At 34.2% G+C, this 144179-nt stretch overlaps 1 protein-coding gene across 2 annotated transcripts; it reads right to left on the reverse strand.

The window, feature by feature from the left end:
• Positions 1–4883: 4883 nt before the first annotated feature.
• On the reverse strand, positions 4884–73236 carry EGLN1 (egl-9 family hypoxia inducible factor 1). 2 transcript variants are annotated; one of them, XM_074262392.1, is made up of 5 exons: positions 72041–73236; positions 17283–17402; positions 11527–11663; positions 8404–8471; positions 4884–7400 (listed from the first exon to the last, which is right to left on the reverse strand). In XM_074262392.1, exons 1-5 carry the CDS (start codon positions 72998–73000, stop codon positions 7336–7338), a joined length of 1350 nt encoding a protein of 449 aa, XP_074118493.1. In that variant the 5' UTR covers positions 73001–73236; the 3' UTR covers positions 4884–7335. The 2 variants fall into 2 exon arrangements, with proteins under 2 accessions (XP_074118493.1, XP_074118492.1); XM_074262391.1 differs by lacking the exon at positions 11527–11663 and having other exon boundaries at positions 7085–7400; positions 72041–73144.
• Positions 73237–144179: the final 70943 nt, after the last annotated feature.

Here is a 144179-nt window from a genome sequence, read left to right on the forward strand (position 1 = left end):
TGTCCAAGATTACAGTCTGAATCAGCAGGATATGAAACCAGGTCTCCCTAACTTTTAAGGTAAGCTGTCCCTTAACCCTGTTTGCCTCAGTTTCATCTGTCAAATGAGCTACAGAAGGAAATGAGGAAACAGTCTAGTAGTATCTTTGCCAAAAAAATCCTAAATGCTGTCACACATATGACTGAACTACAAAAAAACTTGGACATATCATTTAATCTTTAAGTGCTTCAGGCAACTCTTAAGTGTTCCATTCCAGAAGAGCAGCCCATTTTCATTAGTAGAGGGAGTTTTCCCTCCCTGGAGTTTAGATGAAACCAGGCACTTGTTATCCACTGAATGTATATACATACACACACACACCTGACCACAGAGACAGCTACTTGGGGCTGGGAAGGCTGGCTAGTTTTATGGTTTTTTTTTTTTTTTTTTTTTTAATTTCAGTTAATTTTTTGTACTTACATAGCTGATGTACAGTAAGAATTTGCATTTGAAAAGTTGCTTCCAAACAGTGACTCAATGGATCACATGAGCTTCACAACTATGATAAAATAAATCTCCCATTTTTCAAATATTAATGTATTTTACATTAATAGAGAAGATAAATGACCAGGTGATCACATGGAAATTCTATAATAAGGCCAGAAACTGTGAAAGTTTCTGTTCATGTCTTTATTAGACTTTTCGTTTAGACTCCAAAGTGTTAAAATGAATTTCAAAAGCACTGATCCAGGGGAAGTATTACTCAACAACCCTGTCATATTTATGAAGGTCTAAAAATCTCAAAAAAGGCTCAACTGCATAAAAAAATACACATATTATGAATCATCTAAGTGATTTCCCTTTAAATCATTTCCATGTAGTAAAAAACTGCCAACCTGACTCCACCTCTAGGTTTGCTATAATAAAAATCCTATTACTGATAAGAGCAGCAATAAACATCATGTTCCCATCTCTCTGCCTCTTCAGGAATACCAAATACAAAATTATCTGGGCCACAGCCATAAGGACTGTTTCTATTCTATCTTAACAAGTTAACAAACATTTATTAAATGCCTACTACATTAACACCTATGTATTAATTACTGGAGATATAAAGCCCAAAAAACAGTTCCTGATAAAGCAACATGCAGATAACTATGTACAGCAAGTTCTATGTAGGAAAAAAAAAATCAATGGTAATCTTAGTGCCATCACCAATAAAGGAAAGCAGGAAAGGCTTCTTGCAGATGATGATAATGTAGTTAAGGCTAACAGGAATATAGAAGGGAGAGACAAGGAGAAAGGGAATGCTAGGCAACGGTGTCAATGAAAAGTCAGAGTGACAAAATAAAATGTCTTATTTGAGGGGAGAAAAAGAGATCTTAAGTGAAGATGCATAATATGTAATAAGAATGGAGGTTGGAAGAGGACAGATAAAGGACTTTCAAAGCCAGAAGATTTTGCATTTGATCCTGTAGTAAATAAGAAGCCACTAGAATTTATGGAAGAGGGATGGTTAGACCTGCACTTTAGAAAGATCACTTTAATAGCTCAGTGGATAGCAGGTGAGGGGGTAGGGGAGTTGATCCGGATGAAGATAACAGGGTAGGAACAGTGTCAAAAGAAAGAAGGCATCTATCAAGCGGTATATTGATGGAATTTGGCAACAAATTGTAGTGGGGTAGCAAGTGTATAAGCCTCACTGCCTGGGGGAATGATGGTACCCTGTTTAGTAACAAGTTTGGAAGAGAAGATGGTTTGGGGAAAAAATAAAGTGACTTCAATATTGGACATGATTAGTTTAAGATGTCCATGAAGGTCCATTTTACAGTTGAGGAAACTAAAGATTATGTAATTTGATCAGGAATTCTTGAACATCTTTTTCAGTCTCCTGTTACAGCAGCAAAAGTTCCTGTGACAATGATTTTTTTAATGATTATATACCTAATATAATTTTAGTAACATACTATGTACAACTCTCCAAGGTGGGAAAACCTCTCAGTTCTGAGAGGTGTGAAAAAAAAAGATGCTTTTTATAATACTACAATTGAGAGATACAACTCAGAAAAACTGCCTTGATTTTTTTTTTTTTACATTTTTTTTTTGACAGTGATGTATAGTTTAGGGAAAATGAGGCTTTTTTGAAATTTAGTGCTTAAAGGGACCTCTAGTCCACAAAATTTATAGAACAGATAAATGAGGCCCCAAATGATATGGATATTTTGTAACAGAAGCCAGATATATGACTGGCCTTGCAACTTTTATCTTCAGAGTAAACTCAGGAATTTTTTTCTATGTCTTAATCTGTTGCTTATAAGAGACACTTATGGCTAAAAGGGAACCAGCCACCTTTGGGAAAAAGACTACTTAGTAAGGTTTCAAATGTCAATTAACAGTGCACATCAAGCTGCAAGGACTTCACATTTGTTTTCTTGTACACAGAAAACTATTATAAACTATAGCTACTTATACAAATTTCTTGAAGCTCTAGTTTTTAATATTTGTTTATATCATTGTGTGATGAGTAATGAAATGGAAAGTTGTTACATTTAAATTAACAGGATATAAAGCTCTTAACCACTTATGATCATTATTGGTTTCAATTTAGGTATAGGCTATCTAGGGACTCTATTGAAATACATACTAATATGTTCAGAAAACACATTGTAATGAAACAAATCTTCCAATTTAAGACTACCAGCAATGCTGTCCAAGAAATAGAAGAGTAGTCTGATAGTTTGTTTCCCCCCCTTTCCTTTATTCCTTATACTGCATGTTAAGTCTAGTAAGTTTCATTTTAATATACTGAAAAAATGTTATTGGCTATATATTTATTAGTAAGGAAATTAACTTTTTAAAAAGTCTTGCCCTTTTTAATGAAGAGCAATTAAAAGCCTCAAAAGTTACCAATTTTGGTTTGTTATTTTAAATAGGAAAAACTATAAAGGAGTGTTTTTAAAAATCAACTAAGAATGAGGACCATCCATGTAGCTTGGCACACCAAGTTTTTCTCTCTCCAATGCACACTGGTATTAGAGGAACAAGTGTGTCCCTTTTCCCCTCTAAATATTTGTGAAGCAGCTCTCCCCTTTTGATACAGGAGCCACCTGCCAGGGGCTACTGGAGGTCTAACTCAGACCTGTAGAATGTTCTCTTCATGTGAAAGGATGATGATGATGATGATACAAGGAGACTGAGAGGCAGTTGTTCTCTGATTTCTCTACTGAGAGGTCATTGTGTTCTCTGATCTCTCTCCTCTTCCCTCTGCCTCCAATTTATTTCATTCTCAATCCACAAGGAACCTCTGCAAAGGCTGCTTTGCAACTCCTTTAAGTGTTATAATTCACAGCTGTGGAGGCTCTGGGACAATTGACCTGCCCTTTCACTTAGGCATGGTCCTTAACAGCCCCCATTAATCTGAATAATCTAATTCAGCTGATCCCAGGGGTGGTCATGATGAGATTTAAGAGACAATTAAGAAACAGATTAGGATGTTCTTCCAAGCTTCTAGCCCCTTGGATAGGTGACTTGTGAAATAAGAATGCAGGAAAGTCAACACCAAGCAGTGTGACATGTCACTGTGAACCACCATAGAACTGGGAAGAGAGGTGCAAGGAAAACTTGGCTCCCCTGGACCATTGGAAGCTCTCTATTGGATAAAGTCAGGAGCAGAACCAATACAATAAAAGGCTTCAGAAATAAAGATGTGTGATTTTTGAGCTGTGACAGGCTGCCAGGAATTGTGGAAGATGTGCTCTTCTGCTGGGAAAGGGAACAGAAGCCACCTTCCAGGAGCAGAAAAACTACAAGCATTCTGGGCTGGTGGCTGAACAGTACAAGGTAGGACAAGGACCTACAATAGGTCAAGGACCTGTGACATTTGTTGCAAGGGAAGAAGAATTTCAGGAAGTATGGGCTATAGAAAAGAAACACTGCATATAATTTCAGAGAAAAGAAAGAAACCCAAGGAAGATTAACAACTGCCAGAAACCCCTCACTAGAATCTTATGAAGGGCGTAAGTACCTAAGTAAGTAGAAAGGTTGCTTAGGATTATATACATTTTCTAAGGTCTTTTGTGATGTGGACTCTATTTGTTTCCCTTAACTTATAAACTTGTTAATTTTTGGGGGCCTTGTCAATCTGTATTACTAAAGGAAACTGTGGGGTGGAGGATGTCCAATAATCAGTTTCCTGGATTAGTAATTATCTAATGAGAGCAATAAATGAGAAGTTTTTCAAAGTATACCCAAGGTCCTTTCTATCAGGAGGGAAGTTTCTTTATAAGGGTTTTATATAGTATTAAAATTTGTCAAGGACTCGTTAGTCCTTCAGAAGTCCACAATACAAATTCATACCACAAAATAAAAAAATTAAATAAAATTTGAAAATATGGCTTGTCCATGCAACCTAACTCTTACTTGGAAATAGGTACTCGAGTAAATCTGAAGTAGTTTTATTTTTTAAAGTGTACTATGGAGCACCAAGAAACAAATGTTTAAAAAAATATTATCTAGTAATTATAAAAATCTTGTGAAAAAGCCAAAGATAATTTTGCTTTCAAAGAAAAACAAACATTTTAGTATCCAAACACTGTGCCTGTAGACTCCCTTTCCTTAAAACATAAAGCTTTAGAAATATTACCCCATGGGGTGGGTTTCTACTAATATACTACTCTTTAAAGTATTTCCTGTTATCCAACCTTCAAAAATGAAAAACAAAACAAAAAACACTAGAGACTAATATTACAAATAATAATACAAGTAATTGGACTAAGTCCAAATAGGCAATACAGCAATATAAACACCTATAAACTACATCATGAAATAAGTGAACTGGCAAGAAAGTCATTAGGATGATACAGTCTTTTAAAAATAACAAGATGACTTTTGAAAATAAACCATAGTTTTCCAAGAACCTTTATATATCCATTTAATTAGATTAGCTTTACAAGCAATTTGAGAGCTCGTTCATAATGAAACACTGCTTTTCAAATTACATGACTCTATAGGCAATTGTAAATGAATCCTGAAATTTTTTGCCTATTATAAAGGTCTGTGTTTTACAGCTGGTTAATATCATGAATAAAAATAGTATTTGGGAGTTTTATCTTTAACCAGGATTAAACACAAACAGGTCATGAAAATATTTTTAAAAGTCCTACTTAGTGACAAGTTAACTGTCCCACTACCATGAAATTTTAAGAAGATAGTGAAAATATGGCTGCCCTGAATTGTTGATGTTTTCCTAATGATTTATAAAAATGATGGTGCATATTTTAAAAAAAATACACATCTATGTTATATCAATCTGGCAAGCACTACACAAGAGATCAGATTTTGGTACTTTGCATAACTGCATAAGTATACATTTGAATTACAAAGGGGCTCACAAATTAAAGGCCTTTTCTGTACACATATCTAAAAAATAAAATTCAAACATACCTCCCATCGATATAATATGACTTCTGAAAACCTAAAAAAAAAAGTAGTGCTTTGTAATTGTGGCCTAATGCAATGCACTGCACTGTACACCAGACCAGATGGCAAAAACAACTTGCATTCCTGGGTCAGGCTGGCAGAGGCACTTACAGAGGAGGTATAGGGTCAAATTTATGGAAAGGGAGGGAGAGAAGAGGACAAAATGGAATACATTTGGTAAAAACAATAATTCTGAGTACAAGCTAGAATTCTTTCTGCAGTTTCCCCCAAGTAAGATTACAATACTGAATGTTTACCATCACCCCAAATTCGCACTATCAGTTTCACTAAACAATTAATTTTTTTTCATGTTTTACATGAACAATAGCAATCTTTTAATAAAAATTACTGAGCTTTCCATAGAAAAGGTTTCTAATTGAATACAAACTATACAGATGCTAAAATTGTCATAAGTTGAAATATATACAGAAATATTTCTGTACACTCACATTGTTTTGGCAAAGGAAATCAAGGACAGAGATAGAAAACTTAAGTGGGCAAGTGTGTACCCATAATTTGAGAATGGATACGGCCCTGTGGATTTTGCTAATGAGCACAGGAAAACATTCAATTCCAAGACACCTATCCCAATTCATTCTTTAAATAATAGAAGTCTGGGGAGGTCTTGTGTGATTTAGTAACATTCCCTCGCTTTCTGAAAAATAAAAAAATTCCAAAACAAAAACCAAAGCATTTCAACTTTCTTACTAAATGTACATCTTTTTCGTTACTGATCAAAAGGCCATGTTCTATTTTAGGAATTCTTCAACAGAACAAGAATTTGAAAATTCATGCAACATTAAGTCTGTTATGATGCATTTCAATCTTACTGTCCACATCATTTGTTCTTGATACTATATAACAGAATCAAGGTGCTACTGATCTGCAGATCAGATGGGACACATTTAATAGGAAGAAAACATGGATATATCTAAAAGTTTTAGGAATGAAGACAGAGGAAATTTCAGGGTATATCTGAAAGTCTAAGAAAGCCCTTTTTTTAATCTTAGGAACTTGATGCTATATCCCCAAAGCCAAGGATAACCTGGATATAGCCTCAAGCTCAGTGCCAGTCATTTTATTATTATTGTTGTTGTTTTAAAATTTTAACTTAAAAAGATAAAGACCTTCCCACTCTGGATTTAACTTGTAAAAACATGAACTAAAATAAAATAACTGATAGTAGAAGAGTGATTTTTTTTCCTGTTAAATTTAATTAAGGACAAAGTAAAAAAATACAGTAGCAATCTTTTAAGAGTTCAAATTAGTTTAAGATATGACTACAAAAGAATCTGATTTTTAGCTGGTAATTAAAGTGCTCCTTTTCTGACTTTAAATGTAAAGTAAATTAAAGTGATCTTCAATTACTGGCAACTATCATTAAATTAGGTCTTTTAAGGGCAAAGGATAACAATATGAAGAGGTTTTACAAAAATAGATTGATGCTATTTTTGGAGAATAATACTGTAATTTGTACTCAATTCATTTTGATAAACTGTACCTGGTCATATAAAAATTACCCCAAATTCAAATTTGACTATATAAAAAAGAGAGAGATGAATTGGATTCAGCTGGATGACAGGTCTGGCAAAATATAATAATGAAAAAATTCTATGTAGGGCACTTATTTTATGTCCAGATGTATATGTCATTTTTAATTGCTTATATTCTTCAAAGAAGCAGTCACAGGTTTGGAGTCCAAGTCACACAGTACAATGCCACAGCAGTCAAAATCTTCTTTTGAATGCAACACAAAAATGTTGTTTTGGTTTCCATATTAAAATGCTGATTTGTTGTCTATTTTTCCTTTATCCCGTTTATTCAAGTTCACAAGTTAATAAACAGCATTGATGTAGGTGTGTTGCTGGATCAAAGACTCTATAAAACGTCTTTCCCAATTGAATCAGAAGGTTTATTAAGTTCAACCCTCACACCTTTTTCACCTGCAAAGGGAAAAAGAAAGCATCTCAGTTAAAAAAAAAAAAAAAAAAAAAAAAAGCAACTCTATTTTACACCTGGCTGGAGAGAGTTACTTCTCTACATTTTATTCCTCAATCACATGATGGCAAAATCCTAACTTTGCAATCATTAACTGAAAAACCATTATTTGTTCTTCAGAATATTACCTCCAGCACAAGCAAGTCTAGGGGCTTCTAGGCTTTATTAATTAATGAACCTTTAAGATAGCAGTAATATCAAAATATCAAAAGCCTGGATTTAGAATCAGGTGCCCTAGGTTCAAATCATGCTTTTGTAACCTACTCTCTAGACTCAGCTTCTTTATATAATGAGAGGAGATCGACTAAATTTATGTCCCTATTGCTCTATTTACTGGTTCTAAAGTCTACCTTTTTAGAATGAATGCATGGTAGCAAAAAGTCCTTCATCCTAATAAAATTAACTTCTGCAAATGACTTGAGTAAAACACAAAAAGGGAAGGAAGAGCAGAATTGCTAAATATTGATCAGTATGAAAATCATCATGACTTCATAATAGATGTAGTTTCTCATAACTAAAAGAGAACAGGCTTTTCTGAATATTCATTCTTTGAAATTAGAATGAAGTGATCCACTAAACATACAGAAAAAGGCAAAGAAGCCGTAGGTGTTATTACTACTGCTATAAAAGAAACAACCCAAAACTCTGAACTGAACCAAAAGAATATATCTTCATAACAAAAGAATAATTGCTTTCAGTCATAATTGATTTTATGTACATCTAATAAATACAAAATCTAACGGTTAAATTGAAATGCTGAAAGCAAGAACTGGACTGTTTTAATTAGCCAAAGACCTCTTTGCTACAGACATGAGAATTCGCCTTTTAAATAAGAGAATGTAAAATTTCAGGAAAATAAATAATATTTTTCTTTGGTATGGGTCTATTTTTGGAAATCACTAAGAAGAAAAGTTTTAGTTTTTAATACAAACCCAAAGTGATTATTACCTGTTAGATATTTTACTTTAGCTCGTGCCCTCTCATCTGCATCAAAATACCACACTGTAATTGCGTACCTAGAAGAAAATTGAAAACAAAGGAAAAAAATGAGATAATGGAGAATGAATGAAACTATGCAGTGATATACAAAATGTTAAGGCTGGGGACAGGCAGTGGAAATACACCTCTCTTCAGGGCAGCTAGGTGGCGCAGTGGATAGAGCACCAGCCTTAAATTCAGGAGTTCAAATCTGATCTCAGACACTTAGGCGTCCTAGCCATGTGACCCTGGGCAAGTCACTTAACCCCAGCCTCAGGGAAAAAAACAAACAAACAAAAAAACCTCAGCAATGTAACATTCTACTTTAACTATTGTAAATATTTCATCTAACTATATATATGAAACTATATTTTAGTATTTTATCTAAAAATAAGTTATTAGTACAATAAACACTCACTTGTACGGCAATTTGATTCATTCAAATACATAGGTGAGAACTACGCAAAAAAGCCCTCAGAACAGCAAACAAAAATGTCATTAAATCCATGTTATTAATGCTCACATCTTTACAGAAAACCCCTCAGGCCTCACATATTGGATGTATAATTTTAATAAACTTAGATTGTCTGGAAAATATTAATTGGTGAATTAATTGATCAATTGATTAAAAGCAAAAAATTATCAGAGTTAAGGGAGGTGGGGAAGGTTAGTGTTAAGAGAATTGACATTGATATAATTAAATGATCTCTGAGGAAGATGGCAGAAGTAGGAAAGCATGGGGTATATGAAAGAGACAAGCAATCTTGTCTTACAAGTGCAGAGTGAAGATTATGAAATAATACTTAAAAGGTAAATTGACTTTGTAGCCCTCCAACTTAGATCCAAGAGTCTAATCTGGGATACAATAACAATTACAAAGATGGAAGAGAATTAAGAATCATCTGATTTTATTTAATGAAGGCAGAATTCTGACAGGCTGGATTATTTGTCCAACAATGCAGTTAGCTAATAGCATGGCTTGGACCAGGACCTAGGATTCTGGATCCTTAAAAGTTGTGTCCTTCCTTCCACTGTAACACTGTGATTCCTAGTGCTGATTTTTCTCTTCTACAACTGACTCTGGTTTATATATGGAGAAGCAAACTACAAGCTACTATAAAGTAATTTTACAAGTTTTTGGCAAATGTCAGAAAAGGATTTTAAACCCAGGTCAAAAGAGCAGAGTCAGGGCTCTTTTCATCATACCATAGTCTACTCAAAACAATTAATCTCCTTTCGTTGCTCTATTTCCTTGTAAAATTCTTGTCTAGCCAAACATCAAAATGGTCTCCTAGCACAGTGGGGAGAGAACTTGTGTGCAAAGTGTGGCACTGCTACTTAATACCTGTATGATCTTGATACTTGTCTGATACTTAACCTCTCTAGCCCTCAATGACCTCCTCTGTGAAATATGGAGATTCAATTGCATAAACCAAGAAGGCCTCTTCCACCAAAGCCACTGATCCTCTTTTCTTTCCAAAGCTGCCAACTCAAATCCAATCTCTTTCATGGAAACTTTTCTGAGCAACCCAGCTGGAAGTGACATCTCTTAGGAGCGAGACTAGATGGCCTCTTTTAGCTCTTTATCCTTATGACTCATTTAATGATCATCTACTGCCTCATATTTTTAGTTTCCTTGTAAAGTGTGAATACATTATTTTTCCAGAGTCTGCAACAGACTGATATTTCTCAAAACCATAATGTTTTCCCAAGTCTTTCTCTGACCTCTTATGTCACAAGAGTTTAGCCCTCCGTTTGTTGCAAAGTTTAGTGTTAAAAAGATCAAGTATTTGGTACAGAACAAAGACTATACATATGGGTAGAAGAAAGGTCTCACTAAATCTCTTAAGAATTCACTCATTAGTGGCAAGTGCTAAGGCCTGAAGATGAAGCCTTGTGCTGTTCTTCTGTCACTGTTGTAAATTATCTCTACTGCAGCTAGTAACTTACTATGTTATTGTATCTTCTACGATGCATGAAGAAGCCAAGTCTGAAATATTAGAAGATTGATAACCTTCTAAGGCTACCTTTAATTCTAAGTTGGCTAAACCAGTATTTTCTTAGTATAATTATTCCTGTTGAAATAATTTTCCCATAATGATACCATTTGTTAACAAATTAATTCTCTTTGTAGGAGTTTAATGAAAGCTAGCTGACATAATTGTACACAGTCTACTCTCCAAGCTTGACATGCATGTGCTATTTAATACTACTTCCTACAGCAGCTCTTACTTATCCATCACCAGCTGCTCTCCTCCTAAAATTACATTTTCTACAAATATTGTATAGTTTCTGTATTTATTATATATCCTTAAATGTATACATGTTATCTAAGTGTCTTAAAGGTTGAGACTATTTAATTTTTGTATTTATATGGCTGGCATCTCGCATGGTCACAAAGCACACTGTACATAGGAGCTTAATAAATGTTGGCTATCATAGGAAAAGTAGAAGAAAAAAGTTTTCTGGAAAACAGAATGTAGCAGATACCCAGAACTTTGAATCTTATTTTAAAAATCGTTCCCACAATTTTTATGATCCCATCTTCGCTTATACCCATCATTACATCCCATCCTTATCTTTGCTTTTCTCTTTTATTTTAAGCCTCATCTTTACTTTCTATTTTCTACCATTCCTTCTTTATCTTCATCTTTTAACTCTGCTTCTTCTTCCTTATTCCACTCTTCTACCCAAGTGGAAAGGATCTACTAGCTGAAAAGTGAAATACAAGGAAACTTGGGAACCTGCCACAAACTCAAGGACAGAAAAGCCTGCACCCCCCATTTCTTCTTTATCTAATCATATGAACTAATGAGTAGATGTACAGAGACATATATGCAGCAAACAGGATTCTGAAGACAAATGCAACTGTAAAATTTGTGTGAAAGTAATAAAATGTACATAAAACTGATTACTTATGAAAGTCCACAACTACAAAGCATGCTAAGAAAAAATTATTTGAACAGTTTATAGGTGGCTTTTAACAGAACTTAAGGTCCTCAAAGTGCTCCTTTATTTTCCCTCAAAGGAAGCTTGTATTTCTTAAAAGAAATGTATTTCTTTATACCATGTATTTCTTAAAAGGAATACTACCTTGTAGCAAATGCTGGCTGCACTTCATGAGGGTTGCGTCGATCAGACCAGAAAAAGAGCAGTCTATCAAATTTAGGTTCAATGTCAGCAAACTGGGCTTTACCTTCTGGAAAAATTCGAAGAATACCTCCACTAACCTAGAAAAAAATTATTCAACATAATTAAAAAAGTACCATTAGTGAATGTTTAAAAAAAAAAAATCATACGGGTTGTATGTCCTCTACACAGCACAAAAATGGCCCAAGCTGATTACAAGACTGACTGATACTGATCCAAAGAAGCAGCAAGAAGACTTTTATTTTAATATGAGTCATTCAAGGATGTATTTTTTCCTAATGAGCTGTAGGTATCTTCTTCTGGAAAACTACTTTTATCTTTTATGCATTCCACTAAAACTTACTTTCAATTCAGTAAGCATTTGAGTCATTACTATTTGCAGATCACCTGTTTGTGTGCCACCTCCACGATGTTGAATTCTGAAATGTCTCAAATCATCACATCCTCTTCCATCTCCCTCTTGCTCACCCCACTTAAATCCTGCAATCCCTCCATTTTCTCCTACTCTCTATTACTTCCTGCTCTGTGCTCACTTTGCTACCATCATAATCTCTATCCTATAACAAATTAGTTCATTCATGCCATTCACTGAGTCCCTACTAAGTAGAAAAGACATGGCTGTGGAGTCAGTCAAATCAATAAGCATTTATTAAGCACTGACTCCAGCAGATACTATGCTAAGGAAGTACTGTCGTTACGAAAAAGAGCAAAAATAGTTCCTGCCCTCAAAGAGTTCACAGCCTACAGGACAAGAAAACATGCAAACAACAATGTACATACAAGATATATATAAGGTAAATCAAAGAACCAAGTGTGGAATCCCACTTCTGAAGCATATTAGTTGTGTGACAACAACTTTGGATCTCAGTTTCCTCAACTGTATAATTAGGCAAGACTGGATAGCCTCAGAGGTCTCCTCTAGTTTAAGATCCTCTTATTCTATTGTGTTGGCCATTAACCCAACTTCTCTTGCGTTTTTGAACCTTAGGTCACTCCCATTACCTGCCTTCTATAGTTTGCTCTCTTGCAGCCTAATACTAGTGGGGGAAAAAAAATCACACAAGCATGTCAACCAATTTTCTACCATGTGATCTCCATCTCCTTTAGTCTGAACTCTCAAAAAAGCTCTATATGTTCAATAGTCATCCTTGATGCAGTCTAAAGGAATGGCCTTTCTCCTCCTAGAAATCATTCTCTCCCATCCCCCACATGAGCTTGTCTGCTATGAGCATTTTCTTCTTCTCCATCCTTTTTAATCTTTTCTTATGTATAGGGTCCTTCTCCACTGTTACAAATGTACCCAGGTCTCTCAGCCTTAAAAACAGATAAAAACACTTACCTTTGCCACTTCTTCAAGCTATTATTTAATCTCCTTTCTCTTTCTCAAATCCTTAGTTGTTATACTAGTTCCATTGTTCTTACCACCTCCTCATTTTTTAATTCCTAGTAATAATCATTTTCAAATCCCCCATTTCTTAGAAACTATTCTCTCTACTCTGCTTGCCCCATTTGTGATTCTCTTAGCAAAAATACTGGAGTGGTTTACCATTCTCTTTTCCACCTTGTGTACAGATGAAGATCCAAGGTAAAAGGTTGAAAGTCACTTGCCCAGCAATCACATAGCTATTAAGTGTTTGAGGCCACTCCAAACCTGACAGTACATTTACCAATAATCTCTTTTAACTGTTAAAACCAATAACCTACACTCAGGTTTCATTCTCCTAGATCGCTTCATATTTGTCTAAAGCTGTTAATAGTTACTTCTTCCCCATTTATCCAGCTTTCTACTTCTTCCCTACTTCTCTCCTTCGGCTTGCCTAATATGGCAAACTCCTGATTCTCCTATTACTGCTTCTTCTCAGGCTCTTTTGATTGATCTTGATCAAGCATCTGTCCCTTACTATGAGTGTTCCTCAAGCTTCAGTCCTGGGTTTTCTTTTCCTTTCTCTACATTCTTTCCCATGATGACCACATCCATTTGCAAGGTCTTGAGTATCATCTCTAACTTTTTTTTATACATCAAACTGTAATTTCTCTCCCCTAAATTCCACTCTGACTGATCACATTTCTGACATATCTGAATGTCTCAATACTTCAACCTCAACAAAACTCAACTTCCTTCAGAATTTTATCCTTCTTCCAAACTTCCTGATTTTGATTAATGGAACCCAGGATATACTGCTAACATTTTCCCAGTCACCCAAGTTTATAATCTTAACATTTGCTCTTCTTCACTTCCCAGATGCCAAAGTGTAGTTTGTTTTTCAGCAAGATCTTTCTCACACATCCCCTCTTTCCACCATATGGCCACTACCCTAATGTAAGTCCTCATTATTTCTCAGCTAGATTATTTAAAATAGTCTCCTAATTGGTTTTTCCTTCCTCTGGAATATGGCAGGTTTATTGGGAGTACATTAGAGTGATAAATACTCCAATATCTCCCCTTCTCCATACAACACATCAGGTACACATCAGGCTATACTATCCCCATGCCCCAAAATATCCTCTTAATACTCATATAAGAACTGTCCTAAGTTCTCATCTATTAATTATGACATAATGCAATTTGATAACCTAGATCAAATCAAGCAAGCCAGTAAGTCAGAATCTCCATATTTTAGATAAATTCCTGGCAATTTTGTTTTATACTTTAGACTCAAGGGAATGAACTTATTTTCTAAGCCCAGAAAATCATTCTCAAAAATCATTATTAAAGGCATAATAAAAGGTGACACAAAACATCAAAATTCATTCAGCAATGAAATCACCTAATTTTTTTTTCTAACTATATATGGGCCAGCATTTAGAAAAAAAACTCCAACTATGTTTGTATACTAAGATTTCTACACTACTATTATTACATCACACCACAGATTTAAAATACTTTTAAGAATAGTATTTAATGCATATAAAAAAAAAAAAAAAAAAAAAAAAAGATGGTCTATACCAGGGGTTCTCAAAGTATAGCCTGCGGGCCACATGCGGCCTGCTGATGACGTTTATGCGACCCGCCAGGTTATGGCAAATGGGCTGAGGGGCAGAGACAGAGTTTCTGTTTTTACTATAGTCCAGCCTTCCCACAGTCTGAGGGACAGTGAACTGGCCCCCTATTCAAAAAGTTTGAGGATCACTGGTCTATACAGTATATCAAAAAAAAGAAAGAAATAGGCATATATATATATGTATGTATATGTATACACATACATATTTGGCACAGTATCCATGTAGATAAATTGCTGGGCCTAGAGTCAGGCAGATCTGAATTCAAATCCAACATCAGATACTAACTAGTTGTGTAATCCTGGACATGTCACTTAATCTGTGCCTTTCTCAGTTTCCTCAACTGTAAAATAAAGATAACACCACCTACCTAACAACTGTTGGAGAATACTTAACACTGTGCCTAGCATATAACAGATGCTTAATAAAAGATTGTTTCTGTTTTCTTAAAAAAAAAAAAAAAAAAAAGTTGACAAAAATTGCTTAGAAAACTGGAAAGCAGTTTGGCAGAAACAAGGCATAGACCAGCATCTCACATCATATACTAAATATGGTCAAAATGGGTAAATGATTTAGAAATAAAGGGGTAATGTCATAACTAGGGTATCATGGGAAAAATGTACTGCCAGATCTATGGATAAAAAAAGAGTTTACAATTAAACAAGAGATAAGAGGATTGCAGGAAGTAAAATAGATAATTTTGATTAAATGGCTTTAAAGAGCTTTTGTACAAACAAAACTAATCCAGTCAAAATAAGGAAAACAGGAAACTTGGGGAAAAAATATTTACAGCAAGTAAAGGTAAAAGTCTCATTTCTCAAATATCTAAGGGAAATGAGTTAAATTTATAAAAATGAGAGCCATCACTCAATTGATAGTCAAAGGATATGATCAGAAATTTGTCAGAAGAAGTAATCAAAGCTATCAATAGTCAACATGAGAAAATGCTAAATCACTGATTATAAAAATGCAAATTAAAACCACTGAGATATTATTTCAAATTTATTGTATTAACTAACATGACAGAAAAGGAAACTGTTACATGCTAAAAGAGATGTAAGAAAATTGAAATCCTGACACACTGTTGGTGAAATTATGAACTAATCAATCCAACTGTTCAGAAGAACAATTCTCAACTTTGTCCAAAGGATTATAAAACTGAACATACCCTTTGACAACTAGCAATACAGCTTATCCCAAAAAAAGATCAAAGAAAAAGGAAAAGGACATTTTTGTACAAAAATATTTTTGGCAGCTGTTTTATGGTGACAAAGAATTGGAAATTGAGAGACTATCAAGTGGAAAGAATTGAATAAGCTGTGTTATTTGATTGTGATGGAATATTACAACACTATAAGAAATGACAGCAATATGATTTCAAAAAAATCTGGGAAGTCTTATATGAACTCATTCAAATTTAAGTGAGTAGAATCAGAAGAATTTATACAGAGTAAGCAATACTATAAGGGATGATCAATCCTGAAAGATTTAACTATTCTAAATCAAGAAAAATGATCCAAGACATTTTTAAAGGACCCATGATGAAAAATGCTACATATTTTCAAAGAAGGAACAGATGAAATCTAAATGAAGACTAAGATATCCTTTAAAAAAAACAAACTAATTTTTATTGTTTTTTTTGGTTTGTTTTCTTTTGTAACATGGCTAATAGGAAAACATGTTTTGCCTGACTTCACATGTATAATCAATATCAAATTGCTTGCCTTCTTAAGGGAGGGGGAGAGGTGGGAAGAAAAAAAGAGAACCTGGAACTTAACTTTATAAAAAAAATTTTTAAAAAAAGGCTTTATATATGATTGGAAAATATTAAATAAAATTAAAATTAAAATAAGAAAATTTTAAAGTCAGCATACTAAATCTTATGGAATGGTGTTTTTGGGTTTTTTTTTTTTTATTTTTAAATCTAGTGAGCCATTTGCCTTCTTAGAAGTTCTCTGATTAAGAAAGAATCACTTCCTCTAACTTCTAGCAAAGTCACAAAAAGATTTGTTTAAACATCAATTAAATTTAAGTGAAAAACAAAATCAATATTTAAACAATAGGGTTTTTTAAATCATTATGAGATGGTAAATATACTGTTTTTATGAAATCTATTATACACTGTTAAATTATAAAACATGTTAAGTTATGAAAAGACACCTGTCTCCATTTCCTTCCAAAAAAGGTCTAGTCTGTGAAACAGGTAAATATGGCAAATAATTATTTAATAAACTCTTAAAAAACAAACAAAAAAAAGTGTCTATTTATATATACATTTTTTGAAAGCCTCTCAAGAGTTTGTAAAAATAGTTCTTATTTTTAGAAAAAAATTAAAGGAAGTTATAAACATAATAAAGGTAAATTTTGAGGAAAATTATTTAGTTTTGGATGAATGCTAGAAATAGAGTTTATTATCTCCTGATAATAAAGAAAGCCATTGTAGGGAATGTGTCAATTTCTAAGCTCAAAATAAGCTTTTTAAAGTTATATATGTTACACTTCTACACACACACACACACACACACACACACACACACACACTCTCTCTCTCTCTCTCTCTCTCTCTCTCTCTCTCTCTCTCTCTCTCTCTCTCTCTCTTTCTCTCTCTTTCTCTCTCTCTCTCTAAGAATTTTTATTAAGATCTAGACATTATCTATGGTTCTGAGAAAATGTATTTTACACAAAATCAGGTTGCATACCTTGGCATCCCAATCTTTATTAAGATAATATATACATGTGACACATCTTCCATCTCCATTTGGATTATCAACATGTCGCACATAACCTGTTCCATTGCCTGGATAACAAGCAACCATAGCCTGTGGGAAAAGAAAAAAAAAATATCATATGATTAAAAGGAGAGAGATCAATTAATCTTTAAAATGGAATTTCTCAAATGTGGCTGTTGTAAAACATTTCTAAATTTTTCTCTGTAATTACCAGCACATTTCAGAAATATACAAAACTCCTATAATTCAAAGTAATTTTACTCTAATATTTGGAAAAATACAAATGCCACAATAAATTAGAGCACTACTTCATTTAAATTCAGTATTCTACAACCAAAGTATAATTTGTAAGAGGACATAGTGTTTGACATTAGAAAATGCTGCTAACTCATTCAACTCAAATGATATTTGAAGAAGTCTCATTTGTATTTAAAAATCACAAAGAACAAAGTAATAAAATGGGAAATACAAATAAAAAATAATTTCACGGCATACCTATGCACTATTTGTGGCATGATAAATCTGTTCACTTTTTCTAGAGAACAATCTAGTGATATGTAATGAATTATAAAATCATTTCTATCCTCAAATCAGTAATTCCATTTAGAGGAGTCAAGGGGAAAAAAAGCAATTTGTAGAAAACATTCAGAGAGTGCTACTTATAACAGTAAAAAACTGGAAACAAGCTAATAAATGTCCCATAACAGAGGACTCCCAAATTCAGTAATTCCATTTGTGGGAGTCAAGGAAAAGAAAAGCAATTGATAGAAAACATAGAGTGCTACTTAAAACAGTAAAAAACTGGAAGAGCAAGCTAATAAATGCCCTCAAAATAGAAAACTAATTTGGCAATTGTAATAAGAGTAATATGATGAAATTTTACAAAAGCATTTTTTTGAAAACTAATTTATTCACAGAACATATTTCAAAATATGCTAATTTCTTGAAGAGGGAACAAGGGATTTTGTGGGGGGCAAAATAGAAGAAATTAAAGATATTTTCACACCCCAAATTGTCACTTGTAATGTATTTGGCATATACCATTTTATATTTAACACTACCATAATCAGCATTAATCAACATCATGCAAAACACAATTTAAGGATATGTCATTATGTAATTGGTTTTAATAGGGAACTATATATTATAAATTACATATGAAAATATGCACAAAATACATTAATTCATTCCAATTTATATTATTATATGGAAATGCTAAGGGGAATGTAAAACTGAATTAAGACATAATGCTTTAATGTTATATGTTTTTTTTTTTCCACCTGGTTTCATCTACTCTATCTCCCCTGATTCTATTAAACAGTCTGACAGATACCATAAGAATATTATAAGTAGCCTTGAGAACATCAGAGAAGAAAGGAGATTGCTTCCTTGCACCCTGAAAGAAGAATGAAATGAAAAGATTTCATGAAGTAGGGAGAGCAATTGGGAGGGGACAAAGAAAGAATAACATGACAAGGCACAAGTATATGGTATTTAAAGGAACAGTAAATAGTCTAGTTTAGCTACCACATAAGTTAAAGGGAAAAGTAGGAAATAAGAACTGTAAAGATACGTTAGATAAGAAAAGGCTTCAGATGTCAAGCTAAGGAGTCAAAACTTTAGGACTTCTGAAAAATGAAGGGCTGGTGAAGGCATGTTTGTTTTTTGGTTTGTTAAAACAAGGAGTGGAATGTAGTTAAGAACAATGTTTTGGTGAACTAAATCTGATAGCAGTTTACAGATAGGAAGTAGATGAGACTAAAAGCAGAAAGGGATGAAGGGCTGAACTAGAGTGGTGACTAAGTGAGAATAGAAAGGAAAAGACGTGAGAGATTCTGAAGGCAAGACTGATGGGGAATGCTGTTTCTTTTGAGATGTTGAGCTGAAGGGGCTAGTGAGCGAGTTAAAGATTAGACAGGGAATGGAACTATAATTTCATTGGTTTAGGCAGTCTTGGTGAGGAACTTCCTTAATGTAGCTCACTACTTTCTCAGCATAATTTTGGATTTTTTAGAGCATTAGGGATTAAATGACTTGCCTGAACTTACACTGCCAATATTAGATACAGAATCTAACATGCTTCAAACATGGTTATCCACTCACTACTACCCCCACATTATGTAGATCAAATCCATTAAAACAAATTGTAAATCTATTCCTAAGATATAAATCATTATTCTCTAAAAAAAAAAAAAAAAAGATGCCTGAAGTTACCTTCATCCTCCCTTTACCCCACATTTGGTCCTATCTTTTGACTTACTTCTCTCCCTAACTCCTTACATGCAATCAGTTGAGAGGCATTGCTGGCTCTCTTTGCAAAACTTCTTACATCCATACCCCTTCTTCCCACTAAAAGTACCACCACCCTCTCTCATCATTTTGTTGGACTTTTGCAATAGTTTTCTTGTGAGGGCAAAAGTTCCTAATCCCTTTTGTATCATGGATCCTTCTTCAGCAATCTAGTGAAACCTATGGACTCCTCAGGATAATGTTTTTAAATATACAAAATAAAAGACAAAGGATTACAAAGGAAATAAATCATATTGAAATAGAGTTAAAATATATATATTTTTAAATAAGTTCACAAACTTGTCATTTATAGACCCTCTACAATTGTTCTTTCATTGTGCTGCAAAGGTTATCTTCCCAAAGTACAAATCTGTGCATTATCAGTGTCTTACCCCAAATCTTCTGGTGGTTACCAATTCATTCTGGCATTTAAGTTACTGCATAATTCAGATTCAACTACGTTTCTAATAATTTCATATTAATCAATCAACAGACATTTATAAAGCATCTATCCTATGTCAGACTTTGAGCTAATGCAGTAGTAGTATAAAGAGAAACTTAAAGTGTTCCTCTTCTTAGGGAATCTTCATTTAATGCATAAACAAATACAGACATAAATACAAACTAAGTGCAAGATAATTTTGTGACAGGAAGGCAGCAGCTGAAGAAAAGAGGAAATCAGCAAAGGCCTCATGTGGACAGTGCCACATAAGCTGAACTTACTCCCCTTCATTAACAATAACAAAACCAACTCTGCAAAACCTAAATGTTATTCATGTTACCTAACCTAAAACTCAACATCATGCTCTGTGCATGCGTCAGGTTATTTATCACTTATGCTTTAAATGTTCTCCATGTCAAATTTTTACATTCAAGGATTAGCAGGGGTACCTTTTTATGTGTAGTTTTCTTTGACTTCCCAAGCTTAAAATCACTTTTTGGGCCCCCTCAAATACTCAAGTATTTTGAGCTTATCTGTCTCCCTTCAGTTTCTACCTAGCTTTATGTGTACCTGAGGACATATTGAATATGATTAAGAGAATATGAGTTCTGAGAACACAATCTGATTTATTTTATATCCATAATAACCAGTACACTGCAATTGCTTTATAAATATTTGTTGAATAGCAGGAATTCTGTTCATTATCATATTACTCTGAAAAGGGCCTCTAAAAAGGCAATCAAAATCATCCAAGAATAAGTCGTAAGAATATTTCTTAATGCAGAGTTCCACAAGCCTATTCACCAAAATTAAAATGTTTTTTGTAACTGATATTTTATGCTACTTTACAAGAAATACTCTTAGGAAATCTGCATTTATGATTAAGCAGTAAAGGCTTTCCAAGTGCACAATTAGCTAGAGTGTTGGTTTCATGTCATGAAAGAGCCAGCCAGATTCATAAGCAGCCTATAAAAGATTGCTCATAAATCACTGAAAGCCCCCAAGGTAAGTTATAGATAGCAAACGAGTCAATGTTGACAATAGCACTCTACTTGACAAATATATCTGCTGGGCCTGCTTTTATGCCTACTGGGCATAAAAATTAATACAATCATAAAATTAGCTCATATCTCTGTGGTCCTTTAAAGCTGACAAACACAACTCTGCTATCTAAAACAAAGAAACTGAGTAGTATCACTGCTCTTGGTCCGATATAGACCAAATTTCAAATGATAATTATAGAGAAGGCTAATCTGAAGCATGAAGAGTTTGGAAACCATATGAGGAATAGTAAAAAACAAAACAAAACAAAACAAAACAATATGTTTAGTTTGGAAGAGAGGAGAAGAAAAAATTACCAGTCTACTCAAATATGTAGAGGGGATAATCATGAAGAAGAATAGAACATTGCTCAGAAAATAGAACTATGATCAGTGGATGTAAATTAAAGGCAAAAAGATCTGGGAAGGACTGAACTTAGCAAAAATAATTTTCTAAAAATGAGTTTACAAAAAATTAAATAGAACATTTCATGAGACAGTGAAGATACAGGATTAGAGTCTTACAATTCATATGGATAAACTAAAGTATCTTGCCCAGGATGGGCAGTAAAGAACAGAATCGGGATTCAAAACCAGGTCATCACACTTCAAACCCAACGTATTTCCCATTGTGTCTCAATTGTATATAGATTATCAATGCTATTGGATATCAACCTTGCAGAGATACTATAGGGATGATTCCTGTACTGCATAAAGGCTGAACTTAGAAGCTTTCCAAATTCAATTAACAATAAGAGTCTATGAGTCGTAAAAATGGAATTAAATTCTATTCACTAAAAATGGGACTAAGAAATGAGCTTAACTTGCCATATGAAATTTAAGTCAGGCATAACATATAATTATATTTTTAAGAATGATTAAATACTAAGAAAGATTACAATAATGTCATCTCTGAAGATATTTAGGATCAAGGAAAGGGGTGATAGTAGACATTAAATTATGTCTTAGTTATCCTTCCTGGAGACTGGGAAAATGATCAGATAATCTTTATGGAAAGTGTTTATCTGTCTTAAAAGAGAATTACTTTTTAAAAAACATTTTAATTTTGGTGAATAGGCTTGTGAAATTCTGCATTAAGAAGTATTCTTAGAAGCAAGAAAGTGATCTTGGGCAATTTTGCCTACCACATTTATAAGATTCTTGAATATATTTTCACACTATAGATTAGTTATCTAATCTATAGTCATGTTACTTTGTTATATTATTAACATGAGAAGGACTATAATCTTAAATATTCAAATGGCTAAGAATATAAGTATTTTTATGTAAGAAAACAAATCAAATGCTAATTTCTTATCTTTTTGATATTAAAATATAGATAATTTAAAAGATTTTCTTAAATACAGAAAACAATTTTTAATTTATGTTTTACTATGAGAATTTATAGTATGAAGAGATTTCTGGCTTTGAAAAGCATTTGTTCAATAAGAAGTTAAACCAGGAAACATTCTCCTCTTCCCCCACCCTTATTTTTAAATACCAGATAGTCAAAAGTGAGGACAACTTTTTTTTTGTCAATACTTTATTACATTAGTATCTTAGTGTAGTGGACTTTCTTTATTATTATTTATTACTTTTTCTTCTTACCCTTGTAAGTATGAAAATGCTGCCTTTTTTGTATTTATATTTGGAGGTAGGATAGAGATTCTCCCACACCTACTAAATTACATGTACCCCAATATTTTAGAAGACTACTCCAAGGAACTCTTGCATAAACCCATTACCCAAATTCAAAAAATGCCATCTTACAGGCTATCAAAATAACATTCTATTTTAGAAACTACCTATTTTAATTATACTTCCCTTCATAATAAATTTGATTTTATGCAATTTAAATATTTAGAAAAATGTGTATTTATAGAAATGAAATGCCTCCCCCCCAAAAAAAATTATGCATGCCATATTTTTCACACAACTCCCTTTAAATTACTGCAACCTGAAATCTATATACAGAAGTAGTCACAATAAAAACCTAAAGCTACAAATTATTTTATCTTTGGGTAAAATCTTAAAAACAATGGGGGAGGAGTTGAACTTGGGCAATAACATGAATTCCTGTACCCTTTGCCCATAGAATAATCACTTGCCAAAAGCAAGTTCGTTATTTTTCATTTGAATTTACTGTATTATTCCATTATTTTTAAACTAGGCCAGGTGGTGGTCCCTCATTTGAATAAGAAGCAAATGGCATGATATCCTATCACTTCCATGAAAACAAAAAAGGTCCTTCGAGTGTACATTCCATATTAAGTGTGAAAATATTTATTCAATACAAGGTAGTTCAAAAATGTCCTTGTAAAATCTAAACATTTTAATTCAGTGCTATTCTAAGCAGTAGTGAACTCATTTATAGGTGCTTCAAAGTCTGCAAGCAACTAACATATATTTCATATAATCTTCAAAACAACCACTTGAGATATATATATATATATATACTATTTTAAATTATCTGCATTTTTTAGATGAGTAAAGTCAAACTGAGAGATGAAATTACCTGTATTGGGTCATATTATATCTGAGGTAGGATTTGAACTCAAATGTATCACATAAAAACCTACTATTTACTTCCAGGAGACCTCATCTGAAAATCTAACTATCAAATACACAAAAGAAATAATTAACAAACTGTAAGAAAATCTAAAAATGGAACTGATCTATAAGTTGACATTTATAGTTGAGATCAGAAGATCAAGATTCAAATTTCTGTACTAGGAAAACAGATAAAAGGAGCAGTTTTTCATGCATGTTTTAATTGGGTTAGAAACAGGTTTCCTTTGATAATAAGCTTTATATGAAATATAGCCCCAAGCAAGTTACTTTCCTTCACTCTGTATCTCAGTTTCCTTATCTGTTACATGAGCAGGCTGAACTAAATCCCTGTGGTCTCTTTTAGCTCTATATAGCCCTAGGAAACCTATAAAAACTGAGGAGAAAGTCAACAAATTAAACAATAAATGAAACAGGTTTTTAGTTTAAAAAAAAAGAAAAGAAAATGAAACAATCTCAATGACTCAGTAGACCAAAAAAGTTAAATGTCCACTGAAAAGTAGCTTCCAGAATTTATGAGATGATAATCCTTCTGCACACTAACTTGGCTGGAATACCATCTAGACCACTATGTTTTGTTCTTAACATTGTCTAAAAGTTCATCAATAATCTAGAAAAAGCCCATAGAAGAACATAGAATGATCTCAAGTATATGTCATAATTAGAATAAATGAAGGAATTAAGAGATGTTTGGATTAGAAAAGACTCAGGGGAATATGATAATTGTTTTAAATATCTGAAGAGCTACATGAGGATAAGAAATTGATTTTTTCTGTTGGGCCCCATAAGGCAGAAAAGTAGGAGCATCAAGTGAAAAGTTGCAAGGAGGAAAAATATGGTTTGATGTAAGAAAAATTTTCTAACAGTAATCCAAAAAGAAATGAGTTTTCTCAAGAAGTAGTCAGGCCCCCTTTATTTGGAAATATTCAAAGCAAAAGGTAAATAATCAATATTGTGTCAGGGGGTTTGGGGAATTTTTTTTAATATAAATTGGACTAAATAACCCAGAGGGTCCTTCTAATTCTAAAATTCTGTGATACTTTTAACAAATGCTTATAAAAACATCTTTTTACATCAGAATAACCTTTTATACAATAAGTAAAACTTCTTTTATAATAATTCACTAATTTTTTGGAGGAGAAACATGACATTCATGTACCACAGTTTGTTCTGTCATTTTCCAACTGATATCACCCCACTTTCTCTCATCAATTCTTTGCTACAATAAAAGAGCTGACATGTATGCACATTGTGTGTGTGTGCATTTGCGTCCTCCTCCTCTTTTTAACTCTCTGAGATATAGATCCAGTACTGATAGCGATGCTGGATCAAACTATATAAAAGTATGGACAGTTTAGTTACCTTTTTATACAAATTTGCTTTCTAAATTATTAGACCAATTTACATTTCTACCATCAGTGCATTAGTGTCTCTGAATTACCACAGCTCTCCGCATTTGTAATGTTTCTTTTCTATATGTGAGGTAGAATCTCAGAATTGTTTTTGTTTTTTATTAATTTTATAATTATAACTTTTTTTTGACAGTATATATGCATGTGTAATTTTTTACAATATTATCCTTTGCACTCACATCTATTCCGAATTTTCCCTCCTTTCCTCCACCCCCTTCCCTAGATGGCAGGCAGTCCCATACATGTTAAATGTGGTATAGTATATCCTAGATACAATATATATGTGCAGAATCAAATTTCTTGTTGCACAGGAAGAATTGGATTCAGAAGGTAAAAATAACCTGGGAAGAAAAACAAAAGTGCAAACAGTTTACACTCATTTCCCAGTATTCCTTTTCTGGGTGTGGCTGATTCGTCCATCAATTGGAACTGAATTAGATCTTCTCTTTGTTGAAGATATCCACTTCAATCAGAATACATATTCATACCATATCATTGTTGAAGTGTATAATGATCTCCTGGTTCTACTCATTTCACTCAGCATCAGTTGATGTCTCTCTCCTATTGATAGTTATTTTGAATGGAATTTCTCTTTATATCTCTTGCTGTTGGATTTTGTTGGTGATGTATAAAAATGCTGAGGATTTATGTAGCTTTATTTTGTATCCTGCAACTTTGCTAAAGTTGTGGATTATTTCTAATAACTTTTTATCAGAATCTCTGGGGTTCTCTAAGTATACCATCATATCATCTGCAAAGAGTGATAGTTTGGTTTCCTCATTACCTACTCTTAATTCCTTTAATATCTTTCTCGGCTCTTTTTGCCAAGGCTAGCGTTTCTAATACAATATTGAATAGTAATGGTCGTAGTGGGCAACCTTGTTTCACTCCTGATCTTACTGGAAAAGGTTTCAATTTATCCCCATTACATATGATACTGACAATTTTAAATATATGCTCCTGATTATTTTAAGGAATAGTCCATTTATTCCTATATTCTCAAGCATTTTTAGTAGGAATGGCTGTTGGATTTTATCAAATGCTTTTTCTGCATCTGTTGAGATGATCATATGGTTCTTGTTAATTTGATTATTAATATGGTCAATTATGCTAATAGTTTTCCTAATATTAAACCAGCCTTGCATTCCTGGTATAAATCCTACTTGATCATGGTGTATTATCCTAGGGATGATTTTCTGTAGTCTTTTTGCTAATATTTTATTTAACATTTTAGCATCAATATTCATTAAGGAGATTGGTCTATAGTTTTCTTTCTCAGTTTTCAACCTAACTGATTTAGGTATCAGTACCATGTCTGTGTCATAAAAGGAATTTGGTAGGACTCCTTCATTCCCTATTTTTTCTTTTTTTTTTAATTTTTATTTTATTTTATAATTATAACATTTTTTGACAGTACATATGCATGGGTAATTTTTTTACAACATTATCCCTTGCACTTACTTCTATTCAGATTTTTTCCCTTCCTCCCCCAACCCCCTCTCCCAGATGGCATGCAGTCTTATATATGTTAAATATATTACAGTATATTCTAGATACAATATATGTGTGTAGAACCGAATTTTTTGTTGCACAGGAAGAATTGGATTCAGAAGGTAAAAATAACAGTTTACATTCATTTCCCAGTGTTCCTTTTCTGGATGTAGCTGGTTCTGTCCATCATTAATCAATTGGAATTGGATTAGCTCTTCTCTATGTTGAAGAAATCCACTTCCATCAGCATACATCCTCATACAGTATCATTGTTGAAGTGTATAATGATCTTCTGGTTCTGCTCGTTTCACTCAGCATCAGTTGATGTAAGTCTCTCCAAGCCTCTCTGTATTTCTCCTGTTGGTCATTTCTTATAGAACAATAATATTCCATAACATTCATATACCATAGTTTACCCAACCATTCTCCAATTGATGGACATCCATTCATCTTCCAGCTTCTAGCCACTATGAAAAGGGCTGCCACAAACATTTTGGCACATACAGGTCCCTTTCCCTTCTTTAGTAGTTCCTTGGGATATAAGCCCAGTAGTAGTATGGCTGGGTCAAAGGGTATGCACATTTTGATAACTTTTTGGGCATAATTCCAGATTGCTCTCCAGAATGGTTGGATTCTTTCACAACTCCACCAACAATGCATCAGTGTCCCAGTTTTCCCACAGCCCCTCCAACATTCATCGTTATTTGTTCCTGTCATCTTAGCCACTCTGACAGGTGTGTAATGATACCTCAGAGTTGTCTTAATTTGCATTTCTCTGATCAATAGTGATTTGGAACACTCTTTCATATGAGTGGAAATAGTTTTAATTTCATCATCTGAAAATTGTCTGTTCATATCCTTTGACCATTTATCAATTGGAGAATGGCTTGATTTCTTATAAATTAAAGTCAATTCTCTGTATATTTTGGAGATGAGGCCTTTATCAGAACCTTTAACTGTAAAAATGTTTTCCCAATTTGTTACTTCCCTTCTAATCTTGTTTGCATTAGTTTTGTTTGTGCAGAAACTTTTTAATTTGGTGTAATCAAAATGTTCTATTTTGTGATCAATAATGGTCTCTAGTTCTCCCTTGGACACAAACTCCTTCCTCCTCCACAAGTCTGAGAGGTAAACCATCCCATGTTCCTCCAATTTATTTATGATTTCGTTCTTTATGCCTAAATCTTGGACCCATTTTGATCTAATCTTAGTATGTGGTGTTAAATGTGGGTCCATGCCTAGTTTCTGCCATACTAATTTCCAGTTTTCCCAGCAGTTTTTGTCAAATAATGAATTCTTATCCCAAAATTTGGGATCTTTGGGTTTGTCAAAGATTAGATTGCTATTTTTATTCACTATCTTTCCCTGTGAACCTAACCTATGCCACTGATCAACTAGTCTATTTCTTAGCCAATACCAAATGGTTTTGGTGGCTGTTGCTTTATAATATAGCTTTAAATCAGGTACACTTAGACCACCTTCCTCTGACTTTTTTTTCATTAGTTCCCTTGCAATTCTCGACCTTTTATTCTTCCATATGAATTTTGTTGTTATTTTTTCTAGGTCATTAAAATAGTTTCTTGGGAGTCTGATTGGTATAGCACTAAATAAATAGATTAGTTTGGGGAGTATTGTCATCTTTATTATATTCGCTCGGCCTATCCAAGAACACTGAATGTCTTTCCAATTATTTAAATCTGACTTTATTTTTGTGGCAAGTTTTTTGTAATTTTGCTCATATAATTCCTGACTCTCCTTTGGTAGATATATTCCCAAATATTTTATACTATCGACTGTTATTTTGAATGGAATTTCTCTTTGTATCTCTTGCTGTTGGATTGAGTTGGTAATGTATAAAAATGCCGAGGATTTATGTGGATTTATTTTGTATCCTGCGACTTTGCTAAAATTCTGAATTATTTCTAATAGCTTTTTAGCAGAGTCTTTGGGGTTCTCTAAGTATACCATCATGTCATCTGCAAAAAGTGACAATTTGATTTCTTCATTTCCTACTCTAATTCCTTGAATCTCTTTCTCGGCTCTTATTGCTGAGGCTAGAGTTTCTAGTACTATATTGAATAGTAATGGTGATAGTGGGCAACCTTATTTCACTCCTGATCTTACAGGGAAAGGTTCTAGTTTATCACATTACATATGATGTTTACTGAAGGTTTTAAATATATGCTCCTTATTATTTTAAGGAATAGTCCATTTATTCCTATACTCTCAAGCGTTTTTAGTAGGAATGGATGTTGGATTTTATCAAATGCCTTTTCTGCATCTATTGAGATGATCATATGGTTTTTATTAATTTGATTATTAATATGGTCAATTATACTAATAGTTTTCCTAATATTAAACCAGCCCTGCATTCCTGGTATAAATCCCACTTGGTCATAGTGTATTATCCTGGGGATGATTTTCTAAAGTCTATTTGCTAATATCTTATTTAAGATTTTAGCATCACATTCCCTATTTTTTCAAATAGTTTATATAACATTGGGGCTAATTGTTCTTTAAATGTTTGGTAGAATGCACATGTAAATCCATCTGGCCCTGGGGATTTCTTAGGGAGTTGATTAATGGCTTGTTGTATTTCTTTTTCTGAAATGGGACTATGTAAGCAATTTACTTCCTCCTCTGTTTATCTGGGAAGGCTATATTTTTGAAGATAGTCATCCATTTCCTTTAGGTTATCAAATTTATTGTCATAAAGTTGGGCAAAGTAACTCCTTATTATTGCTCTAATTTCTTCTTCATTGATGGAAAGTTCCCCCTTTTCATTTTTAAGACTAACAATTTGATTTTCCTCTTTCTTTTTTCTGATCAGATTTACCAAAGGTTTATCTATTTTATTGGTTTTTTCATAGAACCAACTCTTAGTTTTGTTTATTAATTCCATAGTTTTTTATTTTCAATATTATTAATTTCTCCTTTTAATTTTAGAATTTCAAGTTTAGTATTTGATTGGGGGTTTTTAATTTGGTCTTTTTCTAGCTTTTTAAGTTGGAAGACCAATTCATTGATCTTCTCTTTCTCTATTTTCTTCAAGCAAGCCTTTAAAGATATAAAATTTCCCCTTATTACTGCTTTAACTGCAATCCACAAATTTTGGTATGATGTCTCATTATTGTCATTATCTTGAGTGAAATTATTAGTTGTGTCTATAATTTGCTATCTCACCCAATCATTCTTTAAGATGAGATTATTTAGTTTCTAATTACTTTTTGGTCTATTTACCCCTAACTTTTTGTTGAATGTAGTTTTTATTGCATCATGATCTGAAAAGAAAGCATTTACTATTCTTGCCTTCCTACATTTAATTTTGAGATCTTTATGTCCTAATAAATGGCCAATTTTTGTAAAGGTTCCATGAACTGCTGAGAAAAAAGTACACTCCTTTCTATCACCATGAGAAGAAAGTACACTCCTTTCTATCACCAATCAGTTTTCTCCAAAGCTCTATCATACCTAATTTTTCTAATATTCTATTTACCTCTTTAATTTCTTTCTTATTTGTTTTGTGGTTTGATTTATCCAATTCTGAGAGTGCAAGGTTGAGATCTCCCACTATTATAGTTTTGCTATCTATTTCTTCTTGCAACTCTCTTAACTTCTCCTTTAGGAAGTTAGATGCTATACCACTTGGTGCATATATGTTTAGTATTGATATTGCTTCATTGTCTATGCTACCCGTTAGCAGGATATAGTTTCCTTTTAACTCTTAATTAGATCAATTTTTGCTTTTGTTTGATCTGAGATAAGGATGGCTACCCCTGCTTTTTTTACTTCACCTGAAGCACAATAGATTCTGCTCTAGTCTTTTACCTTTACTCTGTATATATCTCCCTGCTTTAAATGTGTTTCCTGTAAACAACATATTGTAGGGTTCTGACTTTTGATCCAGTCTGCTATCCACCTTCGCTTAATGGGAGAGTTCATTCCATTCACATTTACAGTTAAAACTACTAATTCTGTATTTCCTGCCATCATAATATCCCCAGGTTATGCTTTTTTTCCCCTTGCCCCCCCCAACCCCTCCCCAAATATTAAATTTATGGGCCCCACTTGCGTCATGCAGCCCTCCTTCTTTAGTATCCTTCCCTCCTCCCTTTAGATTCCCCTTTTTTGTACCTTTCTCTTATTATTCTTTTCCTTTTCCCTTTTTCTTTCCCACTTTTTAGTGAGGTAAGAGATAATTCTCTGTAAAACAAATATGTCAATTATTTTCTCTTTGAGCCAACTCTGATGAGAATAAGATTCACACAAAGTTCCTCCCCCTCTCTAATTTCCCTCAGATCTGATAGGGCTTTTTGCCTCTTCATAGGATGTAGTTTCCCTTTTTTTTTATAATCTCCCTTTTCCCCTTTTTCTGATACTATCCCCTTTCCATTTCTATTTCCCTTTTTTATGTTATATCAGTAAAATCAAATTATACATGTGGACTTTATGTATATCCACATCAGAAATATAATTCTCAAGAGTACCTTTTACCTTTTTCTGATTCTCTTGGTTGGAGATCAAACTCTTTGTTTAGATCTGGTTTTTTCCTTAGAAACAAATAAAATTCATCTGTTTCATTAAATGTCCATCTTCTTCCATGGAAGAAAATGCTCAGCTTAGCTGGGTAGTTTATTCTTGGTTGCATTCCAAGTTCTTTTGCCTTTCAGAATATCAGATTCCAGGCCCTTCGATCCTTCAGTGTGGATACAGCCAGATCTTGAGTGACCCTTATTGTGGCACCTCGATATTTAAATTATTTTTTCCTGGCTGCTTGTAATATTTTTTTCCTTAGTCTGATAGTTCTGAAGTTTGGCCACAATATTTCGTGGAGTGTTTTTTAGGGTCTTTTTCAGAAGGTATTTGATGAATTCTTTTCAATGCCTATTTTCCCTTCTGATTCTGTTACCCCTGGACAGTTCTCTTTGATGATTTCCTATAAAAATAGTATCTAGGCTCTTTTTTTCATCATAATTTTCTAGAATCCCAATAATCCTCAGATTATCTCTCCTAGATCTATTTTCCAAATCTGTTGTTTTTCCTAATGTGATATTTCTTTCTATTTTTTCATTTTTTTGGTTTTACTTGACTGATTCTTGATGTCTCAGGGAATCATTCATTTCTATTTGTTCAGTTTTGATTTTTAATGAATTATTTTCTTCATTAGCTTTTTTTTACTTCTTTTTGTATATTTCCAATTGAGTTTTTAAATGAGTTATTTTGCTCTATGGATTTTTTTTCCATTTCACTAATTTTTTTTCGTGAGTTATATTTTCTTTTTTCTAATTCACACATTCTACTTTCCTGGGAGTTCTTTATCTTTTCCAATTCACAAATTCTGTATCCCTGCATTTCCTGTGTTTTTTTTTTTTTTTTTACCCTTTCCAGTTCACCTTTCAGGAAGTTGTTATTCTCTTGCATAGCTTCTCTTTCCTTTCCCCATTTTTCTTCTAGCTCCCTTTTAAGATTTTTAATATTCTCTTCTGGGAGAGCCTTTTTTGTTGAGGACCAACTATTGTCTGGAGACTGTCTGCTATTAGTCTCCTCGGGGTTGAAAACCTGCTCTCTTTCTGTATAGAAGCTATCAATCGTCCTTTTAATTTTTTTACTCATTTTTTAAATCCTGTAAGGTCTGCCTTCAGGGCCAGGAAGTTATCAGCTTCCTTTGCAGAACAGGGAGAGGTGTATGGCAGACCTGTCAACCAGCAACAAGGAGTGGTCAGGTACAGGAGTGTTCTGGGAAATAGTTCCTCAAAGGAAGTGACTTAGGTCTGCACAACCTGGCTGTGGGGGATGCCCTGCTAAGAACCCACTATTTGGATTAATGACTACCTTGAAGCAAGAGTGTGAGCAGTGAAAGTATCACTATCCCAATCTGAAGCAGCTGTAGGGCTGTAGGTATTAATAGCTGACCAGCTGAATAGCCCTGCTTTGACCAGAAGTTTCTCTGAGGCAGAAGTGCAGACTGCGGAGGTTCTGTTACCCTAGGCTGAGCCCTCCCACTGTGCAGATTAGAGGCTGCCCCAAGCTGTACCCCTCTGCTGTGTACATTTGTTGCTGCCCTGGCCATGCTTCAGCGTGCAGCTGCACAGTTGCACTGGTCTATGCTGAGTCACTTCCAATTGGGGGGGGGGGGTACAGTTCTGACGTTTTTAGAATACCCTGTACCTCCAGCTCTAATATCTGTGCTGGTCCCCTGCTTTACAATCAAAGCAAAGCAGTCAGCCTATGGCAGGGTCCTTTCCACTGCTCTTCTAGTCACAGAGGCTACCTCCGTCCCTGGTCTGCTCAGGACACCAAACTTTCCTATTTCCCTGTCTGCTGCTGGTCTGTTCCAGCCCCTCAGACAAACCTGTTCTGGTGGTCTTCCAGATTATATTCAGCTGGTAAATTGTTGCACCTTTAATCTTCATGAATTTCACCAGTCAAGCACTATTTTTGAGGCTAAATTCAAAGATTGATAGTGAGGGCAAGAGAGAAGAGCTTAAAGAGCATGTGCCTTCTCTGCCATCTTGGCTCCGCCTCTCTCAGAATTGTTTTAATTTGCAATCTGAAACATTCTTTTTCATATACTTATACACGTCTTGAATGCTGTCCTTTGAGAACATCCTGTTCATTTCTTTTAAAGATTTACCTACTGAAGAATAGTTCTTATGTACAAGAGGTTCTTAAAAAAGGAAAACTAGGCTATTAAGTATATAAAAATATGCTAAATCACTAATATTAAGGGAAATGCAAATGTTGAACCCTGAGGTTTCATCTCACCAGCAACTGATTGGCAAAGAAAGCAGAAAAGAAAAGGTACAATCATATGTAGGACTATAGGAAGACAGGAACACTAATTCCGGTAGAGTTATGAATTGGTTCAACCATTTTGGAAAACAACTTGGCACTATATTCCCCATACCCCCAATCCCTTTCACCACTTAAAAGAACAAACAAAAAAATCCCATAAACCTAAATTAGTTATATCAGTAAACCCAGATATATACACAAAATCCGGCTATTGCCCTAAAGAAATAAAGAGAAAAAAGGAAAAGATTTCTATGTACTTAACAGCAGCATTTTTGGTTGTAGCAAAGATTTAGAAACAAAATGTGTATCCATCAATTGGGGAATGGCTAAATAAATTATAATATAAAAATTAATAGAATATTATTACACTATGAGAAATGAAGGAAGGGCAATTTCAGAGATACCTGGGAGAACTTACTGGAGACGATGTAGAGTGACGTGAAAACCAAGAAAACAATTTATATCCTGTATAAAGGAGAACTGACTTTAGAACTGTCATCAAAGCAATGACCAATCATAACTCTAAGAGACTGATGATGAACCATGCTTCCTATCTAAAAAGGCAGAGATGATTTTAAAACTAAATAAAAATGCATGACTGTTTTCAGACATAATCAATGTATAGATTTGTTATTTACTACAAGAGTTTTTATTTGAATGGTATACTTATAGGGGAGTGAGGGAGGATGGCAAGAGCAATACCAAAAAGAAAAGTAACAATGAAACGTGACAGACACAGAGATGGGAGGAGAAAGAGATAGTGTTTGAACTACTATGTCCAGTATAATATTAATATATTTTTTAAAAGTGCATATTCAGTGTTCACAGTATCATATATAATCCTATTCTGTTATTCTTTGTATATGTTCACATTTTTGTTTCTCAAATTCATTATTTTTTTAAAGTAAAGTTCCTTGAGGGCAGGGATAATTTCATTTTTTGTTTTTTTAGGCCTAACAATACTTGCACATAACTGGCATAATAAGCAATTACTAAATGCTCACCCAATCAATGAATTACTGGAAAGGATATAGTACTTTGTCAATGAAGAAGAGGAAAGAGATGCCTTAACAGCTTAAAAGACAGTTTGTTCAAAGAAAGCTTTTTTAAAGTATAAAGAAAATGTGATTATATAGCAGAGAAAAAGGAGCTAGATAAAGAAGTAATTGAAAATGGATGAAGCCTGCCCAGCCTTGTGCACAGGATTTCTGCATTGCCTGCTGTCTGGGCACAAGGACCTGTCTACCAATTTCCACACACTCAACTTGGGAAGCTATACCTGAGGAAAAGGAAATTCCTTCCTTGCTCACTTCTGAAAACTTGGCAGAGAAGTCTTTAGTTAAAAAAAAAAAAAAATGGAATTTGTGATGTGAAATGTGCTTGATTAGTTTTGGGTTTGTAATAGGACATGTTGACTTCAAAAGAAAATGGATGGTGAGAAAAAACTGAAGGCAGCAAGAGAAGAAAATGAAAAAAGTAGGATAGGAGAGAAAAAAAAGTATGGGATCAGGGGAAAAAGATTATAGTTGACAAACAAGATTTTTAATCATCTTTTAAAAAGTAAATAACAGAAAATTGATATATCCAGAGCCTAAGCCAAGTGTCTAGCCCATAGTCTAATGCTTATTGATTATTTGAAACTGGGAAGAAACACAAATGAGATAAGAAAAAAATAGATGGTCTGTAAATTTTTTTGCAAAGGAAAAGGTGCGGGGGGGAGGGGGACGGAGAGCTCTGTGGTGCAATAAATAAAAACCCCAGCTCTGGAGTGAGAAGGACTTGAGTTCAAATTTGATCTCAAACACTTCACAGACTAACTCCAACTTACTAGTTGTGTGACCCTAGGTAAACCAATTGCCTTGTCTCCTCCCCGCCTCCCTTCCTTCCTTCTCCCCCCCCAAAAAAAGGAGGGGAATAGATAATCACTAGAAAAAATTAGACACTTAGGAAGAAAATTGTTAAATAGCCAATTCAAAAGTGATTAAAATGAAGCTTTAAGGGCTCAGCTGAGATTATATAATTTAGCATAAATTTAAATTTAATTATATTAATATTATTTAATAAAACTATATTTTAAATATTAAATTAACTTAATTACATATTTAGTTAAATATTAAATTAGATTATACTATTTCACAAAATTAAAATATATTTAATATTAAACTGTAAATAAATATAAATTAAAAGTATAAATTTATGGTAAACTCACAATACAAAAGTTATATAGATATTCTTAGTATCCCCTTTTCAGGGGAGCATTATTTGGGAAATCTTTTTTATTTGTTACTTTAAAACTAATGAGAAAAATAGAAGCTTTGTACTTACGCTCCACAAAATGAGCTAACTCAGAAATTGTTTCTCTCAATACCTAAAAGCTTGATTGTAAAGCTAACACTTAAAGAGCATGAAGTAAGTAAATGTTTATTGAATGAAAACACAAGCTAGATAAATTAGACTACTGCTTGAAATGTTTTCAACTTAACTCATTTTGGAAAAAAACTATTTCTGATAAGGCTGCCAAGACTTTTTTCATAATGCCATTTCAATTTGAGACTTCTGAAGGTGTCAGTCAGTTCTGAAGATGTGAGTTATGTAAGGTCATTAACGGAAAAACTACAAAAGTGCCACTGATATTTCCAAAAAGTCATTATACACAAAATATTCAATAAATACTTTTGAGTTGATTTTTCTATGGGTAGACTTAATCATGAAATATTGATTTTTAAAAAGTAAAATGAAGAATTTTCATATTTCCATCTTTCAAAATGGCTTTTAGCATATGGTTGTTAGAACCTTTCCTCTTTACTAGGCTGTTTACAATGACATCTCTGTAAAATTCTTAAATTATTTTATTCTAATCTATGTGTACCCAGATTGGAAACTTTCCAAGTATTTTAATTCTATCTAATAAAATTATATTGTTAGAGAAATGCTGAATAATAGAAATTCTTCTACTTCTAGGTTTGTGCTATGCTATAATAATTTATGTTGAGGTTATGATATTGTCACATTTAAGTTAAAAATCCTAAATATTGTGAAAAAACATTCTAAATATTGTAGATAGATATTTGTTTATTTCACAGTATTTAGGATATTTTAAACATAGTGTGTTCTAATGATTAAAGGAGTTTCAGATAAGAATATATTAACAATGAGGCAAAACTACCAAGCATTAAGTATTTTACCCTATAATACTCAATAAAAATTTGTAGAATGAGTGAAGGTTTGGGACTCCTTTTGAGTTTGAAGGTTTTCCAACTTAGCATATGCCCACTTAAAAATTGTATCCTCCAAACTCAACTGGAATTTTTCCAATGAGGTAGAGAATCTATTTTTACCTCTCCTCTATCTAGGAAGTTCATTCAGTTTTGAGATAGCTAATTGTTATGATGTTTCCCATATCAAGACAATTTACTTCTCTACAAATAACTTCCCATTATATCTAGTTTTGCCTTTCAAACAGAAAAAAAATTATCCTCCTTTCATGCATCAGTTCTTCAACTACTTTGAGAAAGCTACCACATCCCTTAAAGTCTTCTCTTCTCCAAGCTAAATGGTCTTAGTTCCTTCCACAGTTTTTCCATAAGGTATAATCTCAAAATCCTCTATCATATTGATTTTCCTCCTTGGAAATTTCCATATTATCCATCTCTTCCCCAAAACATGGCATTCACAATTTAACACAATTAAATATATTCTATCCAAGGCAAAATTCAGTGGGACTATCTCCTTTATTTGGGGCACTGTGTTTCTTAACAAAGTCTAAAGATTCTGCCTCAGCAAAACAGCCCTTACTGACCTTCAGATTCTCATTACACATAGATCGTTTTTAGTTGCCCTCCAAATGAATGTTATCCTCCCATCTCTAGTTTCTATTGTCTCAAATTTATACTTCCTAAGAACAGATTTTGTCACTTATCTATAAAACAAAAATACAACTTTATTTCCTATTGCTTCTCAAATATTGTATAATTTCTTGCCTTGGCAATTCTAGCTCTACTGTTCTTGTTCAGTCTAACTAGCTAGCTAAATACTCTTCTTCATCAAGAAAGCATTTATTCAATGTCTTACTACATACCAAGCACTGTCCTAAGTACTGGAAATACAAAAATAAAAATGAAACAGCCCCTGCCTTCAAGGAATAAACATCCAAATGGGAAATATAACATGTATATACACAATCATTACTTTTTCTCTTCTTAGCCTATATTATCTCATCTCTCTGCCTTGGTTCATCCCATCCTCCACAGCTAGAGCATATCTTTAGCCAAGCCCCACCCAAATTTTATGAAAATCTTTCCTTCCTTCTAGGCCCAACTCTGAGATTATCAACTTCTCTTTACTAATTCCATCGCATGATAAGTTATTTCTTTTCTTCCTTCTCCTATATATCAATTATTTGTGTACACAGCTTTTCTTCAGTTAGGTTCAAGTTGTACGTCAAACTCAGTGCCTTCTAGCATGTCTTGAACTCAGAAAGCATTTACATTAAACACATTTCAAATGAACATTTACTAAAATAATTTCTATGTACAATTACAGAATTAAAAGTTTAAAATTTCTTATTATCTAGAGACTGATTATTCTGAAAATTTTGGGGAAAAAAGGTTATTCCAACTTCTACTTAAAATAGGAATTGATTTTGAAATGACTACCTAGCAAATAATTTCTATTTTTGAAAAGTTGATATTATAAGACCTAAATCTTGATTAATTTCAGTGAAGTAAGATTAATCTAGGGAAAATGTCAGAAGTAAAAATCTTGCTAATACATGCAAGATAATATTAGTTTTATACAATCACTCCATCTTGACAACCTCAGGATGCAGATAATAGTTTATATCCAGAATCACATAAAATTCAAAGCATTTCTTCTCCCTCTACGATATCCTAATATAATATTAACAATGACTACAGAATAATATATACCCATGTAATTCATTTTCAATTATTCAGATTTATTAGCAAATTCTTTTTAAGTACCTTAAAAAGAATCTGACTCAATGATAACATTTAACAAAGCTATATTTCAAAGAGGCAAAATAATTTTTTTCAAACTCCCTCAGCATTTTACATCTTAATGGCTTCATATTACTATTGCTAATAATGTTAAGATAGTGACTACTGTTAATAAACATGGAAACGTGAGCAATTTTTAAAATAATTAGAAATGAAGGCTAAGAGGATGCCTTTTGTATCTGAGGTAATTCAAAAATCAATCCATCTACACAGACATCATGAAGCAGTGCATATGTGACAGAAAACAGATACCAAAGGACTTGAGTATATTAGCAAAGACAAGGAGGCTCAGGGCACTCAGTTTAGGTAGAGAAAACGGTAGAGGCACCAAGGCCATTCATTCCTTGTATGTTTGTAGAGTGCTGCTGTGAGAATGAGAGGGAGGTAAGCAAAGTATTTGATTTTTAAAAGACCTCCTGCTGTGTAAGAGACTGCATAAGTAAATAACATAGCCAGTAGCATGTGGCTTCTACATTTCTATACTCCCAGCTTGCCCCCCCACCCCCCTGCAAAGGAGTTGCTATTCAAAAACTAGAAAAAACCGGATTCCACCTCTTCATCCATTCGAATAAGTACCTACTATTTACAGAGCATTCTGGTGAACACTAAAGTAAAAGGTTAAATATAATGTATATTAGCCATAATTCTTAGCCTCAGAATTTACATTTTATTAGAGGGTTAAGATACTAAGATATCAGATAATGTATATAATAATTAAAATTATATAAGAAAAAGTAAAAATGCCCATTGATTGGGAAATGGTTAATTAAACCAGTGGTGGCACATAATAATGGATTTTTACTGTGCTGTAGGAAATGATGTGTGTTGTGCAAAAATGTTTGTGGCAGCCCTTTTTGTAGCAGCAAGAAACTGGAAACTGAGTGGATGCGCATGAATTGGAGAATGGCTGAGTAAGTTATGGTATATGAATGTTATGGAATATTATTGTCCTATGAGAAACAAGCAACAGGATGATTTCAGAAAGGCCTGGAGAGACTTGCATGAACTAGTGATGCTAAGTGAAATAAGCAGAATCAGAGACCATTATACATGGCAACAAGATTATATGATGATCAATTCTGATGACCGTGGCTCTTTTCAGCAGCAAGATGATTCAGGCCAGTTCCAATGATCTTGTGATGGAGAGAACCATCTGCACCCAGAGAGAGGACTGTGGGGACTGAGTGTGGATCACAATATAATATTTTCACTTTTTATTGTTGTTATTTGCTTTCATTTTTTTCTCTCTCATTTTTTTTTCCTTTTTGATCTGATTTTTCTTGTGCAGAATGATGGTTGTGAAAATATGTATAGAAGAATTGCAAATGTTTAACATATATTGGATTGCTTGCCATTTGGTAAAAAGGGTAGGAGGAAGATTAGGAGAAAAAAATTTTGGAACACAGAATTTTGCAAAGGTAGATGTTTAGATGTTGAGAATTAACATGTATTTTGAAAATAAAAGGCTTTATTTTAAAAGAAGAAGAAATTATGTGTGTGATGAACACAGTGAAGGCATGGAAAGATTTATATGAATTAACAGTTAAATAAACCAACCCAAGAAAACAATATACTTATTAACTGCAACAATGTAAATAAATTCAACAACCAGACCCCCCCAAAATAGAAAAGTAAATGTAACAAAATTATAAAAATCATTTGTTGTTGTTCTGTGGTTTGGTCAAGTGGGATTCTTGATCTTGTAGTCCTCTGTCCATGGGATTTTTCTAGGCAAAGATTCTAAAGCACTTTACCATTTCCTTCAATAGATTCAAGGCAAATAGAAGCTGTGACTTTCCCAGAGTCACATGCTTAGTCTGAGCATGAATTTGAACTCAAGTTTTCCTGACTCTGCATCCACTGAGCTCAGTGGCAGGCCTCAAATGAAATGTGAGAAAATATACCCTTCCTACCCCTTCAAGAAGGTGGAAGGTGCCCAAGTGTTAATAATATCCACATCTTTGGACTTTTTGTTGTGCTGATTTTTTTCCCTCCCTAAAAAATATTTGTCAAATAAGATGTCTCTTGGGGATGGGAAGGAGGAGAGGGAAGCAGGCAGCTAGATAATACAACAGTCAGGACAGGAGTCATTTGAATTCATCATCCTCATTTCAAATCTGGGCTCAAACACTTCCAAGATGTGTAATCTTGGTCAAGTTACTTTACGGTTTGCCTAGATACCTCATCTACAAAATAGAAAAGGAAATGGCAAACCCACTCTACTATCTGCCAAGAAAACCTCAAATGAAGTCACAAAGAGTTGGACATGAATGAAAAATAAAAGCAAGTCAACAACAACAATAGCTCTTAAGAAGGGGAAGCAAAGGTAATGAATACTCAGGACACCTATGTTGATATAAAAAACATGACATCAATAAAAATGTATTTAAAAAATAAAAAGAATAGTATTTAGAAAAAAGGCTACTGCAATAGATGACGATAATTAATAACTGCTTCTATTAGGGTGGTGGCAAAAGGTATAAGACAATTAGATTTGAAAAGAGAGAAATAAAGAAATGAAAACAGGATCTTCAGAGTCAATATACCACTGAACATTAAGTCACCTAAGATAGCATGTCATTTAGAAACTTTTAAAATTAAACTGTATGAAATGAGCAGAACAAAAAAAAAAAACTTTGTTCACCATTAACAAGAATATGTGATGATCAACTGTGATGGACTTGGCACTTCTGAACACTGCAGTGATTCAAGGCAAATCTAATAGATTTGTGAGGGAGAATGCCATCCAAGTCCAGAGACAGAGCTATGGAAACTGAATGTGGATCAGGGCATAGTATTTCATCATTTTTGTTTGTTTTTTTTCTTCCCCTTTCTCACAGATTTCCCCCCCCCCCCCTTTGGTCTTATTTTTCTTGCGCAGCATGACAAATGTCGAAATATGTTTGGAAGAATTGTGCATGTTTGGCCTTTGTCAAACTGCTTGTCGTCTTGGGGAGAGGAAAGAGAGAAAAGTTTGGATCACAAAGTCTTGCAAGGTTGAATGTTAAACGCTATCTTTGCGTGTATTTGGAAAAATAAAATACTATTAGAGATATTTTTAATCCTGAAAAAAAATAAATTAAATTACAAAGAAAAAATAATCATTTGTACAAAGGACAGCCAATAACTGGGATGAAATTTTGTTTTATATCCATTGTCCACTAAATTATCATAAATTCTCATTAACCAGATCCAGTAGTTTCTGCAACAAAGTTGCCAACATTTTTTTTTAAAAGATATTTTGACAACAGGCTTAAATGTGTCTATTATAAACTTGGGAACATAGGATCACGATGGCAAGGGCTTCAAAAGTCATCTACTTCCATACTTCATTTCACAGATGAAGCTGTGGCCCAAACAAGTAGAGTGACTTGCTTCAGGGACCAAGAACCCTGGAATAGCAGGGCTAGAATCTGAATCTTGTTCTCCTGACTTCAAATCCAATGTGTATCTATTCACTGTGCTACATAAATACACTCTCACACATATATACACAAGATTATTTTATATCTTTATTGACAAGAGTGATCAATCAATTTGGGACAATTGGTACAAATGAACAAAGACTGACTTCAGGAATCCCAAGCTTCTTTCAGAAACAAAGACACATTTATCTTTTCAATATCACTAACCTCCCAGTGTTGTAGCAAAGCCAACAAGGTATTTAGTACAACAGTCTTTGAAGAACTAAAAACCAAAACCACACAAAGGGCAAAGGAGAGGAGGGAGATGGGTAGGATGAGCAGACCACAACAGTTATACAAGAAGTCATTAGAGAAATGTGTGACAGGAAAAAGAAAAAGAAGCAGTTGTGTGGCAAGGGCAAGAAATGACAGGTATATTGCATGACTGCTTCTCTTGGTAACAAGAGAAAGTAAGGAAGGTCTTCAATATTCTACTTGCAGCCTCTGGTAAAATCAAACTCAAAACTAAGGGGGAAATAAGCAAGGATGAGTAAGCATAAGTGGTTGTTATTCTGGATTGCTAAAGGGAATACCTAAATAAATGAGATCAGAGCCTTTTAGAAGTTTTTAAGTATCATTATTAAAAGGAAATATTCTGATTTGGAAAAATTAACTTGAATAAAAAGAATGAATTTTTTAAAAAAGTACTGTCTATGCAACTGATGTTAACATAAGGGATGTGATTTCATGATATAAGTAATCCCTACAGCAAAGTAAACTGAAAGCTCTATCTGATTCAGAAGATCATCTCTGTGGCTAAAAAAATTCATAAACATAGAATCAATTTGGCACTGTTGGAGGAATTGACTGATTCAACAAAGGTTTATTTGTCAAAGGGCAAACAACTGTGATCTAGCACTACTAGATCTGTATCCCAAAGAGATTTTAAAAAGGGGGTGAGGGGAAACTATTTGTACAAAAATATTTAAAACCGTTCTTTTGATAATGCCAAAGAACTGGAAACCAAGAGGATGTTCAATTATGGAATGTCTAAGCAAGTTGTGGTATATGTTTATAATGGAATATCACTGATAAAAAATGATGAGCAGGATGCTTTCAGAAAAACCCAGAAAAATGTATATGACTTAATGCAAAATAAGGTAAACAGAACCAGGAAAATGTTGTATACAGTAATAGCAATACTGATCGGTGATCAACTGTGAATGACTTAGCTATTCCCAGCAATACAATGATCAAAGACAGTTCCAAAGGACTCAAGATGAAAAATTCTATCTACATATAGAGAAAAAACTTATGGAGTCTGAATAGATATAAAAGCATGCTAATTTTTTCCATAGCATTGTTCTTTTGGTCCGTTTCTTCTTATACAACATTGATGAACATGGAAATAGATTATATATATGCAGTTATATAAAACATATGTCAAACAGCTTATTATTTTAAGGAAAATGAAGGGAAAAGGAGGAAGATGAAAATTTAGAACTCAATTTTTTAAAAACATAGTCAATTTAATTATGAATCTCGCCAGACTCAACTTCAAATGACATACAGTCCATTTACCATTAATACCAATATTCCAGTCATATTCATTTATATCTACTCTATTTTGCTTATGAAAAATACCAAGATGTCTCTCAATGTGATAGTTGTTTCATTAAGAATATATAAGCAAAGTTCACCTTAAGATGCCCTTATCAACTATTTGCAGTTTCCTTTCTCACAGTGGCAAGGCTATGTGCCAGATGCCTAAACAACAATGGAACAGCTTTAATTGAAACTGGAGGCCTCGCACTCTAATTAAAGCATGTCATTCTATTGAAACAAACTATGTGCTGATTCTTAATGTGAATGTAAATTAACATTAGGACCATGACAAATTTCCAAATATACTTAAAATGAGAAAAGATTGCATTAATAACTAGCATTTATAAGGCAGGTTAATGTTTGCACACCCATTTTATAAATATCATCTCATTTTAACCTCACGAGTGGAAATAGGCTATTATTATCCACATTTTACCAATGAGGAAACTGAGTCAGAAAGAGGATAACTGACCCACCAGGGTCATAAAGCTAGTTAATATCTGAGGCAGGATTTGAACTCAGATCTTCCTAACTGTCACATCAAGTTTTTACACAAACTAAGAATATAAAATGTTTTGATTCTTTTAAAGCTCCAAAAATAACTATTTTACAATTTATCTCAGATCAATATTATTCCCATTTCACACATAAATAGATTGGAAAAGGAACCTGGAGGGCTACTTAACAAGTGTTCTCACCTCTATTATCAATCAAATCCAGTGAAAGATGGTAAGTCAAAGGGAGTCAAAACTGATATATCTATTCTTGCCTTACACACAAGAATTATTTATTTTTTGTGCATATCCTTTGACCCAGCCATACTACTACTGGGCTTATAACCCAAGGAAATACTAACGAAGGGAAGGGGACCTGTATGTGCCAAAATGTTTGTGGCAGCTCTTTTTGTAGTGGCTAGAAACTGGAAAACGAATGGATGTCCATCAATTGGAGAATGGTTGGGTAAATTATGGTATATGAATGTTATTGAACATTATTGTTCTGTAAGAAATGACCAACAGGAGGAATACAGAGAGGCTTGGAGAGACTTACATCAACTGATGCTGAGTGAAATGAATAGAACCAGAAGATCATTATACACTTCAACAATGATACTGTACGAGGATGTATTCTGATGGAAGTTGGTATCTTCAACATAGAGAAGAGCTAATCCAATTCCAATTGATCAATGATGGACAGAATCAGCTACATCCAGAAAAGGAACACTGGGAAATGAGTATAAACTGTGAGCACTGTTTTGTTTTGTTTTGTTTTTTTTCCCAGATTATTTTTATCTTCCAAATACAATTCTTCCTTTGCAACAACAACAATAAAATTTTGTTCTGCACATATATATTGTACCTAGGATATACTATAAAATATTTAATATGTATGGGAATGCCTGCCATCTAGGGAAGGGGGTGGAGGGAAGGAAGGGAAAAATTTGGAACAGAAGGGAGTGCAATGCATAATGTTGTAAAAAAAATTATCTATGAATATGTAATGTCAAAGAAAATGTTATAATTATAAAAATTAATAAAAAAAAATTTTTAAATAAATTTAAAAAAAAGAATTATTTTTTTTTGCTATGTGGATGGGTTAAAATAAAAACTTTAAGTTGCTGTTTTCAAAGAACATTCAGTCTTAAAAAAATTAGCAGTAGGAATCACTCTTAAGACTAATAAACAGATCTGTCCCATTAAAAATATTTATAAACTCCACTGATTTGTGTTCTCATTAAAGGAAAAATAATACTTTGTTTTCACAACCAAGAACTGGTTTTAGAGATCCATCTCTGCCTGAAAGTCAAGCAGATGGTATACTCTACTAAGTACCAAGGATTTTAACCTAGTATAGGGCCTAGATTGTCTATCACTGGAAATGAGGGTGGTCATACTATCCAAACCCTGCTCAAGAACTAGAATATTATCCAACAACCTCAGCAAAGGATGGCAATCAGGACCAGTAAACACTTGGCTATCATATACCCCAATAACCCACTGAACTCTCTCTCAGGGACCAATTCCTTTTCCCTTATTTTAAGATGGTAAGAGATGATGTTACATTCAGCTTGTATATGGAGCATTCACTTGTCTCCTGGTCAGGCCTGATCTATTCTCAGGGATGAAGTCTGAAAGAATTTAGCCTTGGTGATAAGTGACCTTGTTTTTGCCACCTTTTTGATCATGGATGGATTATTATATGCTAAAAAGGACAATAAATTAAGATAAGCCTCCAAACATGACTATGGATTAGTTCATGTTTTTTGAATCAAGCTCATCTTCCCTGATCTCAGAGGATATAACCTAACACCAGAGATTTAGGGAAGACAAGGAGTAGAAAGGGAAATATATTAAGCAAACTGAGACCTTAGGCCACTATAGTTATTAGGAAATAAATTTAGAAGTGAATTCCATTGATCTATTCTATCTTATGATACATATACAGATACAGAGGAAAATTTTATAACACAGTTAAGGTTTAATAGTGAGTTTGTAACTGTTAAAAAACTGAATAAATATAACTCATGAATAAAGTCAACCCCATCATCTCATACAGAGATCAACCTCTATTCCAGGCAAAGAGGCAAATTCAATTTTATAGAGATATAAACACATGCTTAGAAGACAAAAGTGCCATATACTACAGTCAAACTATCTCCAAACAAAGGAATCCAAGCACAGAAATACTAAAGAGACATATGAAACATGAGACAATCGGGAATAGTCAATGTTGGAAGGATCATGGAGATAGCACATGAATGCATTGTTGGTAAAGCTATAAATTGGTACAATTATCCTGGAAATCAAGTAGAACTACACATAAAGTGACTAAAATGATTAAGAGATCTCACAGTTAAGTACATACTCTAAGAAAATAAATGATAGAAATAAAGGTCCTCTATATGCCCAAATAGTCACAGCAGGACTTTGTGATAGCAAAAAACTAGAAACCAAATAGATGTCTATCAAGTGGGGAATAGTTGAATAACTTGTGTTCCCCAGATATAATGGAACATACTGCTGTCCTGTACGAAACAATGAGCACGATGAATACAGAAAAGCACTGAAAAACACACATGTATTAATACACAGTGAAGTAAGCAAAACCAGGAAAACAAAATGGAAATAGGAAAAAAAACCTCAATGTTGCAAAATTCTTAAGAATAAGCTTGTCCATAAGAAAAGACATCAGAAGACATCTCACCCAGCTCTTCTGTAGAGGTCCACAAGTGCTGAATATGCTTTTCCCCCACCCTTTTTCTTCATCATTTCTTTCTTTTGGGGGAAAAAAAAATATTTGTAATAAAGGATGACTCTCTGAGAGTAGGGAAGATGAGGGATGCAGGGAAAACCTGGCAGTTATAACAAAAGATATTTTAAAAAAAAAAACCATGTTATCAGTTTTATTTTAATTAAGACATAGTTCTATTACTGGAATTAATTGTGACCCTGCTCACCAATGTGTGTGTGTGTGTGTGTATGTGTGAATTAAATTTCTCCTCTTTTAATACTAAAAAAAAAATAATAATAAATTATCAAGACATGGGATCTAGAGCAAGATAGAGAATATATATATTAGTAGAAAAGACAGAAAGTCTCTATGAGCAGTTTTCACCCTCCCCTCTTTTTACAATGTTTGCTATCTTTTGTAGTTATATCACCTTCACTTCTGAACCACTTAAGATTACTTTTTGTGATAAATTCAGCCTCTGACAGTTATATACTAGCTGTGCAACCAAGTGAATTAATCTCTGTTTGCCTCAGTTTTCTCATTTGTAAAATGGGAGTTGTTTTGAGGAGCAAAAGAGATAACATCTATAAAGCACTCAGTATATATATAGTTCCTGGCGCATGGTTGACACTTTAAAATTGCCCTTTTTTCTTTTTCTTCCCAAGTTATGTTGATTTTGCTTATGTAAAAGCCTTTCGATTTCATATAGTTTTATCTATTTTATCTAGTGTTCATTTCTATTCCTTCTCTGGTCAAGAACTTTCCTCAAGGTCAAAAGTATAAAAAATATTTAATAGCATTCTTTTCTTTACTTTCTCCAAAATGTTTTATGCTTCAATCTTTAATATTCAGGTTGTATATCCATTTTGAGCTTATTTTGATATAGGGTGTAAGATGATGAACAAAACTTTCAAATGCTTTCCAGTTTTCCCATTAGTTCTTATCAATAACTTTTTCCTCCCTTTCAAAAAAATAAAATAATGTTTTTCCTGATGACAGGAAAATACGAGTCAATTCTAGTCTTATGTGAATTACCTAGAGCACTAAACAGGGTTCAGTGATTTATCCCAGATCACACATGTGTCAGTGGTAAATCTGTATCCAGGTCTTTTTGGCTTAGAAGCCAATGAGATAATCCACTGCTGACTCTCCACATATTTGGATTAATTATGGCCAATTTTAAATTCCAGGCTATATCATTGAAATAATGACTCCAAAAAAATGTAAATAGAAGGCAGCAGATGGTTTTCTTTTACTGTGTTCTATTAGAACATATAAGTGATCTCAAGCCTAGCCAATTTTGTACTATTGGAGAGAAATATTGTTCTAATACATTTAACATATTACTAAAATTAGTACTGGTGATTTATACTACTTAGGCCAAAGTGACTAAATTTGAACATACTGAACTATAAACATACATAATTATGATGGAAAAAAAAAAGCTTTTCTTATAACACAAGATTTCACCATAATTTATAGTCTGAAGACTAAAAGTATGCCTAGTTAACAACACATGCTTCATCTGACCTCCAGAGCAAGTCTTTCTCCCAAGCTTTTAATGTTAAAAATAACTAAATATACCACCAGTCAAGGCTATTTTTATCCTGGAAACAGAAAAAGGACTAAAAGGCAGAGAATAAACTGAACAAAAAAGGTTGCTCTCCATCAAAACTTAAAAATGATTATAGGATTGCAGCCTCCACATAAGACAACTACTAAAAAGGCATTCTGACAAGTGAGGCAGAGCACAAAATGAAATTGTTTCAAGAAATACCTATCAGGCATGAAGCACCATGCTAGGTATCACAGACAATATAAGCAAGTATTCAGGCCCTTTTTCCACTTGGCACAATGTGGTGCGTGCATGACAGTTGCTTCATCTTTTTCTCAAAAAACTTACAGAATCATGATGCAACTTTCAAAGAAGCAGAAGCAAATTGATCCCATTCCTATAAAATCAATTATAATCAAAGAGACACTGGAGGAAGCTGTCTTCCTATCAGCAAAATGAAATTTACTCTGTACCAAGTCCAAATGCCTTACTACATCACAATCCTTGATAAGAAGTCAACATTACTACTGTCCCATTTGAAGAAGTATCTCCTATGGTACAGAAAAAACAAACATATTTTTGAACACTAATCCTGCCTTTTGTTTTTCACAGTCTGAATTCATTTATTCAACAGAAAGTATATAGACTTTAAAACCTTTGCATGTGTAGTAATTATGGATCAGAAGTTACATGATAAGAGGCAGCTTCCATAATAGTGCTGTCTTACAGTCTCTAAAAATTGGGCCATAACCTACCTCAGGCACCAGATGTGTGAATCAAGCAAACGACATGATGTTTTAAAATATGCAAAAATTAATGCCAGCACCTACCTTAGAGGACAAAACTGTGGTGGTTATCCCAGAAGATAAGGCACAAATGGTAAAGGGCTATATGAAGTTATGTGTGTCTGATTGAATTAATCAAAAGCCTAGTTAGAAATTACCTTTGATAAAGTTTATTTTATCCATAATATAAACTAAGAGTTTTGTTCAATTGTTGAGTGGCTATGTATAATCGCATAAAGATATTAATATATTTATGTTTGGAGGGTTCAACAATGGCAGGAATTAGGCTGTGTATAGGTGAATGGTTTATAAAAATTGTTTGCTGCAGATGCAATTCTGATAATAAAAAGCTCTACAAAAAATTCTCTTCTAGTACTTTTATTTGTATGTGGAAAAAACAAATAAATTTAAGTTAAATAATGCCATAATATAAACTGTGATTAAGTGCCAAAATAAGTTATCACAAAATCAGTTACAAATATATGGAGAAAAGAAAAAATTAATGTCAGCTGGAAATGTTGAAAAAAGCATTATGAACAAGATAAAAATTTGAACTGGGTTATGAAGAATTTTAGTTAAATGGAGCAAAGGGGAGCCACTGAAAATTTCTGAACAGGAAAATAGTATAATGGTAGCATTTTAGAACTAATATTCAACACAATGATCCACCACAATTCCAAAGGCTTCATGATGAACCATGCCCTCTGACGTCCAGATAGAGAACTGATGAACTCAGAATGCATACTGAGGCATATTTCCCTCCTCTAATAAAGAGATCAATAATTTTTCTTGTGCAGCATGATGACTATGGAAATATGTATGGAAGAATTTCTCATGTTTAACATATATTGGATTATTTGCTTTCTAGGGGAGAAGGTGAGAGAAGGTAGAAAAAATTTGGAACACAGGGTTTTGTAAGGGTGAATGCTGAAAACTATATTTGCATACATTCTGAAAATAAAAAGCTATTACTAAAAACTTTTAAAGGAAGAGATCAAGATGGAGAAGAATCCCATCTGTAACAAAATATTTATAAGCAGTATTTTTGTGGTAGCCAAAAACACAAAAAAACTAGAATCAAATCAGATGAACAAATCATAATATGCTTCTTTTTTCTTTTTTTTTTTTTTCTTTTCAGAACATAGCTAATGAGGAAATAGGAAAATGGGAGTATACAAATATACTATTCAGACTAGAAAGAGGATGAGATTTGAGGAAAGGAAAGAAAGAAAATGACAAATAAATCAGGGTTATAGAGAATAGAAGGTAGATCAAATCAAAGGCATGACTGAAAGAATTATCAAGAGATAGCAAAAAAGTCAAATTCCATTCAAAATAACTACAAAATACATAAAATATATTAGAATTAATCCACTAAACCAGATGCAAGAATTTATTTAATGAAAATTTAAAAAAATTTTTTTACTGAAATAAAGACAAATAATTGGACCGATAGTAACTGTTTATGATGTTTATGAATATCATGCCAACATAATAAGAATGGCCAAATTCCTAAATTAACACATTTAGTGCTATTTCAATCAAACCTGCCAAGTTAAACAAAATAACCAAAAATTCAGAAAGAAAAGTCTAGAAAAGGAATAAAGAGGGATATATTACCAGACTTCAAGCTATCTTATTAAAAAATAATAATAATAAATTATTTTTTATTAGTTTAAAAAGCAGAAGAGTGGATCATTGGGGAAAAAAAGCTTTTCTAATATAAGCAAGACACACAAATAATCAAATATAGCCAATGATTATTCTATAAACTCAAGAACACAAACTTTTTTTTTGGGGGGGGAGAACTTACTATTCAACAAGAACTACTAAGAAAATGAAAAATTGGCATGGTAGAAATTAAATTTAAATTAGTATATCATCATATATATTACATTAAGCTCCAAATGGATATGTAATCCAAATACAAAAAGGCACACCATAAAAAAATTACAGAACAGAAAAAAGTTATCTTTTACAACTAAAAACAAAAGAATATAAATTCCTTCCTATCCCCAATACTTATAGTGTCTAGCACTTAATGTTCAATAAATGCTTACTTATAAATGGCTGGAGAGAGATAAGAAAAGGATTCATAATTAAATATGAGAAAGAAAACAAAATATTTTAAATAATTATGTAATATGAATTTTTATAGGTACAAAATCAATGAAACTAGCTTAAGAACAGAAGCTGTCCAATGAGAAAAATGTTTTTATCCAATATCTGATAAGAACCTGCTATTTAAGATATGTGGGTAATTGACTTAACTATAGAAAATTAAAATCTATTACCCCCAAAATTAGTCTTTTCAAACAGTCAAGAACTATTTTCAAAAAATAAAATTGCAACTATTAATGATATGAAAAACTTCTATAAGTTATCAATTAGTGAATTCAAAATAAAAACTCTGAGGTTTCACATATCACAAATAATTGACAAAGATAATAAAAGATGAAAAGTCAATGTTAAAGGAGCTGTCCAAAGTAAGAAACCTTAACATAAGTTGGTGAAACTATGAAGTGATCCAACCATTTTAGAAAAACATTTATAACTATCCAAGAGAAGTAACTACCAGAAAGTTCATTCCTTTTAATTCAGGAATACTAGTACCACATTATTAGGGCAAGTAGATGGTGCAGTAGATAAAAGTGGATAAAAAAGACTCATCTTCTTGAGCTCAATATGGCCTCAAACACTTACTAGCTGTGTCACCCTGGTTAAGTCATTTAACCCTATTTGCCTCAGTTTCTCATTTTCAAAATTAGTGGGAAGAGAACATGACAAATCACTCCAGTATCTTTGCCAAGAAATCCTGAGTGAGGTAAAAACAATTGGATATGACCAAAAACAACTAAACAGCTACATACTGGGAATATACTACACAAAGAAATTAACACAGTGGAGAAGGGTCTTATATGTAACAAAACATAACAGTATTTTTTTTGTGGTAGAACAACAACAATTTGAAAACAAAATGGATGAAATCCAATTGAGTAATAGCTGAATAAATCCTGGTATGCTAATATAATGAAAAAATTAATGCATTTTAAGAAATAAATGGAAGAAATTCAAAGAAAAATGAGAAAATTATTAAGAATTGATGAAAAGAAAATCAAATAAAGTCATTTGGTATTCCATAAATCCAAGAATAAACTTTTGGAGGAAGTTCTCTATTTGACAAAAACTGCTGAAAAATAGAAAATAAGTTCTTTGAGAATAGGGACTATTTTTCTCCTTTGTATCTTACCACTTATATAGTGCCTAGAACATAGTAAATTCTTGGTGACATGGTATAATAAAAACTGATTTTAGATCAGCATCCTTCTCTCCTTAAACTTTGTGTGTGTAGTGGTGAGACTTCTTTATAAGTCACATATATGCATTTGGAGTTTATTATGGTTTATGTTGTAAGAATATAAATTTACTTTCTACCATACTACTTTCTTGTCTTCCCAAGTGTTCTTTCTGAAAAGCCCCTTTTCAAAGAATTTGTACTTTTGGATGAAGAAAGCCAATATTTAAAGGCAGTTGAGCGCTGGCACAGAGAGAAAGTAAGTTGCACCTTCATGCCATTATCACCCACAAACACTGGACTTGAATAATTAATTCTGAAAATTATTTGAGCCATTTATATATCATTCAATCATCCCATTTCTCTCTGTTCTTTGTCTTCATCATTAACTCTCATTCCTCCATCCCGTACCACAATTCCAGACTATTACCCTTTCTCTGACTTCACTTTTCTCCCTTTCCAACCTTGACCCTACAATTAATTAGTAAAACACTCTTCAATCTCATCTGTCTTTTCAAATCCTTTTCTCCTTTTGGTTTTGCCAAATCCCAACCCTGGATTATGTCCACCAATACATATACTTGGTTCCTACTCATTGTTGCTGAAAGTGTTGGAGGAATTAGAACAATAGTATTGATTATTCCACGGATTCATTATCCAGCCTCAAATCTCAACTGAGCCCTTGTTACAGTAAGTTAATACTTTTACCCAGTCCTAACCAATATTTGACTACACTATTCACAACATCTGTTCCAAGCCTCTTTTTTCTTTCCCTAAAAATTCCTTATCATCCACTTCCCCCTGGTTTCTGAGAGGAGTTTCAATTCCCTCTTTTCCCTTACTCAATATTTCAAACCCCTTGAACTTAATCCCCATCTTCTTCTTATTTACTCCAGTCTATGATGAAGAAGTGAGTTTCCTTCCTTCCTTTCTTTTTTTTTTTAAACTTTTTATTTTCAAAATATATGCATTTTTCAACATTAGCCCTTGCAAAACCCTGCCTTTCAATTCCCCTCTTCCCCCACCTTCTCCCTTAGAGGCAAGCAATATAAATTAAACATGTTAAAAATATATGTTAAATCCAATACATGAATACAATAGGGTTCCTTTCTAATATGTTTAATTCTATACCTTTGATTCTCTCCCTATCAGCTCTGCAAGCAACATGTCCTTGCAACTCTCCCCTCTTTAATCTTCACATTTCCTAATCTGCTATTTTCCTTCTACCTAGGTACAAGTCTAACCTTCCCAAAAGGCTTAAATTTTTTTTTACCTGACCAAAACCATTTTCTCAGGCTCCTGTGCTCTATAGTGTTAAAAAAAAAAAAAAAAAAAAAAAAAAAAAAAAAAACTAGGACAGTAAATGGTGCAGTGTATAGAACAGCCCTGAAGTCAAGAGGACCTTACTTCAAATTAACAATGACTATGTGACTCTGGGCAAGTCACTTAACTCTAATTGCCTCGTAAAACAAAAACAAAAACTTTCTGCAGACAGTACTGATGTTATTTTCCTCTCACTTCTCAAGACTTTGATAAGTTGCTTCTAATTTCATTCAACTGAAACTACTTTCTCCAAAGGTACCAATTACTTAATTGTCAAATCCAATGGACTCTTCTTCATCTTTAGCCTTCCTGACCTAACACTATTGACTCCCCTACTCTCCTCCCAAATATTCTTTTTCCTAAGTTTCTGTGACTCTTGATTAAAACCAAAAACAAAAACAAAAAAACACCAAACCAGAACTGTACATTCTCCCTCAAATTCTCCAACACCTCTTTTCATTATTTTGGTTAAGGGTACATATATTCTTCTAGTACCCAGATTTGCAACCTAAAAATCCTTGACTCCACATGTGTCATTAGTTGTTTTATAGATTCTACTGTATTCATCCCTTTCTCTTCATTCATACACCAAGCACTCAGGTTCAGGCCCCATTACCACCACACAACTTCCAAACTAATCATTGTAAAGCACACATAGGTCTGACCAGGGCACACCTGCTCCAAAGAGTTGCAATGTCTCTATCACTTCAAAGATAACATAATCTTTGTAGTTTAAAGTCTTTTATAGTCTGGATCTAGCCTACCTTTCTAAGATCATTGCCTATTACTCCCTTTCATGTACTTCATGTTCCAGCCAAACAGGCCTATTTGCTGATCCCTGTACGTGACATTCTATCCCATCTCCCTGCACAGACTGTCCCGTGCACTCCCTCTTCACATCTGCCTCTTTAAAATCCCTTAAAAGCCATCTCCTAAATGAGGCTTTTTTCTGATTCCCAGCTATTAGTATTCTCTCAGACTACTTTGTATTTTGCTCTGCCTGTATTTTCTAGTTATTTCTATCAATCAATAAATATTTAATAAGCATCTCCTATATGCTAAGCACTATGCTAAGTGCTGAAGATATAAAAAGAGGCAAAAGATAGTCCTTACCCTCAAGGAGCTCACAATCTAAAAGAGGAGACAACATACAAATGTGTGTGTTCTATGCAGGAAAAAAAAAATAATAATGGAGGAAAGGCATTTGAATTAAGAGAAGTTGGGTAAGGCTTTCTATAGAAGATGGGATTTTAATTGGATTAACTTGAAGGAAGTCAGAGAGGTCAGTAAGCAGAGTTGAAAGAGAGCATTTCAGGCATGCAGGATAGCCTGAGAAAATGTCCAGAGCAGTGAGATGGAGAAGAACAGCCAAGAGGCCAACCACAGGATTAAAGAATTCATGGCAGGGAGCAAAGCCTGAGTTACAAAGAACTGTAAGGGATTTCCTCACCTCCAAAACAATATATTCTCCTTGAGGGCAAGGACTATTTGTTTCATTTTTGTTGTGATAAACCCAGCAGATGGTACACAGTAGGTATTTAATAAATACTTGATTAACTGTAATGACCAAAAGATTGTGGGAAAATAGATGCGGAATGTGTTATATACTGTTCAAGGTCATTGTTTACTAATTTTGCTTAAATTTTTCTTTATTATGAGGAATAATTCAGTGGAGAGAGGGGAATTTTAAGAGAAAATGATCATGCTATGTAAAGAAAAGCAACAAAACCTTCTCTGTGTATATGTGTTTAAAAATTCTATGGATGGTCTAATTGTAGATCCCCTCATTCTCTGAGATTGGCACAAGAGTCTAACAAAGGAGGGAGGGTTGTGGCGTTAAAGTCAAAAGACAAGAAGTGTCCTGGGCTGGCCTCAATCTTTTCAGTAAAGTAGGAGATAGGAATTATCTTCTAAAAGAGGTAAAAGCTCAAGGCTCAACACAACCACCACAGGGAGAGGGAAAAAAGAATATTCAACTGAGACTTCTTTAAGGAAAGTGGATCTGAATCCTTTTTCTTTTTTTTTTTTTTTTTTTTTTTTTTTTTTTGAGGCTGGGGTTAAGTGACTTGCCCAGGGTCACACAGCTAGGAAATGTTAAGTGTCTGAGACCAGATTTGAACTTGGGTCCTCCTGAACTCAAGGCTGGTGCTCTATCCACTGCGCCACCTAGCTGCCCCCTTATCTGAATCCTTTTTATAAAATGACATGTTTCCTGGAGAAATCTCAATAAACTGTCTGTCACCTTTTTGCTAGCTCTGCAACTTCACTGAATGTACAATATAAAAGGCTGTTTCTTAATACAGAATACCAATTACAACTTGTAATCCTCTCAACATGCATGACAAGAAAATCTACTTTTCTACCTTTGTCCTCTCTACTGCTGAATATATACTATGTGCTCCATCACTACATATCCAACACATTAAAGCCAAACTCAATACTTAAGCTTCAAAATAAGTTACCTACACTTTACTTTTACAAATGATAATAGTACATTGATAACAACTTACATTTATGTAGCACTTTGAAAAGTGAAAAAATTATTTTGTCACAAAAATCCTGTGAAATAGATTGACAAGTCTATTTGTCTATTTGTCAAAATTCACATATTCAACACATAAAGAACTAGACATTTCCTCCAGTGTCCATTATCAAAACAACCCCAAAAGAGGAATTATATACCAGAGGTAAAGAAACGACTGCTGTCTCTATAGGATGAGAAGATTAACATAGTGAATTAACAGTGAAGAATGCTACTGGACTTTAAAATAAAAGTTCAAACAAGTATAATCTATCCAAAAGCTAGTTGGGGCAGGTATTGAGGTCAGTGAAAAGTGATTCCTCAAAGCAGCCAGGATAGCTGAAGTCACCCAAAGGTAAAACAAGCAACACTGAATCCCCCTCCACAAGCAAATTCAAAATGCCATATTTCTCATATATCTTCTGATACAGGAGGAAAAATGGAAAGAGCACTAAGTGAAGCACCCTCTTTTCCTTCAACCAAGGCCAGGAGTTTGGGCCTGCACTTGTCCAACTTGCTCATACAGCCTGAAAATAGACCAAGCAGGAGCCCAAGGCCATGGATTGGATAATTATTTACTATAGTATTTATATATTTCTTAATCATTTAACATAAAGTTACGCTATCATTTCCATTAGATTCCTATCTTTCTTTTTATGCATTACTATTGAAACTTTTGGGCCTTGTGCCCCAATTCTATTTTTTTTACCCACAAGCTGTGGTTTTATGAAGTAATTTTTGCATAGAGCTCCGTTTTGGGAATGTATATGTCAAATGACAGCAGAACTGAGCTCATAAAGAAAAAAAAAAAGCCTAAAACCACCAAAGATCTCAGGAAGAAGAAAACACAGTTTAAAAATCTAGAGCACAAGTAGATAAATCAACAAGGAATTTAATTAAAATCAGAAAGCAAAATAGCTTCTAAAAGACAACTATCTCTAAATAAACATTGCAAGGCAAAGAAAACTAAACCAAAACTTCATCAACACTTCAGACTCCCCAAAATATAATGAACTTGAAGAATATTGTTCCTGAATGATTAGAGAGTCAAATCAAAGGCCGTGAGAAAATGAAGAACAAGTGGCAGAATTTATGGCCTGCATGGCAAAAATAATTAGTAGAATAACGAATATCCAATGATGAGTCTGAACAAAGAAGCCTAAAATAGAACAACAAACTGGAAATATACTGAAGTGGAGGAAAATTGGGGGAGAGGGAGCACAAGTGGGAGAGAGCAAAAGAGAATAATATCATAAAGGAACATAGGATTTCTTACATAAGCAAAATCTTAAGACAGAATGAACGCATGGAGACAACTTAAAGATCACAGCCTCCCAAAAGAAGATGACTAGTCAAAATAAGTCAGGCAGGTATTACTTGTATTTTACAAAAGAGGGTAATAAGGCACTAAGAAATTAAATGAACTGCCCATGATTTCAGAACTACTTTCTAAAGCAAGATTCTAACTTATATTTCCTACTTTCAAGTGCAGCACTCTATCCATTAAAACTTGATGGCATTTAGATAGAAAACCTTAGATTAACTCAACTTGTAACCACAGAATTTGAGTTTTAACAATTCACCCAATGAATGAATATAATCTACAAAAACCCAGTAAAGACATCAGTAAACTCTTAAATGCTTACCATTGCCACCTCGCAGAACCTTCCATTTTTGCAAAGTTATAATCATTAGGAAGATCTTCTTTAGATTGGACTAAAGCCTAACTTCCAGTAGCTTTTACCTCTTCTGCTTTCTTGAACCCCACCATATGAGCCTAAATTTCTTCTAGATGACAGACCTGAAAATATTGAAATGGCTAATTTTTGTCTTCCTAAATTTTCTCTTTCCAAGTTCTTTCAACCATTCTTCATATGGCATCTTAGGGGGCAGTACATGTTAACTTTAAAGAGTTGTATAAATGTCAGTTATTGTTATAATGATAATAGCATGTTTCTAATTGCTGAGTATGATCCAATTTTTCAATGTTCTTAAAATATCTACTCTAAATCTTAAAATTCCAGGTGCACCCAAGCTTGGAACTAAAGAAAAATATATGAAATTATATTTTTCTTTGCAAATCAATCAAAAACATTTGTTAAACATATGTTATGGAATGGAAATTTAATTATAAATAATTAAAATTATTTATTCTCTCAGAGACTACAAATCAAGTACATATATAAATATGTTCTGCATAAATATAGAACGAATAAAAACATATACTAAGTTGTTAAATACAAAGTAGTTTGGGAGGCGTGGAACTCAAGAAAACTTCCCAAAATTAGAGCTATAGTCCAAAGAAGAAAGGGACTTTGAGGCTAGGGGAAAAAAAAAAAGTATACAAGCATGGGGACAGCCACTATAAAGGAAAAAAGGACAGAAGATGAGTGTTAAGAATGAAGAAAAGAGAAAGTCAGTTTGTCCAGATTACACAGAGAAAGAGTTTTGTCTAGTGAAGCTAGAAGAATAGACTGAGGCCAGATTTCAGGACTTTAAAAACACAGTAGTTTATATTCTATGCTATAGGCAATAGGAAGCCGCTGGAGTTGAATGAAAAGTCATATGGTCAGAACTTGCTCAACAAAAATTGCTTTTGACAATATTATATCGGAGGGACTAGGGTGAGAACAACAATTTATAAGGCTGCTACAGTAATTCAGGAGAAATGATGAGGACTGAACTATGATGGTGATCATGTGAGTAGAGAAAAGCAGTGAGATGATGAAATGAGATAGAAACACAAAAATTGCAAGCTCTGGGATTGATTGAATGTGAAGGGTGAGAAAGAATGAAGAGCAGACAATAACACAAAGCTGGGAGAATAAAAAGATAGTAGTTTGACATAAAAAGGAAGTTCAGAAAAGGGAAGGGTTTGAGGGTAAGTGAGTTTTGGACATGGTCAATTTAAATATCTGGGACATTCAGTTTACCAACTGTAAAAGGATTGAAGCTCAAGAGAGAGATTGGGAATAGAAAGATTTGAGAGTTATTTGAATAAAGATGATAATTAAAACCAAGGGAGGTTAGAGAATATAAAGGGAGAACAGAAAAGGGCTGGGTAAAAATCTTAAGGAACACCTCAAACTCCACCTGATATGGATTATTCAGCAAAGGACATCTGGTTAGACATGCAGGTGAACCAGGAGAGATAATGTCAAGAAAACACAGAATATCCAAGAGGATGATCACCAGTATAAAATACAACAGATAAAGATAAAATGGATGAGGACTGAGAAAAGATCATTATTCAGAAATCAAGAGATCATTAATACTGGAAAGAACACTTTTATATCAGCAATGAGGCTGGAAGTCATCCTGCAAAGGGATAATGAATAAAAGTAGAGAAAGGCAAGTAGAAACAACAAATATAAATAAATATGAATGAGAAGGAAAGAAATAGAATAAGTAAAATTTAATAAATTAGTAAACAGAATATATAGAATAAATAAAAAAAGATTGAATGAAGATTGAAGAAGAAATGACTGAGGAAGCAATTTGCTGGAGAAGACAGGAAAAGGATGGGATGAAATATACAAATAGAAAGGTTGGCCTTGGCAGGCAAAAGGCTACCACTGTCATAAATATATATGGAACATGAAGAAAAGAATAGAAAATGGTTAGAAATGAAGAGAACAGAAGAAGTGGCTTAGGCTACATGGCTTCAATTTTTTTTTGGTAAATCAACAGATTTACCAAAAGTCAGGGGGGGAGGGCAGAGCTATAGAAAGCTTAAGAAAGGAACCAAATATTTAAAATACTTCCTGTGGGGAAATAAGAAATCAATTAGAGTGGCATAAAAAGAGTGTCTTATTTTAGAGTGTAGTTAATACTAAATAACAAAGATGAGGGGCATTGGATATGAAATTGCAAATGTCAAAAGATTTTCAATGTGTCATCTTTGCTGAACTATCAGTTTTTTCCCCACAGAGCAGACAGACAGAAAGACAGAGAGATGGCTAAGAGAACAGGAAAAGATAATAGATGTTGGAGGAGATGTGGGAAAACTGGGACAGTAATACACTGTTAGTGGACTTGTGAAGAACTAATCCAACCATTCCAGAGAGCAATTTGGAACCATGCCCAATGGACTATGAAACTGTGCATACTCTTTAATCCAACAGTGTTTCCACTGAGCCTTTATCCCAAAGAGATCATTTTAAAAAAAAAAAAAAAAAGGAAAAGGAAAAGGACCCACATGTGCAAAAATGTTTTTAGCAGTGCTTTTTGTAGTGGCCGGAAACTGGAAACAGAGTGGATGCCCATCAATTGGAGAATGGCTGAATAAATTGTGGTATATGAATATTATGGAATATTATTGTTCTGTAAGAAATGGTCAGCAGGATGATTTCAAAAAAGCCTGGAGAGATTTACATGAACTGATACTGAGTGAAGTGAACAGAACCAAGAGAACACTGTACACAGCAACAAGATTATGTGATGATCAACTGTGATGAACTTAAATCTTTTCAACAATGAAGTGGTTCAGACTAATAACAATAGACTTGTGATGAGCAGAGTCATCTGCATCCAGACAGAGGGCTATGGGGACTGAATGTATATCACAACATAGTATTTTCATACTTTCTCGATGTTGTATGTTGTTGCTGTTTGCTTGCTTGTTTTATTTTTCCTTTTTGATTTGATTTTTCTTGTATAGCATAATAAATGTGGAAATGTTTAGAAGAATTGCACTTGTTTAACCTATAATGCATTACTTGCTGTCTAGGGGAGAGGGGAAGGATGGAAGAATGGAGAAAAATATGGAACACAAGGTTCTGCAGAGGTGAATATTGAAAACTATCTTTGCATGTATTTTCAAAGAGATCGGGAGGGAGGGAAAGAGGGAGGGAGGAAGGAAGGAAAGGAAAAAGGGAAGAAAGGAGAAAGGAAGAGAGAAAAGAAGGAAGGGAGGGAGGTAAGAAGGGAGAGAGAGAAAGAGAAAGAGAGGTATTATGATATCTCTCTTATTTCACAATAGAGAACTTGAAGTGAAATGGATATCCCAGTTTCACACAACTAGTGCCTAAGAGCAGACTCAAATCTGAATCTAGATCTTCTATATCACAAAAATGTATTTTTTCCATTGCTAGAAATCATACTTCTTCCCCTTAGACTTCACAGAGCACTTGGCTTGAATTTCTCTTAAGCACTTGTCATACACACATAATAATGATAATTATTATCTTATGCATATCTTATATCCTCATTCAGCTCCACTTCTAAGATCACTCCCAATATGTACTCAAAATTTTAACATCCCTAATATTCTTAATTTTTTTTTCTTTGCTGAGGCAATTGGGGTTAAGCAACTTGCCCAAGGTCACACAGCTAGGAAATGTTAAGTGTCTGAGGCTAGGTTTGAACTCCTGACTATCGGGCTAGTGCTCTATCCATTGTGCCATCTAGCTGCTCCTCATTAGTAAGGAAGGCCTGGGTTTTTCATTCAGTTTCTCACAAGCCCCCTCCAATATGCTTCCTATTAATCATTATCAAAGAGAGTTAATTTAGCTTTTTAGCAATGATAATTATTAATATGGTATAGTAAAAAGAGTTGAAACAAAATATTTCCCCAAAAACCCTAAGGTATACTTCTCACAAATATACCCAAGTTGATGTGAAGAGTTCAAAATTAGAATGCAAGGGAAGTAAAGCACACATGTAAGATATACCGTAGTAAAAAGGTATAACTCACAAATACTTGTACTTTATGGGCTGGAAGTCCTTTCTGGAGTTCAAGGTCGAAATTCTTTCCTGCTGCAAAGAGTCATGATCCTTGAAGCTGACTCCCTTCTTGGGGAAACTGACTTTCCACACATCTGTTTGTCACTCTGCTCCTCCAAGTTGGATAGGTTGTCTCCTACTGGTTCCATCTCTGATCCCAGCTGGATCCAATGTCTGAAACTGGTCCAGTCTCTCTGATAACATGGTCAATAGGGTAGTGGGAGGAGGGATGAAGGAAAGAGAAAGAAAGAAAGATACAAAAAGAGAGAAATTCTCTTCTCCACCCAGGAGTAATTCCTTCTCAAAGGCTTGGGTCCAAAAGTGGAACTGTAACGTTGAACTCCAGACTTAAATAAGCTCTTTGTAAGTGGGAATTGTTTCTTTTATTTTATTTGGATCCCCTGGACTTGGAACATAATTGTTTAATAAATGTTGGTTCATGGATTGACTGTTCACCACTAGAATGACTACTGAAATTAAATTGACTATAGCCATTTAAAATTCAATAGACACATGGTTAACCAATCAGCTGTTACTTTTTTTGACCCAATTGATTTCACCTCATAAAGAGATCAAAGGATATGGCTCATCTTATTTATATATTTTAAATTTTATTGTGCCCGTATGCTAATTATATTAATAGGGGAGGATGTCAAACCTATTCTTTTATATTCATGTTTGACTAAGTCAGCCAAAGACAGAAATTTGTTCTTATCCAAAATCACCCCCAACTAAATGCTATGCACATAGTAAGTAATTAATAAATATCCATTAAATGTACTGACATCAAGTAAATGTAAGAAAAGCAATATCTGTCATAAGCACAGATAGTGGATACTAGATTAAATTATTCTTTTTTCTGCATAATTTTTGTATAACTATTATTTTTATGAATTTGTTTCTTGTTCCCCTTTAAGCAAATGGAAAGAAAGACAACCTAGTTAACCAGTGATTGAGGAAGAACATGAGTATGCGAATTCTATTAGCAATCAGAAAGGTTTTTATTGACTAAAAGTTTTGTTTGTGATTATAAGAAAATCAATGTCAGTCAAAAGTGTTCAGTTAGGCTAATTTCCAAATTAAAGGAGAAAAGGGAGTTCTGTTAAGAATACATTCTTGGGGCAGCTAATGGTACAGTTGATATAGGCACCCATCCTGGAATCAGAAAGACCTGAGTTCAAATCCAAATTCAGACACTTGACACTTAACTAGCTTTGTGATCCAGGGTAAATTACTTAATCCCAATTGACTCATCACTTAAAAAAACAACAACAAAAAAAAAAAAACCTCAGGTAAGCTAAAACAAAGGACAACACAATGGAGTTTCAGTTCCAAGGCTAGAAAATTATCAGATCTAGGGGCAGCTAAGTGGCACAGTGGATAGAGTATCAGCCCTGAAATCAGGAGAAACTGATTCAAATCTGTTCTCAGACACTTAACACTTCTTGGCTGTGTAACCCTGGGCAAGTCACTTAACCCCAATTGCCTCAGCAAAAAAAAAAAAAAAATAAAATAAAGAAAGAAAGAAAATTATCAGGTTTGGAGGAGTTCAGCTCAAGAATTACTAGGTCTGTGGTGAATAATTTTATATGACTTTTATATGACACCTGTCATGCTATCCTTATTTTTAAATACTACTCTTTAAATGTTTACAATCCCTCCCAAAAAAACAAATAAGATTAGTATTTAAATATCAAGAATGAATTACAACTAAATAATCAAAAATTCACATGAACCAAAGGGTCAGGAAATTTATTTCTTTGATGATGTCTTTTACATCTATTTAAACTTTGTAATTCCATAACCAAAATATCAGAGTACATTAAAAAAATTTACCCTAAACCTTTCTCTTTCTTCAAAGGTGAGGGACCGAGGAAGAAATTTTTAGTATTATTAGTGAATGGAAGCTGACAAAGTGACCACTCACATTTTGGTCTGTCAAAAGATCACCAAGATGTACCCAGTGTAATTTTGACAAAGAGAAAATTTGCACATAAATGATATTAAATCGCCACCTCAGCTAAACAGTATTCCACAGGTAACTATTTCCAACTTGACATACAAGCTTCATAGCCAATGAATTTGCTTTCTGACTAATAAAATGAACTCTTGCAAAATGGATAATTTTGATTAAATTAAAAAGGTTTTGTACAAACAAAACCAATGCAAACAAGATTAGAAGGGAACTAGAAAACTGGGGATTTATTTATTTATTTGTTTGTTTATTTATTTATTTATTTATTTATTTATTTATTTATTTATTTATTTGTTTGTTTGTTTGCAACTAAGGGTTCTGATAAAGGCCTCATTTCCAAAATATATAGAAAATTGACTCATATTTACAAGAATACAAGCCCTTCACCAATTGATAAATGGTCAAAGGATATGAATACACAAATTTCAGATGAAGAAATTAAAACCATTCCTAGTCATATGAAAAAATGCTCTAAGTCATTATTGATCAGAGAAATACAAATTATGGTAACTCTGATCTACCAGTACACACCTCTCAGATTGGCTAAGACGACAGAAAAAGATGATAAATATCAGAGGAGATGTGGGACACTAATACATTGTTGGTGGACTTGTGAACTGATCCAACCATTCTGGAGAGCAATATGGAATTATGTCTAAAGAACTATCAAACTGGGCACTGGGCACTTTGATCCAGCACTGTTTCTACCGAGCTTATACCCCCAAGAGATCATAAGAAAAGGAAAAGTAACCACATGTACAAAAATGTTTGTGGCAGCTCTTTTTATAGAGGCAAGGAACTGGAAACTGAGTGGATGCCCAACAGTTGGAGAATGAATAGTATATAAATGTCATGGAATAATATTGTTCTATAAGAAATGATCAGCAGGATGATTTCAGAGAGGCCTGAAGAGACTTACATGAACTCATGCTAAGTGAAATGAGCAGAACCAGGAGATCATTGTACATAGCAACAATGAGACTATATGATGATCAATTCTGATGGACTTGCCTCTTTTCAAAAATAAGATGATTCAGGCCAATTCTAATAGACTTGTAATAAAAAGAGCCATTTTCATTCAGAGAGAGGATTGTGGGGACTGCATGTGGATCACAGCATAGTATTTTCACTTTTTTTGTTATCTGCTTGTTTTTTGTTTTCTCTCTCTTTTTTTTCCTTTTTGATCTGATTTTTCTTACGCAGCATGATAATTGTGGAAATATATATAGAATTACACATGCTGAACATATATTGGATTGCTTGCTGTCTAAGGGAGGGGTAGGGAAAGGAAGGCAGAAAATGAGGTTTCTACTTAGGCTTTAGGGATAAAGAGCCAATTAGTAAAAGATAAAATTGAATAACAGGGAAGCACAAAAGGGAGTGAAGCAAAACATGGGATTAAAGAAATAAGGGGAAAAAATTCAAGTTATGAATTGATTTCTATATAACTAAAATAAATTCAGAGCCACGCATTATATACTATGTGTATGTAAAATTCTTTACTGAGCCTCACAATTAAACTCTGACTAAATGAGAAAATATTGTATGATCTTATTAAGACTGTGTAACTTAAAATAATATTACTGAGATCTTTCCAAAGTTATTTAATGACTCAAGTGTTTTGACATACAGGCTATAAGAATACAAGGTTTAAATAAATAGTGGCTTTGACCAATTCATAAGCTCTTTTGGAAATAAAACCAAAGACATCACTAAGCTGTTTGAAAATAAGAAAGATTTGAAGGGAAGGAAAATAGTTAAAATCTTTAGGTTTAAATACCTATCAATGAATCATGTTTATTTTAAAGGACAGAATGTTTAAGACTTTCATTCACCCAGAAAACAGATATAGCATAAATGTTCTCAATATACTATAACAACATGTTTCAAATAAACAGTTATATTAATAGGAATTCATACTTTGGTCTGTCAAAAGATTATCAAAAAGGAATGCCCAACTAACACAAACACGAGAGTCATTTTGAAAAAGGGAAAATTTGCCCATAAATAATATTTAGATCGATAGCTTTGCCAAATAGTATTCCAGTAGATAATTACTTCCAGCATTAATAATCATATCAAAATCAGACTGTCTTTTAAAATCTCAACTCCTTCACTAATCATTTGAACCAAATTACTTGAAGATATGTCAGGCTTCTATTCTTCAAAGCAGTAACTAGAGTAAAAACTTGCTTCTATAATCTTTAGTGAATAGTTCTAGAAAGAATATTTGTCAACAGAGTATCCTCCCCCCTCTTCAATTCCCATGTATTTCATTTTAAAAAACTGGACAGAAATCTTTATAAATAACATTGAACTTATTGGTTTTTTAATATATGATAAAGCTTTCTGAAATGGTGAGAATCATCAAATTACTGTAATTACTATAACACAATATCTCCTCTCTATTTCCTCTAATTCTTGTTCTCTAACACAACACTTGGATAAATAATACTTTATTCCTGACTTATCTTTTGCCTCTAAATTTAAGGCAATTTAAATTCTGTGTTTGTGTTCAATCTCATGGATTACATGAAATTTTTTAATGTTAAAACTCATTTCTATTCAGTCCCCTACTTTTAAAGTTCCCCTTTGGGGCTATTTTATACCAGTTTAACTTCCTAGGGAATCTATTCCCCTAAAGTCACCGAAATAAAAATAGTTATCAGAGAAAACCATATTGTTGGTGGAAAAATAAATGGATTAGGAGTCAAGTGACCTGGGTTCAAATCCCTTATCATCTATCTTCTAGTTCTATGATTCTGAGCAAGTCACAACTTCTGAATCTAATTTTCTCACTTGAAAAATGCAATTATCACCTGTACCTACCACACAGACAGATGATTAAAATAGTTAAGATTTATTTGAACATATTTAACATATATTAGACTACCTGCCATCTAGGGGAGAAGATGGGGGAAAAGAGGGAGAAATTTGGAACAGAAGGTTTTGCAAGAGTCAATATTAAAAAATTAGTCATGCACATGTTTTGTAAATAAAAAGTTTTAATTAAATAAATAAAGATTTAGTTATAAGAGTGATATATGCTAGAAAAGAGAAAGTATGCTACCACTGATAAAGAAGTATAAAAATTCATGCACAATTCAGAAAGTGAAAGAAATAGAGGATTAGTGACTCTGTACTGGACACAAATACCAGAGTGCTAGAAGGAAAAAGTAACTAGATCAACAATAAGATGAACTAACCTAGTTTTGGTCAGGGTCATGATTAAGTGTCAGATATCAAATAATAAAGTGAAAAGGAAAGAAAATGGAGAGAAAGGGGGAGCTAAGAGAAGCCTAGCAAAGAAAATAAAAGAAAGACAAGATACTGTAGGTATGTCTAATTTGTCCTCCGTGAGGATTATGAAGGAAAGAAAGGACAATGTAAGCTTTTCTCAAAAGAAAATGGGATGTGCCAGGAGTGTTGGCAAACATTCCTAAGCCCGCTACAGGGAGAAGCTGATCTTGGGTGGACTGCTTGGACTCAGTCTGGCTGCAGCAGGACCCAGCCTATCAAGTGTCAACATTAAGTCTCCTAGACAGTAAAGCCTTTGGGGAGAGGGGACTATGATGCTGTCTAAGGAAGAACAAATCAGCACAGCTGGAAAACAAATCAGATCCAAACTTCTGGACCACTAAGCAAAGGAACAGTCCATGTGCAGCTGCCATACTTTCAGCCTTTTTGAGATCTAATCTCAAAAAAGATGGGGAGGATAGCAGAGTGGGATACATGTAACCTCTATATATTATTAAAGAACATGCCAAGATTTCTGGGTATAGCTGATCCAAGACCTAAAATAAAAAGAAAAATGAAGTTTACATGTGATAACATCTATCCAAAGAAAAGCCATCTGCAGCTTTAAGGGAGAAAGCAGTAAAAGGGGGAAAAGTTAGAGGAAATTAGGAAAAATAAAGATAGACTCAAGATATGGACAAGAGAATACTGCAAAAAGAAAACAGTCAAAAATGTCAGTAAGCCAAGCAACAAGAACACAATTCAACAAGCCAGCTCTGCTAGGGGAGGCATCCAGGACAAAATGATAATAAATAATTCCTACCCTCAAGGAGTTTACATTCTACAAAAGCAAAATATGTGCAGTTAATAAAATAATTTGATAAGGGAAAGAAGAATAACCTCAGGGAGACCAGCATTCTAATAAAAGAAAGGACAAAGAGTGGTCTTGTTTCAAAGGTAAGGACCCCATTAGAAGTTCAGAGAAGTGAGAACATCTTGGGAAATTAAGAGGAGAAACTACCAAAGAAGGCCAATACATCATTTAATTTTTTTTTCTTTTAAAGGTCTAAAATAAATAGATAAAAGGGAGAATAATCCTAGAATCTGACACAAGCAGAAAAGGACAAAAGAATGGATCAAAATGGTGAAGAAACAGAGGAAATTCAAAGAAAGTCATAAAAAAATTTTAAATCCCACAAACTATGAAAAATAAAGGAACATGAGGACTTTGCTATTGACAATGTAACAAGTTAAGTAGTTAGAAATAGTGTGAGTTCTGAGAGAAGAAAATGGGGGAAAGCAAGAGAAAGAATGCAAATTTGGTGTGTTTATGAAAACACATGTCTGTGGACATTTTTCCTGTTTTAGCTGTAGATTAAAAAAAACTAATATATAATATGTAACAGCTTTCAAATAAAAACCTATAAATAGCAATTGAGAATATATGTGAGAACATTTTGCAGAAAAATACCTTACAACTACATGACATCTGAAAGAACTCATGTTAGAAATAGTCCCTTTCTTAAAATTATTCTTTGGGCAGTTGATATTAAGTATAACTTTTGACAGACAATGTTCTTAGCTCCATTTACCATAGGTCAGTTTGGTTGTAAACGCTGATACAGCTATTAAACAACCTCCTTCAATTTGTACATATGAGGAGCCAACAGTAAGAAATACTGGCAGAAGTTGTAAAGGTTAGGAGGAAAAAGACATTTTAAAATATTTCACACCCACAAAAATCACAGCTGCTTGCTACATACAACCAGAATTCCTTCCACTAAAGGTGCATGAAGACATCCTTCTCCCTAATTAAAACAGTGTTACCTAACTAACTAGAAAATAGATGACCAATCTGTGCTGGTTGCTTTATCTTACCACATTTTGCTCCTTTTTCTTCAAATGTATTTCAACTTTTTTCATTTGCCCCCGGAATTAGATTTATGGAAAATTCTAACAAATAAAAATGATATGTATCTTATAAATATTACTAAATAAATTCGTATGGAGCAGTTGTCAAGAGTGACTAATTTCAATCTCACGGAAAAGTAAGCAATCCTCAAAATATTTATGGCATGCCTTTCTTCTTTCTTCTCCCTCTATCCTCAATATCACTTTAGATTTCCACATTTTTCTATAATCTGAACAAGCTCTCCCCACTCTACTCTTCCCAAAAAGCAAGAAGGAGTTTTCTTGGAATTAGTGGAGACTTAAAGATTAGGAAAAGCAGGGAGGTTGTCAAAGAATAGAAAAGAGAGGAAAACATCATGAGAAGAGCTCAAAGGAAATGAAACAGGAAGAGCATCATGAGAAGAGATTGAACCTGATGACAGACCATAGTAATCTCTTTTCTCGTATTCTATTACAATCCTTTGCCTCTTTAAAATTCATTATATAAATAAAACAAGTAAGCATTCTAGAATAGTGATTTTGAAATAAATGTCCCTTTCATTGTATTAAAAAAGTAGTCATATACCTCAATTTTTGAAATAACTACTCAACCCACAATTCCTACAAGTAACTATTACATGCTAGATTTTCCAGGATAGTCCAAATTTCTAGAAAAAAAATAATTTTATCAAACTACAAAAGGAATAGCCTTTGTCAGACAATTTTTTCATTCAGAGTGTTTGGTGATTTTAGCTATGCCCCAATTCTAGAGTACCACAGATTTTGAAGTCTGCAATAATCAAATTCAAGTCTGTTGTATTGTGAAAAAGTATATTGCCATTAGCAATTATAATCCTTTTAACAATCACTCATTCACTATATAGCCAAGCTTTCTTGTCCATCTTATGATGACAGTAAAACTAGCTTAATTTATAGTTATTACAAAAATGAAGCAAGCATCTTTTGGAAGAGCTGCCAAAAGTAAACATTTTAGAATCTTAAAAAAAAAACAAAAACAAAAACAAACTACATTCACTAAGACCATAAAGTATGTTTCTACAACTATGGGATCATTCAACAAAGCCCAGGATAAGTTAGCTTTTTGCTGCTGATATTTTTTTTTCTCTTCAGGAGAAACTGCTAGTTTAAGCTAAATGATTTAATAATCTCATCTGATTCTCTTGTAAGACATTTTGGTCAGGTTTTAAAGGATGAAGTTAGTGGCCTTGAAATAAAGCTATTCTGTGAGAGACACTATTATCTTATCAGGAAATTATACCTCCAATTCTCATCTTATTAGCACAAAACAAATGTTAAATTTTTCCATCACTTAATTTTTTAAAAAATCCCATCAAGAATTATTACAATAGAAATCCTGATGATGGATGAATTTTGGAACTAAATATTCCTAGTATTTCAATGGTAAACAAGTTCAAATCACTAACTATTATATGAAGATAGCTATGGTTGAGTGATTTTAAAGCTACTGTAACCTCTGTTTCTTTGGCTAAGGGGATTCCAAAGGAAGCAGGTGGCCATTTCCTCACAACAACCTCCCCTAGGGAATCAACAGCTCTAAAAAAGCTGTCCAGGGTGTAGCCCCTTCCCTTGGCAAGTCAGTAGAACAGAAAGATATAAAGCTCAACTACTGAGCAGAGACCAAAATAGATTTTGAATTTTATCTCATTCACAAAATCGAGGTTATATCTTAAATTTGACCCACAAATCTATATCCATGTCCCGTTAATCAACCCATTACTACTCAGCAAACTACTTGAATGACCTAGTTATGTCCCTACCATTGTACAATTTTTTATAATAAATTTTATCCAAAAAAACTTACAAGATTGCTAAATTGGCAATGTTTGATCTTTTTTATATTAGTTTACTATAAAATTTGTTAGGCAATACCATCTGAATTTCAGGTGTTTTAATTCAGTTAATGACGTTGCTAGAGTTTTTTTGAATTCCAATCTATCCCTCAAGATTTTCCCTAACCAGATAAAATATAGGCTTTGAAGGAGAGGAAGATGGGGAGAAGATATAATCTGAAGTAATAAAATGCTCTCTTGACATATATTCGTACGTGTGTGAATGGAAAAATAAAGACACTGAAAAGTCTGCATTTTAAAAATTTATAGGAAAAGTTAGCTATATTCTAACTAGATAGGAGTATACACATTAATAAACTCATATTGCATATGCTTTTCTAAGAAAAGCCCCTGAAAAAGACATTGATAAACACCTCTCTCATCTTTCTATTTCTTGACCATACTGCAGGGCTCAAAGAAGCAGTCAAGGAGTGCTTGTGAGTAAAATTATAGGGATAAAAAAACAGACTGCAAGGGTCTATTACAGAAGGTAAGACACAGGGATTAAGATTTACTATACTTATTAAGAAGCAAAAAATTAGATATTGGAATACCATTGGGACAATAGAAACAATAGGATAGAAAAAAACACAAAGGAACCCATTCAATGTAATCAAATGGTAAAGAAATCCCAAATAAAACGAGTGGATCAAAATAAACCTATTTTATTGAGGTTTTTTAAAAGCAAGATATGGGGGAAGAGTCGAGTCTTTAGGGCCACAAGAAGCCAATTTATTTTGGTTAACTAGCTCCACGGGTGAATTTTTCTTCATTTTTATTGACACATTTGGCCAAAAGTATAAGGCAATTAGCTTTGTAAACCATAATCTGATGAGTCATCGCTCGAATTTAAGAGCTTAAGCAAACACGTCCGGGGCAGACGCAGAACCAGCACTTTCTCCGGATAGTGCAGCGATGGCTCCCGGAGGGGGTACTCTAACCAGCTAGCGGGGAGTCTGTGTGACAGTGAGAGCACGCAAACTTGGGAAGGGGCAAACCCGTCAAGCTGATAGCAGGTTCAGACGGGAGGGAGCTGCAAGAGGATGCTGAGATGTCCCGGGGAATGACAGCAGGTGGAAAAAGAGGAGACGAACCCCTCGGGGGAGCAGTGTCTAATAAACACTTAAGGCGCGGCGTCCGGTAGCACAAATGAAAGACAGCTAACCTGGGGCGGGGGGGGGGGGGGGAGAGAAAGGGAGGGGGGGAAAGAGGGGGAGCTCAATGGGGATCCCGAATACAACGCGGCCATCTACTTACTTTCGTCCGGCCGTTGATTTTGTAGTTGCCCAGCTTGCCATTACAGTGGCGGATCAGGTCGTCCATGCTGCTCATGAGGCGTCCTATGGTCTCGCAGCCCGGCTCCTTGCCTTCGATCCAGGTGATCTTGTCGCCCCGGATGTCCTTGGAGGAGTCGCTCTTCTGGCTGACCAGCTGGCCGTCGGTGAACTTGCCCGTGTCGTGCAGGGCCCGCACCTCGTCGCCGATCTGTTGGCCGGTCTCCTTGCCCAGGAAGTCGTCCACTACGCAGATGCCGTGTTTGTTCATGCACGGCACGATGTACTCCAGCGCCAGCTTTAGAGCCGGCAGTGGCTTCGTCTGCCCGTTGGGCCGCAGCATCAGCCCCAGGCCCGGGGGGCTCAGCTGGGGGCACGCGGACCCGCCGGGGCACAGCGGCGACCGGCCAAGCGACTCGTCCCTCGCGGGCTCCGCCTCCACAGGACCCGCCGCCGTCCCCTGGTTGTTGACGGCTGCGGGAGGAGGCGGCGCCGCTGCCGCGGAAACCGCGGCAGTCTTGGTAGAGGAGGTAGCTGCCTCCGAGGCGGCCGCGGAGCCTGAAGGCAGAGGCGGCGCCGCCCCCGTGCCCGCGGCGGTGGCGGCCTCCGGGGAGGTCGTGTCCCGGCGCGCCGGCGGCGGCTGAGCTTTCTTGGCTTCTTTGAGCGCGGCCTTGGGCGGCGTCGCGGGGTGCGTGGAAGGCCCCGGGGACTGGGGCTGGGGGCGGCCTCCTCCGCCGGGCCCGTGCTCGGCAGCTCCCCCGCCGCCGTGGCAGACGAGCTTGTGCTTCTTCCAGTCCTGGCGCTGGTGTTCCTTGCTGCAGTAGAAGGAGCTGCGGCAGCGGCTGCAACGCAGCAGGTTCTCCATCTTCCCGCACAGCTCGCAGTACTGCCGGTCCCGCTCGCTCGGGCTCAGCCCGCCGGCCCCGCCGCTGTCATTGGCCATGGCGGCGGCGGCCCAAGCTGAGCTCGAGGGAGTAACGGGAGGGCGGACGCAAGCCGGGGGACCGGGGTGGGGGGGTGAGCGGCCGGCGACACGGTTGTTACTGCGCCATGCACGCCCGCGGCAGCCCGCCGGGCCCTCGCCTCCGCGGCGCCCCGGCCCCTGCGCAGTGCCCGGCGCCCGGCTCCCGGCAGCCGTCTCACGGCCTGATCCCCGACACTGCGGACTATGGAGGGTTACCTTCGCTCACTCGCTCGCTCTCTTCTCCTCGCGGTGGGGGGTGGGGTGAAGCGGAGCGGGGTGGAGTAGGGTAGGGAGGGGGCGGGCGGGGACCAGGCGAGGGTCCCGCGACCTCCGCGGCGGTGGCCGCCCTAGTCCCTGCGGCCCTGCCAACCCGGCCCGGCCCGGCCCGACTGGCGGAGGGGAGAAGAGGGCGGGCGGGCGCCACTCGCTCTGCGCGCTCTGCACGTACACCACGGCCCCGCCGCGACCCGGGCGGGCGGGCGAAAGGGAGGGGAGGGGAAAAGAGGGAAGGAGGGAGGGAGGGAGGAGATCTCTCACACACGAGCGCAGCGAGGCGGCGGCTCCCGCGGCTCTGGCTACTGCTGCTGCGGCCGCGGAGGCTGCAGTCGCTGCAGCCTCCTCCCCCTTTGCCGGGCGGGCGGGGGCTGGACGGCGGGCTGGGGGCGGCGGTTCTCCAAATGCTTCCCCCACCCCCTGTACTGCGATCTGCCTGGGGCGGAGCCTCTAGACATACTGGAGCTGGAGCCGGCTCACCCTGGGGGGAATATTAAACCGAGGCGAAAACCGAGAAGCTTGGACACACCTCACACTTATCCCCCTCCCACCGTACACTCCACCTCCACCACCCCGGCTTGCGCTACCCCGCACGCGGCGTGACCAACACCTGCCGAAGAGGAGCGAATGGTGCTCCCCAGTGCTGGCTATGATTAAGAGATGGGAACATTTAAAAAAAAAAAATGAAATGGTTAAAAACAAATAAAGAGATGTGATCCTGCAAACAGACTACTCTTAAATCCTAATTTCTCATTTCTAAATCCTTCTCGAAAAAAGCATCAATGTTCGGGGCGTACTCATTATATTTTTATTGTGCTATTTTTATTAGAGGAAATTTTAAAAAGGTGAGTTAAATGAGACCCTGTGGAAAAAATTGGCATGGATTGAGAACGCTCAGAATTGAAACTCATGCCAGTTTTCATAGCCAGTGTTGAAGCTTAAGACAATCTCAAAAGTGCAGAATCCAGAACTATCTAGGCAGCTACTCTTGAAATATGGGCATCTAATACAAGAGGGAAAAGTAGCATAAAAAAGAAAGAAAAATCCCCTTTAATAATACAATTCATGCTAACAAGTCATAAATACTTCATCACACATAAGAGCTTTATAAAATAAATGTGAATTGTTTTTGGAAGTCAAATATACTTTGGGTAGGGGAGGAGAAAGGAAAAAGCCTTCATTTACTTTAGAAGAAAAAAAGACTCACATGGATCAATCTATCAACAAATATTAAGCATACTAGGAACTCCACTAAAATCTTCGTCATCATTGTAGGGTAGAGGTGACCCTCGATGCTGAAAGACCATATGCCAGCTGAGCACAAGCTCTGGCAGATCCTACTAAGCTGGAAAAACTTCCAGTACTAGCCAGGGACAAACTGTATTGTCTGCCATCCAAGGTCCAAAATAGCTAAATTTGGAGAAGCTTATCACCAAAAGGTTAGTCACACGGTGATACATTCATTTTTTGATCACAGTAACTCAAAAATTTGTCTACTAAGTTGTAGAAGGGTGGAGAGAGTGTCCATGATATATTAAAATATGTGCAAGACATTTTACTAGGCTTAGATAAACTCCAATGAATAGCAAATACCCTTGTGCTTTCTAGAAATAATTATAGAGGGTTTTTAATATACTGATAGTTGCTTTAAAGTGATGAGGTCCTGCTTAACTAGGTGGGGTTGGCAGAGAAAGCTTGAAGCACTGGTAAGAATACTGAGAGGAAAACATGGAAGGAGGATCAGCTCAACCTTATAGTCCCACCTCCTGTGCAGGTCTTAGGTGACCCCCCTTACTATACCCAATCAGAAAGCCAAGTTATGTCAAGTGCACCAGGTTAAATTTCCCCTATAAATCTGCTCATGGCCTAAGCCATCTTTGCTGAATCTCTTTTGGATTAGCTATCACAGAGACTTGTCTCCTGATGTTTTTCTTCCCATCCCCTCCCCTATGTCTCATGGTGTTTTTCTCCTTCGAGCTAACTAACTTTTTGAAGGTTCTAAACTTCTCTGTGGATTTAGCCTGCCAGATATTAACTGATGTACACTCATCTCAAGGTATATTCCCTTCCTCTTGGTTAATTGTGAGTTCCTCTGGGGAATGTCTTTTCCATTCATTATTAATTGTTAAAACCTCTTTCCTTGCTAACTATATGCTCTCCCAAATCAATATCATGTTTACCACTCCCCTGTGTCTATTTCACCTCTTCATTTTTTTCTGTAAGTTCTTCTTGTAAATAAACCTACTTTTTGGCAAAGAGAAAGGCCAAGAGCAAACTTCAACATTTGGTGCCTACATAAATCTCATCATTTTTCCAAACCTCAACATTATAATTTCCAGACCCCAATCTCATCAAAACAAACCAAGAGGAAAAAAAAAACATTAAGTAAATTATTATTTTACTTTGTTAAGAATTGATATAGCCCTTCCATTTAAAAAATTAATTTTATTATAAATTACAGCTCTTGGATCCAGTGACCCTGACCTTTCTGTTCAAGGAACAAGACACTTCAGTCTCTTGACTCCAAGCAGTTTCTCCTGCTATCTCCTCCCACTCTCATCACTACCACCAAATGTTCTCCCTCCTCATTTACTGGCTTCTTGGCTTCAAGTTCCAACTAAAATCTCATCTACTACAAAAAGCCTTTCCCAATCATTCTCTTAATTATTTCCCATTTATCCTGTATATGATGGCTTCATAAACTTTTCCCAGTTATGATCTCTTTTCACCAGAGAAATTTTTATGCAACCCTGGGTATATAGATATATAAAAACAGGTATACAAATCAAACATTTACTGTTGATGAGTCATAATTTCAGAACTCCCACATTCAATTACTCAACCCACCGTTAAAGTTTTGCAGTCTTACTAAAATTTATTCAAAGTTTTTGATGGTTTCAATTGCTTTAGTTTGAAATCTGAAGAAGCCAAAGAACAGGATAGGTCTTGAGATCTTTAATAAATTGTCAGGTTTCAGCCCAAAATTCACAGAGTAAACACATCCATCTTTCCAACATCATCATCCACATAGCATATTTAATGCTCTACGTAAAAGTGGCCAGGATCAGGTTTTGTGGATCCCCAAGAGAGTCTTCGAGGGTGAGACACTGAAAACTTGGTTCCTTGATCTCTGAGTATAGTCTGACCAGGTACCAGATCATTGTCACCCACCATGTGGAAGGAAGGTTGTGCCTGTAGGCAGTTCCCAAAGCCATTTTGTTCTAATTTTCTATTTGCTACTATGTGGAACCCCCCCCCCATTTATGAATTGCTCTTGGAAGATGCAAACATCTGGTTTAAAGCAGTTAGTTTCCTCTACTAATGATTAACTCACTTGAAGAGAGAGAGACAGACAGACAGAGATTTTGATAATAGAGACAGAAATGATATATATGATAGGATGATTAAGAAGTAGAGATGTTAGATATAGATAAATAGATGATAAAAGATGAATAGATTAATAGTATGATCAACACAGTGAAGACAGAGATGATAATAGAAATAGATAAATAGGTGATAAAAACATAGATAAATACAGTAGATATAATGAGATGATAGATACATAGAGATGACTATGAGAGCTCAGTAAAGTAGATGATAGGTTAAGACAGAATAACTTAAGTGATAATGACAGAAAGTAAATGATATAGATAAATATTTACTAGAAATCTAGGCATATTTCTGGATCTATACATCAAAATCTTTATAGATTTATACCTGTCGATAGAGTCTTAGTTCCTCAATTTTGTAACACAACATTCCTATCCACTTGACTAATGGAGTGTATCTCACTATGAGTGCTTTATTCACTCTTGTCTCTGTGTTCTTGCTGGTCAATTGACAAATGGCTAGTCAAAAGAATTCAGAGAAGAAATATTCATATGACAGTGAAATGATGGGTTTGTTTATTTACTTACTTCAAGCAGTTGCATAGTATGGTGGAAATGATACTAGACTTAGAGTTGAAGGATCTGGACTCAAGTCCTAGCCCTACAATTTACAAGTTGTATGACTCAGGGAAATTCCTATCACCTCCCTAAGCCTCAATTCATTCATGGACTGTGGTTCTTAACTATGTAACCACTTATAATGAGGGGTGATACCCATCAATTGAATTTCACTGAAATCTGTTATGTAAGATGTCCATTTAAAACCTTTTGTTCTAAGAAAGTCAAATGAAGTGTGTCTTGATACACTCAATTAATAATTAATGCTAGTATAATAGATATAAAGCTGGAATTTGAGTCTGGAATATCTGGGTTCAAATCTTTCATGAGACTAGCCGTATGATCCTAAATCATTTAGGCTATTTCAGTGTCAATTTCTTCATCTATAAATGGGGATAATAATCATTCCTACCTCAGTGGGTTGTGAGAATCAAAATAAAATGTCATATTACAAACCTTAAAGTGCGAAATACTAGTTATTATAATGTTATTACTATTAGCTAATTTCCTCAAAAGTAATCATGTTTCAAACAAAACAAATATGAAATGTTCAGTTATTGATTTGCAAGTGATATTGCTTCTTATGATCAGTAATCTTGAAATTTAAATAAATCACATTGGCTGACCCAATCTGTTCAAAATAACATTTTTTTCCCTCTCCTATATCATCAACTAACAACACAACATCCAATCGATAGTCATATTCCTTAATTATTTTGGGTCTAGTCTGTAATGGCTCTATGAACAAACCGAAATTTTAAATGAAAAGTTTGGTAAGTTTCATTGACTGTTAATTTCAATGAAATGAGATTAATAGATAGAGATCTTTTTGTGCTTAGGAGTGTTCAAGCAGACATTACATGTCCCCAAACAACTCTAAAATTCAATGGCCTTGCTCTAACTGCATCTTAATTAACATCTCCATAGTTTTTAACCAGTAGAACATTGTTCTCCTCTTAGATATTTTGACTTCCATGATTGCAGTCTCCTGGTTCTCTCAGTTATGTGACTGACATTTTTCTAATGTCCTTTACTGAATCATCACCCATCCACTGTCAATTAAATGTGAGTGTTTTTCAAGGCTCAATCCTAGATGCTCCTTTCTTCCTCTTCTCATTATACTCTCTTGAGTAATTTCATTTACTCCCATTTATACAGATGACTTCCAGATCTATATGCATCCAACCTTAATTTCTTTTCAGAATTCTATGTAATCCTATATTGCCTACTATCTAGGAGACATCTCCACCTGGATGTCTCACCAGCACTTAAACTCACCATGTTCTAACTAATCTCTTCCCATAAAAACTACTCTTCTTCAAAACTTCCCTATCTGTTCTGGGTACCATTATCAAACCCTCTTGACTAGACATAACTTCAGGGTGAACTCTGCCTCCTCCTCCCTTTCATATCGTGGGCCCATCAAATATCAAATCTTTTTACTTCTACTTTGACAATATCTCCTCTCATTTGCAACTTTCCTTTGTTCATATAGCCACTACCTTTATTCAGGTTTACATCCCTTCTTCCTTGGCTTACTGTATTAGCTTTCTAATCAAATTTCACTGTCTCCAGTTTTTCTCCTCTTCAAAACATCTTCCACATAGTAATAAGTATTCCTAAAATATACCTAGTCATAGAATTGGAAGGTCTCTCTCATATAACATCCTAATTTTACACATGGGAAACTGACACTAAGTGGTTTGCCCAAGATCAAGTAGGTAAGTAAGTGGCTATTAAGTTTAAAGTCAAGTTTTCTTGAAAGAACTCTGGGAGATGACTATGAACCACTACATGGAATTCCCAATCATCTAATTTTGTCCACCTGCATTTTTGATTTCCTTCACAGTCTAATGTACACTGTTTCAAAGTCCGATTCTTTTTGAACAGCAAAACAACTGTTTGGATATGTATACATATATTGTATTTAATTTATACTTTAACATATTTAACATGCATTGGTCAACCTGCCATCTGGGGGAGGGGGGAAGGAAGGGAAAAATTAGAACAAAAGGTTTGGCAATTGTCAATTTGGCAATGTTGTAAATAAAAACTATTAAATTAAAAAAAAATAAAGTCAAGTTTTCTCACTATGCACCTTTCCACTTAGCACACTTTGTAATTAGATCATAATACCCTTCAGGATCCTGTTCAGGTATCAGTTCTTTCATGAAGGCTTTTCTTTGTTAGTGCTAAGCCCTCCTAAATTATTTTTCATTGAATTATCTGTGTAGAGAATTTCTTTGGTAAAATGTAAGCTTCTGGAGACAAGGATAATTCTTTTCTGTCCTAGTAGCCCCATTACTTAGTGTAACATTGTTGCCCAATGTAAGGTATTTAATAAATGTTTGTTGAATTGAATTAAATTCATTGAACAAATGACCACTAGGTATAAGATTCTCTATGTTGTTATTTTTAATACTCTTGAAAGATATTATCTTTTTTAAACTATACACAATAAATCACCCTTATACCTACATTATGCTTGTAAATATTAATTGCTAGTAGTCAAATCTTAAAAGTAACAAGGTTTTTTCTTCTCTTTGAATGGGACAAAGTCTATGTCTTGTACAAAATCAATGTATATTTGTTAACTGAGATTGGAATTTGTTGGAAACACAGTGTGTCCTCATTCACACATCACATTTTAACTAAACTTGTTTACCTTAGATAATAAATGTCTTTGGCTTAAATTAATGAAATGCCTATTAAGAACTGAAGTCAAGTGCCAAAATTAATGGAAGGCAGCATATTCTTCTAAGAAAAACCAGGAAACACAGTGTGACCTCATTCACACATCACATTTTAACTAAACTTGTTTACCTTAGACAATAAATGTCTTTGGCTTAAATGAATGAAACGTCTATTAAGAACTGAAGTCAAGTGCCAAAATTAATGGAAGGCAGCATATTCTTCTAAGAAAAAGCAGGACCTGATAGAATGAAAAAGATTGCACAAACATAAGTAATTAAAAATTAACAGTTCTCTAACTCTTTTAGGAGCTAGAGGCAAAGATAAATGTCTAGGTGAGGCAGCTAAGTGATAAAGTGGATAGAGCACCAGGCCTGGAGTCAAGAAAATAAAGAATTCAAATCAGGCCTCAGACACTTTACTAGCTGAGAGACTCTGGGCAACTTAACCTTTGTTCACTTCAGTTTTCTCATTTGTAAAAATGGAGATTATAATAGCACCTATTTCCTAGGGATGTTGTGACAATCTACTGAGATAATAATAGTGTTATATAAATGGTAGCTCTTATTATAATTATTACAAAGATCTGTGTTCAAAATCAAATATGATTTTAGCAAATCACAACCTCTCTACCTTTCAGTTTCTTGTCAGTAAAATGAAAAAAATAATAACACTTACACCTTCCAGGATTGTTGGGAGAATGAAAGGCTGGGAGAAGGTAATAAACATCTATTGAGCACTTGCTATGTGCTAAGTACTATATTAATCACTTTACAAATATCTCATTTGATTCCCCCCAACAACTCTGCAAGATAAGTTCTATTATTATTATCTCCATTTTACACTTAAGGAAACTGAGGCAGACAGAGGTTAATTAATTGTCTTTCAAAATGTTATATAATGTGACCAGATCCTGTCTGCAGGCTCAGCACTCTACCCACTGCACCACCTATCTTCTTTTTGATGAGCAAGCATATATAAAGTACTTTCCAAATCTAGAAGCACCATTTAATTTGAGCTATCATCATGATTATTATGGATGAGGTAATAGGGTCAAGATGACAGGTGATTGGTAAAGTGGTATTTGTTCATTATGGCAAGTAGTATGAGAGGGTCTCATAGAATAAGGAATCTCATGCACTTTACAATGCTTATTCAAACTTTTCTTGACTCCAACATCATCTAAGTTGACTAAAACTTTTGAAGGATAGGGTTTGGATAATTATCCCATAGTTAACCATCTTTGACAGATGCATATTTCCTACTTATTGTTCTCATTTTACCCCAGTGACAGTTTTTATTTAATTATCTCTGCAAGTCATAATTTATAAAATATTAACTAATAAAATTAATTTATTAATTTTTATTGGAAGCTAAAGCTTGAAAGATTTATTGCAAGAGTCACTTGTAGAAATGAAATAGAGATTTTAAAAGCTCATACAGCCTGAACTGGAAGTTCTAACTTAAATTAGACCCTCTCTTCTACATGTTTGTTCTATTTATTATTTTGAAAATATTATTTTTTTATACCCACAATAGATAAGGTATCTTTTTCATTCAGGAAACCAAACATTTGATTGTTAAATAACAACCTTGCGTTTCTTCATCTGTGACAATTTTGTTTTAATACATTTCAGAGAACAGAAAAATCACTAGTATAGGTTCTTTGAATTCTGAGGGGGAAAGCAACTAGAAATGTGAACCACATTACAGCTACGATATTGGGATGCATGTACACAGACACTCACAAATTGTACCCACTTTTCCATGTTCTTGGGATTCTGCCTATCATCCATGACATGGATATTTCTATATGTACATAAAATTACATTAAATTCATTGTAAAATTATTTATTACATTACTTCTTATGAAAACATAAATAAAAATTAATAATCTGAAATTGGAAGGATTTTAAAATATTTTTTAAAAAATCTCAGTCCTAACTTTCAAGGTTTCTGATTTTAATGCAATGTTCCAAAAGAAAAGAATTTTATTTTGAGTAAGAAATGAATTTTTTAAACTACTCTTCACTGAAATATAATTTTCAAATGACTTAATAGGTTAGGACACAATTTACTGAATATTTAGCTTAAAGATGGTAATTTGGGTTATTCTGTTTTTTAAAGTGTTATTTTCTTGAGAATTTTTTTTTTGTGGATGTCTTCTTTATCAAGCTGTCACTCTTATTTCTTTTCCCAACTTTCTGCTACTTCTCTTACTTTTTTTTTTAATCCTTTTTGAGCTCTTTCATGGCCTGGAGCCACTTCATTTTTTCTTTAAGGCTTTAGATGTAGGAGTTTTGATTTTGTTGTATTTTTTTCCCTGAGTTTGTGTTTTGATTTTCTCTGTCACCACAATAACTTTCTATAGTCAGGATCTTTTTCTGCTGTTTGCTCAATTCCGAGAAATTCCAAAGGAAAAACTGGTGGAGTCTGAATGCAGATAGAAACTACTTTTTCTTTATTTTCCTTGTGGGTTTTTTTTGGTCTGTTTTCTTTCATAGCATGTCACACATGGAAATGTGTTTTGTATGACCACACATGTAAAATTTTTGTCAAATTGTTTGCCTTCTCAATGAGGGAGAGGAAGATGGGAGAAAATTTGGAACTTGAAATTTGAAAAAAAAAAAGAATGTTAAAATTGTTTTTAGATATAATTGGGGAAAATATTTTTTTAAAGTGATATACTCAGTTAAACAAGAGTGGTAAATTTCTTACACTGATGAGATTACAGAATTTTGAAGCATCATAATAAACTGTTGAGTTAAACTAAGCAATAGCAATCAGGCAAAGGTCACAAAAATCATTGTAAATTTTTAAATTTAAAATAAATTTTTCAGTGATTTCCAGTGTTGTTATTATTCTCTAAAGAAAATTGTAGGGAAAAGTACCAGTTTAAGTATGTGCCAGATGGATGCACATAAAATTAAAGGGTAACAAGAGTCATCTCTTTAAAAAGGACACACCTGCAAGAAAGAAAAGATCCATAGATGTGAAACACTGCTTAAAACATCATTTTTTTTTCTTTTTCTTTTATGTGCTGGCTGGTTTTGCTGAACTTTTTTTTTTATTCCCTTTTTTTTTTTTTTTTTTTTTTTTTTTTTTTAATAAGGGATGCCTCTCTAGAAAGAAAAGAATCAGGAAGAAAGGTCAGTGACATAAAAAATAAAAGATGATATAAAAACAGAATAAAATGTATTACAAAAACAAAAAGATATTAGCATTGCTGAATGGCAGAAAATAGAAGCATAATCATATATAAAACAGTAAAAAAAAGAAAGAAAGAAAGAAAGAAAGAAAGAAAGAAAGAAAGAAAGAAAGAAAGAAAGAAAGAAAGAAAGAAAGAAAGAAAGAAAGAAAGAAAGAAACTAAGACAGAAAGAAAGAAAGAACAAAAAGAAAAGAAAATCAGGAAAAGTACAACCAAGTGTATAAAAAATTTGGCAAAGGCCAAAATGATCCAGATCACTCCAAGATCCTTTGGAAAAAGCTAGCAGGAAGATACAAAGTAGAGGTACAATGGAATATATTTCTCAAACTTTCTGTAATTATGTTTTCTAATTTATTAGGAACATAACTAATATGAACTTTCCAACATACAAAAAAAATAGGATTGTATAAGATATAAACTTTTGTTACATGGTTTGTTTTTTTAAGTATATATTAAACTCAATGCAAGGTACAGCAGGAAAAACCTATTCTTTTTTTTATAGCCTGAGGGAGTATACCCAGCCATACATTCTGAAGGAAAGATCTTTTCTTATCTATGACCACAAATCACACACTCCCAAATATCTGAGGAAGAATCAGGATGTCTGGCTAAGACCTAGAAAAGCTTCAATATAGGATATTCAAGAATGTTTGTGGCTACCAACTCCAGAACGAGGTAGATTTCTTTATACACACTTTTAATTACTTTCTAATAGTCTCAGTAAATTCGATACTCTTTTTTTCTTTTAAAATTTTGTTGCTCAGCCAAATCTAATTCTTCATGACACATTTAGGGTTTCTTGGCACAACTAATAGAGTAATTTGTCATTTCTTTTTCACCTCATTTTTTACATATGAGGAACTGAGGCATACAGGGTTAAATGACATGTCCATACAACAAATAAACATTTAAGGCTATATTTGGTCTTAGGTAGATGAGTCTTCTTGATTCCAAGTCCAGTGCTTTATCTACTTTGCCTCACAGCTTCCTTATCCCCTTTTTGAAAATAATTTCTACCAAATAAATTCTTGTAGTATACAATGTATGGAGACAGAGAAGTAATGGGGGAAAAAAAGGAAAGGATAACAGGAAAGGGTATCAAAGGGATGATGACACTGACAAAGACAAGCAGATGCAGTTGATCTTAACTTAGGGAGCCAAGTTAGCTCAGTGCATCAAATTAGAGTTGGAGTAATTGCTTTGCAAAGGGACAGAGAGGTTGCACAGTGGACAAAATGCCAGGCCTGGAAGACTGAGTACAAATCAAGCCTGACACTTACTAGCTGTAAGGCCCCAGGCAAGTCACTTAACCCTCTTTGCCCCAGTTTCTTCTTCATTCCTTTGATACCCTTTCCTTTTTTTTTTTTTTTTTTTTTTTTTTTTTTCATTACCTCTCTGGCTTCATACACTGCATACTAGAAGAATTTATTTGGTAGAGTTTCTTTTCCTTTTTCCCCCACACTCAGTTCCCACAGTCCTCTCTCTGAGTGCAGATGGCTCTCTCCATCACAAGACCATTGGATCTGGGTCGAATCACCTCTCTGCCAAAAAAAAAAGCCACACTTGATCATCATATAATCTTGTTGTTGCTGTGTACAATATTCTCTTGGTTCTTTAGCATTAGTTCATGTAAGTGGTAGAGTTTATTTTCAAAAAGGGGTAAGGAATCTCTGAGGCAAAGTAGGTAGAGCACCAGACTTGGAATCAAAAAGACTCATTTTTTTTTTTCTGAGGCAATTGGGGTCAAGTGATTTGCCCATGGTCATATAGCCTAAATGTCTAAATCTAGTTTTAGACATTTACTAATCATATGACCCTGGACAAGTTATTTAACCCTGTGTTCCTTAGTTCCTCATATGTAAAAAATGAACTGGAGAAAGAAATGGCAAACTACTACAGTATTTCTGCCAAGAAAACCCTAAATGGGATCACAAAGAATTAGACATGACTGAGGAACAAAATTTAAAAAGAAAAAAGAGCATCAATGAAGAGCATAACATAAGCTCAAGAAGGAAATGGCAAAACATTCCAGTATCTTTGCCAAGAAATGCCCTCCCCCCAAAAGAAGGGAATCACAGAGAATCAGACATGACTAAAAAGAACTGAACAGCAATTTTGGGGGTTGGGGGGAAGAGAAGTGATTTTAATGAAAGGTTAAATCAGCTAGACAATTTCCAAGAGGATCTTGCAAAAATGAGGGAAGTCTAAATCCCAGGATTAGAGGCCTTTTCGAATCCTTTATAATGTTCTACTGGAGTCTTTTCTTTTTAATCATTGGTCCCATTCAGCCATCGATTTATTTCCTTATACCCCAGGACCTAACTGCTGCCCAGCTTCCCCTCCTCCCCATTCTGTTCCTTTACCTCTCATACTGATCTCCTCAAAGAGAAAAGTCCAGCAGTGAAGACAGCCATTCCCCCCGAGCATTATACTAGCATTTGTATTAACATATTTCTGCTGTACAGGTTATATTTAAAGATTGGATTATAGCAAAATATGCAAATATCTGTAGTATACACTGCTAACATGAGAACTACCAAGATGGAAAAGCAGAGATGGGGAGGGGTGCTTTCAAGATTAGACTGAAGTATAGTTTCATTGCAAGTGTCCAGGCAAGAGGTGATAAGGACCTGAATTACGACAGTTGTAGTGTGAGTTTAGAGGAGACAGATATGAAAGATCTTGAATTGACTGGCAATTGTTAGATATTAAACTGTAAACTCTTTGGGGCAAGATCTATCTTTTCAATCTTTTTTTTGTATCCTTAATGCTTAACATAGTAGTAAGTTTGTTGCATGTAAAGTCCAAGCTCCTTTGCATCCAGGGAAATAAGGGGCTAAGAGGATAGGAGAATCAACTTAAGAGGGCTTTTGAGCTACAAAGAGAAAGAATTAAAATAATTTCATTTTCTCCTGTTGGTTGATCCATTTGTTCTGCATTGGCTTTAAGAAATAAGATCACTAAGTGAATTTTTTTTTTTGTTCAAAAGTAACATGACTTCTAACCACTATCCAAAATTGGATTGTGACTAAATAGAATGGAACACTATAATATAAACCTGATTCCCACAGAAGCTATTCCTTTTTCAAAGTCAGATGTGAGTACCAGTTCTTGTAACAGAGAACAAAGACCCAAAACTTGGAATGAATGTTGCTACAGGAGTTAGAATCTAGTTTAGAAACACAGAGAAAACAAGCTTAGAGTTTTGCCCTACCCTCCTGTGTCTATGTTTACACATAAACACTATTCTGATGATGACAATAATATTATTAACAATAATAATACTAATTTAGCTTTTAGCTATCCTTAGAAAAGACCCCACTAAAATGAAATCAAAGAAATCTTGTCTCACTAATATTAAGAATTTTTTTTAAACTCTGGTTAAAAGTATGATTAAGTTGCTTGTACCTTATATCTAGATTTAAGCACGTAGTAATTTTTTTTTTCTAAAAGCCACAGTAAAGAGATCATGGAGACACCCTTCTCAAGCGTCTCTTCACTTTGATCATAGAGGGAGTTGCTTCCCAATGACTCACTTTTATGTTCACCTGATGTGCATTTGGCAAGTAAGCCACCACTTTGGTACACACCCACAGATGTGAGGCAGTGCTACTGTTTCTCTAGCTTATCCCTGAAAAAGATGGAGACTTGATTGTCTAATTAATTTGAGATCACCTCCTAAGACCATTACATCTCAAATTGAGCAAGATGTGTGAAATACACATATCTTTCTTTTTTTATTAAAGCTTTTTATTTACAAAACATATGAATAGGTAACTTTTCACTATTAACCCTTGCAAAGCCTTCTGTTCCAAATTGCCCCTCCTCCCCTTCCCACTGCCTCCTCTAATTGGCAGGTAGTCCAATTCATGTTAAATATGCTAAAATATATGTTGAATCCAATATATGTATACACATTTATACAGTTATTTTGCTGCACAAGAAAAATCGAATCTAGAAAAAAAAAACCTGAGAAGAAAACCAAAATGCAAGCAAACAATAACAGAAAGAGAGTAAGAATGCTATGTTGTGGTCCACATTTAGTTCCTATGGTCCTCTCTTGGGGTGTAGATGGCTTTCTTTATCACTGAACAATTGGAACTGGTTTGAATCATCTCATTGTTGAAGAGAGCCATGTCCATCAGAATTAACCATCCTATAGTTTTCTAGTTTCCTTGTATACTGATCTCCTGGTGCTGCTCATTTCACTCAGCATCAGTTCTTGTCAGGCTCTCCAGGCCTCTGGGGAATCATCCTGCTGGTCGTTTCCTACACAACAATCATATTCCGTAACATTCATAGACCATAATGGATTCAGCCATTTTCTAATTGATGTGGGCAACCCCTCAGTTTTCAGTCTCTTGCCACTACAAAAAGGGCTGCCATGAACATTTTTGCACATGGAAATACACATATCTTTCAAGAAATTTGCATTTAAGTTTGAAATTCATTATATTCATTGTCAAGGTCTCCCAGTCTCTGAGAACTGGAACTAATTTTTGTAATATTGGCCTCATATCCATAACAGAAATATAAAGTAAGGACCCCATGAAGCTAAGACAGAGAATCTCAAACAGTTCCAACATTTCTCAGTGATTTCTCAGTGATTCGGGTCATAGGATCTTATTTTGACTGGCAATTTATGGAAATAAATTCCAAAAACAGTAATAGACAACTGCATCTAAGAAACACTAGCTAGAGTATAGTGATGAAAAAGGAATTCAGATTCAATTCAATTAAGTAAACTTTTTTTTTAGATTAAATGTGCAATTTTTCTAAACATATTCCATAAAATCAGATCAAAAGGGGGAAAAACAAGCAAACAAATAAACAACAACAAAAGTGAAAATACTATACTATGATCCCATTCAGTCTCCATAGTTCTCTCTCTGATACAGAAGGCTCTTTCCATTAGAAATCTATTGGAATTGCCTTAAATCACCTTTGTTGAAAAGATCCAAATCCATTACAGTTGCTCATCACATAATCTTGTTGCTTTGTACAATGTTCTCTTGATTCTACTCACTTCACTTAGCATCAGGTCATATAAATCTTTCCAGGCTTTTCTGAAATCAGCCTGCTCATCATTTATTATAGGACAATAATATTCCATTACGATCACATTCTGTAACTTTATTCAGCTATTCCCCAACTGATGGGCATCCACTCAGTTTTCAGTTCCTTGCCACTACAAAAAGGGCTGCTACAAACATTTTAAAGCATCTTTTAAATGCTAAGCTCTTTATTATTTTTTCACTTAATGTAAACTTAATAGAATAGAGAAAGGGACTGATGGAATAAATTCATAAAGAATGTTGTAATTTTCAAACTTTATATTCTGATTTTTTTCTGTATTTCCTAAAGAATTGCATCCTTCCCTCCCATCCACCCCCATTTTAAAAGCTGACTAGCTCAAGAATTTCCTAAAATACAAGTCTGGGGAATGGGAAATGGAGGAGGGACTTTGTCTAGGTAGAGTTTCTAATATAGTTCAAGTTCTAAGCCTCAGAATAGAAAGAGAGATAGAACCAGGAATAAAATTTAGAGATTCTGATTTATTAAAAAATGCTCGGTATTTCATTGAATTTACATGCTGAATAGCAAAATAACATACTTCTGGAATCCTGTATAATACAATAATAGATATTATGCAAAATATGTGTTAATATTGTTAGATATATCATTTTCTGAATAAGTGTTTCATTAAAAAAATTCCCAGGAAAATTAATTTAGTTCTTGAGTTGACTTCTAAAAATATATTGTTTGCTGAACCTAATAATACCATTTATATTTTTTAAAGTCCAAAGAAATTTACATATATCAAAATATAAATCTCTATTTATAAAATACATATAAATCATTACTAATAAATAAACAAAATAATAGTAATTGAAATATAAAATAAATTATAAACATAAATATAAAATGTTATTTTTAGATATTAAAAATAAAGTTTCTTTGTCTTTTGTTCTCACTTAAAATTGAATTCTAGGGAGAATTAAAAGGCTTTTAGAAAAGTAAAAGGCAGTTGGTAGTCTACCACATCTGTCAAAATCTTTGTTCCCTAACTAAATATTGATGGCTCATTTTAAAATTTCATCTAACTAATATCAGATATTCAAATTGATCAAAGTTGATGTTGAACAAATTCCACATACACACATTTCAGAATGTGCATACATGTACACCCTAAAAATAAATACTCAGACATTTCATAAATATTTCAACATTCTTTTGTTAGTGGTTATTTCTGGCCTAATCCTGGAAAAACTGCTGAGTTTTTTTTTTTTTATTAGATTTAAGCAAAAATAATTTTTTCTCTTTCAACTTTCCTTCTTTTGAAAAAATACATATTTGATCCTCTCCATTACATGTTGAAACAATTTTTTTAACTTTTGTATTTTTTAAAAGTTTTGAATTCTAAATTATATCCCTTTCTCATTTCCTCCCCTGCCACTTCCTTGAAATAGTGCAATTATGCAAATTATTTCCACATTAGAAATTTTGTACAAGAAAACTCAAATAAAAGAAAAAGAATAAAAGAAAGTGTAAAATAGCATGCTTCAGTATGTATTCAAACAAAATCAATTCTTTTTCTGGAAGTAAATAGAAGGCTTTATCATTAATCTTTTGGGATAGTCTTGGATCATTGTATTAGAGTACTAGTACTATTGTACTAGAGAGTCTTCTGGAATTAGAAAATAACAGTATGGATTTGGAGTCAAGGAAAGGCCTTATTTCGTACTCTTGACACTTACTTGCTGTGGCTAGTTATTTAACTTGTCTGAGCTTCAGTTTTGTTATTTGAAAAATGAGGATAATTATGTACATATTATATAAATATATAATATATTATATCTATGGTATCTTCCTCACAAAGTTGTTAAGAGACTCAAATCAGGCAATGTCTAGAAGGTACTTTGCAAGCCTTAAAATGCTGCTTGTAGTTATTATCAGAACTTCCTTTCATACTTACCTTTACGATATGCATATATTACTTCCTTTGGTATGAAATATGCTCTTTAATTTCAAATAACTAGGTAGCAAAGCAATTGTTTTCTACCCCTTCTTTCCTACCTGTTCCTCCACTTAAACCCTATCCCAGTGAAATGAATTATTTTGGATACTACATACAAAAAAAATCAAATAGAATCTCTGCTGATACCCTCTGTGATTGCCTTACTTCCTTCACTGTTAACATTTTCATCTTTTCTTAAGGGTGCACTTTAAGGCAGTGAACATCTTCTCGCAATCACATGAATCAGTCACAAAAATGTTATCATTTTATGTGGCTCAAGGCATACCACAGTGTGGTCTGGCTGCTGAAAGAGCAAAACCTGACTGAAAGATAACATCAAACCTACTGATTGGTCAGTTTGCCTATGGCAATTGACTTTCAAAGGCCAGTCTTTTCACAAATAAAGCAGACTCACAAGGGAGGAACCAATATGATGATTAATTCTGATGGACATGGCTCTCTTTAATAATGAGATGATTCAAACCAGTTCCAATTGTTCAGCGATGAAGAGAGCCATTTATACCCAAAGAGAGGACCATGGGAGCTGAGTGTGGACCATAACATAGCATTCTCATTTTTTCTGTTATTATTTGCTTGCATTTTGTTTTCTTTCCCAGTTTTTTTCTTCCTTCTTGATCCAATTTTTCTTGTGCAGCAAGATAACTGTATAAATATGTATACATATATTGGATTTAACATATATTTTAACATATTTAATATATATTGGATTACCTGCTATCTAGATGAGGGGGCGAGGAGGAGGGGATAATTTAGAACAGAAGGCTTTTGCAAGGGTCAGTGTTGAAAAATTACCCATGCATATGTTTTGTCAATAAAAGGTTTTAATAAATATAAAATAAAAATAAAATTTAAAAAACAAGGAAGAAGCTATAAATGACAGAAGGGAATATAATGCAGATATTTCTCCACCAAAAGATCCATTCTCATCAAGGCAAGAAAATGACTATGGGTTCTTTATTTGTAAAACACAAACTCTGGCAAATACAAGATGAAAAGGCTTTGTAAGTGCCTCACACCTAAGAAATCAGGGATCTTTGTAGTAAGGAAAAAAATAAATTGTAGCCTCAGATTCAATTTTTCGCAAATGAACTATTTTCTGCAGGAACTATATTTTTCTAATTATTCATTTTAGAATTATACTTTTTAGAGATCATCTCATCCACCGTCTTCATTTTATAGATGAGGAATTTGAAGCCTCTTAGGTTAAGTCAGTGATGTCAAACTAAAATAGATCTCTATTAGGTCTGTTTCCTAAGATAATTATGGAAAAAGGAAAAGAACCTTCTAAAATATTTGTATTAACTTTCTCAGAAGTGAGAAAGAACTGGAAATTGTGGGGTTGCCTTTCAATTTGGGAATGGCTAAACAAGCTGTGGTATATGATTGTGATGGAGTACTCTAACGCTATAAGAAATGAGCTCCATGATTGTAGAAAACCATAGAAGGGCAGCTAGGTGGCACAATGCATAGAGAATCAACCCTGGAGTCAGGAGCACCTGAGTCCAAATTCGATCTCAGTTATCTATTATTTACTAGCTGTGTGATTCCAGACAAATGGCTTAACTCCAATTGCCTCAAAACAAACAAACAAACAAACAAAAGAAGTCCAAACAAACACACATGGAAAGATTTGTATAAAATAATGAAGAATAAAATGAGAAGAACCAAGAAAACATTGTATGTAATAATAGCAATATTATTTTAAGAACAACTTTGAATGACCAAGTCATTTTGAATTTTATGTAACATATATATATATATATATATATACATATATGTATATATACACTCACACACATATTAGTGTCTAAAGGTAGCCATCTTGGGTGGGGGAAAGAGGAGTGAAGAAATTACATAATAACCTTAATATATATTTAAAGAAAAAGCAAGTTATACATCATAACTTGCTTTCCTATGCAATCCTCTCTTTCTTTTTTTCCCTATTCTATTTTGTTATAGAAATGCTTGCTTTATTTCTTAAATTCAGAATTTTAAATTTTATTTAAATAAAAAAAAAAAACCTAAAATAGAAATGGAGACCACTAAACTTATCTTGGACACCCTCTATTCCAGTGGTCCTCAAACTTCTTAAATAGGGGGCCAGTTCACTGTCCCTCAGACTGTGGGAGGGCCTGGACTATAGTAAAAACAAAAACTCACACTCTGTCTCCGCCCCTCAGCCCATTTGCCTTAACCAAGTGGGCCGCATAAACGTCCTCAGCGGGCTGCATCTGGCCCGAGGGCCGTAGTTTGAGAACCCCTGGTCTATACTATAGGAAAAAAATCAAATACAATTTCTGCTGGTACTCTAAATGATTGCCTTTCTACCTTCACTGTCACCATTTTTATCTTTTCTTAAGGGCACTTTAAGACTTTAAGACAGTGAGTGTCTTCTTACAATCACATGAAATAGTCACAAAAAATGTTAACATTTTATGTAGCTCAAGGAATAAGGATCCCTGCAGGCTATTTATTGACTTTGAAAAACACATATTAACATTACCAGTATATAATTGTATTTTGGGGGGACTTTTTTTGTTATTATTTCCCTAATTATATTTTAATCTGGTTTGAGACATTTGGAAATATTGAGAACTGCACCTGTAACTGTGTGATTCCTCTGGATTAACTGACTTCCCAAAGACAAATCATAGAACCCACACAGTGGCCTTGGAAAAGTGGCTGTCCCTAAGTGTAGAAATCAATTCTGATTGGTTAACACTGAATGAGGGAATAAATATTATAATGAAAAGTAGACTTATTCTAATAAAAGTCTGTACGTGATTCTGATCACTCAGTCTTGGTCAAAGAGACTTGCCTATATATTCATATATTCATCTGCCCAAAGGAAAAATCTACATTTTATCAGACCTATCTGAATAAAGCGCAATGGACTGGAATTCATCAATATGCCTAAACTAAAATTTCTTTACCTCTTGAATAAATGTGAATTGTTCCTTAGTGTCAGTCCTGCACATCAAAGGCTGCTTAAATAGCCTCTAGGGGATGATTTCTGAATGAAACCTTAATTCCAAGTTAATAATTAGTTATTAATACAAAGGAGAAATGATAATTTCTCTCAATGTGTATATGTATGTATATGCACATATATGTACATATTTGTATATATCACTTAACCCGGTTTGCCTTAGTTTCCTTATCTGTAAAATGAGTTGGAAAAGGAAATGGCAAATGACCCTTCCGTCCTCAAAAAGGGGTCATGAAGAGTGAGATATGATTGAAAATGACTGAACAGCAAAGTATCAAAACAGTTTATAATATATAAAAAAGTAGCTTAAAAAAGAAATACCCTATCCTGCCTAAAAATCTTAATGGTATCAAGCGTCCTAGAATGAGCTAAAGTTAGATTTGAATTAGATTTGAATTCTGCCCAGGACAGACAGGGTATACAAAAAACAGTCCTTGCCTTGGAAGAGCTTACATTACTAAGGGAAAACAGCATTGGCAAGTATAAATATGTATAAAACATATACAAAGGAAGTAAAAGGCAATTTAGGAGTAGGGAAGAAATTAGAAAAAGTCTTCAGGAGGTGGTTTAGGAGTCCAAGATTAGGAAACTCTATGTGTTATGTGTGTGGGTCGGTACATGTTTGTGCATTTGGGAAGGGGGTGCAGATTGTGTTCAGAAGTGAGATTTGAATTCAGATCTCTAATTCTAGAACGAGTATTTTATAGTTTGGTAGACCCAGATTACTGATAGCTATGTATATGCAAATAAATAAAATAAACTACATTTGGTCCTAGGAGGCAAGAAAAGGTCCCTGGAGTTTCTTGAATAGGAAAGCAACAGGTTAGGTTTGTGCTTTAGGATTATCACTGTGACAGCTGTGTTGAACATACTTTGCAAACTTTAAGATGGGATAAGGACTAGTAGCTAGGTAGTACAATGGATAGAGCATTCGTATATGACTGGAGGAACTAACATATATAAATATTGACATTCTAAATATAATTATAAATGTAAATAATAATAATTCTAAATATAAATAAATATGCATTCTAAATATAAACCAGAGGACATGTGGAAGTTACAACTACATGGAAGGATGGCTCACAAGTTCTCTTCAGAGAGGAGATTACAGGAGGTAGTGAAGTTAGTTTCATCATATACCCTCAAATTATAAGAAATGAACTACAAGAAATTTCATGAGACCTTTGGTCAATTTGACTTATCATGCATGGCTCACAGTTATCAGGTCATCACTAATCATAATGATGAATAAATAAAACACAAGTCTTTGTTTCAGAAAAAAGCTTGGGAGTATTATACATCCATACATTATGGATCTTGTTGAGAAGTGTAATAAATGTGATTTTTAAAAGCATATCGTTTGGTGTAGTATAAGTGATGTAACTCCAATGGGGAGTCACTTAGGTTAATAAATATGTAATCAAAGACATACATACAGCTTATACTTTTGCACTATTTTGATTCACATCAACCCCAATATGAAACATGAATGATTAAGACTCCTAACTGGATAAAGATACTTAATCGTAGGATCCCTGATTACCAATTTAAATCCCTACTCAATGTTTAGTCCCAATTAGGAAACTTCCCCACCTGAACCTGCTTTCATTAAGTGACCTGGGAAATTTCCTCTCTACTTGTGGATTTGCTTATAACATTCCCCACCTAGAGGCATTCTAGCATTGATCATCTATTCTCAACTAAGGCCATCTTTAAGGTATAAACTTCCTCTTCAGATCCCACTCTGAGTATGTACTCCCAACAAGATCTTTGTCACATTGTACATGTGTTTCTCCATCTCCTGAGTGACCCTGGTCCTCTGTGGGGCTGAATCCTTTTCTGTGTTGCCATATATATATTTCTATGCTTTTTTTTTGCCTGTTTGCAGCACTGTATAGTAATAAAACTTGTGCTTATATTAGCTTTCTGATCACCATTTTAACTCTGAATTATAAGACCAAATAAAGCAAGGACACTTTCTAATATCTTAAGTCTCAGTGCAAAAGGCACAACGATATATATATATATATAACCAGGAGCATCTAATAAAAGTCACTATTTGGATTTTTTGCTGGATATCCTCCATAAAAAGTGTAAACACATTTAGTGATCTTTTAGCTTTGTGCCTTGTTTGCTATTAAAAACCAAAAAATTGTTATATAAACTTATTTTTGTTATATTTTTTCAACCAATCTGTATTATACCCTCTTCCAATAGCTAATGCCTATTCTGTAGGATTGCTTTGTAAACATTTGGAATTTAATTTTCTAAGTACCTATTGTTCCTCCTCCATTCCCAATAGAATATAAACTGCTTGAAAGCAAGGACTCTTTCATTTTTGTATCTTCAGGGCCTAACACAGTGCCTGACACATAGTAGATACTTAATAAATGAATTGAATTGAATTTAGATATATGTGATAGCCTCTCTACAGCAACATTTTACAATATTAAATCAAATATTTCTTTATAGACAAGCAAAAATATACATTTTTATATTATTTATACCTGGTTGTCAATTGTGCCCTACTCATAAAATGTAAATTCTTATGGAAAATATTATGAAAGAGGACAGTGAAAAATTATGAATAGTGTTACCTCATAAAATAGCAGGCAATAACAGGAAAAAAGATTACAAAAAGCTTAGCAAGACACTCCAATAAGCAAAATCATTCTTAGGATATTTAAAGATAAAATAAGAACAACAAACAGATGAAAACTCTCTAAAGATTCCTATGCCAGACTTCTTTTTCCATCATTGACCATAGAGCTATCTCTTTGGGACACTAACATCATGGTCTCTCATAGGGTGTATGAGGATGTAGAAATATCACTACAGCCAATAAGTATGGGAAAAGCAGCTGGACTAGATTAAGAATGAGCAGAGGAAGTCTCTGCTGGAGACAATACAAGTTTGAAGTTATTAAGGAATTGATTTTCAAAATATCTGAAAGAGAAGAGGATAATAAATGCTTAGAAAAAATCAGGAACTTTATATTTATCCCCACAAAAAGCAAAGGAGAAAATATCGATAACTACTAATTCAAATGCTTGTTTTCTATCTCAGCCATACTTTAGGAGGAAAATCTAAATATGCTTTTGATGTGATGATTAAAGAGTTAAGAAGAAATATATAGTCATGAAACTTAGGAGAAACTATCAACTATGAAAATTAGGAGGAAAAAAAGAGAAGCTGGTTCTAGATTTATAATTCTTTTATTCCTATTTGATCTTTTATATTTTTATGAACAAATTTAATCATTTTTTCCTTCCTCCTAATTTCTTGTCCTCTGCCTCAATAAATAGATTTGCATTTTCTATTGGCTAAAAAAAGCATATCTTTTTATCCTGCCATCCCTATATATTATTATCTCTCTCTTCCCTACCAATAGGGCAGTTAGAAAAACGGCTAGAGGAGTAGGCCTAGAAACAGGAAGACTTTGGATTTAAATTTCACCTCACATATTATTAGTTGTGGAATATGATTATCATGGAATACTACTATGTCATAAGAAATGATAAGTTGGTTGATTTTAGAAAAACATAGAAAGATTTGTAAGAAACAATAAAAAGTAAAATGAGCAGAACCAAGAGAATGTTATACAGAGTAACAGCAGTATTGTTTGAAGAATAATTGTGAACAGCCAAATTATTTTAAGTATTATATATACTTAACTCCAATATAAATACTTAAAACAATTATAAAGTGTAAAGGGCTAGAACTGAGCAAATGCACTTGGAGCATATAAGACTAATTGCCAATTGGACAATTCTCTATTAACATGTTTGAAGGTTGACCCTCCCCAACTATTCTGTGCTGGCTTGATTGGTGGGATAAAAAAGGGGAAGTGACTTGTGTGGGTGGAATAGGAGGAGGAGATTGAGGCATTCTCCGGGCGTGGGGAGGGAGGAAGAAGGTGTGGAGATTGCTAGATTTAATCCCCTGACTATGACCCCAAAAGACCAAGAATAAAGATTTTTGGTGATCCTGACTCCAGCTGATTTCTGGGAAGACAGAGTTCCAGCAATAAAGGAAGATGCTATTCACCTTCAAAAAAAGAAATAATGAATAGAAGTATGCATAGTATGGTTTTACATATATATTTACTTATGGATCTGTGTAAAATGGTGACCTTATCTAATGCCCAGTTTCTTAAACTGTGACTTGTTACCCCCTATGAAGTTTTGTGACTGAATGTAGAGGTCATGAAATTACATTTTATTATCAGTAAAGTTTGGTTTGTATACCTATTTTATATACCTTTATACTTGAGGTCACTTAAAAATTTCTTGGGTGAAAAAGGGTCATAATTGGAAAAAGTTTAAGTCCTGTTATAGTGTGTGGGGGAGAGAGGGAGACTAGAACTTAAAATGCAACCAAAGTTAATTTAGTTTAATTAAAAATACTTATTAGCTGTCTGCCCTTGGGCTTTGTCTTTTGGTGTCTGTTTCCTTATCAGTAAAATGAACTGATTGGATTTGAAGACTTCTAAGGTCCCTTCCAGCCTCGTCTATGATCCTAAAAGTAGTAATTTAGATTCATTACTTTTATATTCTTATTACTCCAAATTTCTCAACTCTGTAATTTGATAACCCCTCACTCCCATTCCTTGACTGAAATCACTTTCTCCAAGATTATCAATGACTTCTAAATTGCCAAAAACAAAAGGTTTTCCTGCAGTTCTCTTCCTCTTTTACCTTTATGCAGCATTTTAGCCTGTCCCTCCTCCCTGATAGCATCTTGGCTTCCATAATAACCTTTCCCTTCTTGGCCCTATTTCTGTCTCTCATATTTTTCCTTTTACATCTCCTTCATTAGTTCACTGTCCTCCTGCCACCTATATCAGGATACCCTTCTATTCTCCCAGTTTCTCTCCTTGGTCCTTCTCTTTATATATTTTCTACCATGATAATTTATACAATCTTATTGGTTTGTGAATCATTTCTATACAAATGACTCCCAACTCCATATATCTATCACCAACCCGTCCCTAATATCCTATACTCCAAGTTCAAATTTGTGACTCCTTGGTAAACATCCTCATTTAGATATCCTGCCAATACTCCCAACATGTCCAAAACTACACTTATCATTTTCTCTAAATTGTCCCTCTTCCTAATTTTCCTTCACCAGAAACCTCAATAACATCTTTGACTTTTCACTTCCTTTCATATTCATAATCCAATGAGTAACCTGGGAATTGAATTCTGTCTTCAATATCTCTCTTTTATGTTTCCCATTTCATCCAAGCATCTCCAGTCATCTTGATCTATATCTTGCCACTGGAGGGGGAAGTAAGTCAGGTGATCTTGCACAGTCCTCTCTCACTCAAATCCAATTCACTTGCTCATCATGGCACTACCTCCCTGATGTCATGGTCTTCTTTGAGAATGAAAGACAAACAGTAACAACCTCCATTATACCATATCATCAATATTCTAGCTCAGACTCTCATTACTTGTTCCTGGAGTGTTATGATAAATTCCTATCTTTCCTGTTTTCAGAGAAGGCCCCCAATATTGTCAAAGTAATATTCCTCAAATCTGGTCATTATCATTTCTCTCCTCAAAAACTTTTGATGGTTTATATAGAGTAAAAAAACATTTTAAATTTAAGGCCTTCTGTAAATCAGTTCCAACCTACCTTTCCAATCTTATTTCATGATACACTATTTTATATTCTCCATGTTCCATTCAAACTGAACTACTAGTTTTCCCCCCATATTTCACCCCTTCTTCTACATATATGTTGCATGTGGCCTTTTATCATGAAGGGACTCCCTTCACATTTCTATTTGATTTCATTTTCCTTTCTTCAAGGCACACCAGATATTATGTCTTTTTACGAGCTCTCCCTTGGTCTCTTCTCAAGGTCAATCATCACTCCAACTTTTAAGAACATTTTACTTTCTAAATTTGTATCAAATTTGTGTGTATGCTTTATCAGTTTGCCCCAACCTTCTATTAATTATAAGTTCTTAAATTATAATGGCAGATTGTATGCAGTTTTCTACCTTTATGGAACACAGTGTACAGGATAGGTGTTTAACAAATGTTCCTTAATGTTTGTTGAATAAATAGGCAAGAAAATAGGGAAGTTCATGTTTGAGGAGGCATATTATGAATACAGAAAAATTACTAAGGCAATGGTTCTTAACCTGAGGTCCACCAATCAATTCTTTTAAAATTTTGATATCTTTCAGTATTGTTGATTTCCTTTATAATCCTATGTCTTTTATTTTATGCATTTAAAGACACTCTGAGAAGGAGTTCAGAGACTTCAGTTTGCCAAAAGGAGGTCTATGACACAAAAAAGTCTAAGAACTCCAAAACTATATGAGATCTCCCACAAAAACATCTCTTGGTGGTATTGCCAGAGACAAAATACTGGACTTGAGCAACCGTTGGTTTGTTTCTGCATAGCAATTTTTATGTTCTTAATAACTGATCATTCATTCTTCTTTTTATCCTAAAAAGGACAGGGATTAAGGACAGGAAATATGGTTTAATGTGCTATGCCTGCAAACTATCTGTATCTCTAAACAACATAAATTTCTATTCTCTTCACTAATTAAGCACAAAGTTAGCATTTTAGAGATGACCATCGTTTTCCCAAGGGGATTAAGAGATTGAATTCAGACAGAGACAAACACAGCATCCATGGTGCTGTTCCCAAAGCTAATAAGTGATGCACTTTTAAGGCCCTGCACTATAATTTAAAAAGGATGACTATGACAATGAAAAGCATTTCGACATCAAAAGGATGGAAAATTTTAAATCCATTTAATAGGCCATTCTTGAATTGAGTAATATGGCAAAGTACTAGAATTATCTAGTAAGTCTGCCAGCAAAGAGAAACATTTTTTAAATTAATTAACCCAAAACTTCCTAAGACTATACACATTTCTAATATTATTCAATCTAAGATACATCTTCTCTTTCAGTTGAGCCCCTCATTTTATCATAAATACTGATACCATTCCCAAAGTTTCCCCTTCTACTCTCATCTCAGTTTTTAGACAACCACCTTTGATCCTATCTACTTGTAACTTCCTGCAAACTTCCCCCATTATCCTCCCTATTATCTGTCTTCCCTTGAGTCTTTTCTTATCTATTGGCTTCCTTCCTGGCTGTATATAAATATGCCCATTTCTTCTTCTTTTTAAAGATTTGTCACTTGATTTAACCATTCCCACCAATTGTTATCCTAAAATTTTCCTTCTATTCTCAGCTAATCTCCTTGGGAAAGTAGTCCATACTTTTTTCACTCATGTCCAACTCTTTGTGACCTTTTGGGGGATTTTCTTGAGAGAGATACTGGAGTAGTTTGCCATTTCCTTCTCCAGCTCATTTTACAAATGAGAACTGAGGCAAATAGAATTAAGTGACTTGCCCAGGGTCACAAAGCTAATAAGCAGCTGAGACTGGATTTGAACTTAGGTCAGGAAGACTCCAGGTCCTGAGCTCTGTCCACTATGTCATCTAGGTGCTCTATACAACCTAGTAGCAAGTAGCAATTAGTCCCTACTAGTTGCTTCCATTTCTCCTCCTCTAATTTTCTTTTAAACCTTCTATATAAAGTGAATATAACTAGGAGAACATTGTACACAGCAAGAACAAGATTCTATGATCATCAATTCTGATGAATTTGGGTCTTTTCAACAATGAGATGATTCAAGTCTATTCCAATAGAAAGCTACCTGCATCCAGAGAGCGATTATGAGGATTGAATGTGGATCACAACATAGTATATTCATCTTTGTTATTGTTGTTTGCTTTCTTTTTTCTTTCTAATGTTTCATTTTTGATCTGATTTTTCTTGTGTAGCATGATAAGTATGTATGTATATATGTATAGAAAATATGTATAGAAGAATTGAACATGTTTAACATATATTGGATTACTTGCTGTTTAGGGAAGGAGGGTGTGGGGGAAGAAAGGGAGAAAATTTTGGAACACAGTTTTGCAAGGGTGAATGTTGAAAACTATCTTTGCATAGAGTTTGAAAATGAAAAAGCTACTATTAAAATTTTTTTAAAATAAATTTTCTGGAATCTGGCTTCCAGTCTCATAATTAAAAGACAATTATTTCTTTCTTCAAAGTTGCCAATGAAATCGTAATTGCCAAATCTAATAGCTTCAGAAAATCCTGGAAAGATTTACATGAACACATCAAGAGAAGTGAATAGAACCAAGAAAACATTCTGCACAGCAAAAAGAAGATTGTATGATGATCAACTGTGATAGACTTGGCTCTTTTCAACAATGAGGTAATTCAGGGCAATTCCAACAGACTTCTGATGGAAAGAGCCATATACATCCAGAAAGAGGACTATGGAGATTGAATATGGATCACAGAATAATATTTGACTTTTTTTGTGATGATGATTGTTTGTTTGCTTGGATTTTTCTTTCTCATTTTTCCCCTTTTGATCTGATTTTTCTTGCATAGCATGATGAATGTGGAAATATGTTTAGAAGAACTGCATATCTTTAACCTATATTAGATTACTTGTTGTCTAGGGAAGGAGGAGATAGGAAAAGCGGGAGAAAAATTTGGAACACTAAGTTTTACAAGGATGAATGTTGAAAACTATCTTTGCGTGTATTTTGAAAAATAGACTGTTATTATAGCATATTATAATATAAATATAATATATTGTGATAATTATTATAACTATTATGAAAAAATAAAAATGAGTCCAAAACAGAACTCATTCTCTTTTCCCCAAATCCTCCCACTCTTTCCAAAACCTTTTTACTGTCAAGGGTGCCATCATCTTCTCAGTCATACAGACCCACAATTTCATTGTCATCCTTGACTTTTTCATTTCTCATTCTCCCCATATATTTAATCTACTATCAAATCTTGTCATTTTGATCTTCACAACATTCCTTATTTAATTTCTCTCCATTTATCCAGTCATAGTTCTAGTTCAAACCCTCATCATGTCTTTTCTACACTATTATAATAATCTTCTAATAGGTTTTCCTACTTTCAGTGTCTCTCCATGTCAGTCCATCTTCCACTAACTGCCCAAGTGATTTTTCTAAAGTGTAGGTCTGATATGTCATCTCTCTACCCAACAGACTTCAGTAACTTTCTATTTTTTTCAGGATAAATTACCAAATCCTCAGTTTGGCATATTGCCTCTTTTTAATTGGAATGTGAACTCTCTGAGGGCAAGGATTGTTTTTGCCTTTTTTTTTTTTTGTTGTTGTTGCATGAGATAGATAGGAGATGCTGTTGGCCTCCATATCTGCATTTAGGTTGGGTCGAAGGTGTAGCAATTCCCCAGACTGAGGTGGTAATATGAAAACTATGAAGATGGCTTTCCCAGCTTTCTCTTTTTGTTTATGAAAAGTTTCATTTCTTACATATATTAGAGGTGCTCCCTTTAAAAAAAAAATTCCCAGATGTTGACTGATGAGAATAAGATGTTTTCTGCTACCCACATTTTCAAGTTGATGTTTTAGGATATTTGACTACAGCATTTGGTTAAAGGGATTAGGGGCATGAGTTTGGAATAATTCCTCATTTCCTCAAGGTTATCTAATAATAGGAATATAGAAGGTTCTGTCTTTGATGCCAGATGTTATGGTTTATGAAATTACAATTGATAAGAGCATGCGAGACTTTTCTCAAGTGGTTTTAAGAGTGTCAAGAAAATACTAATAGGATACTAGTTACTAGATATGGACATGAATCTTTCCAGAGAAGGAACACCAGAAAAATGGCATTATATTGTTGCCTTGGAATAAAGAACAAAAAGCTTTGTCTCTTGGGACTCTTTATGTGAATGCTAATTTAGATAGGGAAGGGGGAAGTAGAGAAAAAAACAGAAAAATAAACTTCCAGTATACAAAAATGGAGAGAAAAGTTATCTTGAAAATGAGCATACTTATATGCATACCTCCTTGCATATATTTAATAGTAAGAGATATCAATTTATATACATTTCCAAGTAAAGAGAGCATTTACAATTACAAAATTCTTAAAAGTAAGCATATTCTTGTTCATAGTGTAAATAAAAAAGATCATAGAAACTACATGCCTAATGCTGTGAAATGAATCACAACAGTTATAATTTAACAGGCTTTTAAACAATGAGGAAATAGAAATGGCACTAAAGAAAACAAAGACAAATGAACAGCTACACTTTGAATAAGTATTATAGATGGGTAATGAACTAGGACCAAAACTGAGTAAGAGGAAAATTAATTAGAAGGCTGGCTTGTCAGAAAGGCAGTAGATAAAGTGTTAAAATTTGAGTAAAGAAAACATGTTTTCAAATCTTGAGCCAGAAAGTTGGTAATTTCTCTAAGCCTTAGGACCTACTACACAGGGATCAAATGAGATAACATATTTAAAATGTTTTGCAAATTTGACATACTATGTGAATGCCATTTATCATGTAGATAAATGTTCAATTGAACAGGGCTTTCAATGAGCCTATTCTGTTCCCTTTAACAAAAAACTATTTTAAGTCTTCCAGTAATGAACAGAATTTTATGATCTTTAATATGCCAAAATTCCAATAGATTTATGATTTAATCAACTTGGATATCCTTCTTTCATTGCAGATCTCAGTCCATCTACAGCTACTCCTCCCATGAGACTCCTGTTCAGATCTTTTCACAAGTTCACTTACTGTGCTGGGAACCTTCCTCTTATTTTCATGACATTGTGAGGCAAAAAGTGGAGCTCACAAGATATTCATTAATAACTGTTCAAGAAAGGAGATCATCTAATCATGTATTCAAAGCAAAGGACAACAGATTTATAGCCTAAGTTCCACACTGGTAACCCCATAATATTGAAAATCTTCTAGCACATTAGTTGATTAATAGAAGGACTTAGATGATAGTTCAAGCAGTTAGGTGGCACATTGAACAGAGCTCTGAGCTTGAAAAGACCTGAGTTCAAAACCCACCTCAGAAGCCATGTTACCCACTCACTAGCCATGCTACTCCATGAGGTTCCCATGTGGGCAAGTCACTTAATCTCTTTCAACCTTAGTTTCCTGAACTACCAAATAAGGGGTTTGGATTAGTAGTCTCTACTATCCCTTTCAGTTTATATCCATTGTGAATTATCCTATAATACTAGGAAATAAAAAGTTGTGAATGGTTATCATCCATACCATTTAAGGAAGGACCTACATTAATGACCAAAAAAAAAGATCTGTTAAAGAAGTAACAATGTCCATTGTATATAATTGGGGAAAATTAGGAAGCTGGAAGAGAGAAAGTTCTATCTGATGAGAAAAAATACCAGCACAGTCTGAGTTTCAAATGCATTATGAATTGTAAATGTGGTGATAGCAATCTCCAGTTGCAAGCTCAAATCAAATACCTTCAGTGATCTGCTGTATTGAATATCTGATGTTATTTTATTTTTAAAAACGACTTCATCCTTCTAGCGCAATCAAAAAAAATTGCAAAAAGAGCACAGTAAAAATTCTAAAACCTTGAATTGTTTAGTAAAAACATGATGCACTGAAAATATCCCCTATAATTTGAGTTTGTGTTGATTGAGGACCACCCCTCCTCCCCATCCCTCTATCCCCCATTTAGGGAGGCAGCATTAACAGCAGTGGATGCTAGGTCATTTCTAATAATATCTGATTCTGTGATTATGGCTATGGGGTATGGGATGAGAACAGGGATAGTGGAAAATACTTTGTTAAGCTGTAAGACACAATATAAATGACAGATTTTCTTCTTTTTCTATTTCTTCTTTTATGAAATGAAGAACAATACTAAATATGGGAAACTGCCTCTCCAAAATCTTTCCCAAAATATAAAATTCAAGGCACCAAACCTAGCACAATGACTTACACTTCTAAAGAAGACACTCAATAAATGATTGTTGAAGTGACATCTCAATAATAGCACATTAACAGAAGAAAGATAGTTGGTAAATACCAGAATCCTGACATTCACTTCTCATTTATCTACAACTGAATTTTTAAAATATTGAGTAGAGAGGGGAAAGAAGGACAGGTATGATTTTCTGTATCATTCCAGAATATAAAACATTTATTTATAGAAATGAAATTCTTATTCTTACTAATAAGTAATTTATTTATAATATTGCTAGATCCAAAACAAACATTTACCCGAAAATAGGATTTAAAAAATAAAGTTTATGTTATTTGATATATTTATAGTATGTATTTTAAAAATAAATTTAAAATTACTGATTGTTAAAGAGGCAAGGCAGGAATTTTTTTTAATACTTGGTATTACCCTATTCAGTTGAGAAAAGACCAACCATCACATATTTCCAGAATCAACAAACAGCATTTACTGGTTTTCTTACAGCATTGCAAAAAGATTTAGAACCATTATTTCAACCAATGACTTTATCAGTTTATGCAATTACTTTCAGGGCTAATGAAAGGAAGAAGAGCAAACAAAAAATAGTTTACATTTGATTTCAGAATAGGCAAAAACAGAGACATAATCCAGAGTGAGTCAAATTTATAAAAATAAATAAGAGCTATTCCCCAATTGATAAATGATCAAAAGATATGATCTATGCCCAAAGGGTTATAAAAAGCATATTTTTTAATCTAACAGTACTACTATCAGTCATGAATCCCAAAAGAGATTTTTTAAAAAAAATAACCTGTATATTAAAAAAAACATTTATAGCAGCTCTTTTCTCAGGGCAAAGAATTGGAAATTGAAGGGATGCCCATCAACTGGGGAATGGCTGAATAAATTGTGGCATAGGATATGAAGGAACATTATTGTTCTATAAGAAGTAACTAGCAGGATACTATTAGAAAAACCTGGAAAGTCATCCATAAGCTCAAGCAAAGTGAAATGTACTGTGTATATAGTAATAGCAAAGTTGTGGGATGAGTAGCTGTGAATGACTTTGCTATTCTCAGCAATACAATGATCCAAAAGTACTCTGAAGGAGTTATGATGAAAAATGCTATCCATACCCAGAGAAAAAAACTAATTAGTCTGAATACAGATTGAAGCAAACTTTTTTGTTTTTACTTTTTTTTGACTTTTTTTGGGGGGGGAACTATGTTTTCTTTTGCAACATGACTTATATAGAAATGTTTTGCACAATTTCACATGGGTCTTCTCAATGGGGAGGAGTTATGGAGAGGCAGAGGAAGAATTTGGAACTAAAAATTTTAAAAACAAAAAGAAATGTAAAAAATTGGTTTTATATGTAACTGGGGAAAATAAAAATATTTAAGTAAAGAGTAACCCATTGCCCCTGTTTCCTAGAAATTCAGTCTAATTTAATAAATATTTATTTGCCTACTACATGCTAGGTATTATGCTAAGCAGTGGGGATACAATTAATAATAAAAAATTAATAAAAGAGAACTTTTTATCTAATGTAACCTTTTGTTCTGTTTGTGGACTATTCAGCATATTACTCTTAAATATTATAGTTTTCTTCTAGGCTCCTTGTAGACTTCTGAAGCTGCCTTTCCTCAGGGTATCTGGTTTTTCTTTATTATGTTTCCAAGTTTCTGATGCAAATGTCAGCCACTGCTGTTTTGGGGATACTATTTCTGAAGCTAATAAGAAGCCCAAGAAAAGTCTACAGGGAAGATCACAGAAGGGAAGAGGCAGAGGAATCTTTTATTTGCCCTCCCTCCCTTCTAGTTTAGACTTCTGACTAATTCAGTGAAGTTACAACCTTTAATATTCAGAGTGTGACTAGACACTTGTCCTGTCATCATACAGAAATTTTGGGAGAATTCCATTTTGGAAGTCCAAGTCTGAGAGAAGCAAAATGATTTGCCCAAAATGATGTAGTTAATAAGTAATAGAGTCAAGTGCTCTCTATCCTACATTTAACTCTCTACCCAAAGATCAACCTATGAATGAGAGGTAGAAACAAACTTAGGATTTTACATTGTATCTCCCATAGTAACATTATCTTAAAGGATATTTTGTATACTGGTTACTATATAGAATATTGTACAAACTAAACCATTCTAAGATTTATAGAAGATAAACATCTTTTCTTTGGTTTTAGAACTTGACCTTGCTATGCTCCCCAGTTTTACCATTTTTTAAAAGTTTCTGGTATATAAATAAACCCTAAGGATTAATAAATAAGAGACTTGGTTGTTGGAATTTTTTTTCTTTGCCAAGAGGGATTTTTTAATTGTTTGTTTGTTTTTTTAATGTGGTTTATGGGACTGCAGAGGGCCCACTCACATATTCAAAGGCTAAATACAATTATTTGCTACACCAATATCCGGAAGAATAGCTAAGATAGTATTGCTACAATGTCATGCTTCAAGGACAATACATTGATCATTACAGAGACAAGGAAGGAATTTCTGACCCCTGGTAGGACACTTTAGGAAAGAACAAACATCAGATAATCTTTATCTGTAAAATGAGAGGGTTGGATTAGATCAGTGGTCCTCAAACTTTTTAAATAGGGGGCTAGTTCACTGTCCCTCAGACTGTTGGAGGGCAGGACTATAGTAAAAACAAAACCTCACACTCTGTCTCCGTCCCTCAGCCCATTTGCCATAACCTGGTGGGCTTCATAAATGTCCCCAGTGGGCCACATCTGGCCCGTAGGCCATAGTTTGAGAACCCCTGGTTAGAGAATGAAAAGAACTGGGCCTAGGACAGATGTTGATGAGTCAGTAAAGGAGACTGAAGGGTTGTCAGAGCCTAAATGGTTGCTTGCATGTTTTTGAGGATTTTGGGGGTTTATTCATTTTTTTTTGGAAGGGTTGCCACCATCCTGATGCACGCCTTCATCACCTCACACATGGACAACAGCCTGCTGGTACATTTGCCTTTCTCAATTTTCCTCCCAACCCAATCAATCCTCTGTTAAGTCACCAAAGTGATTTTCTTACAGCACAGGCTTTACTTTTTCAAACAATTTTTGTTTCCAGAAAATTCCACAGGGATTATGACTGGTACACATAGCCTAGTAATATTCTACAAGTTTCTTATGATTTAGCTTTGCATTCAAGTGCTTACCTTAAACTGAATAAACAAGGATGCCAACCAATCAGAAGGAACTCTAACAACAATCGAGTTCTCTAGACAAGAGCAAGTAACATAGAGTCTTACTTTACCACATTCCAAAAGGAAAATCTAATTTCTACATCTGACACTCGTGGGAATGCAGGTACATATAATGGAGCTGAGGGAAGAAGAGGACTGTAAAGTGGTCATGCGTTTATGCTTTGAATTGCAGCTTAGGGAAGCTTTAAAAGATGCTTCCTTTTAAAGCAACAAGAGTACTAAGAGAAAAAAGCACACGAAAATATGTATTGTGTTTTTAAAAATCCAGTTCTTGGGGGCAGCTAGGTGGCGCAGTGGATAGAGCACCAGCCCTGAATTCAGGAGGACCTAAGTTCAAATTTGCTCTCACACACTTAACACTTCCTAGCTGTGTGACCCTGGGCAAGTCACTTAACCCCAGCCTCAGGGGAAAAAAAATCCATTCTTGCATTTTAGTTAAAACAAATGGAATTAGTTTCAAAATAAAGGTTAAACTACATAAAATTCAGTTTATGAAAATAGACTAAGATCTCAGAAGTGTTTTAAACTGACAGAATCTTTGAAGGGATAAAATATACAAGGTAACATTATTTGATATAGTTATCAAGATCAATGTTAATTTTTCTTTTCACCTTATTTGTATAAAAATTATTAAAATGTGTCTTGTTGGTAGTAATGCTGAATTACAAAAATTGGCATTTGCAAGCCTTTAAATTTTTTCTAATATTCTAAGTTTTTTTTAATTTAAACTTAAAATTATCTGTAATTCATCTACAGAAATTTATTCATCATTTACTATATGATAGATGACTAGATGAACATTAGACTTTGCCAACAAAATCTCAGATGGGGTAATGAAGAATCAGATTTGACTAAACAACACACTATGTGCCAGGAACCATGTTGGAGACATAAAAACCACAGGTATGTCAGAATAAACATTCCTTCAGAACAAGTCTTTATATGTCCAGTGCCTTACTGGTTAAAAACAGACTAGTTAGTCTGTTTTTTGTGATTAGATATTTGTCTTTATTTTTTCCCCAAGTCTCTTGGAATTGTCTTAGACTGCTGTATTGCTGAAAAGACCTAAGCTATCACAGTTGATCACCAGAATTTTGCTGTTACTGTTTACATTATAGTTAGTTCTTAATAAATGTTTGGAATAAATATCCCCAATTGTAAAAGTTATTTAAATTATAATATGAAATTTATACCTGTTAAAAATTACATTGATATAGCAAAATCTTTCCTTCCCAATAAAACCTCTTTTCTGGTTCCTCATTACCCAAGATCAAATAGAAATTCTTTATATGGTTTTCAAAGATCTCCAAAACCTGGAATCTTCTTGCCTTTTTATTCTTTTTATACCTTACCCCCTCCACCTTTTAGTCAATCAACCAGTTATACTTCATCTCCTCTGATCATTTTTTTCTTTCTTGTAAAGTGTATCATATGTATTTTTCTTTTATTATAAATTTATGTTTAGATATTCTTTTCTTTTTAAATTTTTAGTTCCAAGTTCTCTCCCTCTCTCCCATATTCACTGAGAAAGAAAATGAAATATTATAAATTATACATTTGAAATTAGGTAAAATATATTCCATATTACCCACATCAAAGAGGAAGACAAGGAAACTATAGAAGAGAGAAAAAGAGAGAGAGACAGAAACCCAGACACACACACAGAGTTAAACTTCAATTTGCACTCAGAGTTTATCATTTTTTTTCTTTGAAGATAGATAGCATTTTTTCAGCACGAGTCCCTTGGAACTGTCTTGGATCACTGTATTTATCAGAACAGCCAAGCCTTTCAGTATAGGACATCATTAAAACATTGCCGATTCTTCTCACTTCACTTTACATCAGTTCATATAGGTCTTCTCATGTTTTTTTTTTTTTTTTTCTTAAATCATCTTGATGGTCATTTCTTTTAGCACAGTAGTAATCATAACCATATACCACAAATTAATTCAGCCATTCCACAATTTATGAGCATCTCCTCAATTTTTAATTCTTTATTAACCAGAAAAGGGCTGCATAAATATTTTTGTACTTGAAGATCATTTTCCTTTTTTTATTATTAATTTTATAATTATAATTTTTTGACATTATGTATGCATAGGTAATTTTTTTACAGCATTATCCCTTGTACTTACTTCTTTTCCAAATTTTCCTCTCCCTCCTTCTACCCCCTCCCCTAGATGACAGGCAATCCCATACATGTTACATGTGTTACAGTATATCCTAGATACAATATATGTGTGTAAAACCAAGTTTCTTGTTGCATGGTAAGAACTGGATTCAGAAGGTAAAAGTAACCTGGGTAGAAAGGCAATAGTGCAAACAGTTTACACTCAATTCCCAGTGTTCCTTCTCTGGGTGTAGCTGATTCTGTCTATCATTGATCAACTGGAACTGAATTAGATCTTCTCTATATTGAAGATATCCACTTCAATCAGAATGCATCTTCATGCAGTATCGTTGTTGAAGTGTATAATGATCTCCTAATTCTGATCATTTCACTCAGCATCAGTCCATATAAGTTTCTCCAAGCCTCTCTGTATTCATCCTGCTGGTCATTTCTTACAGAGCAATAATATTCCATAACATTCATATATCATAATTTACCCAACCATTCTCCAATTGATGGGCATCCATTCATTTTCCAGTTTCTAGCTACAACAAAAAGAGCTGCCACAAACATTTTGGCACATACAGGTCCCTTTCCCCTCTTTAGTATTTCTTTGGGATATAAGCCCAGTAGTAGCACTGCTGGATCAAAGGGTATGCACAGTTTGATAACTTTTTGGGCATAGTTCCAAATTGCTCTCCAGAATGGCTGGATTCTTTCACAGCTCCACCAACAATGTATCAGTGTCCCAGTTTTCCCACATCCTCTCCAACATTCATCATTATTTGTTCCTGTCATCTTAGTCAATCTGACAGGTGTGTAATGATATCTCAGAGTTGTCTTAATTTGCATTTCTCTGATCAATAGTGATTTGGAACACTCTTTCATATGAGTAGAAATAGTTTCAATTTCATCATCTGAAAATTGTCTGTTCATATCCTTTGACCATTTATCAATTGGAGAATGGTTTGATTTCTTATAAATTAGAGTCAATTCTCTGAGATGAGGCCTTTATCAGAACCTTTAGCTGTAAAAAGTTTTTTCCCAATTTGTTACTTCCCTTCTAATTTTATTTGCATTAGTTTTATTTGTAAAAAAGCTTTTTAATTTGATATAATCAAAATTTTCTATTTTGTGATCAATAATGATCTCTAGTTCTCCTTTGGTCACAAATTCCTTCCTCCTCCACAAGTCTGAAAGGTAAACTATCCTATGTTCCTCTAATTTATTTATGATCTCATTCTTTATGCCTAAATCATGGACCCATTTTGATCTTATCTTAGTATGCGGTGTTAAGTGTGGGTCAATGCCTAGTTTCTGCCATATTAATTTCCAGCTTTCCCAGCAGTTTTTGTCAAATAATGAATTCTTATCCCAAAAGTTGGGATCTTTGGATTTGTCAAATACTATTGCTATTTTTATTCACTATCTTGTCCTGTGAACCTAACCTATTCCACTGATCAATTAGTCTATTTCTTAGCCAATACCAAATGGTTTTGGTGACTGCTGCTTTATAACATAGTTTTAGATCAGGTACAGCTAGGCCAACTTCATTTGATTTTTTTTTTCATTAATTACCTTGAAATACTCGACCTTTTTTTCTTTTATATGAATTTTGTTGTCATTTTTTTCTAGGTCATTAAAATAGTTTCTTGGAAATCTGACTGGTATAGCACTAAATAAATAGATTAGTTTAGGGAGTATTGTCAGATCATTTCCCTATTGATTTCCTAGTATTGATATTGCTACAACAAAAGTTATGCACAGTTTTATTGTCCTTTGGATGTAGTACCAAATTGTTCCACAGAACAATTGGACCAGTTCATAACTTATCCAATAGCTTATTAACATACCTATTTTTCCTCATCCATCCAGTACTTGTCATTTCTGATAAGTAGGAGGTAGTACTTCAAAGTTATTTTAATTTATATTTTTTAATCAATAGTGGGGGCAGCTACATGGCACAGTAGACCAAGTGCCAGGCCTGGAATCAGGAAAACCTGACTTCAAATCTGTCCTAAGATACTTACAAGTTGTGTTATCCTGAGCAAGTCACTTAACCCTGCTTGCCTCAATTCCTCATCTGCAAAATGAGCTGAGAAGAAAATGAAAACTACTCTAATATCTTTGTCAAAAGAACCCCATATGAGGTCACAAAGAGTTGGACATTATTGAACAACATCAAGTAATTTATGTGATTGTAAATTACTTTAATTCCCTCTCCCCCCTCCCCCAAATTGCCTGCTCATATCCTTTGACCTATTTTCAATTCCTCTAAGCATTTTCATGAACTGGATCTAATTAATTGCTTTATCTCCTCTTCTTGGCTTCTCTGACTTCCAGTCTCAGTTAAAATCCCAACTTTTTCAAAAAGCCTGTTCTTATCAATTCTTCTTAATGTTGATAAGACTGTTACAGGACTTTCTAACCAGAAGGAATCATTGGATTCCCTGAGACATGATAAGACTTTTGTAGGACTTTAAAACCAGCAGGAATCATTGGATTCCCTGACACATGATGAGACTGCTGTAGGACTTCAAAACTTGCAGGAAATCATTGGATTCCTTGACATATGCAGTAATGGACATTAGGCTGGTTTTAGACTATCTCTTGGCTGCTAAAGGAGGTGTATGTGTGATTGTTATTTATATACCCTCCTTTTAGGACTTATGGACATGTATATTCATATTGTTTGTTATATCACAATGTTGATTCATGTTGTTTGTTACATGTTGTTACACTACTAGTCTGTGTTATATTACTATGTGCTTGTGTAATACCTCCCATGCTGATGGATTTATGTATATCTGTTTCAATTTCAGCCCAGAGGAAACCCATTAACAATATTTGGTTTGTTTCCCTTTGGTGTTTTTAATCTCCCTTCCTGAGAAGTCAGAGAGGGGGGTGACCACCTGTGTTCTAAAACAAAAGAAAGCAGGAGATGTAGAGGGCCAGAACTCTGAAAAGGTGTACTTAAATCTAGGTCAGCAAGGTACTTATAGTTAAGTATATATTTAGTACTTAGAATAGTGATGTAATGGTTGCACACACTGTGTGTTGTAGTGATGTAATTGTACTGAAGTATTTAAGGGCTGGGACAACTGGGAATGCTCTCTCAGCCATAGCTCTCAACCACAGACATAAGAGACGACGCCAGATTCCAGACTCCATCTTTGACCAGCCACATGACCCTCCTGCCTCCTTCACTCCTTGGTAAGACTAAGGACTCAGGCTGATCCTGAGGTCCTCCAGAGAGCTAGCTTGGACACTACATTCCTGAGTACAAATCTGTCATTTTAACATACTTACTAGATATGTAACTGTAGGCAAATCATTTGACCCTGTTTGCCTTAATTTCCTCAACTTAAAGATGAGTTAAAGAAGGAAATGGCCAACCACTCCAGTATCCCAAATGGGGGTCATTAAAATTCAACACAACTGAATGACAACCACATAGTCTTATTTTTGAATTTCTTTCCCACTTTTTTTCCCATGCATCCATGACTGTGTATTAAAGTGAATATTTTATATATCTCTCTCCCATTAGACTGTGAGACCATTGAAAACTGTGACTATTTGTTTTTGGCCTTTCTTTGTCTCCTTTGTGTTTACTGCAATGACTGGCACACATAATGCATTTAATAAATGCTTGTTGGCTTGACTTAATTTATTAGAGAAGAAATTCACTTATAAGAAAACTTCCAAGATTGTTTTAATTTTTAAAATTAATTAACTTATTTTTAATACACATTGTTTTATGAATAATGTTGGGAGAGAAAAATCATAACAAAAGGAAAAAGTCATAGGAAAGAAAAAACAGGAAAAAGAAGTGTTCACAGCATGTGTTGATTTACATTCATTCTCCTTAGTTCTTTTTCTGGATCAGATAGCATTTTCTGTCCAAAATCTATTGGGATTGCTTTGGATCAAAGTGCCAAATCCTTCATAATTGATCATTGCATATTCTTGTTGTTATTATGTACTATGCATTCCTGGTTTTGCTTGTTTTGCTTAGCATCAATTCATGTAAATCTTTACCCATGTAAATCTTTACCCACCTTCGTAAAATCAGCTTATTCATCATTTTTAATAGAACTATAATATCCTATTACCTTCATATACCACAGCTTATTCAGCCATTCCCCAATTAATGGACATCTACTCATTTTCCAATTCTTTATTACCACAAAAAAGAGCTGCTACAAATATTTTTGTACATATGGATTCTTTCCCCTCTTTTATGATTTCCTTGGGATACAGACCCAATAGTGGCACTGCTGGGTCAAAGAGTTTGCCCAGCTTTATAACCTGTTGGGCATAGCACCAGATTGCTCTCCACAATGGTTAGATCACTTCACAACTTGACCAACAATGCATTAGTGTTCCAGTTTTCCCATATCTCCTCCAACATTTGTTATTATTTTTTCCTGTCATCTTAGCAGTCTGAAAGAGGTAAGGTGGTACCATAGAATTGTTTTAATTTTCATTTTTCTAATCAGTAGTGATTTAGAGCATTTTTTTCATATGACTATAGATGACTTTAATTTCATCATCTGGAAATTGTTCATACTCTTTGACCATTTATCATTATTATGGGGAATGACTTGTATTCTTTTTTTTAAATAGTTTTTATTTACCAGATATATGCATGGGTAATTTTACAACATTGAAAATTGCCAAACCTTTTGTTCTAATTTTTCCCCTTCTTCCCTACCCCCTAGATGGCAGGTTGCCAATACATGTTAAATATGTTAAAGTATAAATTAAATACAATATATGTATATATGTCCAAACAGTTGTTTTGCTGTCCAAAAAGAATCGGACTTTAAAATAGTGTACAATTAACCTGTGAAGGAAATAAAAAATTTCTGAAATTATTTTTCCAAATACATGTGAAGATAGTTTTAAACATTTGCCTTTGCAAAACCTTATGTTCTAAATTTTTTTCCTCTCCTTCTCTCTTCCCCCTCTCCTAGATAGCAAGCAATGTGATATAGGTTAAACATGTGCAATTCTTCTAAACATATTTCTATATTCATCATGTTGCTCAAGAAAAAAAAAACATGAGAAAGAAAAAATAAAAAACAACAACTACAACAAACAGATGAAAATAATAGGTTTTGATTCACACTGAGTCTCTAATTCTTTCTCTGGATGTGGATGGGTCTATCTATTACAATCTATTAGAATTGCCTTAAATCTCCTCATTGTTGAAAAGTCAGGTCCATCACTGTGGATCATCACATACGTTGTTGCTGTATACAATGTTCTCTTGGTTCTACTCACCTCATTCAGCATCAATTCATGTTAGTCTTTCCAGGCTTTCTAAAGTCCGTCTGCTCATCATTTCTTATAAAACAATAATATCATATTTGTATACCATAATTCATTCTGCCATTCCCCAACTGATAGGCATCAACTTAATTTCCAGTTTCTTTCCACTACAAAAAGACTACCACAAACATCTTTGCACATGTGGATCCATGATCTCTTTGGGATACAGACACTGTTGTATCAAAGGTTATACCCAGTTTGATAGTTCTTTGGGCATAGTTCCAGATCTATATAATCCCAATACATAATTCTGATTATGCCATGCCTCTCCTAAAAATCCTTCAATTGCTTCTTATTACTTTTAGAATTAAGACCAAATTTCTTAGCCTAATGCTCATTATAGAACTTTAGCTCCCCTGAGGGGTCTTATATCTCTGTGATTCACTTCACAGATGAGAAAGCTGGGATCCAGAATGGTTACATCATTTGTTCAGTGTTATATAAGTTGTCTCAATATCATTCTCTAGGAATGGGGATTCGGAATAAGTTCAGCCAACACAGTTCAGACGGACAGAGCTAGCACAGTTTCATCATTACTAATTCATTCCTCTAGTTCTGGCTAACACTGTGCACAAGCTATGGAGAAGCATGAATTATTACCCTGGGCTAAGAGAGTATTGCAAACACAACCAGTCACCTCAGTGAGTCCACTGAATGAGGAAGACTCAGGCTCCAACTCTGAGGAACCACTTTTTAAAGGTTCCTTCCAGCTTGCTCTAGATATTGAACATACACTTATGCCATTCGCACTCACCACAAGCTTTGCTCACCACCACTATTGGCTGGTTACCATAGTGACATGGGGCAGCTAAGTGGTACGGCATGAGAATATGGGGCCTAGAGTGAGGAAGATCTGAGTTCAAATCTACTGTCAGACACTTAACTTGCTGTGTGACCCTGGGCAAGTCATTTAATCTCTATTTGCCTCAGTTCTTCATCTGCAAAATGGGGACACAGTAGAGAAGGAAATGGCAAACCATTTTAATATCTTTGTCAAGAAAATGCATGAAGAATAGGATGTGACTAAACAACAATAATCTCAATAACCAACCCACTCTCACTATCAGGCTCTCCTATATGCTTGTAAGAGTTTTTAACATGGGGTCTATAAAAGTGGTTTTGTTTTTTTTTTGTTTGTTTGTTTGTTTGTTTTTTGCTAAGGCAATTGGGGTTCCCAGCCAGAGTCCAGGGTCACACAGCCAGGAAAGTGTAAAGTGTCTGAGACCAGATTTGAACCCAGGTCCTCCTGACTTCAGGGCTGGTGCTCTATCCATGGCACCACCTAGATGCCCCTATAAAACCGTTTTTTTTTAATTGGTTAACTGTATTTACAATCCTTTATAATACTAGGGATTTTATACTTAAAAGTTTTTTTTTTTTTTCTGAGAAGGGATCCTCCATTGCTTCACAGGCTTCTAAAGGGATCCAGGGCAAAAAATAGGTTATGAACCTTTACCCTCATGGAAGTATTAGTTTGAAGAGTCTATTATCATATTGGAATGTTTCCTAGAACTGCACAAATGTCCTATGGGAAAATTTCAGACCTTTAGGGAAGGGGACTCATTCCATTGTGTTTATGAAATTACCTTGAACAGTCAGAGTAAGAGTTTGACAAGTTTCATGGGTTGTATGAGGTACCATCCATACCTTCTTCCACCGGAACCCCAGAGTTACCTTCTCACAATAAGAGTAACACTCAAGGTCACATAACCAGTTAAAGAAAAGCTAGGGCTCTAATCCAGGATTCTTTCCATTACATCAGCCTGCCTCCTCCACTGTTTGGCTCATAACTACCTTTCTTTTGCCATCTCACACTGCTCATGTTAATGTCCACTGTACTCCAGACAAACTGGACTCCTTGATTTTTCCTGAATGTCAAACACAGGGATGGAGGAGGGGAGGTAACAGAAGATGTCAACATAGCATCGGTGAAAAGAACACTGAGTGTTCTTCAAGGTTCATTTCAAATGCCATTGCTTTCATGAAGTGTTCTCTCCCATGTTCCTTTTCTTCCTCAAATAATTATTTCCTTCATCTGAACTTCTTAAGCTTCATAAGGGTCTTTTGCAATTATATTTTAATTTGCATTATCATTTTCATGATTTTTATATTCCCCTTCTTAATTCTAGTGACCTTTTTGAGAACAAGTTCACAGTCAATTATTTATCTTTGTAACTTCCTCTGCCTTCTATCCCCCTCTGATGCAATAGGACTATGTATAGTGTTGGGTACTTAGTAGATGATTGTTGAATTAAATTGAACATGGCTACCATCTTTATCTCTGATTCTTAGCCAATGGAAAGTAAGCTTGTTAAGTGCAAGAACTTCCATTTTTCTGTTTGAGTCTCTGAGTGTCCAGCATATAACAAGTGCTTAATAAATGTTTGTTGATAAGATTGATTTATTTTTTTCTAGACTAAAGAATCTTCTTTTTAAATCCTCTCCTCACAGGGAATCTACTTTGATTCCTGTATTCTTATTGAACCTTTCCCAATAATTGTTTTGTCTTTTTTGAGTTAGCAACCTGACTCTCATGCTACACTATTTATAATGATTCAGGGCTTTTTGTTTTTGATCCCTATGACAACCTTGAAAACTTGGTTCTGTGTACTTGAAAACAATTTCTACTAATATAAATCACAGGACATTTTATTTAAGTTTCCTCTACTAGGGGTTGGTCTTTGCAGTAATACTGAGTGCTGCAGGGCATACAGGAAACTTGGAATTCTGTCTTTAGTAGAACTGTTGATTCATTATTGTGGCAGATCAAATCTATTTCTACATCTTCTTGATCATGCATCTGTTTCAGCATGCTTTTAGTGTTAGACAAGGCTATTTTATAAACAGGGAAACTGCTTAAAGCTCTCAAGGATCGTACCTCCTTTCAAATGCTGTCAGATAGCTGTTTTTAATAGCAAAAATGATTCTTTCTATATAATGTTATAGCTTGCTAGTGAAGATAGGTAATGTACAAGCAAATATTATTCCCATTTTTAAAATGATACAGAACATGAAAGATGAGATATGGGGGCAGGAAAGTGGCACCTGCTGCCAATAACTTAACAATGGTTGTACTCTTTTCCACTTAGAGGTTGCCTATAATCATTAGGTAAAAGCACAAAGAACTCTATTTCATATGATTGTCTGTCTATGCTGTAAACTGACCAAGGTCTTGGATACAGAAAACACTAAAGGATTAGGGTGATGAAAATTTTGTGTCACAAGATCAATGACAGCTGCATCCTCAACACTTTCCAAATCCATCACTATTCTTGGTATGCCTATGTTAAAGGTCATAGGACCCTGACTAAGTTGATTTGAGCAAGATTTTTGGAAGAGTAATATATTTACTTCTACCTATCCAAATCTTCTAAGACAAGACAATTTTCTAAGACAAACTTTTAAATCTTTTTTTTTATTTTAATATGTCTTAAACTTTGTTGTAGCTGAGATTATTTATAGAAGACTTATTTGGGTTACCAATTTAATAGCAAGATACATTTTAATTCACATAGGGAAGGTTTGAGGCTTAGAGGTGGGGCACAGAGAAGTAGTCAGGAAAAACAGGGAAAGAACCTAGTGAAGCATCTAATTCCCAAACTAGGGCACCCAATACCTCCAAAATAGGATGGGAAAAAACAGGGAAGGGATATAACCAGAGATACTAATCCTATGACTGTCTTGGGTGAGGTCTTCCTTAGAACTTGGCAGGTTATATAAAGCTCTTGTTATCCTCCCAGTTTGATGTGTGGAATAGATGCTTGGGTCTAAGCAGTTCGGTGAAGGGATTCAGGCAAAGGCCAAGGTATCTGGGGAGAGGGTTTGACTCTCACTCAGAACTGTTCGACAATAACTTTGTGTAGAACAGACACCCTACAATAAGAATGAGTAACACTATTTAAATACTGAATGCCAGGATAATATATTTAAAGATTAAAATCTACTTTCCCTAGAGGCAAGATAATAACAATTTTGAAGGGTTAGCAAATCCATCTACCTTTAAGGAGACTAGTTTTCAGAGAGAAAAAGAAAATTTGAATTTGTGAGGGAGGGAGAACAAATGATTTGACTCAAATCCCACTATAATAATGTCCACAGAACATTATACTGATGCAATGAGATTTTTGATAACTGCATTACTCAGAGAACACTTAAAAGTCAATTTGACTCTCTGAGCCTTAATATCCTTAACTGTGTAATGGGGAAAGCAATATTTGTACCATGTCCCTCTTTTAAGTACTATCTTCATGAAGACTGTTATTAATACATCTTATCCTTCTTGAACAGAAAGTTCCTTGAGGACAGAAGTTATTGGTCTCATCTTTGTATTCCCATCCCCTAGTACAGACACTAAGTAAATGTTTCTTGAATCAATTCCATCACATTCTTAATTTATAACTACTTAAATTGAGACCCACTTTGTTGATGGTAAACAAGTCAGTGGAAATAAGTGGATCTTAAACTCTAAGAGAGTTGGTTACTCTGCTTCCCATGCCTATTTGTCTTTCAAAACTCTATATATTTTCCTGTATTGACAATATAGTTACCAGCAGCATGCACCAGACTATGGAAATAATATTATGCTGAACTTTTCTTTTGCAATGATATGGTATAATCAAAGTTATATATATATATATATATATATATATATATATATATATATATATGCATATATATATGCATATATATATGCATATATATATGTATATATGTATGTATGCAAGTAAACACCTCTGTATAACTTTAAAAGGGACACAGTGAAGTTGGAGAAAGAAGAAGGTTTTCTTGGACTACAGTATGGATTAGATAGTGGAAGGGAGGAAGAGGAAAGAAGGATTAAATTTCAACACAAGTACAAAGTGCACTTTACATACTTTCCTATTCTGAACATCCTCTAAATATACTTCCTAAGCAGCTAGAAAGTAACAACATTGCAAAAACTATAAGATGCTCTTCTTGGTGGCCCTTGAAGTACAAACTCAACATTCCATTCTCCAGCCCCTTGATCTCAGATAAGAAAAGCATCTGGTATACCAACATTGACTTATTGCAAGCACTACTTAAATAATCAAAATCTAGTACCACTAGAGAATCTGTTATAACTGGATTTGACCTATAATCTGCTGAACTCTAATAGAACTGGAGCTAATTTCTTTTTTAGATAATCTGAAAAAGTCTTGAATATAATGCCATCCATGTAACAACTATAAACAGATGCTGCTACTATAATGTTATCTGCAGATTCCAACACATGCCAATTCTTTGGGATTAACTGTCCTTTCCACAAAACTGTCTTTTACTGAAGTTGATAATCATCACGAAATAAAAGTTATCTGAAGAAATATTCTTGCTAATGCTCAGAAAGGATGCTATGTCCTGTGATCATCACATAATAAGAATACATGGTAATCTATGACTCTCACCTCAAAATATATACTAAGTCCCCTTATAGAACAAAAAAAAATAATAATAGTAATAGATAAATAAACACATAGTTATAACACATCTGTAGCTAGCAATGCTAATTCTAGGGATAAGCATTACAGAATGTTCTCTGGTGCATGAAGCATAAAAGGAATCCACAAATCAGTTTGTGAAAGTAAAATTAAAGTGAATATGTAGACAAAAAGGGTTTGTGGACTTCTAGACATAAAGTTTACTGGAAGGTGAGGAAAGCTAAAGAACTAGTGCTCAAGAAAGAAACCCAGGAACATGCTGGGACTCATTATTAGCAGAAAAGAATTGAGTCATTCTTATTGAGCTATAGAGGAAGGAAGAAGGACAATTTGGTGGCTTCCAATTTCTCTTGCTAACTTGATGCTATGATAATTTTCTCCCCCATTAAAACTATAGAAGTTCTATTGTTCTAAATTTCAGTGCTCTAGGGCAAGATGTTAGTGACTACATCCTAGTTATGCATTGATCTAAAATAACTAATTTTGTGGATACTGGAGATATTACAGGAGTAGAATTACTAAATCACTGTATATAATTTGCTTCATTTTTTTTTACTTAATCCCTAGTCAATATTTTTTAAAGAAGATTGAAAGTAGTATCATAAATTCAGAGCCAAGATTCTCGGCCTCTCCTAATTACATTTCTTTGTGACTTTTCATACAATTACCTTTTTGCACTAAATGTCACCTAATTAGGGAGTTGTGAATAAGTGTGAAAAAAGCTTTCGGAAGTATTAGGATTTAGAACCATTTATGATCCTGGTCTTGTTTTTTAATATAGTATCCTATCAAGCCTCCCCTTTCTTTCTCTAATTAGATTAACTGCAGGCAGATATTTGATGTTTAAATTAGCTTTTAAAGGTTTTATTACACATTTTACTAATCACTTAACTTGTTTAGTCACTTAACTAATGATTGTGAAATACCTGTCAGGTAATTCTAACTCTTATTTCATCATTGTGGAAAGAGACAGGAACGGTAAACAATTTAATTCAATAAACATGTTTAAGGATGCATTGCATGGAAGGTTTTGTTCTAGGTTCTGAGGGAATAAAGATGGGAAAAAACAAACAAACCCCAAAACATAATCCCTGCTCCAAAGGACTTGTCAATATAATAGAGCAGAACTAAAAGCAGACATATCTAGAATCTACTGAATCAATAAATTACAAAGTGAGAAAGAACTTTTAAGATTTCATCCCTCTGGAAAAAAGCCTGCATATTCTAAGCACAGTTATTTCTTCTGATTCCTTCCAATGAAAACTGGCTAGCAGCAGTTGGGGAGCTGGATAGGGTCTGCTAATTACTGATTATGGCAGTTGGTGGTGAAGTGGATAGAGCAGTAGGTCTGAAATCAGGAAGACTGTGGCCTCAATTAAAAATTTGTGAGGCTTATGACTTTGCACAGCCTTCCCTTACTTAAATCCAATTCATATGAACATCACAGCATCACCTTCCTGATACCATGGACCTCTTTGAGAGTGAAGGACAAACAACAACAAGAAACACAGCAATGACAATGAGCAAGTCACTTAACCTCTGCTTCAGTTTCCTCAACTGTAAAATGGAAACAATAATAGTACTTATGCTTAAGATTATTGTGAGGATCAAGTGAGGTATTTGTAAAAGGCTGTGCATAGAGCTGGCACATAGAAGGCATTACATAACTGTTTATTTCCCCTAACACCTCCTTCTTTTCTCCACTTTCCTTGCTGACAGAAGTAAAAGAGAAGAGAACTTTATCACTCTTAGTCTTTTCACAAGTAATAAAAGAATTTGTTAACAAAGCGAGAACTATAAAGATTGAATGTGGATCGAAGAATAGTATTTTCACCTTTTTTGTCTGTTCAAATTTTTTCCCTTCCTTTTGGTCTGATCTTCCTTGCACAACATGACAAATATGGAAATATATTTAAAAGGATTGTACATATTTAACCTTTATCAGATTGCTGTCTTAGGGAGGAAGGAGATAAGTGAGAGGGGAAGAAATTTTAGAACACAAAGTTTTACAAAAGTGAATGTTAAAAACTATTTTTTACAAATATTTGAAAAAAAAACACTATTAAAAAAAAGAAAGGGAAAAGTGTTTAGTGTTCTATAAAGGATATCACTCTTATTTCTGTTTTTTTTTTTGTTTTTTTTTGCCATAGGCAAACTGCTTTCCCTTCTAGAGAGGTAAGATGGGAAGAGGACTGGACTATTTTTTGTATGTCCTGGACCCTTTTGGCAGTCTGGTGAAGCTTGACAGAATTACGTTTTTAAATGCATAGATAAAGTACATAACATTATAAATTAATTATATATATATACACACACACACACACACACACACACACACACACACACACACACATACATATATATATATATATAATTATAAAAACAATTTTGAAAACTAAGTCCACAGACTCCAGGTCAAGAACTCATGGCATTACATTTAAGATCCTTCCTAGTTTTAAAAATACGACAGGCTTCTCTCATAGAAAATAAAGGTTTAGATCCTGAAGAAGTTTTTCATGTTTCATGAAGAATAAACTGGACATGGCATTCCATTAAGAATCAAGGAGAAGGAATTAGGAAAACTAAATGTGTCCTAGAGTTGGGGAACTCTCCTGAGACATCTGGAGATAGCTATGTGCTGACCTGATGTGAACAATCAGCTTGCACATTGTCTTTCCTCAACTTGTCCATTCAGAAGGTAACAACAGAAGGTGACAGAAAGTCTTCCATCAGAAGGTAACAACAGAAGGTGACAGAAAGTCTTCCACTGATGTCAGAGTTGAGCACCAATATATCCTTCTGGAGATTCTTGTGTGCATAAATGTTATTTCTAGAAACAACCTGGAAACAATTGCTAGAGATTATAAGCCAGCTGGAAGGAAACTGAATAATGTAGGGGCACCCAGAGATATGACTTCATTATTGTTGCCAACAGTGAAGTGAACAGCTGTCTAAGGCTGTCTAAAGCAAGGAAGTCAAGAGAATAAGATTTAGAATTCGCTATCTTGGCATGACCTCCAGGAATGATGGGCTCTTGCCAGGGATGGAGTATATCTAATGAGGGCTGAGAAGAATGTATTTGCTTGAAGATTAGCTGACATGATTAAGAAGCCTTTGGATTTTAAAGGAAAAGGAAGAAGAAAAGTATTCAGATATAGTTACTAACCCAGAAACTATAAAAAATAGCAGGAATAAGGAATAATTCCAACACTGATGTTCAGTAATTTACAGTGTTGATATCAGACAAGAGCAACAGATGTGCATTCGCATGTTCTCAGGTATCAATTTATCATTACCCACAGAAGATATTAATATATGGAGGTAATTATGGGGTAAGTAAGTAATCATAGGAGTAAGACTTGGGATACAAATCATGTCTACTCTGCAAATTGTCTAACTTGAAAAGGAGTCTAAATAGGCATTTATTGTGTCTTTACCATGTGACTCTGTACAACTCTGTTTCATTTAAATCTGATTTACACAAGTGTTAAGATATCACCTTATGTTATTGGTTCTCTTTGAAAATGAAAGACAAACAACAATTACAACAACTGTACCATTATTGTAGCATCTTTACCAAGGCCTATATGAGTGAAGAAAAGGAAACATATTTGAGAAATGTTAAGGTAGAAATGATAAGATTTGGAAATGGATTTCATATGCCAGGTGAGGGAAAGTGAGTACAATAGGATGATACTGAGGTTTTGAGCCTGGAACATTGGGAGGATGGTGGTTGGTGCCCTTGATGATAAATAATAAAGAAGTTGGGAAGAAAGAAAGGTTTGAGGAAAACTAATGAGATTTTTTTGGATATATGAAGTTTGACATGCCTAAGGGACACCGAATTTTAAATGTCTAAGAGGCAGTTGGAAATATATGAATATTACTCAATAGAGAGACTAGACTGGGCCACAAAATCTGGGAGTCATAATTGAATTTATGGAAGTTGATGAAATCACAAAGTAAAAGAGTAAAGAGCAAAAAGAGAAGGGGCTCAGGACAAAACCTTTAAGATTACTTACAGTTAATGAAGAAAAGGAGTCTAAAATGAAATAGTTGCACAGATAGAAAGAAAACCAGGAGAGAGCAATGCCATGAAAACTCAGAGAGAAGAGAGCTTCTAGAAGGTCAAGGTGATGAACAACATCAAATCTCCAAGAGATTACAAGAAATATTTGATTTGAATAATGATGAATGTTGGAGGGGATGTGGGAAAACTGGGACACTAATACATTGCTGGTGGAGTTGTGAAAGAATCCAGCCATTCTGGAGAGCAATCTGGAACTATGCCCAAAAAGTTATCAAACTGTGCACACCCTTTGACCCAGCATTGCTGCTATTGGGCTTATATCCCAAAGAAATACTAAAGAGTGGAAAGGGACCTGTATGTGCCAAAATGTTTGTGGCAGCTCTTTTTGTTGTAGCTAGAAACTGGAAGATGAATGGATGTCCATCAATTGGAGAATGGTTGGGTAAATTATGGTATATGAAGGTTATGGAATATTATTGCTCTGTAAGAAATGACCAGCAGGAGGAATACAGAGAGGCTTGGAGAGACTTATATCAACTGATGCTGAGTGAAACGAGTAGAACCAGAAGATCACTGTACACTTCAACAATGATACTGTATGAGGATGTATTCTGATGGAAATGGAAACCTTCAACATAGAGAAGATCCAACTCACTTCCAGTTGATCAATGATGGACAGAAATAACTATACCCAGAGAAGGAACACTGGGAAGCGAATGTAAATTGTTAGCACTACTGTCTATCTACCCAGGTTACTTATACCTTCGGAAGCTAATAATTAATGTGCAACAAGAAAATGGTATTTACACACATATATTGTATCTGGGTTATATTGTATCACATGTAAAATGTATGGGATTGCCTGTCATTGGGGGGAGGGAGTAGAGGGAGGGTGGATAATTTGGAAAAATGAATACAAGGGATAATATTATAAAAATATATAATAAAAAAATAAAAATAAAACAATGGAAAAAAATATTTGATTTGGTAGTTACAAAATCATTGGTAACTTGGAGAGAGCAGTTTCAGTTGATTGATGAGGTTGGAATCCAGATTACACAGGATTTAGACAATAGTGAGAGAAGAGGCAGTAGAGGCATCAAAATGCTAAAAACAAAACAAAACAAAAAAAAAAAAAACCCGCAACTTTTTTTATAGAGTTTAATCCAAAAAGGAAATGATATAAGATAAAAATTAGAAAGGAAGATTGAGGAGATATGAGCATGTTTGTCGGTGGCAGGGAAAGAGTTTAATGGTATGATTGAAGATAAGAGAGAGAATAGTAATAACAATGAGATAAATTTGCTATAGAAGTTAATAGGAAATATCATGGGGACATGGAAAGGGTCTTATCTTGGCAAGGAGAATGGTTATCTCTTTTTCTGAAATTAAAGAAGGAGAAAAATGAAAAAAATATCTAAGTAATATGAGATGAGGAGGAGGGAAGAAAAAGGGTGGTCCTTGAGAAATGTTTCCAATTTTTCTATAAAATATGAGGTACTTTATTGGTCAGGTGGGTAAAAGATGTATAGTATAGATCAGCTGTTATGGAGAGTTGGATCAGTTATAGAGGAAGATAATTTTTGCCTTGTGCAATAGGGTCTAGTAAAACATTCATTTTTAATGGATTCAATTAGCAGGGTTTCGTGATTTCCTTTAGATTTGTGCAACAACCTATAAATAGGAATGAAGGTGGCAAGATGGAGAAATACAGGCTTATGATTTAGATAAATATGATCAGTGTTAGAACAAGTGGGCAAGGAATGGAGGATGAGGAGCAGTTGACTCATAAAGGTTTAAGATAAGGAAGGGAGAAGAGTATATAGCCAATGCGATGGGCTGGGAAAGAACAGAGAGATCAAAAAACTATCAATCATGATGAGGATAAAGGTTAGGAGTTGTAAGAAAGTAGAAAAGAGGCAATTATCATATAAAATAATTTCAGTGTTCATCAACAGGAGTGTGGAATACTTGTAGGTAAAGACAAGATCAAGGATGTGACCATCTCTATGTGCAGCTTAGCTATAATGGAGGAATATTTTATAAGAATTGAACATATTGAGGACTATCTATATATGAGAGCAAGAAATGCAGAGAAGAAAAAAAACCTATAAGTCAAACACTGAATTTATTGAGGAAGAAAGAAGAATGCCCTAGAGATCTATAGAAAATAGCCACTAAAAGCAAAATTAGATGATAAATTTGAATATGTCTCTTTCCTTCAAGAAGGAAGAAAGAAAACCCAAAATGTGGCTACAAAAAGTCATACACAATTGAAAACAATTGAACTGGTAGCAGCAACGGGGAGCAAGGAGTATTCTGATTGTCAGGATCAATGGAATGGAATATAATCTTCCAAAAGATCAAAGGAGAAAGAAAGGATGACAGGGTAACATTATATGACAAGAAGATATTAATTTGTTGGAAATAAAGGAAATTGAGAAGGAATAGTATAGTGGAGAACATTTGTATGAGATCAAAAGGAAAAATTGAGTGACAAGTTTCTCAGGCAAAATAAAAAAACTGGCTTAGTAGAAGGCTCTAGTTGTCATAAAGGACTTTCAATTTAGACAATTGAAGATGGATACTAAAAGTCTGTCTCTAATAAAAGCAGAATTGCTCATGAATTCTTGGTTTGTTTGGCTATTTGTTGCCTCTATTTTCTGAAAGAAGACACTAAAAAGTTAACAACTTACCTTAATTCTTACCTTAATTCTGACCAATATGGAAGAATTGACTTAGTGAATTGGAGATGACAGAAAGCAATGACCGATCTGTATTAAAGTTTGTAATAGATAACCATAGGCAGTCTGGTGTATACCTATAGATTTTAAGGAAGTAGATTTCAAAAAGTTCAGAAACAGGCTAGGTAGAATCCCATGCCCTGAAACTCCAAACCTAAAATTGACTCAAGAAAGACAATGAGCTTTCAAGAACAATTGATTCTGCTAAGGAAGGAAAGAGGGAATTACCTAAGAGAACAATGTGGCTATGTAAGAAGCATGTTAAAAACAAGGATTTCAAAAGGATATGTACATAAAAGAGAAGGAAATGAGGGTAAGAAACAAAAAATGGATACAAAAGTTGATGTCAAGAATCTTTAGGGGAGAGAGCTTGGTTTGAATTGTCTCTGATAATTATATGATCAAGGAAAAGTCACGCAGTGCCCCAGTATCATTTTTTTCTAGTGTAAAATAGGAATCTAGAAAAACGTGTAGAGCTTATTTCACATAATAGTGGTGAAGTTTAAAGTGAGATAATGTGCTCTTAAGGCTTTGTGAACCTTAAATCTCTACATAAATGGTACCTGTCCCCATTGTAATTATCATAGGTCTCCTTGTCATGAGAGACCAGAGGTTCTTTTCTTTTCTTTTCTTTTTTTTTCTTTTTTTTGAGATCAGAGGTTCTTGAAGGCAAGAGTGGAGGTTCAGACAAATTTCTTCTAGAGAATTTGAAAGAGGTGTGATTAAGCAGGGAGAAGAATCCTGTTTTAGACACTACCAATGAAGAAATTGTAGACATGCTCACTTTGTATTTTGCTTTTATTTTCTACACCATTGGGAATGATCTTTGGACTGGAAAAGGACAAAGTAAAAAAATAGATAAAAGGAGATTAATATCCCAAATGAGTAAGAAGATATGTTGAGTGACCATTCTACCTTTCCCCCACCCCAGCCCCAGTTGCCCTTGATGGAATAAAGTCTCTTGCTAAAGGTAAACTACAATCTTAGATACTGAAAGAACTGGCAAATGTGATTGTTGATTCATTATTAGTGAACTCTGAAAGAATTTGTGAAAGGAAAAATTTCAAGATTGGAGAAGGACAAATGTTCTGATTTAAAAAGTAATAGGGAGGAGGTGGCAGGGATAGAATCTTATCCAAGCTCAGGAAACAGACCTCTGACTCCAGATCCAGCTTTATTTCCACTGTGTCATGATTAAAGGGATGGTCAGTGGATCATGGAAAAGGAAGTAATAATCATAGCTAGTCAGCATGGCTTCATCAAGAACAGGTCAAACTGGGGTAATTTTATTTCCTTTCTTCAGAAGTGTTACTAGACTGATAGATCAAGGAAATACATATATACATATATATATATATGTATATACACACACATATATATATGAATATATATATGTATATAATATATATACACACATATATATGTATATACATATATAAAATTTATCTATATTTTATCAAAGTATTGACAAAGTCTTATACATTTCTTGAGGAAAAGTTATATAGATCAGATGATGGAATAGTTTGGTAGATTCAGAATTGGTGGAATGATCAGAATCATTAACGGTTATATGTCAGTTTGGAAGGTTTCCAGTAGCATCCACTGGGGTTGTATGTTGACCTTGTGTTGTTTAACATTTTTATCAGTGCCTTAGATAAAAGCATAATTAGTATATTTAGTAAAATTGTAGTTGACACAAAACTAGGAAATATAGCTAACACACTGGAGGACATAATGAAGATCCACAAAGATCTAGACATCCCTGCACAGTTGAAAGACAGCAGTATTTATAGTCATAAGGCTAGGGGTTGAATGTCAGATTTACCATTTACCGTTTATATGACCTAGGGCAAGTTCCTTACCTTTTCTGAACCTGTTTCCCTATCTGAAAAAAGAAGAGAACAGATTAGAGATTTTTAAACGTTCTTTCTAGCTTTAAGTTTATAGAAATATAATCAACTGGGTAAATGTCTTAGTAGTACTAAGAGTTGGCCAACTCTTAATGTTATCCAGTTGCAAGACAGTCAAAATATACACATATACTTGCTCCTTTAACCCACATCTCTATACTTATGCCTCATTTCTATGTCAGCTTTTCTTTGAGTTTCAAAAGCTATCTGGTAGTTATGAATACACAATATATGTACATATATGAAATGAGGAAACCAGGAGGCACAGTGGATAGAGGACTGACTGGACATGAAGTCAGGAAGACAAATTCAAATTCTGCCTCAGACACTAGCTATGCAGCTCAGAGAAAGTCTCTTATTTTCTGTTTTCCTCAGTTTCTTCATTTCTAAAATGGGGATAACGATAGCACTTACTTCTTAAGGTTGGAAGAATCCAAATGAAGTAATATTTGTTTTTCTTTTAAAATTTCAATAGTGTTTTAGTTTTTCCTATTACATGTAAAGATAGTTTTCAACATTCATTTTTGTAAGATTTTGAGTTCCAATTTTTTTCTCCCTCCTTCCCAAGACAGAAAGCAATCTGATACAGGTTATATATGTATAATCATTTTAACATTTCCATATTAATCATGTTGTAAAAGAAAAATCAAAACAAAAGAGAAATTCTACTAGAAAGAAAAAGCATACAAAAAAAAGGTGAAAATAGTATGCTTTGATACACATATAGTCTTCATAGTTCTCTCTCTGAAAGCTTGACAATCTTGGTTTTTTTGTGTACAATATTCTCCTGGTTCTGCTCAATTCCCTCAGCATCAGTTCATGTAAGTATTTCCAGACTTTTCTGAAATCAGCCTGTTCATCATTTCTTATAGAACAATAGTATTCCATTCCATTCATATACCATAACTTATTCAGCTATTCCCCAATTGATGAGCATTTCCTCAGTTTCCAGTTCCTTGCCACTACAAAAGGGCTGCTCCAGATATCTTTGTACATATGATCTTTTTGACACTGCTGGATCAAAAGGTATGCATAGTTTTATAACCCTTTGGGCACAGTTCATAATTGCTCTTCAGAATGGTTGGATCAGTTCATAACTCAACCAACAATACATTAGCGTCCCAGTTTTCCCACATTCCCCCCAACATTCATCATTATGTTTTCTTGTATCTTACCCAATAGGGTAGGAGTGAACTTGTACCTCAGAATTGTTTTAATTTGCATTTATGAGATAATATTACTATTATTGTTATTATTATGTATTTTGGCATATTCCTAAACTAACAAAATCTTTCTCTGTCAGAGCTCTGCTTCCAATTTAGAAACAACTGAGAAAAATCTGTTATCCTTTTTGGGGTTAATTTCTGTTCTCTCAATCTGTGTGCACTCACTGACCAACAAAACTGTGGTAAACAGCCAATAGTTTAATAGCAGCCTCAAATACATTGTAATGCTAATGAATAGCAAAGAATAAGGCTTCCCTAGGCTGTCAGCAGCTGGCAGCTAAGGGAAGAATGATTATCTTTTCTTTCTCCAGCAGTTGGAGGGGAAATGGGAAGTGAGGGGATTAAGCAGGAAAAACAGTATCAATGCTACTGGCTTCCCTGGGCAGTGTTCCAGGTATGGAAGATGAAAAAAGCAAATGGACTGGGGACTAGTTCAGGGTGTATCTGCAACCATCTGTGCTAGTTTGGCTTGATCTGCACTCAGTTTTAACCATCAGTCCTAGTCACCTATGAATCTGTCATGTCTGATTAGTATCTGGATTCAGGTGCCATTTTATTCCTCTCCATTGTCCCCTGCTCCTGGCTGGCAGATGAGCAGCAATTACTGGTCATTTCTCTGCTCCTTGCTCAGTTGTTCAACTTGGCATCTGGAACAATGCTCTGGTTCTTCTCTATCTCTCTTGTGTAGACACTTTGGCTTTTCTTTGTCTACCTATGTAGTCACCTTGGTTTTTCTCTGAGTCTGTACTTTCATCTCAGTTTCTCTGTGAAAGTTTCTCTCAAAGCAATATAATCATAGACTACTTGCAGCTTTTGGGGAGACTTGTCTCTTTATAATCTTTTCCATCCTCCTGTGCCTCAGATGTTACATCTCTGAGTATGGGGTAGAAGGAATACAGTTTACAACCCTATGTTTTTTGTGAACTTTGGTCCAGATCCAATCAGATGAAATTTGATAGGAATAAATGGGAAAAAAGAGTTTTTAAAAATCAGCTTTAAGTATAATATGTAAGAGGTATGACTAGACAGTGAAAATTTTGGGGATACTAATTGACTGCAAACTTAATATGAATTAGTAGTGTGATTTAGCTGCCAAGAAAATTAATGTGATCTTAGTTCACATTATGAGAAGCATGGCATCCAGGACAAGGCTGATGATACTTCTTCTGTCCTTTATCCTGCTCAGGTCACATTTGTATTATTGTGCTTAAGCTAAAGAGTAAAGGGTCTATAGGAGAATTAATTAAAGTAGTTGATAATGTTTAATCCAGAAAAGAGAGAATTTAGGAAGGGATGTAATAACTATCTTCCCATTTGAAAGACATGGGGGAAAAGATTTGTTCCTTTAGCAACAGGAGTCAGAACTAGCAGCAATGGATGGAAGAATGATTAGGCAAATTCAGACTTGATAAAAAGTAAAAGTTAACAATTTACAGTAATTGAAAAATAGAATGGGCAGCCCTGAGAGCTGGTAGGTTTTCCCTCACTAGATGTTTCCAAGTAAAGGCACCTAGTACAATGTTGCCTACTTTCGAAATAAATTCATCTGAAACTGCTGTTGAATTAACAAAGAACTTTATATAGTATTTGAATTCAACTCCTACTAGGAAAGACAGATGGACTCAGTCAGAATAATCATTTCAATTTGGTTTCTGTAGCAAAAAGACACCTGAGGGCATACTGCAATTGAAATATTTTATGTTCTTATTGCTTGCTAGGGATCAAAGTATTTTTAAAAAGAACAAAAATATTCTCTCCTATTCCAATACAATGGACATTTCTGATATTCTAGACATGGAGTAGCTTCATAATACCCTCCAAATCTAAAATTGTTCTATAATTCTCCCCAATCCTACAAAATAATGGAGCAGGACTAATATGCTATGGGACTTAAGTCCATCTGGCTCAAACCTTTATGCTATCTAGGTAATGTCATACTTGAGTGCCAAATCGAAGCAGCAAACTGAACCTCATTCCCAAATGTGTATAAACTTCATCGTGGATGGCTGCACGTACAACACTGCTCCCTGCAAAAGGTTGGGTGGAGCTCACAAATAGCTGGGCATGTATCATTTTTCCAGGCAAGTTTCAGAGGCAGCTTCTCTTTGGCTCATGCCAAATATGATTGATTTGTTTTGCTTGCCCAAATTGATTTACTTACAGATCTCTTCCTTGATCCCAGTCAAACAAATTAAATCTGGCAGAAGGCAAACAGAAGTAGTTTTTGCATTCTACCAATAAAAGGACAAAACTGCAAATTTCAAGTCAGGAAGCTAATTGCAGCAGGAATTCCTTTAAAATTATTGAGAATTTAATTATCAGCAAATACAAAAATTTAAACAATGCAAAGAAAAATGAAGAGGATTATAAAAATTGTGAACATCAGTTACATAATTTAAATATATGTGTATATATATGTATGTGTGTATATACATATATATACACACATACATATATAATTTAAAAAGGCGGTAATGCAATTACTTTATTTGGGTCTCCTGTACTTTTGTTTTGGTTATATTATAACAAAATTTCTCCAATATCTAATGGCCTAAGCTGCTTTTTTGGTAAATATCAAACAAGAGTTAATATAGATTTAATCCAAATTAAATAGATCTTCAAATATTTAATAAGTATCTATCATATGCAAGGAAGGCTTTGTGTTAGACCAAATATACTTCATTAATTTTATTGTTACATAAAATAATTGATATAAGATTAATAAGTAGTTAGAAAGAAAAAAAATAGAAAATAATTTTGTTTTTTTTATAGCAACTTGAATCCTAACATCAATGAAATAGATGAAGTATTTATTATATGCAGTATTTTTGTTGAAAATTTGATTCCTAAGATGCTAAAATCACTCCTATTTCCAGAAAATTAAACGAACTTTGATATGCAGGACTTGATCCATACTTAAAACTTAATCATTTCCTGTGTTTTCAAGACTTCAATTTTGAAGACCATTAACAGAAAATAAAGTAATCCCATGTCATGGCATTAATGTAAAAATATTGGAAACTTCCAAAAAATTATCAGTATGAGGTATAAAAATAAAATCTCTAAGAAGAAAAAGGACAACAGGATAAAGAATTGAGGGGGATAGATGATTTTTTTCTTTTCTTTTTGAGAAATCTAATAACTGTTGTCAATAAATATCAAGATGACGCTTCAAACCTTGGGGAAGATAGAAGTGTTATTCTGAGAAGGAACCTATTAAGAACCTACTTTTACCATATATAGGATTTTACCATATATAGGATCCCAGAAATAATCTGTGCCTAACACCCATTTTAGTGATTAGTTTAAACTACTAATCCTTTTAGAATTCATAAAGAAGCAAGCAATCTAAAAAGCAATCAATAAAAAAAACCCTGCAAATTTCATATTATTAAAAAATTAAGAAGGATTATACAATAATGACAAATGCTCAAGTAGCCTTTTAAATTGTAACTTTATTTCTGGAGTGTATTTATCATCTATCAACATAGGGTGTGTCCTTTGTAGACAAGGAGACTAATTCTTGAGCCATTTTTATCTTCCATAATAAATATATACATCAGTTTTTTGGTTTATAAATGAGTTATACTAATTTTGATTGGCAGAAATTGACTACTTTCTTTTTTTCTTCCCGCCAAAGGCTGATAATTTGATAAATTAAAAGAAAAAGGTAACTAAATTTGCAAAGACTGGAAACCCCTCAGATAATGGTCCATTTACCATATATTGCTGCTAAAGTAGTCAGCTATTGGAACTCAAAATGTTAAAAAAAAAAAAAAAAAACAGTTAAAAATATTTTCACATGTAATTAAGGGAAAACAAAATATTATTAAAAATAATTAGATGACCTTGTTCATTTCTTTTTAATAACAGTAAGATCTTGTTTTTATATATTATTTTAACTAGAGGGCTTCAAAATCTTTTGTAAGAAATAGCATGATAGGGATAGCTAGGTGGTGCAGTGGATAGAACACCAGCCCTGAAGTCAGGAGGACCTGGGTTCAAGTTTGACCTCAGACACTTACCACATCCTAGCTGTGTGACCCTGGGCAAGTCACTTAACCCCAATTGCCTCAGCAAAAAAAAAAAAAAAATTTAAAAAAAGTAGCATGATATAGAATTTGTAGAAAAAGAAAGTGAAACAGAAGTTTTTATAAGATAGAAAGATTACTTGAGGTGGATTCTACTCTATTACTTATCTATAATTCTATTAATAAAATTTCAATCTTTCCAAATGTTTTCCTATTCCTTTTTTTCCCCTCTATGAACTTATGTTGATAGGATCCTAGATAGCAGGAAGGAACCTCAGAAACTATCTAATCAAATGTCATCACTTTAAAACTGGGGAAACTGAGGCCCAGGGAGGTTGTGAGTTATCCACATATAGATAGTAAAACATCAGGGGTGGGATTTGAATTCTCTTGTTCTAGAACTAGTACTCTGACCTCTCCTTGAATGAGGGGAAACAACAGTATTACCAGCAGTTACCAGCAGGGCACCTAGGATTGGGTTGGGATCTACAGAAACAAAATTTGTAGCCATTCTAGGCAGAAGCAGGTTTTTTGAGGGAACAACCATACTATAGACTCACTCATTCTAAAGTAATCTAGAATAAAAATTCTCTCTTCTAGAGAGTAGAAGGACTAAATGCTGCAGGACCAAGGACTTTTTGCATTCTATTCCGGCTATTTTCATCAAACCAGGAAGGGTATTTTGGCTTTTGCAGAGTTTGGCTTTCTACTTTTAGATTTAATTGTATAAATGTGGCCATTCACCATTATATATATTTTTTTTCAGGGATTTCTTTCCTTTCTCACCTCAGTCCCCAACACAATCTCCCAAATTTTATGAATTAGATCATAATATTCAAGCTGGAACATGTAATATAAAATGGGAATAAACAAAGAAATATTAAAGTGAAGATTATAATCACAAATTTGCTTGAGGGTAGTGTATTCTAATCAAGAAATGAATATATAAATAGAGAAATAGATATTTAAATGCCCACAGCAACTAATGCGCTATTGGTGGAGCTGTGAACTGCTCTAACCATTCTGGAGAACAATTTGAAATTATGTCCAAAGGGCTTTAAAATTGTGCATACCCCTTTGATTCAGCAATATTATTTCTAGGTCTACAACCCAAATACATAAGAAATATTTGTACAAAAATATTTATAGCAGCTCTTTTTGTGGAGGGTAAGAATTGGAAATTGAAGGTATGCTCTTCAATTGGGGAGCTGCTAAACAAGGTATATGATTGTGCAAGAATGTTTATGGCAGCCCTCTTTATGGTGGCCAGAAATTGGAAACTACATGGATGCCCATCAATTGGAGAATGGCTGAATAAATTGTGGTATATGAATATTATGGAATATTATTGTTCTGTAAGAAATGACCAACAGGATGATTTCAGAAAGGCCTGGAAAGACTTACATGAACTACTGCTGAGTGAAATGAGCAGGACCAGGAGATGATTATGTATTTCAACAACAATACTATATGATGATCAATTCTGATGGACATGGCCATCTCCAACAATGAGATGAACCAAGTCAGTTCCAATAGAGCAGTAATGAACTGAACCAGCTACACCCAGCGAAAGAACTCTGGGAGATGATTATGAACCACTACATAGAATTCTCAATCCCTCTAATTTTGTCTGCCTGCATTTTTTATTTCCTTCACAGGCTAAATGTACACTGTTTCAAATTCCGATTCTTTTTGTTCAGCAAAACAACTGTTTGGACATATATACATATATTGTATTTAATTTATACTTTAACATATTTAACATGTATTAGTCAACCTGCCATCTGGGGAGGGGGAAGGAGGGGAAAAATTAGAACAAAAGGTTTGGCAATTGTCAATATTGTAAAATTACCCACACATATATCTGGTAAATAAAAACTATTAAAATATATTTAAAAAACAAGGTATATGATTGTGATGGAATATTATGCTGTCCAAAATGACAAGCAGGCTGATTTTTAGAGAATCTTGGAAAGATTTACATGAACTGATGCAAAATGAAGTGAGCAGAACCAGGAGAACATTGTACATAGTAACAGCTAATCTCAGGAATATAAGGATCTAAGACCATTCCAAAGGACTAATGATGAAATATAATGTCTGCCTGCAGAAAAAAAAAAACAAACCTGATATTGAATGGCTAAAGATTGAAGCATGGTATTATTCACTTTCTTTCTTTCATTAACTTTTATTTGAGTCTTCTTATACAAAATGACTAATATGGAAATGTTTTACATGACTGCACATGTATAACCTATATCTGCTTGCTTACTGACTCAGAAAAGGGGGAGGAGAGAGAAGAGGGATATAATTTGGAATTCAAAACTTTTTAAAAATGTTAAAAATTGTTTTAATGTATAATTGGAAAAATAAAATAATATAAAATTATTTTTATAAAGAAAAAATAGCCATAGCAAAGTTATCCCCTTTCCCTACATTCCACTAACAATCACCTAAACAGAAAAAGTAAGACTTCAGCCCAAAGGAAGGAAAGGGACCAGACAAATGTTTGAACTTTTCAGACAGATGCAAGTTGCAAAACACTATCACTTTTAGCATATTAAATATATCTCTTCCTCTATTAGAATGGATAGGATTTTCTTATGTTATTTATTGGAAGGTTAGGGGTTTCAGAGCAGCTGCTAATAGGAAGAAAAAGAAGAAACTTCTCAAATTAAGGGAGTAGTCTGATTTAGAAGAGGGAAGTGTCTCTTGCCAAAGCAAACCCCCTTGGAATTAGAGTTCTGTGCTCTCCTAGCTAGAGAATATCCTGAAAAAAGTTGCTATGTAAGAACATTTAGGATTTCACTGCTATTATAATAAAGCAAATGTTTTTAAAACAAAGACTGTCTCTTTTTCTAGTTTCCTGAAAGCAGAACAGAGAAATAGGCTATTATTCCCTTTTGTGATTCAAAGCCCTCCCACCATTTTTCCAGTTTGCTATCAAAGAGCATTTCATTAGTCAAAAGTCATCAGTGAGAAATATAAGTCATCACTTATTTTCCTGTACAAAGTAATTTGGTAATTCTGTCCCACTGACTATATATATATATATATACATAGATATATATATATATATATATATATATATATATATATGTATGTATATATGCAATACTTACTTTGAAACACCTTAGGAAGGCTTTATTTCTCAAGAAATTATTTTCTAAGTGACTTTTACAGCTGGACAAAGAGCACGTATCACAAGAGCATATTTTATGTGGCGGTGATTATGATGGTGTTTAAGGTTTGATTCCTCCATAAGTTAGCCTATATTGTTACTATTTAAATGTGCAAATTGTTATTGCTATTTTATAATTTTAAAAAACCATGCAGATTAGCAGTACACATAGCTATTTTTACTAAATAAATAGAAACTTTTCATTTAGGAATTATATAGAGTTTGGAATATAGCAAAATTTAAAAGTTTTCTTGCAATACAACTTCCACAAATCCTTGTAAGAGGCTATATTCCCTAATATCCAGGAAAATATAGGAGGGAAGGAAATACATTTTTATTAAATGTTCACTAGATGCCAGTTATTGTGATAAGTGCTTTACAAATAATATCTTATTTTGTCCTCACAATGACCCTAGGAGATAGGTGCTCATATTATCCCTATTTTATTAGTGAGAAGACTGATGTTAAATGACTTGACTCAATCACATAACTAGTATCTGAGGTGGGATCCTCTCCTTAGTATGCTATCTACATAGCTATTTTATTTTATTTAGTCATTTTGTAGATAAAGTTTTATTCTTAGAATTAAGGCAATAGTTTCCAGTTACTTAGAGAGGCAACTCTCATCATAATATATTTAGTTACAGAAGAGGGACAGAAGTCAGATTCATGTAATAGCTTATTACTAAATGTCTGCTTTCTGTTTTCCTCATATAATTGGTTGGGTTTCTTAAAAAAATTTGCTCTGACCAATACAAAACATGTTCAAGGAGGTGTAGCAATAAGAGAAGTGGACAAACTAAATATAGGTATATGTATAGTGACTAACTGCAGAGACTATAATAAATTTCCCGGGACAGAAGTTGGTATAGCTGAGAAAAGACTAATTGCATGACTCTATATGTAAATTAGTACTGGGAAAGGATTCTTGGAATTCACTTTATAGTTTTCTGAAAACACTATTAGAAATTATTATATATTACGAAACTTAGCATTCTCAATGTTACATATCTGGGAAGTAGGGTAACAGCACTGACAAATGTGCTAGGGGTGTGGTAACAGAAGAAGAAAAATATATGTAATTAAGCAATTATTTCAGTTAATAGGAAGATGAAACTTTGAGAACTGCCATACCAAGAGATCTGAAAAAAAGCTTTTTTCCCTTCCCTCAAGAATTGGTAAAATAAATTTTATCTTGTTAATTGTTTAGCTAATTAAATCAGGTGCTATATCTAAGAATTTATTCCGCTTAAATAGATTTATAGAATTGCTAATACTTATATTAGAAAGATTGTTGCAGTTTCTGATGGTCAAATTTTAAAAGGAGGATAAATTATGTTTCAAATATATAACTACTTAGGTTTACCAATTGAATCTCCTATAATTTCTAAAAAGAACTAATCAAAACAGTCTAAATGACTGACTATTCAACTTTATATTGTAGAAGTTTCTGTTTGTTAAAAGGGATAGTAGTATGTTTTGAAAGTCAGTAATAATTAAAAACCCCTCTAACTTCTTGGGATGGAGCCAAAATGACAGATTAGAGGAAACATTTAGCTAAGCTTTTCCAACATTACTCTCCAAACAATTTTAAAATAATTCCAATAATTTCATTGAAGAGACTGACAAATATGAAATAACACACTCAAATTTATTTGTGGGATGCAGCCAAAACATTACTTAGGTTAAAATTTAGAGAGAGAGAGAGAGAGAGAGAGAGAGAGAGAGAGAGAGAGAGAGAGAGAGAGAGAGAAAGAGAGAGAGAGAGAGAGAGAGAGAGAGCAGATTGATGATCTGGGTATGCAACTAGAAAAATAACATATTAAAAATCCCCAATTAAACACCCAGATGGAAATCCTTTAAAAAAGCATAGGAGATATTAATAATTTAAAGTTTAAAAAATTTTACTAATAAATAAAAAAGCTAGTTTTAATGAAAAAAAAACAATAAAATAGATAAACTATTGGTTAATTTTATTTTTAAACAAAGCAATAAAAAAGCTACTTACCAGTACCAAGAATGAAAAGAATAAATGTACCACTAATGAAGATGAAATCAAACAATTATTAAGTTATTTTGTTCAATTATATGTCAATAACACTGACATCTAAGTCTAATCTAAAATCTAAGTAAAATGAATGAAAATTTACAAAAATATAAACTGTCCAGATCAATATAAGAAGAAATAGAATCCTTAAACCCTAATTTTTTTTGAAAGAAATTGAATAAGTCATCAATGAGCTCCCAAAGAAAAAATTTCATAGGATCATGAATTTACAAGGCAATTTTACAAAACATTTAAGGCTTTCCAGGCTTCTAACACATTATACTCTGTTACCCACTTTTTGATCTTGTAACATTGGTTTCCTTGCTATTTCTTGATTACAGCACTCTATCCCTTGTCTGTGTATCTTACCCCGCTGTTCCCCATATATGGAATGTTTTCCTCCCTCACCTGCCTGTTGACTTCCCTGGCTTTCTCCCTATCTCACCTAAAATTCCACTTTTTACAGGAAGCTTGTCTAAATCCCTCTTAACTTTAGTAACTTCCCCCTGTTTAGTATCTTCCATTTATTCAGTTCATAGTTCATTCATTAGTTGTCATTTTTCCCATGAAATTGTGAACTTGTCTTACTGGCAGGGACTTTTACCATTTTTTTATGATTTTTAAAAATTAATTTTATAATTATAACATTTTTTTGACAGTACATATGCATAGGTAATAATTTTTTTTTTTACAACATTATCCCTTGTACTCCCTTCTGTTCCGAATTTTTCCCCTCCTTCCCTCCACCCCTTCCCCTAGATGGCAGGCATTCCCATACATATTAAATATCTTATAGTATATCCTAGGTACAATATATATGTGCAGAACCGAATTTTATTGTTGTTGTTGCAAAGGAAGAATTGTATTCGGAAGGTAAAAATGATCTGGGGAGAAAAAATTAAAAAAAATGCTCACAGTTTACACTCATTTCCCAGTGTTCCTTTTCTGAGTGTAGCTGATTCTGTCCATTATTGATCAATTGGAATTGGATTAGCTCTTCTCTATGTTTAAGATATCCACTTCCATCAGAATACATCCTCATACAGTATCATTGTTGAAGAGTATAATGATCTCCTAGTTCTGCTCGTTTCACTCATCATTAGTTGATGTAAATGTCTCCAAGCCTCTCTGTATTCCTCCAGTTGGTCATTTCTTACAGAACAATAATATTCCATAACATTCATATACCATAATTTACTCAACCATTCTCCAGTTGATGGGCATCCATTCATTTTCCAGTTTCTAGCCATTACAAAAAGGGCTGCCACAAATATTCTGGCACATACAGGTCCCTTTCCCTTGTTTAGTATTTCCTTGGGATATAAGCCCAGTAGTAGCACTGCTGGGTCAAAGGATATACACATTTTGATAACTTTTTGGGCATAATTCCAGATTGCTCTCCAGAATGGTTGGATTTTTTCATAACTCCACCAACAATGCATCAGTGTCCCAGTTTTCCCACAGCCCCTCCAACATTCATCGTTATTTGTTCCTGTCATCTTAGCCAATCTGACAGGTGTGTAGTGGTATCTCAGAGTTGTCTTAATTTGCATTTCTCTGATCAATAGTGATTTGGAACACTCTCATATGAGTGGAAATAGTTTAATTTCATCATCTGAAAATTGTCTGTTCATATCCTTTGACCATTTGTCAATTGGAGAATGGCTTGATTTCTTATAAATTAAAGTCAATTCTCTGTATATTTTGGAGATGAGGCCTTTATCAGAACCTTTAACTGTAAAAATGTTTTCCCAATTTGTTACTTCCCTTCTAATCTTGTTTGCATTAGTTTTTCTTGTGCAAAAACTTTTTAATTTGATATAATCAAAATCTTCTATTTTGTGATCAATAATGATCTCTAGTTCTCCTTTGGACACAAATTCCTTCCTCCTCCACAAGTCTGAGAGGTAAACTATCCTAATTTATTTATGATTTTGTTCTTTATGCCTAAATCTTGGACCCATTTTGATGTGGTGTTAAATGTGGGTCCATGCCTAGTTTCTGCCATACTAGTTTCCAGTTTTTTCCCAGCAGTTTTTGTCAAATAATAAATTCTTATCTCAAAAGTTGGGATCTTTGGGTTTGTCAAACACTAGATTGTTATTTTTATTCGCTGTCTTGCCCTGTGAACCTAATCTATTCCACTGATCAATTAGTCTATTTCTTAGCCAATACCAAATGGTTTTGGTGACTGTTGCTTTATAATATAGTTCTAGATCAGGTACAGCTAGACCACCTTCATTTAATTTTTTTTTTCATTATTTCCCTTGAAATTCTCGACCTTTTGTTGTTCCATATGAATTCTGTTGTTATTTTTTCTAGGTCATTAAAATACTTTCTTGGGAGTCTGATTGGTATAGCACTAAATAAATAGATTAGTTTAGGGAGTATTGTCATCTTAATTATATTCGCTGGGCCTATCCAAGAGCACTTAATGTCTTTCCAATTATTTAAATGTGACTTTATTTTTGTGGCAAGTGTTTCGTAATTTTGCTCATATAATTCTCTGACACTTCTTTGGTAGATATATTCCCAAATATTTTATACTATCGACAGTTATTTTGAATGGAATTTCTCTTTGTATCTCTTGCTGTTGGATTGTGTTGGTAATGTATAAAAATGTTGAGGATTTATGTGGATTTATTTTATATCCTGCCACTTTGCTAAAGTTCTGAATTATTTTAATAGCTCTTTAGCAGAATCTTTGGGGTTCTCTAAGTACACCATCATGTCATCTGCAAAGAGTGATACTTTGATTTCCTCATTTCCCACTCTAATTCCTTGAATCTCTTTCTTGGCTCTTATTGCCGAGGCTAGCATTTCTAGTACAATATTGAATAGTAATGGGGATAGTGGGCAACCTTGTTTCACTCCTGATCTTACAAGGAAAGGTTCAGTTTATCGCCATTACATATGATGTTTACTTATGGTTTTAAATATATGCTCCTTATTATTTTAAGGAATAGTCCATTTATTCCTATACTCTCAAGCATTTTTAGTAGGAATGGATGTTGGATTTTATCAAATGCTTTTTCTGCATCTATTGAGATGATCATATGGTTCCTGTTAATTTGATTATTAATATGGTCAATTATACTAATAGTTTTCCTAATATTAAACCAGCCCTTCATTCCTGGTATAAATCCTACTTGATCATAGTATATTATCCTGGGGATGATTTTCTGAAGTCTTTTTGCTAATTTCTTATTTAAGATTTTACCATCAATATTCATTAAGGAGATTGGTCTATAGTTTTCTTTCTCAGTTTTCAATCTACCTGGTTTAGGTATCAGTACCATGTCTGTGTCATAAAAGGAATTTGGTAGGACTCCTTCAATCCCTATTTTTTCAAATAATTTATATAGCATTGGAGTTAGTTGTTCTTTAAATGTTTGGTAGAATTCACATATAAATCCATCTGGTCCTGGGGTTTTTTCTCATGAAGTTGGTTAATAGCTTGTTTTATTTCTTTTTCTGAGATGGGACTATTTAGACTACTTACTTCTTCCTCTGTTAATCTGGGCAAGCTATATTTTTGAAGGTATTCTCTTCCATTTCATTTAAGTTATCGAACTTATTGGCATAAAGTTGAGCAAAGTAGCTCCTAACTATTGTTCTAATTTCCTCTTCATTAGTGGTGAGTTCTCCCTTTTCATTTTCAAGACCAACAATTTGCTTTTTCTCTTTCCTTTTTTAAATCAGATTTACTAAGGGTTTGTCTATTTTGTTGGTTTTTTTCATAGAACCAACTCTTAGTTTTATTAATTAATTCAATAGTTTTTTTACTTTCAATTTTATTAATCTCACCTTTTATTTTTTGAATTTCTAGTTTTGTGTTTGTCTGGAGGTTTTTAATTTGTTCCTTTTCTAGCAATTTTAGTTGTAAGCCTAATTCG

The sequence above is a fragment of the Sminthopsis crassicaudata genome, chromosome 4, assembly GCF_048593235.1.
Source record: "Sminthopsis crassicaudata isolate SCR6 chromosome 4, ASM4859323v1, whole genome shotgun sequence".
Taxonomy (NCBI): Eukaryota; Metazoa; Chordata; class Mammalia; order Dasyuromorphia; family Dasyuridae; genus Sminthopsis; species Sminthopsis crassicaudata.

What these genes read in the sequence shown, in the direction of transcription:
- EGLN1 (XM_074262392.1), bottom strand. Translation starts at nt 73,000, where the DNA reads ATGGCCAATGACAGCGGCGGGGCCGGCGGGCTGAGCCCGAGCGAGCGG. An exon ending in CAGCCAGCATTTGCTACAAG is followed by an intron (nt 8,472 to 11,526) that starts GTAGTATTCCTT and finishes ATTTTCTTCTAG; the next exon opens with GTACGCAATTACAGTGTGGT. An exon ending in TAAAGTAAAATATCTAACAG is followed by an intron (nt 7,401 to 8,403) that starts GTAATAATCACT and finishes TTCCCTTTGCAG; the next exon opens with GTGAAAAAGGTGTGAGGGTT.